Here is a 144,179-nt window from a genome sequence, read left to right on the forward strand (position 1 = left end):
GGCATCGAAACATTGACCAAAATTTCATTACCCACAAGTCCGAATAAGAAATATCTGATTCTATTCTTAGCGCAAAAGTGGGTTAATACACCCAAAATCCGACGGGTATGTTTCTATTACTTTTGGGTAAGATTCTATTGTGTTTTCGGTAACAGACCACGCAATTGCGCATTGCAGTATTAAACTCATATTCCCGCAAAGGTAGTAAACGGTGGAATGACGAATTTCGGTTGCTGTTCATGTATGCGCATCACACAATCAAACACTTTTTCAGTATGTGTCAACCTCGGCTCTGTTCGGATGTAGGATTTTACTGGCTAGGTTGGATAGTGGAATAAAAAGTTTAGGCGGTTTCCGGATCCGGCCTAGCTGCCAGATCCGGACCAGTCCCCAAAACCAGACCTCCCGGATACAGACACGTGCCCAGATCCGAACCAGCTCCCGGATCTAGCCCATCCCCTTTTCCCCTTACCAAGTCCGGACCTGAACCAGACCCAGACCTGGTGCTTAGATCCAGACAAGTGTCTGGATCCGGACCCTCGGTTCGGATACGTGGATCCAAACCACAGGTCTTGCTTCCCGAACATGTCAGGAAGGACTGTTCATGTTCTGTGCAGTCGCTACCTTGCTGTTAACGTCCGCGATAGAAACGAAATTTCAATTTAACACCAGCCGAAATACCCCACCACTACTCCGAGTCGTTTTTTCTGACTGTGCTTTGAAGCTAGCCGAGTGTGAGCCGATCTTCAAATACGGAATGTGTCGTGTAGAGAAAATCGAATCTCGTCTTTGTCAACATAGTGTTCACTTCACTTGATGCGCAATACAATGACAAGCGAAGTGCTACACACTTCCAGACAATCCGACGCGATAATATTTATTGAATAAGAATTGATGAAACATGAGTGCGACGAAGAGAAGGTTTGAATGTGTTGGTATTGCCGTTTGAGGAATTTTTTGTTGTGACCGTTTTAGCATGAAACGTCTTGCTATTAGAGCATTTTTTTCTTATTACCGTAAAGGTATTACGGCCGAGTTTTGGGTGTATTCTATACCAGTCTTGCCCTGAAAATTTTGTCGTACTACTTTTGCGCGAATTAATATTTGACCCACTTTTGCCTGAGGTTGTGATGAATATAGCATTTCTGATCTAACAGAATATTTTAACCCACTTTTGCTCTGAGCAAAATTTTAACCCACTCTTGTTCTCAGCCTCTCATATGAGCGACCGAAAATAAAAGTCGCAAGGACATGCTTCGTCCCGTTTCAAATATATTAGAATTAAAAATCGGAAATAAACTTCAAGCGTAAAGATCCTTCAGCATAAGAATCGCTTAAAAAAGTGAAAATCGGCAAGAATGAACCTTCGATTAAAAATGAATAAATCGTTCGCAGGAGCATTCGTATGAACGATCATGATGTTCAAAATTAAAAGTCGGCTAACAAAAATTACTTTGTAAGAATCGGATATATTTTAGTCCGGTGACCGGACTCGATCAAAAGACACTTTTCATATCAAAACGACTTGAAGTAGTAAATTTGGTAAGAAATTTTCAAAAGTGGTTCAAAATTCTTTAGAGGGACCTAGCGGAACCAGGCCCGTGCGCAGAAAATTCTCAAGGGGGGGTTTTGATTTTTTAACGTTTATTTTAAAAGAAAGGTACAGAAACCCTCAAACTTTGAGGATTTTTTCAGAGGCCTGGACCTAGTCTTGTGAACCAAACGAATCTGCTCAACAAATTGGGTAAATGTTTGTTATCGAGAAGGAGTCATCAAAACCCCAAAAACGTGAACTTAACTAGAGGCCAAACCATCGAATATATTCAAAAGGTATCTTTGGACGAATTGTTCGTAAGAATATTCCCCACAACCTAATAAAAATTACAATTAGGCATAGCTTACTACGATCAAATTAAAAAAAATAACATTTTATGCAGACGAGGTAGAAAGTTGGTGTTTTCGACAAAGTTTTAGAAATGCTCGTAATAAAGAATTTTGTTCACAGTCTCTACGCATCGCTCGATCGAGATAGAAGTGTTTTGTATTCGGTCTGTTGGAAAAAGTACAGTGCAGTAATCCGCGTTCAAGGTTATTTTACCATTCTTTGCCTCTTCGAGGTTTGGACTTTTATTTTCTTTTGTGCGTGTGTTAACCGTTAGGACACATTCCTCAACCTTTTGTTCGTAAAGCGAGGATTGAACAATAACCAGCTATTTAAGCTGGACTGGTGCGTCGTGGAAAACGAGTATACAGATAAGTGAAATCCACCTTTTTGATACATTTACGGCTTTTTCCCGTCTGCGCGGGTGCTGACCCCGTGCGTTGACGGTGCCGATGGCTTCCTCCCCGGATGGAGATCGAGTCGACTCCTAAGGCTCTCCCTCGACCCAAACAATATCCAGAGCTCTCGACCGGTCCATTTGTGGTCTTCTTTCGGCCCAAAACAAAATCGCCGAATCTATTACAGATTTCAAAAGACCTGACGGAACGGTTCTCGGCTGTGACCGAAATAAAAAAGGTCCGCTCAGACAGGCTGAGGGTCGTGCTGACTAACTCAAAGCAGGCAAACGATATTGCTTGCTGCGAGCACTTTACGAAGGACTATCACGTGTATATTCCAGCTGTAAAAGTACAGTCTGAAGGCGTTGTCACCGATGACAGTTTGACATGCGAGGATCTGCTGCAGTACGGGGTTGGCCGTTTTAGAGACCGCATACTTCAGCCAGTGAAAATACTCGAGTGAAAGCGTTTGCACTCAGTAGTAGTTGCGGGGGATGGTTCAAAAACGTACCCCCAATCAAACTCTTATCGGTTGACCTTCGCTGGTACCGCTTTGCCAAATTACGTCCTCTTGCACAAGGTTCGTCTGCCTGTGCGTCTGTTTGTGCCGCGGGTCATGAATTGCACAAGGTGTAAACAATTGGGTCACACAGCCACCCATTGTAGCAATAAGGCCCGCTGTGGAAAATGCGGGGAGAATCATCTAGATGATTCGTGCAGTAAGAATGCTGAGAAGTGTCCTTATTGTGCAGAGAATCTGCATGATATCTCGGCATGTCCCGCGTACAAACTACGCGGGGATAAACTAAAACGTTCCCTTGCGGGACGATCGGAACGTTCTTTTGCAGAAATGCTAAAGAAAGCTACACCACCAACCTCAACAAACATCTATGCTCAGTTGCCTCCTAACGAGGGCGAGGCTGATGACCCACAAGAGGGAACATCTACTAGGGCGCCTAGAAGTTATAGGAAGAGGAGGAACATTTCCTCTCCTAAAGTTCGTTGTAAAGGCCAGAAGGTATCCCTTGACGGGACTCCGAAAGTCACATCTATTGGAAGTGTTGCAACCAAACCGAAGCAATTAGCTCCTGGTTTCGGAGGATTAAACTCAGAGAAGGAGTTCCCAACACTTCCCGGAACATCAAAAATCCCAAGTGTTCCTCTGTTTCAGTTCGAGAATAATCGCGGCACTGGAATTATCAAACTCTCGGACATTGTGGACTGGATAATAAAAACTTTCAATATAACTGATCCTATTAAAAGTCTTATGTTAGCTTTTCTCCCTACAGTAAGAACATTTTTGAAGCAGTTGACTGCTAAATGGCCCCTCCTTTCAGCGATTGTATCCTTCGATGGCTAACTCATCGAACGAGGTCACGGATTTGATCACTGTTCTACAGTGGAATTGCAGAAGTATCATCCCGAAAATCGATTCCTTCAAAATTTTAATAAATAATTTGAGTTGCGATGCATTTGCATTATGTGAAACTTGGTTAACTTCCGACATAGATCTCAACTTCCACGACTTTAATATTATTCGCCTGGATCGAGACACCCCCTATGGAGGAGTGCTTTTGGGGATCAAAAAGCGCTATTCCTTCTACAGAATTAACCTTCCCTCGATAACAGGTATTGAAGTTGTCGCTTGTCAAGTAACAACCAAAGGCAAAGATCTTTGCATAGCTTCCATATATATTCCCCCCAACACCGCGATTGGGCATCGCCGGCTACATGACATCATAGAATCCCTGCCTGCACCGCGACTAGTTTTAGGCGACTTTAACTCTCACGGTACGGAATGGAATATTGAATAAGCCTTTATGATGATAACCGTTCCTCTTTAATTCACAATATTTGCGACAACTTCAACATGACAATTCTAAACACGGGTGAAATGACACGGATTCCTCCCCCACCAGCGCGCCCAAGCGCATTAGATTTATACCTTTGCTCGACCTCGCTAAAGTTAGAATGCGCGTGGAAGGTAATCCCTGATCCCCACGGTAGCGACCATCTGCCGATCGTAGTCTCAATCAATAACGGCTCAAGGCCATTGGAAACAATCAATATTTCGTATGACCTCACACGAAATATTGATTGGAAGAGCTATGCTGCCGCGATATCCGACAACATCGAATCTACTCAAGAACTTCCTCCGGAGGAAGAGTACAGCTTTTTGGTTGGCTTGATTCTCGACAGCGCGAATCAAGCTCAGACTAAGCCAGTACCCGGCGCGAACATACAAAAACGTTCTCCCAATCCCTGGTGGGATAAAGAGTGCTCAGACGTGTACGCAGAGAAGGCCGCCGCGTTTAAGACCTTCCGGAACGACGGGTTACCCGCTAGTTTTCGACAGTACGCGACGTTAGACAAGCGAATGAAGAGTTTGATGAAAGCCAAAAAACGCGGTTATTGGCGCCGGTTCGTCGACGGATTAACGAGAGAAACATCGATGAGCACTCTTTGGAGAACAGCCCGACGTATGCGAAATCGAAACAGTACTAATGAGAGCGTGGAATATTCAAACCGTTGGATATTCGATTTCGCCAAGAAGGTTTGTCCGGATTCCGCCCCGGCACAGAAGATCTACCGCGTCGCGTCCCGTGACGATAACGCGAACGAAACACCTTTTTCGATGGTGGAGTTCTCACTTGCTCTCTTGTCGTGTAACAATAAAGCTCCAGGGCCAGACAGAATCAAATTCAACTTGTTGAAGAATCTGCCAGACTCTGCCAAGAGACGCTTGTTGAACTTATTTAATAAGTTTCTTGAGGCTAACATTGTCCCACACGATTGGAGGCAAGTGAAGGTCATCGCCATCCAAAAACCAGGAAAACCAGCCTCCGACCACAATTCGTATCGACCGATCGCAATGCTATCTTGTATCCGGAAGTTGTTCGAGAAAATGATCCTATCCCGCCTCGACAATTGGGTCGAAGCAAATGGCTTACTGTCAGATACACAATTTGGCTTTCGCAAAGGCAAAGGGACGAACGATTGTCTTGCGTTGCTCTCAACTGAAATTCAAATGGCCTATGCTAACAAAGAGCAGATGACATCAGTGTTCCTAGATATTAAGGGGGCTTTTGATTCAGTTTCGATCAACATTCTTTCAGAGAAGCTGCACCAGCATGGTCTTTCACCAATTTTAAATAACTTTTTGCTAAACCTGTTGTCGGAAAAGCACATGCATTTTTCGCATGGTGACTTATCGACATCACGATTTAGCTACATGGGCCTTCCCCAGGGCTGATGTCTAAGCCCCCTGTTATACAATTTCTACGTCAACGACATTGATGAATGTCTTGACAATTCCTGCACGTTAAGACAACTTGCAGACGATGGCGTGGTGTCTGTTACGGGACCCAAAGCTGTCGATCTACAAGGACCATTACAGAATACCTTGGACAATTTGTCTGCATGGGCTATTAAGCTGGGTATCGAATTCTCCACGGAGAAAACTGAGCTAGTTGTATTTTCTAGGAAGCGTGAACCAGCACAACTACAGCTTCTATTTATGGGTCAAACTATAGCTCAGGTCTTCACAGTAAAATATCTAGGGGTCTGGTTCGACTCTAAAGGTACCTGGGGATGTCACATTAGGTATCTGAAACAGAAATGCCAACAAAGGATCAACTTTCTTCGTACAATAACCGGAACGTGGTGGGGTGCCCACCCAGGAGACCTAATTAGGTTGTATCAAACAACGATACTGTCGGTACTGGAATACGGATGCTTCTGCTTTCGATCCGCCGCGAACATACATTTCATCAAACTCGAAAGAATTCAGTATCGTTGTTTGCGTATCGCCTTAGGGTGCATGCAGTCGACCCATACGATGAGTCTCGAAGTCCTGTCGGGCGTTCTCCCGTTGAAAAATCGATTTTGGGAACTCTCATATCGATTGCTCATTCGATGCGATATCTTGAACCCGTTGGTGATTGAAAATTTCGAAAGGCTTGTTGAGCTCAATTCTCAGACCCGTTTTATGTCCCTGTACTTTGACTACATGGCGCAAAATATTAATCCTTCTTCTTACAATCCCAACCGTGTGCATTTCATAAATACTTCTGAATCTACTGTTTTCTTCGACACATCCATGAAAGATGAGATTAGTGGAATTCCGGACCACATACGCCCACAAGTGGTTCCAAATATTTTTTATAGTAAATTCCGAGAAGTCGACTGTTCTAAGATGTTTTATACTGACGGATCAAACCTCGAAGGGTCCACTGGCTTCGGTATTTTCAATCAAAAGTTCACCGCCTCCTACAAACTCAGTGACCCTGCTTCAGTTTACGCCGCAGAACTAGCTGCTATTCAGTATACCCTTGGAGTCATTGACACATTACCCGCAGACCATTACTTCATCGTCTCGGATAGTCTGAGTTCTATTGACGCTATTCGCTCGATGAAACATGGAAAGCATTCCTCGTATTTTTTGGGGAAAATACGGGAGCTACTGAGTGCTTTATCTGACAAATCTTTCCAGATTACCTTGGTGTGGGTCCCTTCTCATTGCTCCATTCCGGGCAATGAGAAGGCGGACTCCTTAGCTAAGGTGGGTGCCATTGAAGGTGACGTTTTTGAAAGACCAATTTGCTTCCACGAATTTTTCAGTATTACTCATCAGAGAACCCTCGAAAGTTGGCAAACCTCGTGGAGCAATGGGGAGCTAGGAAGGTGGCTACATTCGATAGTCCCTAAGGTATCGGGGAAACCTTGGTTCAAGGGGATGGATGTGGGTCGTGACTTCATTCGTGTGATGTCCCGACTCATGGCGAACCATTACACGCTGGATGCACATCTCCGACGTATTGGGCTCGTGGAGAGTGGTATCTGCGCTTGTGGCGACGGTTATCACGATATAGAGCACATAGTCTGGGCGTGCACCGAGTACAGTTCCGCCAGGTCTCGGCTTATGGACACCCTCCGGGCCCGAGGAAGACCACCCAACGTCCCGGTTCGAGATGTGTTGGCAAGCCGCGATGTCCTCTATATGTCCCTTATATACACCTTCATAAAAACCATCAATATCCAACTTCAACTGCCCCTTTTTCCTTATCATTCTCAGAAGCGCTCTCTTCCACCTGTACCATACACCCACGATGGTTTGATGCGACTCCAAGGCGATACAAAACATCCCTGTCGAATGAGCCAACAAACACGGGACCTAAAGCACGAACATCACACGTACAACTCGAAATGTAGCCGATCAACATCTGAGCCGTACTACGAAATCGTCTGGAGAAACCCTTGCCATCTTGAGAACGACCACCCGGTGTCCCAGTACATGATTCTTCCTGATGAAGGCCACCCTGATTATGTAATCCATCCGTTGATCTCCCGAAGTCTGAAACTGAAATAATGTTCTCCCCCTGCCATGTTTGTCCACCCTACTTCCCCTGACTCTTATACACAGAAGTAACACCCCTTCCCCCCCCCCCCCCAAATATCTTCATGAAGCATTTAGCTCTTCTTGCCTTTTCTAGTTTTAACTATTATATTATATGATCTCGTTGAAAATGCCCAACTCTACTACCACATAAAATAACTCTAATTAATGTCTCCGAATCTTTACAAAATTTAATCACGCCCTCTAATTATTTCTACTTTTAAGATAGTCGTAAAAATTTTCTCCCTTAGTTAAACATTATTTGCTCCAATAATCTCATTGCTAAAAATGTCAAACCATATTGCCATAAAAACTAAATGACCCCCTAATCTTACGAAAATTATATTACCCCCTTGTGTATATGTATAGCTATAAATGCGCCTTAGTTTAATTCCAAAAATCAATATGTAATCCCCTAGTTTTAAGTAATTTAAAATGTAAAACAAAACAAAATTGGCACCTTTAAGCTAACGCAAACCTGCCTTATCAAATAAACGAATTGAAAAAAAAAGAATTTTGTTGAACTAGTTGAACTTGTAGGATTTAATTTTATCGATTTGTTAAGCGTTTTCTATGGCAACACCCTCAAATTTAGTTTTTTTAATATAACTTTTTCCACTGTGACTTTTCGTACAAACCGTGCTCCAGACAAATGTGGAGGCATTTAAACCACATAATATTGTTGAAGACTGTAAGTAAAAATACCCAAGTAAAAAAATTACAAAATGAGCTTAAAACCTTCTTACCTTTATTATGCGTAGTCCGGACATTGAAAATAATGACTTCTGGTCCATTTTGGTTTGCACCTTTCTCTCTTATACGTAGTTGAACTTAGTGTACAAAAAATTAAAATTCTTCAATAACTCTAAAACGAATTAGTATTTTTATAAGAGGTGCGCGCCGCGCCGCCGATTTCAGGTAAAAATTTTATATGCAGTGTTCAACAATATTTTTACATGCAGTCTTCAACAATAATTATGGGGTTTTAATACCTCAACATTTGTCTGGAACATCGTTTGCAAGAAAAGTCGCAGCAAAAAAAGCTATATTAAGCTAAATTTGAGGGGTTTGCCTTAGAAAACGCTTTATAAATCGATAACATTAAGTCCTACAAGCTCAAGTTGTTCAACAAAATTCTTCATTATGAGCATTCCTAAAACTTTTTCGAAGGTACAACTAACTTTCTACCTCGTCAGTATAAAAAGTTAGTTTTTCTAGTTCAATCATAGTAAGCCATGTCTCAATTTAATTTTTATCAGATTGTGGGGAATATTCTTACGAACAATTCCTCCAAAGATACCCTATGAATATATTCAATGGTTTGGCCTCTAGTGACGTTTTTGGCATTTCCGACCACTGTGCGTTGCCTGCTGGCTCGTGGTGGATTCGGTTTGGTTTGTAGTAGTTGTTAAGCCAACCGACTAAACTTAAATCTCCTGTATCCCATAATCCTCATCCATCCGGGGCAAACGTTAAGTACTGCTTTAGTAAGGATTGTGTTCTTGCTTATTTTGTTTTGTATTAATCGTCATGTTTTTATCCATAGGGGACCATGCATAAATGACGTTGCATTTTGGGGGTATACCAAATTTGTGACGAAGTGTGACGAGGGGGAGGGTAGGGTCAGAAGTTGTGCGACGTAGGATTAAGTTTAAAACCCATTGTTTAGAGAAAACAATTTAATGATCCTCCATTCCCAAGAGAAATAAATTTAACGGTTAAAGTGTTTAATATAACATTCCACTAAGTCGCTCAAAACAGTGCTTTTGTTAAAGTGTTCAAACAAGTTACTTTTGATGCGGTTTTTCATGAGGTAAATTTTACGATTCGCGGAATTACAAATTCGCGAAAATAAGAAAAGATTTTGTATGCGGATTTAACTTGCTACATTAGTTAGCTAATGTTGCTAGTTAGTAGACTTAGTTTGGAAGCTGAATTGAATTTTCACTTCGGCTTCAACCAAACAAAATTTAGTAATACAGATGAACGTATGCTTCTTAAAATCTTTGGCAGCTGCAGGATTGTGAACTGAGAGAATTTCTCTTCATGCTACCCTTGACATATAAAATTCAAAACAAAACTATAAACACTATATTTGTCTTGTAATGAGCTTATTTTGCACGCAATTTGCCGTTATAATGAAAATGTTGATAAAAGTCGTCAAACATTTTGAAAGGACATGTATTTAAAATAATTGAAAAACATATGTAATTTTTTTTCATCCCATGGCCACTTTGCATGGGACGAAGGGGAGGGGGTAGGTAAATGCTACGTTATTTACGAGGGGGAGGTTAGAATTTTGTGACCAAATGCTACGAGGGGGGAGGAAGGGGTCAAAAATCGCTGAAAAAAGCTACGTCATTTGTGTACGGCCCCTAGCTACTTTTCCTTACTTTTACTTCGCGATACATATCTCACCTGCTCAGGTCTGCTGCAAATATCGCACCCTGTTGGTACATGAACCGATCCGGGGGTGTCGACCATAAGGATTTACATCTGTTTACAACCACCTTCGCCGGGTTTCTTATCCTTCTTGGTGCTAGTCGTTCCTATTTATCTGCTAGCTGGTGCTGAGAACTTCTTGGCGGCAGTATTTCACCCTATACCGATGTCCATTTTCGCGATCCATTTCGCTGCCACTCTAACGGAATAATCATCGGCGGTAAAATTTCTCTAGACAACGTTATCCTGATTTTCTCCAACTTCGTATTTTTCCTCCATAACTGTCGTTGCTAGCCCGCTGACCGACATCTGCTGTCTACTCACTACTTTTGCCAATATCGAAGCTTGTCGAAACGTTAACCGATCCTTCAGAGAAGCCGTCCAACTTGACATACATCTCTTTTCAGTCACCCTCGCAAAGTTTTCAAAACGATCATGGGGGGGGGGGTTGAATCCCCCCTCCCCCGTGCGTACGGGCCTGAGCTGAACTGTTATCATTAGCACAAGAAGTATGGCTCGAAAAGGCTCGTTGACAAGACGGAGTTGAACGACTTCCAAAAAAAAAAATCAGACAAAATCAAAAGGCGAAAGCTTGATATTGACGATCGAATCCTTGGTAAGGGTGATATTGTACAGCATAATATCTTCGTTTGCGAGAAGCATTGCAGATTGGTTCACATCTTACTGTTCGCACCTCATGAATGAATTCTCTATTCGATCAGGATGCTGACCAGGAATCTCAGTAGAGCAATTAAAATAAATGGATGCAAAAACTGATCTGATTGGGCTGTTATTTTAGATTCATCAAATACCATAATTTACATTAAAATTCAAACGAATTTCAGAAATGTTTATGTCAGGGGAAATGATTATCTGAAAATCATTTTGACGTTCACATTCTTTTCCCTGAATCCTTCGAGGATGCTTTAGAAATCTTCTGAACCCTCGAGGGTGATTTCTGAATCCTACCAGAACCCTTCCCACAGATTTCAAGGTAACTTCATAATTCATTAAACAAGAATTTTTGAATGGATACAAGAAGCCTCATGGAAGAATTCGGGAATTCGAAAGATGTAAAAAAATCAGCATAATATTTCGAAAGATTTACCAATAGATTCTGGATGCATCCTCGATGGAAAAAATTGAAGTAAATTGGAAGAATTCTTACTTGACAATGTTTAAAAGAATTCAAGAAGAATTTTCGACGGATTCAGAGAGTATCTTCGAAGGAAAATTGCTTGAATGAATCAAACATGCTAGATTTTGTAACAGAAGTATTCATTACAACTCTCTAATGAACTCAAGAACAAGACTATCTGAAACGTCTTTTAAGTCTTTAAAGTATTCAGAAAGATTCATAGAATAATTAAATATTCAGACTGAATGTAAGATTCTCATCCGATTTTTTTTTTAATTATTCAGGAAGAATTTGCAATGGATTCAGAGAATGTCATCAAATATAACCTCCTAGTATCTTAGCAGAAATCCTAGTTATCTTTGAGATTCTGGAAGAATCTTTCAATTATTTAGGAAGGAAAGAATTCTTGAAGTAGTTAGAAAGATCCATTGAAGGATTCAGGAATCATCCTCGCAGGGTTCAGGAAGAGAGGATGAAAGATTCAGCTTCTTAACGATATCTGCGTAAGCTTTCTTCAACACTGCTGCACCGGTATTTGTGATACATTTTTACCATGCTATACTGGTTTCCAGAAAGGAGACCCGACTCCCACTAACGTGGTTATTCATAAATATCAAAATTTGTCAGAATGTAAGTTGACAGACTCGCATGAGGCAACAAAAATTTAAATAAAAACGCACCATCCCAGGTTGGTATATATCATTTTCACGTGGTTTTTATTATTATAATACTTTATTATTATTTTTGGTTTTGATTTACAATACCTTAAATATACATATTCTTATTATTTCACAATATTTTTACTTGTTTGATGGTTAAAGTTCATTTTCCTTTGTATATGTCTAATTATTGTTATATTTGGTTTTACTTATACTTCAATTTAACTTTAACTGCTTTTTTTTCATTTCAATATTTATAAATTACAATCAAGTTTCTTCAGGTTTACGCATGTAAGCATAATTTTTTTTTTGCTGAAATTCGACCATTTTAAAATGTCCGTCTGTCAGTTTTGTCCCACGTCTGCTAGTTCAGTTGTCAACCTCTGCGGTATGTCCCTCGCAACTAAAACGTCCTCTTGAATACTTCAACGCTGCTCCAGCTTCAAATAATTAGTTTTCTTCTAAAGCATACTCTGTTTTCGTTCGTTCGTTTTTTTTTTGGTTACGAATTATTCTTTTTAAAACCTCTCTGCCTCAGTCCTCGTAATTTCTAACGATTGTTTGTATTTCGTGTATAAGTTCCCTTCCTTCACAGTTCCTGTTCATTGTGTGGAATGGAAGAGTAACTTAGCCTACGGTTTTAGTTCTATGGGGAGAGTGAAAGTCACGCTAAAGCATGCCATTTAAAAACAGCTCAAGTATCATCAATTATTTCTACGGAGAATTGTCGTATGTGTACACTTTAGTTTTGCCTAGTAGTCACTGTAGTCGCTATGGTAACACAATTCGCTCTAACGCTGTGCTATGAGGTGCATTTTGGATCGTTAAAGAAGAGGTGTCTGTTATATCCATCCTACTATTCTCCCGAGTGACGGTTCGTCTGCTCGTCTACTCCAAACGAAAAATAAACAAACAAAAATAAATACCTGGAAAGACCCAAACTTGTTTTTAAATATTTACACAAGGAATCACGTTTAGGTCAGCTTAAAATCCTACCGAAACTAACATTGGATAACGGAAGTAAGGTCTCGTCGGTCGGTAGCCTAATCAGAAAACTCCAACTATCCAAGAATTGTTGATTATGTATCTAATTGCTGGATTGTCGGGTCTTCCTACTAGACGGGATAGTTTTCTTTTTCTAGATGTGTAAGCGTGAAAAAGTACAAATTAAAAAGGCTTGCACATTGAAAAGGTGTTTTAGTCTTGAGTTGAAATCACCGAAAGTACATATCTAGTAGTTATGATATTAGGTGAATCTCTAGTAAATCGCAACTATTCTTTCGTTTTTTTTTTTTTGGAAAAGAACACGTTTAGGATGAAAAGGCAATCCGAGCGTTGACTTATACCAAGTAATACACTGGAAAAAATTCCTATGTAGAACCAAGTCAACGCTTGGTAGCTTTTGTATTTTTTAAGTTCTGAACTGGACTATAGATACAAAGATTTCTTGTTCTGTTGTTCAGATTTTACAGAGTTTATCGCTGCTAATGTCATTAGAATGTTTGAACTGATATAGCTGAGTGTACAAATACTGTATTTTTATGAGAATATTCGTATTCAAATTTGATCAACTTGATAATATGTATATATAATTCAATAGATAGATCATCTTATTTAACAGTAAATAGCTTTTTTATAACTTTTTATATTTTTTTTTTGTTTCAACAAGAAGTACAGCTTTCATAATATTTCCTCGAACTCATTAACTGTAATCTAAGGAATTGGTGAACCTATTTACTTCCGACGGAATAAATACCTTGATAATAGTGTCTTTTCTGTTGTGTATGTATGTATGCAGGTGTGTCTGTTCGTGTATTGGTTGTGGAATGCATCTATCGTGATGAGTAACCTAAAGCCTGATTGTAAACATTTATCCTAAGCCTTATTTTGTTCGTTCGGTGAGGTGTTTTAAAAGTTGCTGTGTTTTTTCATCGGTTTGCTGATTTCACATTTTGTCACCTAGAAAGCAGAATCCAACAGGTTGAATGGTCCAGTTTTGTTCGAATTGATTGAATCTGCGAAGGCTTCTCTTGAATCAGGATAATAACATTAAAAACCATTACGCGAATGTACAAAAAATGGAACGTCGAAAAACAATGAATTTCATTCCAAATGTACTGTCCGGAATAAGAAAATCTCACACAAATGTACTAAACAGTCAAGGCAATATGCAAACTGTCAAGCCTTTTGTGTTTTTTCTATTTCAGCATTAGTTTACAGTCACTCGTCAATCGCGCACGCCTACTAGGACTTCTTGCGAACGAAGCAACCGCGTGTCTTCTTTTTTTTCTTCTACTGATATATGGTTTGTATTTTTTACCGCTCGAAACCAAACACGAAAGCCATCCTTGTCTACTTAAAATGTTCTAACATACATTTATTATTTCGTTATTTTGCCCACTGTTTTTCATCTTTGGTTTACCTATTCACAAGTGTCGGTGCGACTGTCTTTTTCGTAGCATAATTTAGGCTATTATTGTGCTTCTTTTCTACAACATCAAAGTGGGACCATGTGTTATTGTTTGTTTGACGTATTTTGTTTCTGTTTATTTTTTTTTAATTTTCACTTCAACGGTTCTACAATTTTAAATCTTGTCGCGTTACAGAGCTATCTATTTATATCATCTTCAGATTTACCCCGTGAGTTAGTGAAATTCGCCGCTACTTCGTGAGGGACAGGAGCGCTTGAAATGATCCTAAAATCATCGCCTACTAGTCGCAACGAAGGAACGCCTCAGTCCCACACTAGTCACGTGCTGAAGCATCGGTTTTTAAGAGATATGCAATAACTAGAAAAGATGCACAATAGGCGCACTTTTTGTTTATCAGACTGAATGCTTTGCTTATGTTTTTTAATGTACTACGATCCGATGTCCTACCCAATATGCTATGCATAAGAAAACTGAGCTTCTGCCAAAAATCTAACGAGATGTGTCTGGAACTTATCAATGTCGCCTTCCAGCAAGATTTCGAAAACAATAACAATCGTTTACAAGCTTCGGCAATTCAGTCCAATAACTGTTTTTATTCTTTTTATGCTTTACTAATACAAACCTTCGATCGGCCATTGTTTTGTTTGTAATTTACCACCACATTCTAAAAATACTTTTTAGGAAAAACGAAACAAACATTAACTTTTTTTTAATTTTTACATAAACCTGATAGAGCTTCGTTACATCTGAATCGGATCGAACGGTTTTCAATCGCTTGTAGCTCTACTTTTCGCTCAACTTTTATCCTATTCACCATTCTTTCCGTTCAGAGTGTTTTTCCTATTTTTTTTGCTTAGTAATGCGTTCACTATGATTCCTTTTGGTTCACTTAATCTGTCTCTAGTCTCTCGTGTGTGTTTGTGTTTTTTTTACTTCTTCTCTCGCCAAACTTTCGATTAACGTTCAGCCCCGCCTGCTGGGATCGGTTCGCCTTAGTCCTTCTTATCGTCCTCGGGGTCCTTCAGCGTGTGCCATTGTGCGATTGGACGCCTCGGCGATGCCAGCATGTCGGACCAGTGACGCAGCTCGGTTCCGCTCGCGTTGTAACCCAGGACGACCTTACCGATTGGTTCCGACGTACCGATGCGATCGTAATCCACCACGGTGACTACCAGGTTCACTTTCTGCGAATCGTCGGGGGAAAGGGTTTTCACGGATGGCGATGGGAGAGGGACGGGGTTGATTTCGGGAGATTGTTAATAAATGAAATATACAAAAAAAAGTATTGTGATTAGTAGGATTATCAAACGCTCGCGAAACATTCAGCGGTGAATGGTTTACTGTTTTCTCATACATAATTGCCGACAACGAGAGCTTTACACCATCGATTAGGAAACATGAGGAACTACTACAGCTACGATAGAGCTTTTACGGTAGGAAGCATGCGGTGGAAGATTTTCCCGATAGACACGATCCTGATAAAAATAAAAAATCGATTGTAACCCCCTTTCTATCCTAAATGGATGAGAGTAGTGAACTGATCGTAGCAACCCATGGATGTTGCCCCCCCCCCCCCCGGATTACCTTCTAATGGAGCTCACCTACAAAGCTTTTCCATGCCTACTACGATGTAGTTATGGGACATGATCGCTAACCTGATTCGAAGAGCGCATACCAAGAAGACTGACACAAACGATTCCGGCTGGTTTATCTAAGCTGGAAAAGGAAAACAGCAACAGCTTATTTTACATTAAGCGTGCATCCATCGTTCGATAAAGGCGATGTCGCTCTCAATTTGTATGGGGGGAAGGAAATAAATAGCAGTCTTCTTAATACGTAGTCTTCACCTGATTCCTAGATCTAAACAAATTGATATGATTCTTTGGTGGAAAGGATGATGAAAATTTGATGTCACACTTGGTTTGGTATTGACTATATTTCAGATGATTCTATCCATGGTAAAGCATAGGTAATCTACCGTAAATCCAAGGGTTAAATACTTCTGGTTAGTATATTTTTCTACTTCGGAACTGTACCTACTTTGTATATAGCTTTTTTAACATGGGATTGATATAAGTTGAATAAACCATTTAAACTAAACGAATGTCAAGAAAGTTTGATTATTTTTTTTTATCGAAAGCATCTTTCACTTTTCTTTGTTCTCCAAATTCCTTAGTGTTTGGAATATCATTTCTTTTGGTCCACGTTCTACTTCTACCGTAGTCAGACCTACAATCGAGCCAAGTAAACGATAACTAGCACCATCTCGATCTAGTGTGCATTGCCTCGAGAACAAAGGAAACAACGGTCTTTGACTTTAAATTTTTGCTTAAGGTGAAGATATGTGGAAGCCAGGAACGCCCGCTTGTTGCTAGGCACCGACGCGCTTGTTTACGTTGAGAAAAAATGTAATTTGAAGCGAAAGTTCAAACGAACAAATGAGAGTTTTCGGACATTTTCCTTCGGTTATCTGCGCAGTAGCACAAAATTTGAAGCTTTGTTAGTAAACCATTAAAGTTTCGCGGGTGTTTTTTGCAGTGGTGTGTAATAAAAGTGCATTTGAAAAAGTTCAATAAAAATGTGAAGAAGAAAAATAAGAGTGTTTCGAAAAGAAACCCCAAGTGAAGAGGGGTGATATTTTCGCACAAAATAAGAACTACAGATGGCATTTCGTCAAAAATTCGGGTTGATTGCATAGGAAAATTCTCAAGCTTCTCCAAGTAGCAGTTTCGTTGCACACCGGCAAGGTTAGTGTGTTGAAAAACGCATTTTTATATTTGCTCATGTCAGAAACATGGTTAGGCAGAGGAGAGGGGTGTGTGTGGCGCAGGAGTTGTGTTGTGGCTCGCTTGTATAATGTCCTTAAAGCGACCGAGTTCTAGTGTCGAATACCTTCTGGAAGGTGAAAATGCAGCTTATGTATAAGGTAGTCGCCTACCTTCAGTATCATTATCTGCGCAGTGCATATCTTTCGATACGTTCACCGAGGAAAAAGTACTTAAGAATTTCATAAGTCACTACTTATGAACCAGCAAAATTTTGATTTCATTAAATGCTTATGCATTACATATGTAGTATATGAATTTCATAAGTTTGACTTATAGAATTCATACACATGTTTTAAGATTATTATAAAAATATTATTGTGAAAATGCCATAATTCAAGACAACATTGATGCAATTAGTTTCAATCTGGTGCTCAGTTTTAATAGGGTTAAAAATAAATGTAAGTATGTTTTTGGTTAATGAACATTGTGTAATTTTTTTGTATTTACTTTTCAGCATGTCTTTTATCTTCTGAAACAACTGAAGCTTTAACTATAGGTGATTGGCCAATTCCGAGTCTACGTGGAACCATCGGACACCAGGATATCTTTTTCTAACTACAGGCCCTTTGAATATAAGCGTATGTATTGATTTATTTTCAATGAATTTTAGGAAAATACATGTCGTGGAGGAATGATTAAAAAAATATTTTCTTATTTATTTCTCAAATCAGGTGCATATATCACATTCATTAACTTCACAAAAATTCTCTTTTAAAATTCATATTTCAACACGATGATTAATATAAGTACAGTCATAAGAAGCTTATAAGAACACAATAAGAAATTCATAAGTATACCTTATGGAATCCGTAAGTGACTTGACGGCCATTTTTCCCATTTTTCATAAGACAAACTAATGATTTTCATATGGGATACTTGTGGCGCGAAGTCATAAGTGATTCTTATGGATTTCAATAGTTATTTTAGCTCGGTGTTAGCTTAAGCCAGGGACGGATCCAGAAAAATGTTAAGGAGGGATTCGAAATTTCGATTTTAAAATGAACATTCTACAATGCGTAATACGTAAAACCTCATTTAATTAAAATCAGTATTGGCGGTCAAATTTGGTTTGAAAGGATTTTCAGCAATTTGAAAATTTTCGGGAAGTCTGAAACCCCCAGGACCCTCCCCCTGGATCCGCCACTTGCTCTAGCCGTACGATTCGTATTGCAGAACGACTTAAATCTTGTGGGTGAAAGTGATAACGTTGAAATTAAGATTCCCGTGTGTGTAGAAAATGATTATATAGATGTATGGCTACAGTGGAGGCGCAAAGAGGGAGCGAAGGGGGCAATCGCCCCGAGCGGCAAAATCAGGAGGCGGCATTTCCTACTAAACAAATTTCTATTTCATTTTTTAGTAATTCTTCAAGTTTCATTAATCACGATAAAAATCAAGTGCGGGTGGAACGCTTGAGTTTATAATATTTTGGCACCTGTTTACTATTTAAAAAGTAGGGGATCAGGACGGATGCGATCGACCAAAATTATATACATATTGCTCAGTCTCAAAAGATTCAACTGAGATGAGTTTTCGAACGCATTTGAAGTAGTGGGAGTATGCAGACTTTAATCCCAGTAAATACTGGGATTGAACCAGGGAACTCTATCGTATACAGAGTGGCTCATGGTTAAGAATCTCTCGAGTGGTGATAGAGAATCATATTTAGGGAAAAAAATCGTTCTACGCAAACTATCAAATCTCAACTGTTACAAAATTATTGAACTTTTTTTGTTTTTAAATATCTCGAAATCAAAAAGTATACTTTATATTTTCAGGTATCCGGCGATTACCAATGGGTAAACAAACCACTGTTCACTGATTGCTAGACGGAAGCGTATCCGAGAGCCGAGGCCGTTGGGAAGGGCGGAATTCCTAGTGAACTTCTAAAAGTCTAAAAAGAGACTGTGCTGTGAGAAGCAATCCACTCCGAGACCGGGATAATCTGCGTGGTTGAATGGCCTCATATGTCCTATCAAACTCGAACATAATATCTTACGCGGCATAACTCAATGCCGCCTACAAGATAGTCTCTCGTGTTCTGTTGAGGAGACTGCGTCTGTTGGCTGAACGCTTTGTCGGCGAATATCAAAGCTGGTTTCGAGAGGGACGATCAATGACGGACCAAATGTTTACCCAGCGACAATTTCTGGATACATTCCGGGAATACAACTTGCGGACTCGCCATCTGTTTGTGAATTTCAAGGCGGCATGTGACTCAGTAAAACGAAATGCACTGTGACAGATAATGAGTGAGCGAGTTTTCCCGACAAAACTGATTAAGCTGATTTGTATGACGCTGGGTGGGATAAAACCAAGCGATACGGAGATCTGATGTGCAAAAGGACGGAACCATCATCACAAGCTCTTCTTGGCTTCGCAATCGACATCGACATCATTGGCGTTGATCGCAGAGCAGTAGAGGAGGCATTGTTGCCTTTTAAAAGGAAATGTGAAAGAATCGAATGGGCTGTAAACTCTAACAAGACAAAATACATGGTAGTTGGTAGAGAACGTGGCAGTCGTGTTGGGTTCGAGGTGGAAATGGAAATATGATGTTGGACGCGAAGGAAAAATGCATGTTGTTGTTGCGAATGTGGCTTACGTAGTCAACTAAAGTCCCACAGCCGAAGGATGCGCGCAAAATTTGATCTATTAAAATCGCTGATACTCTCTGTTGCTCTGTACGGCCATGAGGCATGGATGTTGAAGGAAGCAGACTATCTAGTGCTCGGTTTGTTTGAGAGAAGAATTCTGCATTCAACACTCGGCAGCACAGTACCAAATGGAGAATGGCACAGTCGCATGAACCCCCGGTACCAAGTATACTACCATGCTGGCATAGGAAGTCTGATAAAGCATGACACACTACAGTGAGCTGTGCTTGTAACGCGGAATGACAAAAGAGAAACCAGCTAAAGTTATGATCAGTAGAGAACCTAGAAGAGGTCGTCCCCGAAATCTCAGGGCAATCCCCGAAATCGCTGGCGGTGTATTGAGGAAGATGTGCGTGCGGTTGGCGTCTGTGGAGGCTGGGAACCGGCGATCCAAGATCAAGTAACCTGGAACTCTAAAATACATTCAATTATGTTTTGGATTATCCGGATTGTTCGGTCACTAGGTCACTAGGATAATTATGACGATTTCTAATTTTTTACGTAAATTTGAAATTATGGCAGATACATCTTGGCCGCCCTTTCACCTGGGGTCGATTGGGAGCATATATATTAGGGCATCGCAATTTTTTTTTGAATTCTCAAAGGCCCCACCTCTCACATTGCGACAAATGTCAAAGTAAGCTCAGATGCCAAATTTCACATCATTTGGACAATTCTAGACTCCCGCCCACCTCGCTTGAAATTTTTGAAATTGGCGCTATGGGAAAATATGGAGGAAAAATATATTAAATGCTATAACTTTTGAAGTAGCAATCAGAAAATTACAATTTATACCTCTTTTTAAAGGAAATAACCTTAGTATTTGAATCTCTAAAAAAAAATAAGGGAAAGTGGGGTACTGGGCCATTTTGGACCCAAAATCCCCTATCTTGAATATTTTTTCTGCTCAGTAATGCTATATCTCTATTCTTCTTCACTCAATTTTAAAAACATTGTACCTTGTTGAACGTGGGAAATCATTAGGAACAAAATAAAAATAGATTCGTTTTTCAGTACAATTCAGAAACATCACATTATCTGACATATAGTCTCGACTTCACATTTTTATCAAAAAATCGCACATATTCACTCTATTTAACAACAAAATTTTTATTTCGTTTACTACTTTTAGTGTAAAATACACTTAGGGATCACATGAGAAAAGTTTCGTTCCTGGAAAAATAGGGGAAGTTCAGGTATTAGGACATTTAATGAAGAAAATGTGATTTGCAGAGTTAATGTCAAAAAATTTGATGTTTCTGAATTTTACCGCCAACGAATTTATTTTTGTTGTATTCCTAAGAATTTTCTACGTTCAATAAGTTACAATTTATGAAAATTGATTGAAGAATAATAGAGATATATGCACGAGTAGATGATAAAATTTAATATGAATGACAAAAGGCCCTTTAACCCCAACTTCTCGTATTCGGACAAAGGTCAAGAAGGTTCCGTTCGATTTCTAAGATTTTTCACATTAGAAAAACTGCAAAACATGTATGAATTGCATCACGAAGCAGAAAAATTATTCAAAATAGGGTATTAGGGCCAAAGTGACCCAGTACCCCACTTTCCCTTATTTTTCTAGATACAGAAATATCTCCATTCAAATACTAAATTTACTACTTATTTCATAAGAGATTATAACTACTAGAGGAAGCAAAGCGCTACTGTCTCCATGCATTCACGGACTGAAACATGGGGTCTCGCTCTAGCATATTGTATCCCATTGCTTTGTCAAGTGTATACCCGGGGCAATATGTGTCAAACTTAATTTTCAATGTTAACAGCGACATGCGACCTCTAGTAGTTATGACCTCTTTTGTTATTACCTTTAAAAAGAAGTATAAATTGTAATTTTCTGATTGCTACTTCAAAAGTTATAGCATTTATTATATTTTTCCTCCATATTTTCCCATAGTATCAATTTCAAAAATTTCAAGCGAAGTGGGCGGGAGTCTAGAATTGTCCAAATGATGCAAAATTTGGCATCTGAGTTTACTTTGACATTTGTCACAATATTAGAGGGGGTCTTTGAGAATTCAAAAAAAAAATTTGCAGTGCCCTAATATATATAGGACTCAAGTTGTGACAAATAATTACTTACAAAGCTGAGGTACGAGGTAGAAGCTGGCGATCACATGGAAGTATACTCCATTCGACGACCTTGGTATTAGTACGGGGTTACAAAATAAAATAAAGAATGTACTTTTCAAGTGATCTAGTAAAGATTGTAGGATAGGTCAAATACAATACAAAGCCACATTTGATCAAATTACTATACCCTCAAAATCTTGATTTATAGCAAAAAAGAACTATTTTTCGAGTCCAAAATATTAGTTTCGTAGTCCTTTTTCAACCGGCTTTAAATTTTTTGAGTATTCTGTAACGAGGAAGAAATAACCTTACCAATGGTATGCTACGTTATATTCATTTGTTAAAAGAGTTATGCGGTATTTTCAACCACAATTTGTTGAAAAATGACAACGTTTCTAAATTAGCAACTTGATTGCATGAACTTAAGCATAGTTCACTGCACACCTGGCCATGTCCTTACGATCGCCAAAGGGAAGAAAATTTTAGTTAAGCCTACTTAAGAAGATGCGGGAAACCCACGCAATCTCCATAGGCATTACGGATGTTAGAATTGGTTAGTAGGGAAGGAAAATGGGATAGGTTTGGATTGATTTATGTAATATTCAACTAAATAGATAATAAAAATTAATTATAAATTAGATTGATATCACCAAACTCACTTGGCTGGTCTGCAACAGGTGCAGGCTTCAAGAATATCGTTATACTACTTTTTCCGAGTATTCCGCTTAGATGGAATACCGCAACAATAAAAAATCTCAGGTGAAGTTGGCGAAGAAGGCATCGGTGATGATCCGGGTGACTGGTCTAACTGCAAACCACAGACCAATACCGATGCTGACATTTTCACTAATCTGCTTACTCGATATTCGAGTAATCATATTCGCCCCACAGATCACTTTATTTTGCACGCACAAAGAACTTGTAAAACGTGTAGAATCCGCCGTCCACGGGACAACCTGTCACGTCTTCCGAATGATCCGCGTTGAAATTAAATTTCTTTAGATAGGGTAAGGTGGGGCAAATCCGACCTAGTAAACGGTTTTGGCTGTAAAATGCACATTTTACATCGGATCAAGTCGTTTTATATACCAAATTAAAGGTTAGACTCCTGGGCAACTTTCTGTATATAGCATTTTATTTAGATCTTCGGAATATCTTGAGATACAAGCGCTTTACAAAAATGTTCATTTTTGCTGTTTTCAAAAATGGTGGGGTAAACCCGACCCCCTATGTTTTTGGTTGATTTAGTGCGGATATTACTCAAATTTTATGGTTTTTCAGTGATAGATAAATGAATGTTGGGTTATTGAATTGTAACATGAAGAATATGGAGTTCAATATTAATCTTGGAATGCTAAAATCACGAGCAGTAGCACGTAATGATATTCCCATTTGCATCGGAGTAATTGCTTGACGAATAATATAATCATCACGTTTTTGTGTCTTTCGTTTGTTATTATGAACCATTTTGCATAAAAATAATAAATAATAACAATAAAAATATATTTCAATTTGATAAATAAAAATTTTCTTAGAAAAGAAGCGGTCGGATTTACCCCAATATTTTGAGGTCGGATTTGCCCCACCGCGTCATTTTTGATTACGATGCAATTAAAAAATATATGAAAAAGGTTGAACTAAATTCATCTATGCACTTTGTAGGACTTAAATCAAAGATTTTAAATCCACTTACATTTATTATGTAATCACTTTAAGAATCAGAAATATCCTGTAGTCAATGATGCACAAAAGTCAAATCAAAAATTGTAAAAACACTCTTTTTGTCGTATGAGCATCTTAATGTAGACTAATAAAATGCTGTCATACCACCATTATGATTATTTTCGATGCTCTACACGACAACATTGATATTAGTTCGCGTAGTGCTTCTGATTTTCGGTAACAGAGGGGGGTCGGGTTTACCCAACGGTCGGATTTGCCCCACCTTACCCTATGGTTAATCGGGAAGACTAATTTTGCACAATCTTTTCTTGACACAATTGAAGCAAACACAAGAATAAAACGAAAATTGAAAAAAATACGTTTCAATTTTGTTGTTGAAAAAATTGACGGGAACGAAAAAATATCCGTGACTGGCGCGTAGGCCTACTGCGATCAGAATAATTTAAGCTGATAAGAATTAATGAACCGAAACTTGGTTTGGCTTAGCAGGCCAATGCTAAATTAAATTAAATCTCTCTAAATTTTTAATAAAATTGTTGAGTAATTTTCCTAATTTACATATAAAAATCGCAAAATATTGGTTGTTTACAAATTGTTGTTCCAAACCGCAGAGTATTTTAAACAAAGGGGCATGACATAGCATACCGTTGGAAAGGTCCTTTCTTTTTCTTTGCAGAACACAGAAATTGAATATCGGTTGAAAATGACCGCGTAGAAAATCTTTTAGCGGCGAAGGCTCCGAAAAATAAAATTTTTGGCTATAAACCAAGATTTTGAGGGTATACAGCATTTTTCATACATTATTTTATGTTGCATTTTATAAAATCTACAACCTAAGACGCTTGAAAAGTACAAAATCACTATAGCACTGTGTTATTTGTAATACTCCAAAGGCATGAAGAAAGTGAACGTTGTGAGAATGAAAAGTTAATAATTAAAAAAATATACATTAACCCATACATGTCCCTCTTTTCCCTGGTGCATATAGGGCTCCAAAACCATTTTTCATCAAAACTGTGGGGATCGAGGAGCATGAAAAACCTGTTTTAATTAAGATAGGTTCCTCTTTCGCAGTGCTACAAGCTGCTCAAAATTTACCATCCGATGCTCAATCCCCCTACAATGTTTGCAATTATCAAATTGTATGGAAAAGGTAGTCGAAGACAGTCGAAATTGATAGAGTTTATCAGTTTTCAATAATAATTAGAGTCGTCATAAATATATCAAAAATTTCTGTTATGCCCTTAACATAAACTGTCATTGGCACCACTGCTCCAGCGGGATCTAGCCAGACAAATTGCAATTACTTCAGCTCTACGAATAATACTTATATATGCTAGTGCGCAAATTAAATTTTATGGTCTCAAAAAATAGTTTTATAAACTAGTCTCGCCTCAGCTATAACTTGATAAACATAAACAAAATGGGTTTGATAAGGGTTAAAGGTAAATTGTTTATCTGAACGTTCAGCTAGAGAATTTAAAAAAAGGTTGATCGCCAATATCTCACACGAATATTTTGAAATGAATTGTCCAATTCTTTGATCAGTTTTTTTAAAAATATGTAATATTTTATTATACCAGTAGTTAAAAACCAAATGAAGAATGGTCTCTCTTTGCTCAAACAAACAAAAATTAGGTTCCAATTATAGCCATAATTAAAGGACATGAGCGCGGAGCGAACATGTGAAAGAAGTCGTAGCCACATGTTTTGCGAGGAAATGTATGCGTAACACTATACTGCCAGGACAAAACATTGACAATAAAATATGAAAAAGTTCATTTTGTGTAGACTCTTTCTAATATTTTTATCATATTTGTTTCATATGAAAAGGTAGGAAATTATTGAACTCTTTTGAAAATTCATTGTAAGAGGGGCGGCAAATTTATTTTTTGGCCCCGAGCGCCAAAACACCTCGCGCCGCCACTGTAAGGCTACATGACCTATCACCGTGTGCCCCTCCTGAGGTAATTGCAAAATGCAGTACGGAGAAGTAGAATCCGTTTCGCCTGATACTTGGAGAAACTTCTTCCCGGGTATTCTTAACGATGTTCTTGTGGTGACGATGTGGGTCAAAAGACCAATTCCCTCCTACTTGACTATTAAAACTCAATACTCAGGGAACTATTATCAAACAAACTATGCATACCCGTGAGGGACAAACTCCTGCGTACTAGTATTGTAATTAGACAGCACACGATGTACAACCTCACGCGGAAGATGCAGAAGAAACTGCATCTCAACCGATTGCCAGCTTATCTACGGCAAACCAACCCAAAATAGAGTTTTCAATACCAATATCTGAACCACAAAGGGTGGCCAAATTTGCGGCCATATTGACTGCCGGAAGGATTCAGCACCCCAAAATCAACTGTAAGCAACATCGGCAAGGCAGTTAATAACAATGACGACGGGTTTACATTGGTTAGTCACTCGTAAATGCAAGAAGTAGAGATGGACATCTGATTGCGGTCAACAAGACAGTTTTAACGATGACGACCTGTACGTGAAAGACAAGAGAGAATAGAATGATTCCCGTGACGCAGTTGACGAGCAGATAAATGTTTCCCCGCTACGAAAGAAGGACTCCGCACGCAATAGGAAACTGCGCGCACAAGATCCGACAGATAATCAATAATACTTGTTTTTTATTTTCATTTTACATGTTGTAAATATAGCAATGATCCACGGATCCGTTAAGCTATGAATCGTGTCAAATAAACGAATTTAAAAAAAATCAAATCGCATATTCCAATCTGATCGAGACTGCTTTTGGAGATGCAGCGAGCATTGTCTAGCGCAGCTCTACTTACTTAATTTTTATTAACGTGACTTTAAAATGGTTTTCATTCGTCACGCTACCAACGTAGTAGTATTCGATTTCAAATATTGTATAGTTCGACCGTCAGTTCTTCTCAGATCAGTCTCAGCTCTGATTTTGTGATTTACCGAAAGTTTGGCATGGTTCATTCAGATATGGAAATCATTTGAGGAATAAACGCTTTCACCTACTTCCATATAAGCCACCGCTATATTCAGAAATATTTGTAGACAGGACACTCCGAAGCAATATGCAAGTCTTATGGAAAATATTGTCACTAGAGCACACACTAGACACGATAACAAACTCATTTACGGCATTATTCAAGCGGTTTAAATACATACTGTTTGTAGCATGTTGTTTCAAGCTCACCAGTTATCTTTATCGCACCCTTGGCTCAGACTATGCTGTGTGCATATACAAATCAGATCGCCACATGTCGATTGTGCAAACAAACTGCACGCAGTACCCAGTAGTTTAAACCCAACAGTTTGCACCATGAAAGAAGAAGCACAATTCAGCCAAGATATGAAGAAGTAATCAGATATAATTGACCGTAAGTGAAGACGCTAATATGGACGAGGGAAACATGCCGAATGATCCCCAAATATCATTAGGCGAAAAGCAAAATGCACAACCAGTTATCATTTATTTTAGGCATGTGGTATTGTCGCAAGTGATTTTAGGGTAAAAATTTCATAATGTTCGAGGGGAACATTATGAAATTTTTACCGCCATTTCTTCTGAAAGTGAATTTGGACAGTTGGCTTGATCGTTTTAATTGTAAGTTATTCAAACTTTGCACACAATTTACAGATTGCAGTTTTTTAGCAATTTCATCAAGATATGAAGAAAATATACTTTAAATACTGTAATTTTGAAGTCACATTTTCATAAATAACATTTTAAAATCAGTGAACCGTGATTTTGAAAAATATGTTGGGTTCGACGATTTTTTTTCTAAAAAAGTTTCCTTGTTTTCGTAAAATATCTGCGCTATGCTAAAAATCAGATATTTCCTGTTGTTTTCCTTGTGTAAAGCAATCTCATAAATCAAACGGGATATCTATTACATACTAAGTAAAACATCAGGCACATCCTAAAGAATGTGTCAGAAATAAGCTTTCCACATATTTTTGCGTTGACGCACGTATTTGAAATGGTTCCAACGTGCTCATCACAGCATGCTGTGTGTTTAACCATCGCCTTTCATTTGTTTACTTTTTTGTAGGGTTTAAATTCTTCGTTTCAAAAATGTGACACTATGAAAAGGCACTGAACATGAAGGTTTTGGACATGTTGCTAAGTGAAAGGAGTAACTTTCTTCGGAATTCATCACGCGAGTGTAAAATTCTTCATGAACAAGGCTTACAGTAGTCGCCTTTATCCAGTTCAAACATGTCAGACGTTTAATGCTGTTAACCTTTTTACAAGTTGACACAGGCGAAACGATTCATTTCGTATCACAAAAAAACCGTGCCGCTGTGTGACAATACTAAATTCCTCATGTATGAAGGATGGGACAACCGAAGGCAAGTTACATGATCTGGCACCACTTATCTGTAGAGCGGTCATAAAAAAATCTCAACAGCTGAGATCTCAGTAAACAAAATTTTTGCTGAATCTCAGAAAAAGTGACATTTGATAGCTGAGATTTGGAAAATACTTCACTTGAAAATCAGAAACAAATTTCAAACAGAGATATCAGTTTCTAAATTTGCTGACCACACAAATCACCGAGCTCAATTGAGTGTGTAGCCTTCGAAAATTAACTAGTTTCAATTGAAAAACGGGAATAGCTTTGTGAATACAAGTGATAGTGAGTCGTTTGCATCATGTCTATTTCAGCCGCCCACAAAATTTTTTAGAACATCAGAAATCGTTTCCTTCGTACCGTAACTCTCAGGTAGTTTGGGTGTGTTTTTGTTTCTGTGCAATGTACGATTTGACGCTCTGTCTCGGTGTTACTTTGTGTTTTTTTTTTCTCAAGTCCACATTTCTCAGTCTTTTGTTTGCGCGTGAGTATTAAACAATAGCCAGCCGTATGAGCATGATCCAGAAACCAGTTTTAAAAAAAGCGGTCTTTCTCTTTCTTAACATATCTATTGCGTCTGAGCGGACGCTGATCCCGTGCGTTTTCTCCTTCCAGATGGTCAAGTGTAGGTTGAATCGGATTCAACTCCTGATGTTCCCCTCCGTTGGGTAGCGACCCAGAACTTCTTTCGGCCTACGACTAAATCGCTGAATCTTTCTCAGATTTCTAAAGACCTAACAAAACGTCTCTCGGCTGTGACCGAAATTTCAAGGGTCCACTCGGACGAGGTAAACTTTTTGCTAGCCAACTTATAGCAGGAAAACGATATTGCTTGCTGTTAGCACTTTGCGCGGGATTATAATGTATATGTCCCTACGGTTAGGGTAGAGATGGAAGGCGTCCGTCATCAACGATGAAAGTTTGACATGTGAGGATCTGCTGCAGTACGGGGTTGGTTATATTATAGAAAATACGTGAGTGTAGGCATTTGAACCCAGTGGTAGTTGCAGGAACGTACCGCCAATCAAACTCTTATCGGGTGACCTTCGACGGTACCGCTTTACCAAACTACATTCTCTTGCACAAGGTCCGTCTGCCTGTGCGTCTAGGTGTACTGCAGGTCATAGATTGCAGAAAGTGTAAACAATTGGGTCACACAGCCACCCATTGTAGCGATAAGGCCTGCTGTGTAAAATGCGGCAAGAAAACATTTGATGCAATTTGTTTTTAATTTATTATGATGCACACTTTTTAGATTCAATTCACTCAATAAATATTGAGTGTAATAAACTCAATTTGAATATTTTGCAATGAAAAATAAGGGAAACATTATTCAAATATTTAAAACTGGCATTCTCGGTATCGACAAAAATATTGATAATAAGCTTTTTTGTCAAAAAAAAAAAACTATTCACTTCCCGCTTAAAAAAATATAATATGTAATCTGAATTTGTGAAATTCTGAGGATCACAGAAAGGTACTACAAAGATTCGATTTTCGAAGTTTTAATTAGACAACTTCTGGTTTCTGTGAACATTAACTGGTCTGTTATGTTTGTTAAAAAATGTATCAAAAATATATTGTGTGTGTGTACGTACTATGCACCTCCCTCTGACCGGCTGCCTTTTATGGAAGACAATATTTATCTAAATGAAAGGTGATAGCTATATTATACATCCAAAGACATCCATTTCAGGAATGCCTAAGTACACGTACATTCCGAGCTCGCCTTAATGTATAATAAGTTCCGCACGAACACATTCACGTAACAATTGGATACGTGCAATATACTCAATCACACAATTCCAGAATGACAAAAAACATTTTTGATTCTGGCATGCGTTTAGTTCAAGCGAAATGCTTAAATAAATTATACGTAGACATCAAAAAAAATTCATAAAACGGTCTCACCAATTTCCTGCTCCTAATCAATTTATTGATAATATTACGGAGAAGCATCTCCTGTGTTATCGATCAACCAAAGTGATAAATTAGCCAGTCGCATTTAGATGCCGCTACCGACGCAAAACGGAAAGAACTTTTTAGTGGTTCGAATCAAGCACGTACTTGTCACAATTATTTTTCTGAACACATTCGTGGAACATTGTAAGTTTGTGAAAATTTGCTGAGAAAAGTTATTAACTAAAGAAGCAGCATGACTGCAAACCAAGTTGATTTTATTATTAATCATAGCAACCCAGTTTGAATAGCTGCATTTACCATACGAGAGCGGTGGTTGGCAAATCTAGTTTACACTTGTATAATGGTGGAGCTATTCAAACAGGGTTGCTATGATTAATAATAAAATTCACTTGTTTTGAAGTCATGCTGCTTATTTAGTTAATAACTTTTCTCAGCGAATTTTCACAAACTTACAATGTTCCACAAATGTGTTCAGAAAAACAATACCTTCAGAAATATATAGTGTTCTCATTAATTAATTGATGACATGATTTTTTAAGAATTTATTTACAATGTTAATCGATTTTCCATACAAATTTCCATATAAACTTTGAAATTTTGGGAGGGTTCGTAGACTCAACCGATCGGTACCAACATTTGCACAATTACCAAGGGCCATAAAAGGAATCAGTAGAGCCTGGTGGAGCTAATAGTCAAAAATTGAACCAGTCTACTGAACAACCTAGAGACCTTGAACGAACAACCCAAGTAACCAATAAGCATTATAACGTAGCCTAATATTTGCTTTAAATCCAAATATAAAGCAGTCTTATAGAGCCGTGAAGCCCTAAATACTGATATAATGCTGGTATTACGCCAGAAAAGGTGAAATATAGTGCTACTACTGTGCAGAGATTGACAGCTCGTTTTTGCAGCACTAATGCTATTATATAGCACCAGCGTACAAATGTCAAATTTGAAAGCCTAATATTGGCACTACTAATATTATTAGGAAGCTTCAGTTGGCTGTCATTGTCCGCCATGGTTTGAAAACCATTTCTTATGATTCCTTTCGGTATGGTGAGCAAAAAGGAAAGAAATTAAAATAAAATGTTCCGTTTAAAGCCGTAATTGACTCTTTTCTAATGCATTGTAATGAATATCCTTAGTGGGTTTTCTTTCTCACATGATATGAATGTTTTACGAAAATTAGCGTTAGAAAGTCTCGAACTGAGCTACCTTGCCTAATTCTTCACGGTACGTGCGCTGCGTTTGCTTCCTGGACTATATAGCATATGTTCGATTGAAATGAAATATGCCGAATATAATCTTCAAGAAGAGTTTCATAACGATACCAACAGCATTAGAATAGCATTAAATCAGCTTTTTATTTGCTCTATAATGGCATTAAATGTACATGTAAAGCTTACATGCTTTAAAGACCCTTGAAACATGTACGCGTTATATCAGCTTTATATGCGCATATAGAGCAAGCGATAATGCTATATTTTGGCCGTGCATTTATACATTATTGATGCTAATATAGAGCTTAATTGCATTGTTAATACTGTAATGGAGTTTCAATGCAACATTAGTGCAAATGTATAGCCAATATAGTGCAATCGCCTAATGCTTATGGTTACTTGGGAAATATGCGTCGGATCGATTAGGAAGTGCTGACACTTCCTGTAACAATAATATATTGTATGTACACAGATATCTTATAGGTTTACACACTGAATTGAGTTCAGCAAATTTTTTCTGAGCCTCAGTTAACAAATCTGGCTATTACTTAGATCTCAGCGGCTCATTTCATGATAAATATTCGGATATTTAGGATTCCGCTGGTGATCTCTACTGGAAAAATATTACAATAATACATGCAATCGGGAAACTAGGAAATTATCTGAATCCGGAACCTTAACGATGGGGGCGGGCACCTCTATAATAAAAACAAAAGAAATCGTAAAAGTTTTATATTGATACTCGAGTCTGATATTATTTTTTTTACATACTAAGCTAAAAGTGGGTTTCAATTTTCTTGGAGGCTGAGAAGCGGATCTCCTGGAAAAAATATGTAAATTTTTATTAAATATTGCAAGAAATTTAGCAACACGGGATTACGGAAGCGAAAAATCTACGCTAAACCTTATCAAATATAATTTTGCAGTGAAAAACTTTAATTTGAAGCCTCCTGAATTAAGAAAAGATCACGTTGATATGCTAGATTTCTGAACTACTCAAGTATTTCGTCAAATTTAATATGAAGCCCGAGTCTAGGACACCGTTATAGACTCGAATGTTTTATTACTTATTGAAGAATTTTAAATAAATGGGAAACGATCCTCAAATAGTCAAATCAATCCTGGATTGAAGCAATTTTTAGCAAACTATCTAATTTTCCCGGTTCAATTGAGAGAAATCTGGGAGTTTCCAAATAAATCGGGAACATTGACAACGCTGCACTGACACGAGCTGCATGTCATCCACAACTTGCCTACTGCGTTTTAGTTGCAATATAACTCGTCATTTTCTGATTTAATAATGTTAACACCCACACCACTTTTTGCAACATTCTTTCGACGTTGAACTCATTCTCACTGAAAAGAAAGACATTATTCAACAGATTTCGCTTCACTTATTTGCTATCAAACAAATATTGAAGACTTCTTGTTCCACTCGTAAGTAACTGACACCAACTTGCTGCAAGTTAGACGATATATCTAAACCAACACCAAAATTAACGCCAGTTAGACACTAAATCCAAACAGATCACACAACACGTATGAACGCCTAAAGATGGTTAGCTAAGCACAGAAGGTCTGGATCGCTGACGAGTATAGCGAAACGAACTGGCGCTAATTTTGGTGTTAATTAGGATATATCGTCTGCCAGCAAGTTGGTGTCAGTTACTGCGCAAATTATCCCTTATTTCTGTTGCAAGATAATTTTATTTCCTACAACTTTGCCGCACTGAAAATCAATCCAACCTCATTGGAAAAAGAATTTTTAACGATGTGATGTTTGAGTCGGATTCCCATGGAGCCAGGGCCGTCTTAAGACCACTCGGGGCCCCTGGGCACAACTGAGCCTTAGGGCCCCTATACTCGAATAGACATACACTGCTGTAGAGTAGGATTATCAAAAATGATCCTCAGCATCAGGGAGCCAACTATGCCACCTTGAGATTTATTTTTAAGATTCAAACCAAATCATTCAACCATGCGGAAGTATTAAAAATGCTGTAGGAATCGAAATATATGGGGAAAAAAATTTAGACATCCATCACTATAAGTGGCACTGTAAATGTCCAGGTACCGTCGAAAAACGGAAAATGATTTTGATAGATCTTAAAAAGATCTTGTGACCAATCTGACCGAAAATGGCAAAGGACCTAATACACTATATGTGCTTGTGGGGGTTCGAACTCAAGTGAGCTGCGTACAGTGTAATGAACCGTTCTCTCCCCACATGATATAATCTGACCTTTATAGTTGTAAGACGTTGTTTGAGGCTGAGGAGTGCCTCCGTCAATGATGAGGAATGATGGAGTAAGGCAGGCTAAACGTCAACACTACAATGTCTACGATTCATTCAACAATTGTCCTTACAATATGACAATCTAGGAAAAATATTTAGCAATATGCCAATAAAATTCAACTTGTTAATAGATGACGACTATGTTATTTAATGGAAGCGAAAACACGGGTCATGGGAGTGGGCTTTTCAGGTCTTCCATTTTTTGCGCAAATCGAGCAGGACTTCACCCATTCCTCTGCATATTTCGACATGCCGGGCCACCAAACACGCTCTCTTAAAATGCTTTTAAATTTAACTGACGATGGTTGGCCTTCATGTGCAACCGCCAATGTAATTACAATGATTCGTACAATGTTGTGCTCAATTTCTTCCTATTCCTGATATGATGCAGCTGGAAAAAGTCAATTGTCAGCTTAAAAAAGCCACATTTTTTTCAATCATAATTCAACTACACTTGCAGATGACAATATTGAATATTGTCGAATCTAATTGCGCGGTTCGAGATTAACTCATTTTAGGTATTCGCATTTTTCGCTGCAGGAATAGAACGATTCTTTGAAATGGAGTCTCTTCATGTAGAAGTTGTTAGTGAGGTAGATTTTTGGTATATATTCTGACAGAAGTTTTGCGCATAAGTGAACGGTTCGGGAGGCGAAGATAACAAACAAGTACAAAAGGGAGTTCACTCTAGCCAGTAATAGCTACAAAACATATAATTGCTTTCTGTACTCAAGACACGTAGCACAAACCCAAACCAACCTAAAACGAAACCCAAAAAAGTTTTGGTCTTTTGAAAATGGGAAATGTAAAGACAATGAGCTTCCTTTTAGTATGTTTCTCGCAAATGAAACGTCTAACCCTCCCAGCGGCATCTGTAACTTGTTCGCAAAACATTTTTTCGAGTGTGTTTAAAAATGAATCAGCTAATTCAACTCAGGTGGATTGTAGCCTTCAAGATGTTCCTCGCGATGTGTTCAATTTTGGAAACATTCAATTTACCGACGAAGACATTCTAGCCGCCATAAGCAAGTTAAAGTTCTCTACATCGTTGGGGCCAGATGGGATTCCTTCCATTATACTGAAAAGACGCAAGCGCATTGTGTACCAATCACTGTCGCAATCAGTGTTTCCCGTATGCTGGAAAAAATCAGTAATGTTTCCCGTTTTCAAAAAAGGTGATAAGCAAAATGTTGCGAACTATCGTGGCATAACCTCGCTCTGCTCTGGGTCAAAGTTGTTTGAGATCCTAGTAGGAAATATGCTCTTTCGTGAGACTAAAGCATACATATCGAAGAACCCACATGGCTATTTTGCAGGCAGATCAACAACTACCAATCTAGCCCAATTTACATCATACTGCATTAAAAACATCGAAGACACTGATCTTAAAGCTACTTTTGATCGTGTACATCACTCTCTTCTGGCAAAAATCGAGCGGATGGGCGCTCCATCAAATTTTATAAGCTGGCTTAAATCATATCTCGTAGATCGTTCTCTGGCAGTGAAATTAGGAAGTAACGTGTTATATCTTCATCAACTTGTCGGGTGTATCTCAAGGGAGCAATCTCGGACCGTTGCTTTTTTCTTTATTCTTCTATGACGTTTGCTATGTTATACCACCAGAATCGGTGGCGGATTCCGAAATGTTTTTACTTGTTGAGAAATTTCAAATTAGTTTCAATTTTAGATAAATTTCTATTTCAAAATCATTCCAAACCAAATTTGTCCAAAATAACTGATATTCATTAAATAAGGTTATTACGTATTCGTATTGTTCATTTTACAATCGAAATTTCAGACCCCTCCCGTTTTTTTTCTGGATCCGCCCCTGCTCAGGATGCAATCTTATATACGCTGACGATCTCAAACTCTTTCTCATTGTGCGGTCAATAGAGGAAGGATTTTTTTGCGCGTGAAAGGTATTATAGAGCACTATAATACCTTTCACGCGCAGAAAAAATCCAATTCTCTGGATCTTGCTAGAGAGAGTGTCAGTTATCAGGGACCTTGGAATGGATGCCCCAGATATTCTCTCACAAATCTACATCAAATGTACCGCAAGAAACCTTAGATCACGTAACTTAAGACTCGACTTTCAGCGTACCGAGTACTTATAAGATTATGTTACAATATTTCTGTAATGTTATTGTGCTTCTGAAGTGAACCTTGAAAGGCGCTTTTCTCATAAAAAACAACATTAAATTTCATGTAGACCAACACGGGTCAGATGAAAAATGATAAAAAATGAATAAATAAATAAATAGATGAACAAATAGATAAATAAATAAATAAACAAATAAACATAGCGAAAAATTGAAATTACTCGAACCTATTAATATGAGCAACACAATTCATTTCAATAATTAACTATCACTATTAGCAGTTTATTCACAATTAACCGCAAACAGAAACAGCCTAAAATATTTTTGATAAGGTGGAATTTCGTACAAAAATAATCTGATTGGTGCTGTAGCAGACTACGACGGCATAGTGGAAAATGCCACTATGCCGTCGCGAAAGCATCGTGAGCCCTCAAGAAGTGCTGGAATCATTTTTAGAGGTTTTCATGTAGAAGCTTCCATCCACAATCCTAGATGTGATGAAGAAATGAAAATTTACCACATGCGCGGATCGTTTGCCAAACAAGTATTGTGTACCGAATTTCGAAATCATCTTCTTCCATTTTCTCTACAGCTTCCTTGTGCAAATTCTGCCAACTGCTTGGTGCTTTTTGAACTTTTTATACGTGTTTAGACAACATTTCATCGTTTTTGCTCAAAATAAATTCAAACTTGAATAAAAATGTTGAATTGACGTTTGAATTGGTCTAATACCATGCATGCTCTTTAAACGTCACATGGGTAAAGGTGTAATATGCGAATCCGAGCAACTGATCCATTGTTACCCACACGCTAAAGAGTTATAGACAATTGAGTGCTACTATTTTTTGGAACACAGAATGATTTTATATTCATCCTAAGTTGGGGGCCCCTAAAAGCCCGGGGCCCCTGGCCCTGGCCCAGTGTGCCCATGCGTAAGGCCAGTACTGCATGGAGCCTAACAGCGCACGGTGGTGAGTCAGTGGTCGATTTCTTCGAACTTTATTTTTGCAAAATAAATGGTTTGGGTTTAATTGAACAAATAGTATGTTTGGAAGCATTTTAGTGCATAATATGCGTCATGTATAGAACAGAAAATTTTAGTTTCACTTTTCACCAAATAGAGGACGCAAACACTAGCTTGTCAACGATTCTATAACATAATTTATATGTTTTCCCTCCTTTTTTGTTATAGATTTTCGAATATACTTTAAAGTGAACAGTAAATAGAAATACAAGTTAACGCATTTACTTCACATTTGTTTTCATGATTAATTCCCTCTTTGAAAGAATATCTACTTATTGTTGAAAATTTTCCCGTATCCTACACACAACATCTAAACTATTTCAGGGGTCATTATCGCACTTATTATCCACACATTTTCAACTATATATATATCAGGACGCTAGTCTACTACAGGACTATCTACACTCATTCTTTCATTCACATTCTTTTTTTTTTTGGCTTTCGCCCAACTCATCCAAAGAAACGCACAGAGAAAACAATCATGCAAATCATGGTTTACAGCACTAGGAAGTTACGCTATTATTAGGACTACATACTGTACAGAAGGGTGTGTCTAATACAACATGCATTGAATCTATTGAATGTCACGAACCTGTCCAAAAATGAGTATAGGGACAACTAAGTAGACTGTGAGAAAATCTTCCACCGCGAGAAAAGGAAAGAGTACAAAAGGCGCTTCAAGTAGGCAGGACCCTGAATGGGTTCGGAGCCGTCGAAAATCGCCGCCTACTTGAAGCGCGCGGAAAATTGCAGATAGGGTTTTTTTTTTAAATTTGTATGTAGGTCGATTTTGGTGAGATTTTTTTTTTTGGGTTGGGATAGATTTTAACTTCAAATAGGGTGAAAAGTGTTTGCATCAACGGGTTGGTTTTGGTTAGAGTCAGAGCGGTCTGTGAAGTGGACTAGTTTGTGTTCATGCAGACACTTTTGCGGTGGCACCTCTAGGCGTAGGCTAATTTTATAGGGGGTCGGAGGGGGTAGTGGTTTCAATACAAATTTTGAAGTTTTTTTTATGTGTAAAGTAGTACTCGTTTCTCGTTGATGTGAGATGAATAGTTTCGGTTGTTTCTAGAAATACTTGTAAACGGAAATGTATTGATACTCGATCAAACTGTGTTATTTGGTAATTGTTGGTAACGAAAGTGATTGTACAAGTTGTTTGGCGGTTGGTGGGAGTTTGTAATATTTCCATTCCAAATGACAAAATATTCAAATATTTTGCGCCAAGGTCACTTTCAAGATAAGACACACAATCAAAACAGTTAAAAACATTATTTTTGAGAGTTTTCAAATTTAACAGGGGAAAAGATGACGGATGAAGCGAATGAACGAAAAAATAAACCGAAAATTTTAATAAAACGTTACACTGCTATAGAGAGAAGGAGAAAATATGAACATTAGACATGGTAGAAACATAATAGACTCTCGGTGCAAAAACACTCTCCTGTAACACTTGTATCTCAGAGATGAGGCTCATCAATTCACAAAAGAGAAGGATAGAAAAAAACGTAAATGAGATATTTTTCTTAGCAAAAGAAAATTGTACAATACGGATACTTAGTTACGCTTTATATTTTCATATTTGCCAAAGGATTGGAATGTGCTCACGCTTCTGTGTCCACACGAGATCTCCTGGATTTGGCAGTTTGGTTTGGTGGCAGTGTGATCCTTCGGTAGTTTTTTTTATTTATTTATTATAGAAAATGTGTAGAGTTTTGTTGTTGATGTTGAGGCTGTTATTTTCTCTCTACTGCTTGGTTTGAATTAGATAAAAGAAGTGTCTAAAAAATGTCACGCTTCTTCCTTTTTGTGGGGATTGTGGGAGGAGTGGGTTTGTAGTTTTAGATACAGTTTTTCGGTTGGCGTTAGTTTTTGGTGGTCTGCTTGAAGTGTTGGAGTTTATCGGGGTCCCATAACCCGGGGATACAGTTGATCGAATAAAGTGTGATTTGTTATTTTTTTTGAAGTATATTGGATGTTGCTTTGATGGTTGTTAGTTGGGTTTTTTTGGAGTTGGAGAATAATACCAAAAAAATGGGAGTTTTCCAGAAGTAGACTTTTCACCAATTGTCTCTAAATACACTTAAAACTTACGATGATGGTTGGATTGTTTGGGAAAATTTATATACAGATAGACATAAAACTACAAAACGCGAGAATGGCTGTGCTGGGTTTGATTTCACCGTCATTGTTTCCAACAATCATGTCATCATTCAATTCAACAACAAAGCATTTCCAGTAAATCCACAAACGATAACACTTACAAACTAGAGCAACACCAAAACTACAATAGCAGGCAAACCTGGACACTCGAAGCGTTGCAGCAACACAGTCGGCCGTGTCGAAGCAACACAGACATGTGGTTCTGATGTCACCCTAATAAAGAAACAAACAAACAAACAAACAAGACATATTTTTGCAACTACAACAAAAAAACAATCGTCACAGGCAAACAGATGCAACTTTTTTTTCTCTCTTGTGGTGATTTCTGTTACGTATGCCACTCAGTGTAGTCGTCGGTGGGTTGGTTGCCTTTGTTTGCGCCGCGTCGGCCATCAACGGGTGCCTTCGGTTTTTTTTTCGGAAGTAGGAATTCAAATTGCTCTCCGCAAATGCTTCGTTGTCCAAAACCAAAGCCAGCACAACGGACGTTTATGGAGGAGGTATTGAAGGTGGGTGTGTCTGTATTGCGGTCGTTTGACAGTAGGAAGCATGCTTTGTCATGGAGAAAAAAAACTTCAGTCGGTACACCCAAAGGGAAAGAGCTCAGAACAGTCTTGAACCCGAGCCCGCTCTGGGGACTGTTGAAATGTGGCGTGTTTCGAATTTGACATTGTATATCGGTGCGTTATATCAATGTTAGTTTGTTCATGGATAAAACATTTACATAAAGTAACTCTATGCAGGAGAAAACGCTCAATATATATATACAATACGGCATGTATAGGAAAATGCAACACAACACAGAATTTTTATATGATAGTATAATACATTCTCGCATACTTGTATTTGTTCGAAAGGAACTTCGAATGAGAACGACTCATTGTAGTAGGGGTTTAGTGTGCATTTTTTGATACTAGTCTTTTTCTTTTTCAAACGCTTTCCATTCTGCATCAGCGCAATTTTTACGTATGGATCTATAATTGGAAGAGAACACAGAAATCGATTAGTAACCGACGCCTTACAAGCTAATTTTCGTTGCCTGGGAAACGAAATGGTTAGGAGCACAACGCTAGTAACGTTGCTTCCTGCTACGACCTATACACTCTGTAATCGTGAAAAAAAAAACAAAATGGCGCTCACCTGACAATCCTCCGACGTCCATTTTCTTCAGGTTCTTCGCCTCCAAGATTACGACGGTTAATTTACCTGCAGTGGGTACATAGCGCAACGAGAAGCAGATATCTCCCAGCTTGTTGTCCTGTGTTGGTGGTTGAGTCAGTTTTACGCGGAAATGGTTGGATGATGATCACGGGAAAAAGGGAAAAAAGTGGAGGAAAACAGAGAAACGTTATTGTAGAAATTTTTTTACCCGAACGACACCTTCAGCAGCTTTTGGGCAAGAAGCTAGTAAGGTTTGGTATGGTTTAGTATTAAATATATCGGTCTAGCAGCACAGTTAAGTATATATAATAAACTATAATAAAAACCAAAAAAGACATCTTCAGGATTTCATGCTTTTTTGATTCTCTAAAACCAGCAGCGTAAATACAATATATGTATGTATATAGGTTTTATATAGTTGATTTTTGTCTGTTTTATCACTACGTGCTTCTATAAGATAGCATTTACAGTTTGTTTGTTCTACTTTATATATTTAACGAACAGTTAGCGAACAGCAAGTTGGAGTTGATTCTGCTATTCTTGTTTGCAAAAGTGGAGGAAATGTTGAAAACTGGTCAAAAGAGTAATTTTCTTGCACAGACCAATTGAAATGATTCAGAAAAAAACAGTGCAATCTAGCCTGCTTTGATAGTCCAAGAACGGATATTAGAAGAAACCGCAGCTAGCGAAAACGGTGACAATCAACCACCGACGAAAAAAATGGATTGCTACGATCTTGGCGCTACGTAACTGTTTTACGTTTCTACCAGATATTAAAATATAGCGTATACGAGTTGTATGTATGCCAAAAAATATGTATCAGCTTGTTTGTACAGCGCTTCAATCGAATACAGATATTTGTTTCCAATATTTACTTGTTTGCATTCAACTATCAGTAACAACGAAACTTCTCTCACTATGCTAAACAATGGGACAATACTAACTGGCTTTAAGGGGCGGGAGGTTATATATGTGTGACACAGAAAAAAACGCAATGGAAGGGTTAATTATATAGTATAGGAACAGCAAACTTATTCCGTGTGCCTAAGGACAACAAATTACAATACTTATGGGAAGGCAGCATGGATATATCAATTAGTATCAACTAGTGGTGGTGCAAGCATCTGTTATTTAGGTATCGGTTAGAGGCTATCAGTTTGTTTAATTATTTTGTTTCTTTTTTTTTTGTTTTCGTTGGGGCACACCATTGTGGTGATCTCGATCGATCGAGAAAATGATTCACCCCGGAAAGTAAAACCGATTTCCGAGATATTTGATATTTTGATAACAAAAATTTGGTTGGTCGTTGTGATTGGAAGTGACATGCACAAAAGTCACCAATGGATATTTGTTATTTGCTTAGAACAATCCCATTTGGGTTTTATTTTGGATTTTTGGCATTTCTTCCAGTCATTCGTTCGCCCATGATGCATCTGTCCGAGTTGTAATACTTTGGTTTTGTCAGCTTTCACATGATATGAAACATTCAGTTGTTTGTTTCTCGCTTTGTTTTGCTTCTTTTTCAACGATGGTTTTTTAGTTAAGTGTAGTCATTAAATTCGCAAAAGCTATCCAACTTGGAAAATTTTGTTTCAGGAAAACACCCAGCTCAAATGAAATCTTTTATAAAATAAACGATGGTCTGAAATTAAACAACGTCTTCAAACAAAGGATGAGCAACGTATGAATATTATGAGTATTGGGAAAATAGTATCTGAAATGTTTCGTGGTTCTGTTACCGTAGAAGTTATACCTAAGATCAAGATGGCGAAATATTTGTTCGTTAACCCTTTCTCTCCTCCCTCTTGAGGGTGGTATGTATACTTAAGTTTCAATCGTGGATAGACTGTTTTCAACCGATTGGCTTGCAGTGTAGTTAAATGAAAATTTTTAGCATTCCCATACAAAGTTCAACGATATAGATAACGAAAAAAAATTGCCTTATTAAAATTTAGTCATTTTCAAAACTGGGACTGAGACACGAAACTCGATGCAGTTGATGAATTTTTATCTATCCAAATCAGCTATAAACAATATCAGTCTAAACTGTGGAAACAAATATTTCAACCAGTAACTGAATTCCACCGGTCAAACCAACCGAAACATAAACGAAGCAACCGATGATTTCCGTACCATCTACTACAACAAAAACTCTTGTATTTCAAAAGTATGTCATGAGTAAATCACCATAACATTCTCGCTTAGCTTCAAATTGATTTCAAATCAGCACAATCTACTTCACATCGACCTGCAAAGCTGAATAAGTGAGTAGCTTACACCTCGAAATAACTACATCGGCACATAGCATCACTCTTTAAAATAAGAGCTTCACTAATGAAACTATCAAAAAATACTTCGAAATTTAGTACATTTAGGAGTTTTCGCAATATTTTCGTAAAAGTAGTGTAAAAATAAAAGCATATTTAGCTGGCATTGATTCAATACGTAGTTCATATATTGGAAGGATTATTGTTCTATTAACCCTATTTAGTAGTAAAGATTGTGATGGTGATTGAGAAAAGATTATCAGAAATCGCTTCCCCATCAATTATTTCAGTAATGAATTAGCGAAGTAGTGTGTTCAAGTTTAACTTTGAAAACAAATTTTCTTGAAAAAAATCGTAATATATTAATTCAAAAACGATAAAGCAATCGTCTTTTCTCACTCAAAACAAAACTTTGGTTAGGTTTCTGTCCATTTATCTATGAATATTTCCTACAACATTACACTGATAGCAATGATTTTTTTGATTTTTCAACGGTTGCTAAGTGTCAACAGAGCTATTGTTGCTTCTCCCACTCGCACGGGCCAGTGTGGCCACTTTTGAACGAGGTCAGATCCGTAGATTTTGAGTTTACCCGCAAGAATCCAATTTTTAACGTAAATTTGGATTATTTTTCAATCCCAATTGATGTAGCGTTTTGTTATCTTGGAATTAGTTTTTAACTTTCTCTTGTTAATAAAAAGCTGAATTGGAGCCCTGGGGCGTTTTTTCAAAATAGAAAAAAATATCGCTAGAGTTTCGGAAGGTGTTGCACAAAATACAACGACGCGAGTGCCGGAGGGTTAATACTTTTCAGTTTTAGATCAGGAAATAGTTGATATTTTGTTTTTGGAATATACTCAGATACAGGCCGCATAAATGAAAACCGCGTAAATTTAAGAATCCGCGTAATGGGAACCTCGGTAATGCATGCCGCGTAAATTCAAAAATCCGCGTAAATGAAAACCGCGTAAATTTCAAAATACGCGTAAAAAAACCTCGCAAAAAACCGCGTAAAAACCTGAGTGTATTAATCAGTTTTTCTGTTTACATTTGAATTATCAAGTTATGAAACAACATAAGTAAGGTAAAAATATTCTCATACAATATTCTCATACATTTCTATGTATTATCACGAATAATTAAAAAAGTCACTTCCTGATTTGATTTGCATATTATACTTTACATATAAAAGAACTAACACCGACTCTGTTTTATAGGTTAAAGTGCCTAGTTTCACCCTATTAGGGAGGGTGCTTCACTAATTCATGAATGCGAAACGTACAGCTGTGCTGCAGAATCTCAATAGCTGGTATATGCCAGAAACCGAAAATATGGAGGTTCAGTTTCTGAGAATTAATTGACTTTAGGAAGAACTCACATCAGCATATTTGCGATCTTTAGAAAACAATAGATCAGCGATATGAATGGCAGATCCCGGCTGACCAAGATAGCACTGAGTGATCTAGCTCGGACATTTAAGGAATCTTATGACCAAACAACATGCTCGATGTCTTGGTAACTCTTGCCATACACGCATATTTCACTATCAGTGATTCTAATATGAAAGAAATGTGCACAGTGTGTATAACCAGCGAACGTAGATGATGCGGACTCCTGCGAAAATGCTCTTTCATGCAGAACGTGTAATCTGAATGTGAGAGAAACACACGTAAAGGAATTAATACTTTGCGCACGTGGCTGAAGGGATATCCCAGAATTCGATTTCGGGCAATACATCAAACAACGCTATTGTATTCGTTCCACGTTGATAATACAAGTGTTTGTGGCTGAACCGAAACATAGCTCCCATACTCAGTTACAGAGAATATAGTTACTTGATACAATCTTTTAAAATTTCATAGGTAAATACCCTGCCAAGATCAAATTAATGCGCGAATAAAATTAATTCCTTGCTGACATTTAGTCTAACGATATCGGATCCGGATGTATCTTTTTCAAATGCATTATGAATCGAACTACCCTTCAGGTACTTAAAAGCGAAACTTCAGCGATCATTCTATCCTTTATTAGAAGTTGAAGTTGAGCTGGACCATGCTTCATTGAAAACTAGCTCAATTTCCTTCTTGGGGAACTCGATACGCGAATTTCCAGCCAGAGTTCAAAAATGTTCAAAGATATCTTGCATTGTTTTTCGCAAATCTGTAGCTCTGTGATGGTTTCTGGTGCTTATGGAAACAACAATTTATGCAAATAGTTATTTAAAATTGTACGAACTTATACGAATAGTTACTTAGAACTAACGGTGAAGTTTATTCCAGATAACAATTGCTACAGAATCGTATGGTCCTTTATTGGCCACGAATACACAAACCAGTATTTCTTTATTGCGTATGCTAGTTGAATTTTCGCCGAAAGCAGCGTAGGAAAATCATTCGTACCCTTACCGTTGCGAAAGTCAAATTGAATTTCGATAACAAGCCGTTTGCCTTCATCCAATTGTCTGGGTGTAGTGTAATGCAATCGACCGATACGAATTGTGGTCGAATGCTGGTTATATATGAATAACAATGTTACATGTCTCCTGTCGCGTAGACCAATGCCTTTCTGCAGAAATCAGTTGTATGAATTCAACTATCGACTCTTTGTCGAATCAGCAGATACTTCAGAAATTGAGTTTGATTCTGTCAAGACCATTATTTTCGCATGACACTAGTGCATCTGGGAATTCATCGTTAACTGTGAGTAAATTATGTAATTCCTCGGAGACATGTCACGCACAATTTTCTGCATACCAACGGAGTACTGGCATACCTTTCTAAAGTTTATCTCGTCGAACTACTTCGTGTGCTCGAAAAAAACTTGTTTGAAGAAATCCAATCATCGTCTCGTTGGCATGACATTTTTGCCTAAGGCTGCGTTCGAAATTTTGAGCGAAAAAAGGCTCACCTATTTCTCGAGTGCGGGATCTGCACCAACGACATCCAGGTTCACAACTGAACAGAACTTTAGTTGTTTTCTTTTCCTGCAAACTAGCTACGTACCCGGTTATTTGTAGTCTGCTGTACCTTATAAGCCTTTCATGTTTGCATACCAGTTGATAATAAATTTCCGTCAACGACCGCACCTCATATCTGAATAGAGCAACAGGGAGTATCAGCGATATGTATGAAAAGAGTTTTGTGTGTGTCCATAGGCTGCGCGTCAATTTCTATCTCGGAACTAACCCCGTGCTGGCGATCTGGTTCTCTATCAACTACAATTTATTTTATTTTGCCAGAGTTTATGCTCAGACCGATACTGGCAGCCTCTCTTTTAAAAGGCAAAAAAAACCTCTTCCACTGCTCTACGGTCGACTACAATGGTGTCTAAGTCACCCAGAAACCAAGAAGCATGCGGGATCTTTTAATGATAGTTGTCTTCCTTTCGCACAGCTGTTCTTGGCATCGCACTTTCAATCACTCTTCAAGAACAAATCAGGAAGTGCATTGCTCAGCTTCAGTACAGCAAGCGTCACAGACGAGTCGGATGTTTAATAGCTAAAGATGTAGCTTGTTTTTAACCTAAACTATTCAATTTGTCGGGAAGTCAAGTTCAAGAATTATCTGGGACCACAACTAATTTTATTGCACTGAATCATGGACTACCTTGAATTCCACAAACAGATGATAAGTTCACAAGTTGTATTCCCAAAATATAGGGTTAGTCTTCTAAAGAGCAATTATTAAAATCGAGAGCCCTTACCTAGTTGTATTGGTGTAAAAAATTCAACATTGAATTTCCGGATATAAATATAGATAGATAACTCAATACAGATATCCTAACAACTTCTTCGGACATGTTCAAAGTTTTTAGAGTTTTGTTTCAGTAACTGCACAAATTTGAACAAGATTTTCTGATTCCACAAAATATCCCAATGTTTGTTTCAGCTTCAGTCTTCTGACCTATAGTACTAATCCGATTTTCTCGATGCGAATAATCTGTTGAGTTTATTGGTGATCTGTCACACTATCGCAAGAAACAAAATTAAGTTCAGTTACTAGGTCCGATAACATTTTATGAATATGTTTATTATCGAAGAAATTATTCACGTTTTCAACCCAGAGTTAATATTGGCTCAAAGGTACCAATATTATTCCCCATTTGCCTTCGTGAGAGAAAGCCCTCATCGTCCATTATAGGAATTCGCGTTGCTTTTCAAATTCAAATGAACGAACTATACGACTTTAATTTAAATGTTCTAGATTGAATACCAGTCAAATTTTGCAGAAATATAATTCGGGATTCTTGTGTACTACTACTCAAATTCATCAACCAATTACGATTCGATTGGCTTCGGAATTCAAAACATGCATGATTGTCTATTTGATGTCATGAAATCGAATACGTATTATTTTTACTAAACTTCCGTAGAACTCTGAAGAAATTTTGAAAATTCCGTAGATTTCACGAGTTAATCCGTAGATCCGTAGAAAGGACAGAAATCCGTAGATCTACGGGAAAATCCGTTGGGTTGGCCACCCTGCACGGCATTCGTACACGCTGATTCAAAACTACTCAAAATTTGAGTTCCTACTATTCAAATTCAAAAACTGGGGCAAACTGTCAAAAAATGAGTATCGATTTGAGTAGAGTTAACTGAAGTCTTGAGTATACTTTAAACTATCAAGTATTTGAGTGAAAAAATAACTTTGTCACGAAGTTCAACGCTACCTAAAAATTGAAAAACATTGAAAAGAATCGACGAAGAGAACTTGAAGAAGACTAAAAGGTGAGTTTCTACATTTGTTTTTTTTTAATAATACACCTATATTATTTTTTAGCTTTTTTAGCTCCATTAGTATGGGATCGGAGTGGAGTTACAAGCAATGAAAGTAAAGAAGGGATCCCGGAGTAGATTTCTAGGCACCGCATTATGGCCTACAGATGCAGGTGAGTGAAATTTTAAATAGAGATGAATAGCTTTATTGCTATTATAAAAAATACAGAAGGTTATTTTTCATATTCGATCTTTGCGTAAAAATTACTCAAATTAGACATTTTCGTCCCGAACTCCAAACTGAGTAAGCGATCATAACTCATTTTTTTACTATGTGCACTTTTTATGAAATTGAGTGGTTGGTCACTCACTTTTGAGTTATTTTCAACGAGCGTGTAGTTGCTCGGCATTGACCCAAGAGAAATTCGCTTCCTTGGTATTTATGGAACTACACATAGGGTGATGAGTCATTTTCGCCGTGTTTCTATCGAGGGTCTGCCCCAAAGGGAAGAAGAGCGTGTCAGGATAAGAATAAGAAGAGTGACAGATTTGACAAACGCAAAACAGATTCAAGATAATCTGCATAAGGTGTATGCTTGTGTGTACAATAATATTTTTGGTGACAAACGCCTTCAGAACCTCAAAAAGACTGTAAGCACTAGTTTCTATATTCAAAACATTATTTTAATTCATTTCGTTTTTACTAACCTTTTTTTTACGCAATGTAGATGCTGCCAATTGTAAAACCAAAACTCTCGCTTTACGTATGCCTATACCTTATCTGGTATCATCTTGGGTTTTCGCGTCATTTGCAGTTTGACAAGACCAAAATTTGACAAGACCATAATTTGATGTTGGAACGGTCTATCCCTGAGAATGATCATAGGAAGGGCAATCCCTCGGTTTCTATCATCACTCTACCCACCTGAAGCCGTTGGATAGAACAGTGTCTGCCGCATTGAGCCAAATGGTAGCGCAACAATAGGGGCACTCGATTCGAGTTTTCGTTGCGCTCAAAGACGAGACTTTCCCTGTTTTCAGCGCATTTGTGTTATTATATTGGTTCTTAAAAACGAAGCAAAGCTGTTGATGTAAATTTTTACGCATTCCATTGATGGTAGGCCGAGAAATTTATGAATTAGTGATGCACCCTACTTAGTATGGTGAAAATAGGCACTTTACCCTATAATTCATGATCATACTCTGTTTCAGATTATTGACGGAATGAAACATGCTTAACAGGATCAGAGTGGACATTCGTTTACTTCAATCGTCGGTTTGCGAAAACCATGAAAATTGAGTAAAATACCTTCGGAGAGTCTCTCAATTTCCTGAAGTTGTTTCATCGAGTCGTAAAATTGATGGAAAGTTTTCAAAAAAAAGGTTAAAAATTCTGATTTGGAGAAGCTAGAGAAAGAAGTATTGTACATGCAAGCAAAGCAAGTCGATACAGTGTGGACCAAAAATATCGACATCTTTGAAGGGGCATTGAGCGTAATATATTTCCTATCTATTTTGTATCGTACGGTTGAGGTTGGTATCGGACAACCGTTGCCGCATACATTTTACTTAAATATTTCGAAAACAAGATGGCGGAGCGACCCGGACCAAACCAGAAAGGGTATGTATCCGACGAATTGATTCGGCGAGCTGACGTTTGACGTACCAGTTCCTCAAAAATTCATTTTGAATGGGTAAATCGGTGAAGGTTGTTGGATTGATGGATTTATCCAAGGTGGCAACACAGGACATCCTTCTTCCGCCTCACCCTTTTCTTTCATTCCCAGAAGACACCAACGGATTACATGCTATAAACTATAGCATTTGAACACTATTTTCCATGCATTGATGTCAAAGTTAGTCGCTGAAAATACCCCCTGCAAAAACAATCCAGCGATTGGTTCTGCATCAGCAATCGATTTATCCATTGATTCCAAAAGTGTGGCCGGTAAATTGATCTTACAAATACTCCCAGAAGACACAACAGTGACCATTTTTGAATCTTTCGATCTGCACTTGTGAGGTTTCGATAAAGTAGCGAAGCTCACCTCCCTGCTAATAGATAGGGACCGCTGCCATAGCAGCCAACAGAAACCAGGGGAACGCGGTCGGTTAGAAGAAAAGGTACACCTTCTCGCCAATAATAGCAGTAGCAGCTCGGCGAGCAGATAGCAGATAGTTTTGGTATAAGCACCTGGGCCGCCCTGTCATCTAGGGTCTGCCGGGCAAATAAACATTAGAACCCTTAACTGGTTAACTTTTACTTACAGACTAGGTGTTCTGGCATCACTGGCAGTTGCACCATTGGACCCGTGTCGAATTGACAGATGCAACAAATTTGTTGTCATGCTGACAGACGACGAAGTGCATCACGAATGTAGAGCGAGGGAAATGTCAGAGACAACATAAGTAAACAAACAACATAAGAAGGAAATCAGGATAGAAAAAGACCATTTTGAAAGTGATAGTAGTACAATAGTAAAATACGTTGGAGTAAGAAATTAGAAGTTGTGAGCAAGGAAATTATTCGGATAGCGGATAGATTGCAGATTAAGCTGTACTTAAGAAACTTAGATCCAGAATACATACGCGGAGGCAAACACTGCACAGTAAAAAAAGGCGGATTTTCAAAAATCTTGTTTTCGCCTGCCGTCCGAACACTAGGGTTGTAAAAGTTTCGTTTGAAACGTGAGATTTTTTCGCATTAGTAAAACTGAAAAAATGTATTAATTGGGGCATTGAATAGAAATATTATTTAAACTAGGATCTGTACATCCATGTCCAGCCGGTGCTGATGTCTAATTCGCTTGGTAGATATTGTACCGTATTCCAAGCAGAAATCTTCCCCCCAACGTGAATATTGAAAATTGGTTTTTGAGCCGTAATTACATGTTTGTTGAGATATGATTCGATAGATAACCCTGCCTTTTTATCTTTTACCTCCCATGAGGAAAATCACGAAACGGCACAAATCTCCGAAAAACGTGGGGAATGTGCCAATTGATTCAATATATGCAAATTCCTGATTCCCGATAAGAATCCTTGGCGATCTTCCGTTACCCGATTTTTTCTTATTGAAAACTGTTAATAAGTAAGAATAGATGGTAGTAATATCCATACAGGTTATTAAAATACAGTAGCATTTGAACTTTATCTTGCAAAAATCGTTAGTTTAACCCTAGAACGTTGCACTGGGGTACAAATGTATCCCACACCTTCTTTGGAGCCGTGGGAAGACGAGAATTCAATTTAGAGTTCCTAGTAAGAGTAGGAAAAGGTGGTATAGCCAGTTTGCTTATAGCCTTCGTGGAAGCAGGTGTAAAAGTTTGCGTGGGGTACATTTGTACCCCAGTGTACGGTTGCCGTCAGTGTTTCGTTAGGTTTCGTGCTGTCAGTTGAAATGTAATTCGTGACAATACCAGATTAAATACTGGTTGTTTTACTGTGTACTGCGAAAGTATGTATAATCGTTTTTATTCATTTATTCAATTAATTTAAATTAATTTTAAATCGGAACAAAAAATCGTTATGATTTTTGTTGATTTTTATTGTTTATTTTTTTTTTGGTTTTTCAAAGCAATGGCTCGCAAGTATAATTTGCGCACAATAACTGCTGTAACAGTAACGTTACCAATGTAGGGTAAGGTGGGGCAAATCCGACCTAGTAAATGGTTTTGGCTGTAAAATCCTCATTTTACATCGGATCAAGTCGTTTTATATACCAAATTAAAGGTTAGACTTCTGGTCAACTTTCTATGTATAGCATTTTATTCGTGCCTTGGAAAAATTTCGAGGTGCAAGCGTTTTACGAAAACGTTTATTTTTGCTGTTTTCAAAAATGGTGGGGTAAACCAGACCGCCTATGTTTTTGGTTGATTTAGTATAGATATTACCAAAATTTTATGGCTTTTAAATGACAAATCAATGAATGTTATGTTATTGAATTGTAACATGAAGAAAATGGAATTCCATGTCAATCTTGGAATGTCAATATCACGAGCAGTAACACGTGAAGATATTCCCATTTACATCGGAGCAATTGCTCGACGAATACTTTTTGTTTTTGTTTTTGTGAATAAAGTCAAAACCGCGATTTTTTCTCATTTTATTTTATTCAAACCAACTTATGTATCATTGATTCATTAAATTCCGTACTTTCACTTACACAGATGTTTTCGCAATGAAAAAACGAAGAAAATTATGTATTGTACATTTCCCTTGTTTGCAATTTTACCTGCGAAAATTGAGATCAAATTCGTGGGGTACATTTGTACCCTAGTGCAACGTTCTAGGGTGGAAAACGCAAGTGCAACGTTCTAGGGTTAATTAACCGTCCTGAAACAACTACAACTATTGGATTAACTTCAAATTTGAACAACGTGCTCTTGAATATATTAACTCTAGAATGAAGAAGGATTTTTTTGTTTGGCCGAAAACTGATGATAAGGCATTAAAAAATATCAGCATTTTTGACAAAAAATTGTTTCTGTTAGCCACTATCAGTCTTCCCATGAACATCGACAAGTTTGCACCCGTGTACAAAATTTCGTGCACGCGTTTAACCCCAAACACGCTTTGCCTTTGTGTACAGGTTCGCATCGAACACCGAACCGAAGCGAACGATGTGCAAACTTAGGTTTAAACACCGTGTGCGTACATAAGAAAGGCACACACAAAACAGAATGAGTCAATGCTAGTGATGATGGATGAGAGAAAGAGAAAACTAGTATCAAGAACGTGTGTGTACGAACACCGCGTACGTACATGAGGTTCGGTTGTGCAAACGAACATGTGCTCGTGTTTTGGTACGCATTAGCGCGTTCGAGTTTGCACACGAAATGATGGTGTAGGATGAGCATAGAACTAGAGCGAACATGGTGTTCGATGTTCATTTGGGAAGACTGCTTGCTAGCAAAACTCTTCTTTAGGATCCAGTCGTCGTTTATTGGAACTCAACTTCTGACAGTTGTATGCAAAATTCCCAAACGTCAAAATGTTGAACAAGCCCGAATTTTTGTGGATAATGACACAAGATCTAACATTTAGTATGTTTTTTAGTGTTTGAGATTCTCCTCGTCAGTAGCTAATACCAACTGAATGCTAGTTAGATAGGTCCAGGCATAGTACCAGGTGTTTGGTTCTTATACCAAAAGAGGGTTTCTGTACACATTCGTCGTCCGCAAATAGAACCTCTGCGCTTACTTATCTAGACATCACATTTTAGTGCCTACCTAGCGCCCATTTGATGCTGGTTTGTACTTATCTAACTAGCATTAAGTTGATGTTAGTTACTGACGAGGAGGATCCGAAACACTAAACAAACCATACTATTCTGGCAGTTAATATTAAAGCTAGTTTTCACCATCCTGGTGACAGTCAAGGCTTTTGGTTGATAAGTGCAACAGGCCAGAATTTTTATTCGTGAGCCAGGCCCAAAATTAACTTGTTTTGCGGTGTAATTGGACTATTGTAATTATTCTAGGGGAATTGTATTGAGTATTAGAAGGTAATAATTGACCAGCTTCTAGCACTGCCATGGAAGCACCTATCTTTATGAAAATAGGCTTTTCGTGTTTCTTGACTCCACCGTTTTCAAGGAAAAATAGTTTTGAAACCCTACATGCACTAGAAAAAAGTTGGGCATGAAAGGGTTAACCTAAATGCAATTAAAAGTAGAGAAAAAACTACAATTCTCACGGTATCATAAAGTTATTTAAATAACCTAAAGATATAAAACTGCTTTCCAATGACCACCTCTTTTAAATGACATTCACATTGATGACGTCACTCGCCATTTTGTGGAAAACGGAAGTCTCCATCTTGGATTTTAAATGACATCCATATTGATAATGACTCACTATTTTGTGGCAACCAGAACGCTACCTTGAATTTTGAAATGGCGATTAGCATAAATTTTCCATGTCTACTGACCACCCCATTTCAAATGACACCCATATTGATGATACTCACTATTTTGGGATAATCGGAAGTCGCCATCTTGGATTTCAAAATAGCGCTAATCGTCAATTTTCGGTGTCTGCTGACCAAGCTCTTTCAAATGACACCCACTGGTTCTTACTATTTTATTGTAACCGGAAGTCGCCATCTTGGATTTCAAAATGGCGGTAATCGTCAATTTTCGGTGTCTGCTGACCACCCTCTTTCAAATGACACCCACTGGTTCTTACTATTTTATGGTAACCGGAAGTCGCCATCTTGATTTGCAAAATGGCGGTAATCGTCAATTTTCGGTGTCTGCTGACCACCCTCTTTCAAATGACACCCATATTGATGGTGGTTCTTACTATTTTGTGGTTACCGGAAGTCGCCATCTTGGATTTCAAATTGGTGGTAATCGTCAATTTCCGAACTTTCAAATAACCTCCACATTGATGATTGTTTCATTGATTTGTGATAAATAATTTCTGAAACCATTCTTAGGATAAAAATGGAATATTTTTCCGTTCAGGGCAAAAGTGGTATATCTGATTAACCCATTTTTGCACTAAGGGTTTTTTATCCCATTTCTGCTCTGACTGGTACTTAAACCGGTTTTGCTCTTAATAAAATAAAACGTATACCACTTTTGCTCGCAGTGAATTTTTAACCCACTCTTGCTCTCAACCTCCCATATCGCTTAATGACCCAATTGAGTATTGTCTAGAACTGTGCTTTGACGGTACACTCCAAACATTCATCTATTCAGACAACGGAACACATCTATTATAACCAGATTTTCGATTAACTAAAGCATATTCTATTTTCTACATCAAGGTTAGTCATTCCTTAACCAAATCTCATTAAATTTGCTTCCATGATATTAATTTAAACACAATACTACTAAACTTCTGATAGTAATAAATACCATCTCGTTTTAATCATATTTTATTCAGCTGGGAGTGTTTTCAGAAGAATTAATAATCGACCATCGAAAAAACCGCATTGACAGGAATGTAAATGCATAAAAATGTAAGTTTTTTTTTATAAATACATTCGCAAGTTTGCGTCATTGGCGATTTTCATAAAACTAGCAGTGCTTTTTGACTACACTTTCCTTAATGTGATGTAACTTTTCCCACTTTTTCAACCAGTAAATGATGAGACTTTAACCCCTCATTCAACTGCCATCCTGCGAACCCCTAACTCCAACACCGAAAACTGCTTTCTTCATAATTATAGCTTGCTGTTGTTTCAGGTAAAAACACAAACACATAGCACTTTACAAAATTTTGCTAATCAAAAACAATATGCTAGTATTGTACACGTGGATAAACTCTACATTTATCTAATGTTTGCAAATCATAAAAAGTAACTCTAAAACTTAGGCTTGTATTTTATATTGATCTTTTTTTTTTGGAATATCAGCACTACTATGTTTGGTGGGATATGGGTAACGCGCGATTATATATATAAATATTGATCAACGAACATACAATTCACAGTAATTAGCGTTCTGTTGTCTGTTGTCTTTTTTTTGGCATGTTTTCGTATTTCAACTACTCAATTGCAGGTTCCATTTTTTTTTGTTCGAAATATGCCGAACTTAAGCTTAGCATGTACATTTACGTCCAAAGTTTGTTGCTTTTCGCACCGCTAGTTTTCTATAGCTGGCACAGCCTACTTCACTTTCTGCTCAAACTAGCGCAGCATGCGGCTATGATAAGGCAGTATAACTTTGATGGGCATTTGTCGTAGAATTCATGTCGTCCCAAAACGAACACAGAACTAACTGGGTATAGCTACGGATTATATGTGTATGTGTAATAAAGTACATAAAATATGCGATAATGGTTTGGTATTGTACTTTTCCAACACGCGGAAGCAGAACTCAAATCACAAAACAAGACAACGTAAACGTATACAGAGCTACCTCCAGGAGGGAAAGGGTTATATCAAGTCGCTACGGTAATATTTCGAGTCCAATTTTTTTTTATAATCTAATTTGAATTTGGGTCGTACTTTCAGACAGATAATTGGTTCGTACAACACAAATGTTCGCTAAAACTTTGGTCTTAGGTATAATTTCTCTCGGGGGTCATTGTTTTCGTTAGATGGATGCTACTGTCTATTAATACTGCACAAAACAAACATAAAGTATGTACAAATGTTGCTAGTGATTTTTATAAATCGATTTCTGGTTCATTTACTTCTACGGTCTACGAATTTGTCGACAGACAAATGAACTACCAAACTCTGTTCAAACTCTAGGCTAGGAGGATAAAGCGTTTTGTGGAGAAAAAAGCAGTTTACATTACTATCTACACTATTTTCAACTATTATATCAAATGAACAAACTGTGCAAAACCTTTTGTACACGGAAAAAACAACTCGTTTTAATTGTGTTAATTTTGACGAAACTAGAATAATGCCACTGAAAAACTGTTTGTCCGAATTATGTACGGAAAACTCATAAACTTAATACAACAAACACAAGTTTGCGATTTTTTGTACACAATGAAAAATACATTGGCTGATTCGGGTGACAGAAGCCAAATCATAGAGATAATAAAAAGTACTCAAACAAAAGCGTTATATTCAAACACAATAATTTCTAGTGTTTTCTACATCTAAAAGCACAATAGTTCAAACTTATATGTTTATGCTTGCTGCTAAAAATCACACTACAGGAAAAAAAAGAAGTTCGACCAACTGAACGTGACTGTAGAAAAAAACTGTAGTCAAGAGTTTTTTTACTGTGAAAAATTGTTTGTACCCTTTTCGGTGAGAGTGTAAAAATAATTTTTCGATCTAAGCAGTCCACGGGGAAAGCGAACCGATTTTGTTTAGAAGAGTAAGAAGAAGTAAAGTAAGCTTGAACGGAAAACGGTGCATTCTTTTTAATTTTGGGTTACAATGAGATGAATTAGTATACTGCACTTCAATCGAGAGATTTATTTTCCCCTGGAAACGAACTAAATCAGTATGCAAATGTTATCAACTCAACTACATTAACAAGCTAAAATTGATACTCTAGAGTCTAGAGAAATTGACGAAAAAAGTTTTAGATTAGGGGGAGAACTGCCAATACTTTCTGGTTTCTATTCATACGGATACCGAATAACCAAGAACAGAACGGAACGAATCTTGGATAAACTTTTAAAGTAACTTTTGGATGCCTAAAAGAATTCGAAAAAGGTAATTAAAAAAAACTTTTGTAACGCATAAAATGGCTGATATCTTCCAATTGTAAGTTGTATGCATAAGAAAAGTACAAACTTTTGAGATAAAATAGGAAAAATATATTGTAGTAGTAACAAGCTAACCTTGATTTTAGGAATCTTTATCACTTCGCAACCTGTTAGCAACTAGTGTGGTGGAGGCAAGTCCGCTCAAAACAATAGGGTGAAACAATCGTTTCGCCATTGAAATGGATAAAAAATATTCAGTGTGTGCGGTACATGTTTGATATTTCACTAATTTTTTGCTGTTGAGTTTATTGTTGTTAGTTTTTGTTGTTGTTATTGTTTGTTAATTTTTGGTAACGAAAAAGAAATAACTGAAAAAATAAACAAAAGTAAACTGTTCAATTAATAGACAATCCACAGCAATTCGCTATAGTCATTTGCAGTAAATACGGTTGTACAAAGTTACATAAAAGCTATACAAAAAAGCCAATACAGTCAAACAATATACAGCGGCACTTTAACTTGGGTAATGTAGACTTTAAAATATGTTTCCTTATGAAAACGATACTTACGTGTAATGGTTTAATCGATTTTTATAGTTTGTTTTGAAGCAGTTACATGCATATAAAATATTTTTAGATATATTTTTTTGATGAAGACACAACCATTCACAGGCGTAAGCACAGCAGAGAAAAATTTGAGGAAAAAGAAAAAAATAACTTACGTCAATTAAATTAGTTTTGGAAAACAAAGTAATGTCGGACCACGATGAAGGAACTAAACGGTAGACGTTATTTGTTATGAACGGAATGTGATTTTCTCATATGTGTGTGTTTTTGTTTTTTTTTTACTTTTGCGGTAATAAATTCTAGTCTTCAATTCATTGCTCACGGTCGGTTGAGGGTTGGTGTGTACCGAACTGCTTCAATGTTTTGAGGTAACATTATCCAATGATTGTTGGTTTAAAATCTATTTACATATTATATTCGAGTGATGGCATAAAAATCTTTCATGTTAGGAACTAGTACTAGGAATGAGTAATATTAGCAATACACTATCGAGGTTTTCTGAATCACAAAGTGGGTTACGGCAGTGCGATGGGTTTACTATTTACTATTCAATATGTAGCATTTCAGATGGTGCGTATAGAAAAACAAGGATTGACACGAGAGTTTCAATTTTCCGATCAGCTTTGTCGATGACATTAATATGGTGGCACGAAATTTTGCGACAATTGAAGAGACATACATCCGACGGTAGCTTGACAATCTTGCGAAACGAAAATGTTCGAAGAGAAATCACACAAAGTTTGATATTATAACCTGGATATCCAAGCCTTCAATTATTCCGATCCTCTCAAAATCATTTCCATAGTGATACACCCAGCAGCATTGACGTGCGCAAGGGTGGGGGGGGGGGGTATAGCCCCCCTAATGCGGAGGAATTAAAAAAAATTATTTAGTATTATTATAATGTTGAAGACATGGCAAACTTATTGCATATCTCATTTTGTTTAAGCAAGCCATGTTATCTTAGTTCGCGCAAGTTCGTTGAAATCAGGAATTTCTATCGATAACACGATAAGGTTCTTGAGAGGAAGCGGTAACTGCAGCAAAAATTTGGTTGCCGGCTTAAAAATACAAGAGTGTTGGTGATCATTTTCATTTTTTGTTTTGACCAAAAATTATAAACTTTTTATTGCAAATGATTAATGCAGTCGGTAAAGGCATATATGGTGATTCCAGGAGGTATTACTTGGAAAGCGAGAACAAGAGAAACTTTCAACGGTCTTCTAAAACTTAACAGTAATTTAATCTTAGAAGAACTATATAGATGTTATTTATTTGGATAACAACTTATTCTGCTTCTAATTTCTTTTCATTTTAGCGACATTAAATTAGCTAGAATTTACTAAGTAGGAAAAGTTTAAAAAAAATTAGTTATGAAAGGATTTGGAATATACAGATAGGAAAGCTGTCGGTTCTCATAGTAAAGAGGGACGACTCTGCTGTTACCGTGAAACATGGTAGATTTAAGCAACTCGTAGTAACTCTGCCTAAGAACGACTCCTACCAGCAGAAGATAAAAAATTAGAAGCTTCTAAGCCTGTTCCTACCCAAGTAACAATTGAAGTTTTATAGCACGTTACAATCTTAGTTTAATAGTGAATACCAAAAAATATAAGTTTAAATATCTTATTTCATGGAAAGCATGAGATATACAATTCCGCCTTTAAAACAAAAGGTTTTGGGGAACGATCAACAAGAGATTGCCTGATCACAACGTAGCAGCAAGTTCACAAAGTGATCAGTTCAGCAGTCACATGACTATCGGATAACACACGAGGAAACAGTTTTGGGCATGTAGAGCGCAGGAGACTCGTTGAAGTGATCAGTAGACAACCTATAAGACGTCGTCGACTTTTGGGGAAAGCGTTGCTGTCACTGGAGATATGCAATCGAGGAAAATATGTGTGTGTAGCGTGACTGGAAAGTGGCTCCCTGGAAATGTCTAATGCATTCAACCATGGTTCGCCTCAAATACCCAGTTGCTATAAATAGCATAGGTTTGCGAAAAAAATAATTTCTTTCCTAAATATGTTTTCTAAATGCATTTTGGACCACTCAAAAAACCTCGAAAAGTGTTATTAAATGTTTTCCTACAGAAAGAAAATTTTCTATTTTCTACTTGATTCTCGGAGTTGCTCTGAAGTTGTTCAGAAGTTTTTGTTTGTCATCATTTTTCTTATAAATCCCTTAGAGATTCACCCAATACCTTAAATAGAGATTTTTATTAAATTGAAAAAGTAATTCTAGGTGAAAATGTAGGTCAGAATCCACATACTGAAAAGATTGATATCAGAAAATGAAGTTAACAAAGTTTTAAAGTAAAATAATTTTTTTTTGAACTTAAAAACCAATAGTCAAAAAAAATCAGTGAGCCGTAATCCATTACCAAATCCTGATGAGATAGAAAGAGAAACAATATATTTCGTAAATATTTTGATCTGATTACTCAAATTCAATTTTTGTCTTTATTATATTTTTGTTTTTTTTTATATCTCATAATGCATTTTTTATGGATTTTTCCACCTTTCGAGATCAGTTCATAGTACTTTTTTATTGATTTTATTTATGTTTTGTTTTTTGTTCAGTTGTAAAACTTTTCATTAAAAAATTCTTGAGCTTGGATGTTCATGAAAAATTTAATTGGTATTAAAACAAGGTAGCTTTATGGCAGGCGGCCTATTAAAATTGAAATATGTTGATATCCACTCTGATTTTTTAACAAAATTTTCCCAACATAATTCTAAAAATTTAGAAAAAAAATCCAAATTAGAAACATTTGAATCTCTACGAATGTAGAATCGTTATGAGTCTTCTTTTCCGGTATAGTGCTCTTTGTGACCGGTTCTGTAAATTTTTGATTGCAATTTGCTTGCAATGAAATGCAAAAATTTTGAAAAAAGCTAATGTTTTCATAAATTGTCACGGGATGGAAAAATAGAGAATTGATTCTGCACAAATGAAATGAAAACCCGAGTATGATGATCACATATATGTGTGCAGTACAAACAGATTTCATGTAATGTTTGTCTGCTGTCCTGAAGGTGCCATTGTGTTGTCGAAGCGGGGTCATCGTTTTTGTATAGGGCTATCAAGAAATCGAGCTGGACCGTAAAGCAAAAAATTTTGGCCAAAATCCCGAGTCTGAAAGATGTATGGTCAGGATCTGAACAAATTCAATAAATGCATCTGAAAGGGTAATGAAAATTTGATTTTGAACAGCTTCCGGGACAAAGGCTTTATGTTGCCAAAGATCACAAATTTCCAAGAAGTATAATAAAATTGTTGTTGCAGACAAATTTGCCGGAAAAAGTGTATGATCTGGCAGTAAATTTGCAGTTATGGCCGTAAGACTCCGATTTTCATCATAACCTACAATATGAACCGAGTTATACATCTACGATAGTCTTAAAAACACCTAATGATTAATTGGGTCCCTCCCAAGTTTTTGCCAGATTTGGCAAGTAGCTACTAGAGTAAGAATGCGCAATAGCAGTACCGGGATAATGACGTCAACGTGCTTGAGAATAGGATGAACTCACCAAACTGCCCGGAATTCCACCCAATCCAAATCTATATACTATATAAATATAAAAAAATTAAACATGGCTAAGGATGCTAATTCTATGACCAGATACTGAAAAAAGCAGCCAGAGGTGTTGATCAGCAGCTTGTGCAGAAATTAAATGCACGTATCAAGCCCAAAGCTCAAATTTTCATTCGAGACGAATTAAAACCGCAAAAACCCACAATGCGCAGTGGTTCCATTCCTTAAGAGAGGGGGTCATAATATGTGCAATGCAAACATCGCTACTAAACTATATTTCTTTAGTAAACTTTGGGTCGCTGAATCCGAATTTCACATAAAAAAATTGATTGTATCCCCCTAACAGTGTGATATGGCCTTTTTTATTACACTGATTCATTCATATTTAATTAACATTATTTTTTGCTCTAACCTTTTTTAGAATATCAAATAGTACATTTTTTGATGTGCTTGCAAAAAAAAACATGATTTTTCTATTGACAATTCTTGAAACTGCAGCTTTTGTGCTTGAACGCCAATATTTTGATATCGTTTCCAGTGAACATGATATCTCGTGAACCAAATCACAGACCAATCTTCAATTTTGGAATGTTGTTCGTAATAATAATAGTAAGCTCACGACAAAATTTCAAATTAATTGTGAATGTTTTCATAAAAAATTTTAAGAATGCAACATGTTTTAGCCACCGTAAAAATAAAGCTTTTCGTATAAATAAAAATATTCTCATTACGGTACCAATAATTTTAAAATAGAGCAACAGTTCATAACTTCAAATTTTTTTGTGAATTGGAACTACGGATATGGTATGAATCGCAACGGACTTTCTCAAAAAATCCGCATTCGAGAACATCGTTGTGGTACGAAGTAGAGTGAGCCGTACATCGAATATTCCATTCTGACATGTGCGTTGCGTTGCGTAAACACGGTATATTTCGTAGATTGCAGACTGATGACTCTCATTTCCAGCCAGACTATTTGAGGGGCATTGTTTGGGAATAACAATTGATCCAGTCCAAGCGAGAATGTTGCCTGAGAACCACCATTGTGGGTCAGGACCATCTTTACCGCGAGTAAGAGAAATGTTGATGTGGCACTTACTTAACGAAAGGCCCCGACTCAGTGACACTCTCATAAGTACCACAGATTGAGTAGTGAGTGGGTTTTCAGGATTCGCCTCAAGCATGCGATGCGACTGAGAATATATTTGAGTTTATTGACTGTAGAATACGTAAATGTTCGAGATGTTAAGGCGGTTAAACTCTGGGTAACCGTTTATCGAGTTTGTTTCATTGAAACCAACTTGAACTCCGGACAGCCGGCTGTCGGGAGTGTTGTCGACAATATAAAATGGACCATAAACAATGAGTTTTAAGGGATGCGTTAGTCTTTAGTCTTCGCTGAAATTTGAATTGGAAAATTGGTATTGTGGACCGCAAAGATTGCCTAATACTAGCTAACTCTCTCTCTCTCTCTCTCATATTACCACGTTCTTTATCTCCTTGATCTAATACGAACCGAATGATTTCAGTTTTCCCTTTTTTTGTAGGAGCACATTACTGTCACTATATACAAAAGTGTCCATGTTCTATGGAATTTCTTATATATACATGGCACAATCGTCCGTAAAACGACCGAATGCGTCAAAGCACATGACGTGCTCCCCATCCCATTTATGTCACAATTTGTCATAGCTCTTTCTCCCAATAGCGCGAAAGAATTTAGAAATGGTCCTTTATAGGTATTATCAAACGCTTATTGAGATCCCGCAACTTCAAATTTTAAGTGTAGAGGGCTACAGCCCCTCCGAAATTTTTCAAAAATGCACTCAAAAAACGTGTTTTTCGGCGACTTTTAACAAAATTTGTAGCTCATTTGGTTTGAACAATTATTGAGAAAAAGTTGAAGAAGGCTATTTCCAACCAACAAAGACAATGGTTTCGAAATTCAGGGCTATATGCTTTTGTTCAAGCCAGTGCGAAGCGAATGACAAAAATAGTTACTTTTATATTGTATATTTTGTCCGAAGAACAAAAAAAACTATTTCTATAACTCTTGCTGTAGTAACCTGTCGAGATGAGTGAGTAGCAGAAGCAAGAAGTGGTGCTCCGGTCAAATACGGTGATTATAAAAGTATTGATGACTCGCATAGAACCGAGTATTCATAATGTGGAACATTTCCTGAAGGTGTAAATGAAGATTAGACTTTCGGAAGCCGACTGTATCGAGTTCTACCATGTTAGCTTTTCGGCACTCATAGCGCTAAACAAATTACCCCAGACGAAACCAACCAACTTAAAACACATGGCTGTGTGTGACAATGCTATAATTAGGATCCTCCTACATACGAACGATGAGAAAATCAATGTTCCGCTACAAGATCGGACGCCGCTTACTAGCAGATTCATGTCACATTTGGTAGAAATTTCCCGGCATTTCAAACAGTGTTTATGTGATGAGAATTTGGGCTGATCCATTTCCTCCTACCTGACCACGCAGTACAAACCATAATGCGATAATATCGTTGCACAGATAATTCTTTGCACATATCAAGGTCAAATTAATACGTGCCAGTTCTGTGCAAAAAAAAACAACACATTATGGTATACCCTGCTTAGAAACCGCTGAATATAAACGATTGCAAAATTTATGGCAGCTGTTCAGGTAATATTGACAACGGCAGAAACTGCGTAAAGTACCTCAAAATCCATAACCAGTACCATCATTGAGGAAGTTCACACTCGTAAGGGTAAGGGGCAAGGAAGAAATCAGATATTCGCGAATACAAAGGCAGCCAGGATTACACAGAAATGTACAATAGCGAGATAAAAATGAACAACAACGTGTGAAAGAAAAAATCGGTTAAAAGTGAACAGGTCACAAAAAAGGTGGTAAAACATACAACATAATACACTTGTATATTATTAACTTTGAATGGTCATGATTTCGGTTTTCTCTTTCAGAATAAATCACATATTAGTCATTTAATCAAAGAATTGATAGATAATGCTTACTTTCAATCATTGCTCTTAGGCTATGTGCACACGATACACCTAATGTTGCAACCAGCAGCAGTATTTTAGTAGTTTTCTATGGGTTCCAATGTGTAACGTGAAAATACAGCGGACAGATATCAATAGGCAATCAGGAAAAGCGACTAAAATGTTGTGACTGGTTGAACCTATAGGCCAATAAGTTGGGATAAATGTTTCGATTTCATGTCTTTAGTATGTGACAGTTTGTCTTTCTGTTGCTGTTCGTCATTGAATAAAATGACAGAGATAAATCGAAAAGAAGAGACAGGATAAAAGAATCAACCAATCGCAATCGACTCAAGAGCATCTCTTCTATCTTTTCTATACACTCAACACGCGTGCTTTCGGAAATGCGCTCTAATCTTATCATTTCGGTTTGATTACCGTTGTACATTTTCGTTTTCGTTATCCGTACTACTTTGATGCGTTATGTGCAACAATTCTAATTGAAACTATATCCCAAATAGTGGTAAAACAAAACCTATAATAAGTAGGGTGGTACAAATTTTAGAATTCAGTGGAACCGAACTAAAACTACTCGCTATATGGCCTCATTCAACCATTCAAAATGTTGATTTGATTGGTTGCACCAGGGGCGGCAAAACACTTTACGCCAGAGTGGGTAGAAAGCGTAGGGTGAAGGGTCCATTAGTAAGAATTTTTCCCTTTTCGCAATGCACACGCTTACATTATATTAACATTAAATCACGTTCGTTTATGCAAATGGAATTGTGGTAAATCGATGTTTTCAAATGTGTGTAGTACGAGATACCTGCGTTACGCATCCAATTTTTTTTTGAAATGGTTCAAAATTTCGAGTGGGTAATTACCCACTCGGTTATTTTCGAATGGGTAGTACTACCCATACTAGCCACCGGCCCTCCGGCCCTGGGTTGCACTATATTTTAGCACAAATGATTTAAAGTTTGTATGTGATTTAACATGGATAAACGATCCACATTATTTAATATTTCGTAGACACGTTCCTATGTATTCTAAAAATATATGCTATGCAATTTCGATGGATACGAGTACCGTGTCCAACTTCCCCGAAGAGTGTAATAGGATACGACATGTGGTAAAAATTGAATTTATCTGGATACTTTGGCTGATACTTCAATCAAGTTAACCATGATTTGCTAGCCATAAACCGAATTAGGCAGCTATCAACATAGGCGGTTTCATAGTTCAGATGCGAGCGTCATAAATAGACAATCTGAAGGACATAAGCTCGGTTCTTAATTTTAACATTTAATTTTGTTTTGCTGCCTGTAAAGTGGGAACGTTATCATGTAGAATTGTTAGTTTCAAATAAAGTAATAAGGGAGATCATAACCGTTATTTCTGACGTGGTATTTTATTTTAGCAAAGTTATGTTCTAACGTTATAATCACGATGCTACTCCAATCTTAATCCCTGGATGATTCGTTCAAACGTTTTGGTTACAATCAAATCGTGCTTCATGGCCGGAAACACTCTGGCTGGCGTATTGTAACAGACAGTCTTCCCATGAACATCGACAAGTTTGCACCCGTGTACAAAATCACGCGTTTAACCTTAAACATGCTTTGCCTTTGTATACAGGTTCGCATTGAACACCGAACTCAAGCGAACGATGTGCAAACTTAGATTTAAACACCGTGTACGTACACCGTGTGCGTACATAAGAAAGGCACACACACAAAACAGAATGAGTCAATGCTTGTGATGATGGATGAGAGAAAGAGAAAACTAGTATCAAGAACCTGTTTGTGCGAACACCGCGTACGTACATGAGGTTCGGTTGTGCAGACGAACATGTGCTCGTGTTTTGGTACGCATTAGCGCGTTCGAGTTTGCACACAAAATGATGGTGTAGGGTGAGCACAGAACTAGAGTGAATATGGTGTCCATTTGGGAAGACTGGTAACAGATATTGCCGGGCTTACTCAATTAACCTACCTTCAGTTCACGGGGTACTCTATAGCAGTTCCAGTTCCAGCTTAACAGGGATATGGTGAACATCAGTTGAGTTTCAAAATAATGGGAATCTTTTTCGCTTCAGTCTCGTTTCCATTTTATATTACTGTACTCAAAAAAATACATGTAAATTCTAAAATTTCTTACAATTCTATCCGCAGTCCTTTAGATCTCATGTTTCGGATGATACCATCTGGACTATATTTTCGCTTTACAGCAACGGTATAACTGGTGACCACAACAAATACGTCAAGGTTCACTTGATTGGAGATTCAACTCGCCGGGTAGCCAGAGACAGCAAATTTTCATAATGTTGAGGGCAACGAAAGTTTAATTTTGCAATAACTCATGAACCAGTTGTCATAGCTATGAATTGTCTTTAGAAGAAGTTGTTCTACTTGACTGAATCTATAGAATGTAGCATACAATATATTTTTCAGGGGCACTAGGCGGCATATTTATGAATTTAATTAAAATCTTTTAAAATCTTATGTGACAGGCGAACTTCTCACGTGAATTTTAAGCCTAAGATCACGAAAATCCGACAAAAACTGGTGATGTTATTATGCACCGAGTGAAAATTGCTCTGTTTTTCACATATCTCTTTTGGTCTTAAATAAGATTACACTAGTTTACAAGAAAAATGAAGTTACGGGAAAAAGTGTTTTTTATATTAATTTTGGGTCACTGAATACGAAAATAATAGGAGAACCCGGGGCTATTCGGACCTACTTAAGCAAATCGCCCTTTTAGGTGGATAGATGTGAAAAAATTATTAAATTAGTTTGAAACCTCGGCTACATATGGCGCCAATAAAGGATCATTTGTACTACTCTATGGCAGCGCTAGGCGACGATTTGCAAAACTCTCTGTTTTTCCATCCTTTTACAATGTAGGGGTAATTCGAACCTCCCTACGGGGCAATTCAGACCGTCATTTTTCTTTAATTTTTTTTACAAAGGAATTATCTTTACCTATGAAATATTTACTAGAGGAACTCCTTAAGAAGCAAAAAATAAGAAAAATTGCGTTACAAAAACTTAATCTGGTTAGTCACAGCTGTCGATTGGCGCATTATGCATTTACTTAGTTGTGGTGTGTGTACTGGTGTGCGCAACCGCAAGCTGCTGAACGGGACGGAATAGGGGGTCCGAAAAGCCCAATACGCCCATTTCGCACAAAAGTGCTGAGAGTCCTGAAAGAATCTGTGTTTTTACCCAAACAAAAATCATTCCATTAAATAGGAGCCTCATGCTTTCCAAAACACTTATGTTTTATTTTTTTCACTTTTACTTGTTGCTTTAATCACGGTTTTTCCATTACAATGATTTTTGTTTTGAGAATTATGAAACAACGAAACACGTTGTATCTCCTTTCTACAAAGAACAAAGAATCAACTTCAGCTCTCAAAGTTAATGTTTCAGAACAGCGGTTCCACGAATATGTACGATAGTCAGAAAGTCTTGCTATTTTCTGAGAAATCGAGGGGGTCCGAATTACCCCCACTGTCTTAATAGCCCCGGGTTCCCCTACTCTATTTCTCTTTCAAAGGAGTTCAAGTTTTAAAAAAAACGTTTTTCTTTTGCTTCCGCTTTTTTGTTTTTGCTCTATTTTTTATTACAGAAAAATATTTTTTCATATTTTCAGAATCTAATGTGACAGATTTTAACAATTTTAAGATAATCGCGATAAGCTAAGAAGAAAGGTGTTTCCTCAGTTAATTTTGGATCGCTGAATACGAAAACCAAGTCCATTTTTTTCAAAGAAGCATTTTCAAGATTTCTTTGAAAAAAGTGTTTTTCGGCACTATTTTAGTTATTTGTCAAATAGGATCCGATCGAAACAGTTCGAAAGGTATTGATGTGCCCTTTCCGAAAATGTGTAATATGCGTAGATCAAATCTCGACAAACATATGATTACGGCTTAAAAGCCAACTGTCAAAATTCTCTTTGAATGGAAATTTCAGACAAACTGTTACCCGCCAATCACAGATGTTTATAGTAAACAAAAGAAAAAAGTTTTCTCTTGCATTAACTGCTATGAACTGCGCTTAGCCAGTAACGGTTTGCCCGGAATTTGCTTTCAAAGAGAATTTTGACAGTTGGCTTTTAAGCCGCAATCGTATGTTTGTCGAGAAATGTACATTTATTATGATTACAATCGACCAAAGTAGAAAAAAAGTCTAATGCTCGACCTTTTTTTTAAAAAATGCATATTTCTAGTAATTTTATTATAATAAATCAAGGACAGAAGAAAATTCTTTTAGAATCTAATGAGATAAATAATCTTTTTGCATAAATTTTAATCTAATGGTCACAAAAGTCGGATGAAAAATGTAGATATGTAGGTATGAAGCACTGAGTGAAAATTGTAACTTTTTATTTTTCGCACAATCATACCTTCGGCTGAAATAATCTCTTATACTTGATAGTTATTGTTTGTGTTGGGTACTGTCTTCTCGAGCTTGCCATCCATCTTGCGGCATTTGAATGGTTTTGGATATTTCATTGTACATCTAAGTGTTCTTTTTAAAATGTGGAAATATCGTTGAAAACGTTTTGTTTTGTCTGTGGTGAGTACAAATTTTACGAATTAAATGAATTTTAGGCTTCTGCTTCAAGAGGCTTCACAGCAGATTCTCAGTTCACAGAATATTACGTGGCTAGAGCTACGATCCCACTGAGACTCCTTCCCGATAGGGACTCGAATATTTGACGACTGACTTATGAGACTAGTGCTACACCCTCTAAACCGCCGCACCAGGGCAGGGTCCGCTAAAATCATAATTTTCAATCCGATGTTAGTGATATTAGGCTTGAAATTAACGTAAATATGTTATTTGTCATCTTAGATTCTAAAAGGTCCGAAAAAAATTTGTTTGTCGGTAAAAAAAATCATTTAAAAATGAGTAATTTTTAAAAATGGTCAAAAATGCACTTTTTTTAAACATTGGTCGCTTGCAGCACTAAAATTTTTACATATGATCGACACATATTATATGTTTTTGGAAAGGGCATCTCGGCACCTTTCAACCTGCATATTAGGTAAATTAATTGAACGATTTTGATACGAAATATTGACTAAAAACTACAAAAAGTGCTCAAAAACGAGTTTTTCGAGAAAATCACAAGATCGCTTCTTTTAACAAAAAATGAATATTGTTTTCGTGTGCAGCGACCCAAAATTAGTCTAAAAAATACTTTTTCTTGAAGCTTCATTTTTCTTGTAAACTAGTGTAATCTGCCAAACATTGCAGCATTCTTCAAGAAGCCTTACATTTCTTCCAATCTTGATGATGATTGTAAGAAAATCAAAAGCTAATTATTTTTATTCAAAAACAGAGCAGATTAGTGCCAACATATTTGTTTAACAAATTGGCAAAAGTTTTGCAAATGTTTCACAGGAAACCTCTTCGGCAAAAGAGAAGTAAGTGCGATGTGTTCTCTTCCATGTGTCGGAAGATCACCCAAATTTATAGTTTCTAGTTATTTTGGTGGTGTCATCAATGTTACATTTAACAAATTTTGCATAAATTAGTGATTTTATTTCGATTACTGAACAACTTCTGTACAGTTTTGCTCAGTAGATTAAATTCTTGGTATTTTCTATTAGTAGATTAAATCATTGAAATATATACTTTGCATTGTCCAAAAACCCGTGAATTCTGAAATAAACCCTTTAAATATTCACATATAATATTAGCTTAATCTAGCAAGTCAAGGAAAGATTGCTGATAGTCAAAAGTGCAAAGCTAAGGTGCTTTCTAGTGAAAGCAGTAGTTTTTGCACACATTTTACATTTTGACTTTTACCATAGTTTCAGGGATCTAGGAATTCTTCCGAACTAGAAAAATCAGTCTGCGATATTTTTAATTCGTAGCTCCAATGATATAAAAAGTATCAATTTCATGAAAAAAAATTGGATCTGTGGAAGAATTTACTGAAATAGATCAATAAATAGTTATTCTCAGTTTTCTGACAATATTCTCGATAATAGTCCTTAATCCACGAAAGTCAAATGAAAAAAAGACATGATTTCTCTCAGGATTTTTATGATTACGACATGATCAGCATCATTTAAGTTGAAAATTTAATGAAGTGGGTTTGAAAATATGAGTTAACCTATTTTCCGCATCTTCAAATCGCCTGCCTGATCAGAAGATTTAAAATTAATTTCGACATTTCTTCTGTTCATACATTCATTGCAACGGTAAACTTTGATTTCACATTGATATATCCATGGAGATAACCTTTACGTTGGTTTCGTCTACCATCTCGGCGGAACACGATTTGATTAGCAAATGTGTGTGATGTTTCGTGAGAAGAGTTTTTTAAATATTTTTCTACTCATTCATTAGCGTCTTTCACAACTTGTAAATGTGTAGTCTAGAATACTTTGAACTCTTGATAAACAAATTCAATTCGTCGATGCGCTATAGCCTTTGTTGTAACATATAACATATTTTAAGTATTTTTAGTGTCTTTTGTCTTATTTTTTGAAACTGATTGTACTAAGAACTTTTCCTAATTATGTTTAGTTTTTAGTGATTATCTGGATGACGATAACGTCCCACAACATTTGGTTCCATTTGTTTCAATCAAGCTTGCTCCACCCAAAGAACTCTCTGAATCAAGGTACGAGGGGAAAACCGACGATCATACTGCAGGACGCAATATTTGAAACATGGTCAACTGCGTGATCGAAAAAATTGAAGAACCACATATTCAAAAACCGATTGTGGAAAAAATGAAGGGCCTGATCGCAGTGTCACATCTATTCAAGTGATGCCGAGTTATGTAGCCTTGTTTCTGGCACTAAATCTCAACTACCCGTGTATTCCACTCAATATTTCCAGCGGAAAGATAATGAATCTTGGAAAATACGACAAGAAAGCTCTTTTGTTACTCGCCAAAAAGTAATAGCGGGAAGCCTAAGAAAACCATCTGGAAATATACTACCGTCCCTTGGCGATCATGGTGCTCGTTTTCGATAGCTTTCTTACAAAGAAGAGCAAGTGACACTGGGTTGCACTGCCACCGATAATGAAATTGAGGAACCGAAATGGCACGTCTCCGAAACATTGGGTAGAATTGATTTCGGTTATAGGATCGTCAGATCAAAAATACTGCATGAGGATCACTTTAGATGCTTCTTCGAGAGACACGTCGTTCACTCATATTAGAATTAGATTCCTATGCGTTTGGTTCGTAAAAATAAAAAGGCTATATTTTATTTGTCTAATAAGATTGTTAAATAAGTTAACATAGATTGTTAGAAGTTTACATTTTACTGGGTCCAGTTTGGGAAAGCCCAATTCTTTTAAAAGTGCTCCCAATCAGCTACGTGATACCGATGCTTCTTCCGTGCCACAATATCTTTGTATTACTGTAAGGTAACAATTTTGAAGCAAAAAGAAGTGATAAACAGGATACAAACACTTACATTTCTTTCAATCAGAGTACAAGAAAAATAATTCGTCGCCAACCATGCTTTCCCTTTTGATCAATTCTATCCGGGAAAATAATGAAATTTTCAAAGTAAGACGTATAGCTTCTGGTTTATCTAGAATCTTTCAACAACAACAAAGTCTTTCTCAACTACCTATATTTTCTACTTATTCAGTCTTTTTCAAGACTCGAAAGAAATATTTAATTCTTCCAATATATCTGGGTCCTCCCAGAAAGGCCCTGTGCCAAATATTAGAAAGGGTAACTTCTCCACCAGACAATCCAATTGATTGCAGCAACAACTTCGATGTTTTAGCCGAATGCGAAGCAGAAGAAATTTGTAAATTTTCTCGCATTGTGCGTAATGCCAATCAGAAGAAACACCAATCTCCTCCGCCGATAACAGTGATGATCTCCGATTTCAGAGTCTTGCAAACTGAGCTTTCGACGTTTCTTCCGGACGTGAAAGCCTCTGTTCAGATTGGTGGAAGAGGAGAATGTTGATTGGCCACAAACGACTTCTCCTGTATCTCACGAAGAAGTTAAATAAATTTTATTCATATGATTTCAAGGCAGATACACCATTCAAGGCTGACTTGAAAGGGTTCCCGTAAGATCAAAATTTGGAGGAAGATGCAACGAATTAAAAAAAATGCTTGGCATGTCTTATTCGAAAAAAAATATAAATTTTCCTATAAAACAATAAAAGCAACAAATACAAAAAATCCTACTTCTTCAGATACATTTCAACAAAACATGTTTAAACATTTTATATCGCTCCTAAATAGAAATACAACTTCCCTACCTATACAAGAATTTTCTATCTCCTTCATATCATCCCACAATGGTGCGGCATCTTATGCTTCAGTGACAGGTAAAGCGGAGTAAAGAGCTACCACATCTCCAATTCCTTCTCCACACAACTCTTTATTTGTTCTAATCGATCTAGGTGAAGAAAAACTATATTTTTTGCCGCAATAAATGTTTCAATTGATGACTGCAATGCTAAATTTCTGTACCAGCTCTGAGAGGGATTGTTAAGCAAAAGTACACCAGATATAGATTGCGCAGTTCACTTATGCTTGAAAATGTAGAAGATGCTAACTTCTGCCATACTATACCTATATCTGTCCTTCAATCCAACTCTGTATTACTTATGGAAGCGTCGCTGAGTTGGTGGCCTTCCTTAAGTAGGTATTACATTAACATTTCCTACCTTATCCTAAGTATCGGTGAAGATGGTCGTGGCCGGCAATGACGATTCTCATGCTATTGGTTTACTGAATTCGAAAGGGATGATGTTCATTCCCGATCATTTATCTCACAAGCAAAATGAGTTAAGCTACCTATGGGCAAACATGGTAATCGTTAGTATGCAATCTACGAATAGCACTGTGCTTCGCAACGCAATTAAGCTAGCGGCGGGTTGACGCTCCTAAAAACAAAAACATGACAATTTTGGGCAACAATTGCCAAAAATTGACTCCCTCTCCCTCCACGTAACAAATTGTCACAAATGTCTCCATCCCCCTTCTCTATTACGTAACAAATTCCTCCCCCAAAAGCGTCACGTGATTTAGGATGGTCCCTTGTGTTTCTAAGCAAACTCCTAGTCCTACGTGGTGTCCCATAACATTTTCCCATAAACACAAATCTCCGCAGGAGTCTTCTCAGGAACACAATTCGTGTTTTAGTTTCTCGGAGCTAGCGTCAATACGGTGCTAGCCAAGTCCTGTCACTAAGTTAGTGTCGGATTCTGATGAGACGAAGTGAATCGCAAATTCCATAACTAATTTATAGCTCGTTATATTTGAATGACCCCTAGAACCATTCCTGGGAGTTTTATTTATTCGATGAAGTTATTCCAATCGTCAAAATACACAACATACATAGTCGCTTATTTTTTCTTATCTAAAGTATTTTCAAAGATATTGGACATTTTTGGAAAATAATAGTTTTATTATTGTCTTTTGGAGACAACGAGAGTCAAATGAAACTCTTTGAGTTTTAAAGAACTAATAAAACGTTTCTAATTGCTACTATAACTGACGATTGGAACTTTCGTTAATTTTATCAAAGATTACCCCATAACTTCTAAGTCGCAAGAGGCAAACCGATGATCTCTTCTTGTAAAATTTGTATCTTGACAAGACGAACACGCACCATCTACGATACAATGTTTTTTTTTACAAAATTCAACACTTAGTACAATGTCACAATTAATCCTCTTAAGAGGAGCCTTCTGTCTTAAAACGATTAACTATCTACGATGTTTAAGACGTTATGCTGACAAAGTTTTTAAAGAATTATTCACAATCAAAAGTCTACAACTTCGAGTGTACTATCAATAGGTAATTTTGGTCTTCAGTAAAGATGTTCCCATCACAAAGGACCAAAGGAGTGACAATAACTTTCTTAGCAAAGTCACTCCCAACGATTTATCCGTTCAAACGGAAACGATAGGTACGGTTGTCCTTGTTTCTTCCTCCTTCAAGATTCGAAATGATTCGTTAATCAAATTATTCATTATTTGAATAATGTAATTGCCGTTTAATTTTGAATCATCTTTAAACCCAACTCTGCACAGTAGGCCTGGCCGTTTTAATATTTGCGACATATGAAAATATGCTTCAAATATTAATATTGACAAGAAAAACACTATAGAATAACTGTAGTGTTTTTCAGGATGCTTTTCTATACTGTCTGTGTAAGGGTTAGAATAGAATAGAATAGAATAGTAAATATATTTCTGAAGACTTCCACTTGTGTTTGATACCTCTAAAAAATTTGTAGCTCACATTCAAGGGAGAATAATCACTACACATATATCATTACAATGTTGGTCTTGGATCATCATAAAACATCAATTTTGTGCGCTTTATCGTTATGCTCAAATGAAACGCGAGCATCTAAGCTTTCGATTAATAAGTACTTCAACGATACCGATTTTTTTTTTCGTGAAAATATTGTTCTACTAGAGACACCGTGTGTACCACGCTTTATGTAACATATATGCTTCCTGCTCAGCTTTAATTTGGGCGTAATATAAAAGAAGTAGTTCCCGGTGGTAACATTGCGTTATACGAAGCTCTTAAAAAGAAGACGAAAGAAGAAAGGAAAGGGTAAAACTTTATGATGGCAAATAGTCGTGCCAAGCATTCTGAAATTGAAGTTGGAAACCACGTAGCTGTCATGGTCTGAAATAATAGGCTTATGACGAACTTCGATTCTCTACCGCATATCGTTCTTAACCCCTTCATGAAAATGTTGATACGCATCAACGTTTTAAACAGCTCTAATTTTTCGTTTAAGCAAGATTTGCTTGCGAAAATAAGTAAGGGTAATAACTGGGATTATTATTTTTCATTTGATTAATGACAATTACAAGTATTATATGTATAACGGAAATTATGTCAATTCGTCTTATTGGATTCTGCTGTAGAAATACTGCCAGGGACAGTTTCAGGTCCCTGCTGCGATAGAAGCACCTTGATCGAAACAGCATTTTCGTGTTTATGGACTCCCTACAGTTTATGGTCAAAATAGCGTTGAAGCCCTATATACGCTAAAACAACATGAAAGGGTTGAAAAGAATGGTATAGGTTGAAATTGAAAAGAACTCTTCCGCTTTTCGAATCAAGTTAAACGAATTAAATCTAGTAGCCCATTCAAGAACAACGAGGTATCTACTGTTGAAAATGCATTAAGGTGAAGAAATGTGGAAGCCAGGAACGCACGCTTGTTGCTAGGCACCGACGCGCTTGTTTACATAGAGGAAAAAATGGGATTTGAAGTGAAAATTCAAACGCACAAATGAGAGTTTTCGGACATTTTCCTTCGGTCATCTGCATAGTAGCAGAAAATTTGAAATTTTGTTAGTAAACGAATAAAACGCGAGTGTTTTTGCAGTGGTGTGTGATTAAAGTGCATTTGAAAAAGGGCAATGAAAATGAGACGAAGGAAAATAAGAGTGTTTCGAAAAGAAACCCCCAGAGAAGAGGGGTGGTATTTTCGCACAAAATAAGAACTACAGATGGCATTCCGTCAAAAATTCGGGTAGATTGTATAGAAAACTGTTCTAGCTTCCTCAAGTCGCAGTTTCGTGGAACACCGGCAAGGTTAGTATGTTGAAAAACGCATTTTTGTATTGGCTCATGTCAGATACATGGTTAGGCAGGGGAGAGGGGTGTGTGTGTGGCGTAGGAGCTGTGTAGTGGCTCGCTTGTATAATGCCCTTAATGTGGTAAAAACCGTGTTCAGCTATAACTAAAAGCATTGCATTCGACAGAGTTCATGGTGAAAGTGAAACAAAGAAAAGAGAGAAATTTAGAAACCGTCTTATCTTGAATATTACCATAAAGGAACTGTCAGTGACACCTGAAGCGCGAAATGTATCTACAATGAAGTAGATAAAAGTCTAGGTATTGACAAATGCGCACGCTATTCTAATTTTTGGTACACCTTACTTCCAACGCATCTGAAGAATTGTATTGATTCAGTGTAATTCTTACACTGGGGCCTCTAGTTATTATTTCCTTTATGACATTAGTTTATAAATGTATTATTCATTATTTTAGGTAGGAATATACAAACAAAATACGAAATATGCAAAAGAGATTTATTGTTTTCAGCTGATACTATGAACCTTAGAATTCCAATCCAAACGAACTACAAAACGTGGCAAAAACCAAAAAAGAAATAAAAATTACGTTTTCGATGTCCAAAATAACCGATGTTCCGAAATAAATTCGTAGGTTGAGAACAATTTTAACATGAAGGCTGACTCTTTATCTTACTGAGTTAGAGAAAAATTGAAGTTACATGCTCCCCTTTCCAGGAATGCGACAAACACTGATTTATTCACCTCGATGACTCCTAGTTATGGGCGCTTCGTTGCGTATGTCATATGTCACCTTCATTAAAGCATCGGGGAAAGCTGATCATGTGATGATTATCGTAGGTGTGTAGTCAAGGAGAAAAATCGACGCCTGCTACGAACGGGTCACATGTACCGGGTCGTGTTACGATAGAAGCAGTTCGGTACCGTTTTACTCACCAATTTCACCACGCAATGAATTGAAGATGACAAATTAGCTATAGTTTATGGGTGTCTAAGTTACTAATTTCCTGAGTTATTTATCAGTCTTCACACAACCGGTTGTAAATTAGCTTACTTCCAATTAACAAAATGTATATGAAAACAAACCAAATCGAAAGCCGTTGTTGTAGATCCAAATCAAAGAATTGTGTAATTAATGGATGAATATTAGAGATTGATTTGTTTGTTGATACTTCTTAGTCTAAACTTTCACGTCAAATAGTAAAAAGGAAAATATACTAACATGTAAGCAAATATATGAAGAATGAAATGTAGTAAGATATTGAAAAAAAGGTAACAAATCTCCTCGAGTCTAGTAATCATTGTAGCCTACAATATAATACCAAGGAAAATCATTGCTGTTTTGAGTCAAATAGTACAGAAATTAACTGGATTTGAACTGGGTGTAAGTTACTGGAATCGATTGTTTGTACTTTTTCTTTTCATTTGACGATGAACTGAAACAACGCACGCATGTTTGTTTCGTGATTTGTGCGTATTTGCTCGAATCTGTGTAAAACTACTTGTACTGGATGAAAGCTTAGTATTTGACAATCACAACACGTTGAGTTCGATTGTTTGTTATGGTTTGTTTTGCTCGTCAAAGATGGCTAACAACACAGTTCTGTTGTTATGGTAGCAGTAGCAGTGTGTAATAAGTTGTCAATTGTCCACTTTTGCTACATAATTGTTGTTGTTTTTGTTGTTGTTGTTGTTATTGGATTATTAAACCGTTGTCTCAAACGAAACAAAATCAAGAACCTAACCGGGGGGTGGGAACCGTGTACGTACCTGACCACCTTCGCCTTCGACGCTCTGTAGTTCCCGCCACTCCTCGATAGTTTGGGCCAAATCGATCTGACAGAGGGGCACCTTCACCTCACCGATCTGGTCGTGCTTGGAGAATCGATCGAAATCGAATATGGCGAACACTAGCGTCTTGTTCATGGCCTCGGCATACGGAAGGCTCTGTGTGGTGTACACAAAGCAGATCACAGGATGGGAAAGAGAAAAAAAACGAGATATTGCAGTAGTTAGACAGTTCCCGGAGGAATGGGCACAGGTTTCGCGCTTATACGTAATAGTTAGTTTACCACACACACAGAGACAGATGAAGTGTTTCTAGCCTAGAGACTTGGAGCTGTCGCGAGAGTTATATTGAAAGATTAGCTGTAGTTTTATGTTAGAATATCTGAGCCTCTGAAATTGTGTACCTAGCAGAAATAGTAGTTTTAAGAGCCACTTGGAGAATTATGTTTGAAATGGGTGCGAGAGTATCAAATATAAACAAAAACACATTCATAAATTATGCCACACTTGACGTAATAATTAGTGCAAATTGTGAGAGTGAAGATGGTGGAAAAATAATCTACGGAAAATTCGAAAACTAAGCGCTTTAGAGTATGGCGAGCTTATGCCATAAAACATTTAACTTATTGTGTAAACAGTTCTATTTCAAACTGACGCCATCGCTTGGAATTACCTTGAATGTGAACGATTCGTTAAATACCGGACTAAGAGTTTTCCTGTGAACCTTGGTTTCAAACTTTTTCTTCTTATCTGGCAGCAGATAGACTTTCACGTAAGGATCAGAGGTACCACCCATGTCTAGGGCTGGTAGCTCTTCCGCCTGAATTACAGTCACAGTCAAGGCATTAGCGTTGAAATCGTATTCAAGCTGAAATTAATTTAAACATGCCATTAGACAGCGATCAAATTGAGAAATCTAGGATACAAACCTTGTACTGTAGCTTTCCTAGCTTCTGCTCACTCTGTTTGCTTTCCCCTTCGTCGTTCTCTTCCGCATTTTCCGTCAGTTCTTCCATGTCGGGTTGAACCTAAAAACGCGTGTTTTTTGTTGGTTTTTCCCGCGCGCCACAGGGTAAAAAGGAAAGAAATAGATGTAGTTAAAGTGCCCTGACCCGATCCCCGCTCAGCAATGGAACAGGTGGGACATCTACAAACATCGAAACAACAGTAGTATACTCTAGTAGTATATCGTAATAATAGCATCTAGATTGGTTCAGCTTTAAAAGAGGGCTTACAACAAATGCAACAGAATTTTTTGTATTGTTTTTTTTTTTGGTTGGTCTTGATTATATAGTGAACGCACATTTACAATGCACCTGTACACTGACACATTTAATGAATGAGATTCTACTGAATACCTTTTCTTTGTATGCTGAACCTAATAATTGTACCGATTTCATATCGACTCCTTTCATGCCCTTCTTGCCGTCTTTGGAGCGCCTCTTGCGGAAGAAGCGCCGAATGCAGAAGCCACAGATGCCTAGGATGATCAGCAGGACGAAGATGATGATGGACACCAGGCCCCACGTCGGGATGCCCATCTCCTGTGCCAGCTGTTCGGTCATTTCGGCCGCCTTGTCTCCGATTTTCTCCGCCTCGCCCTTCGTCGGCAAGGCGGTACTGGAGTAGTCGTCATTTTCCTCTGGAAATAGAAGAAAGGTTTCTTTTTAGTGGCATGTTATACTAATGATCGCAGTAGGCATATGTTTCGAGTGGTCCGGGAGGGACCTGTACAACGGTTCATTTAAGGTGAAGATATGTGGAAGACAGGAACGCACGCTTGTTGCTAGGCACCGACTCGTTTGTTTACATTGAGTTTTCTCAATGCAATTCGAAGTGACAATTCAAACGCACAAATGAGAGTTTTCGGATTGAAGTTCGGTTAATAAACGAGTTTAAGTTTCGCGGGTGTTTTTGCAGTGGTGTGTGATTAAAGTGCATTTAAAAAAGAGCAATGAAAATGAGTAGAAGAAGCAGAAGAAAAATAAGAGTTTCGAAAAGAAACCCCAAGTGAAGAGGGGTGATATTTTCGCACAAATAAGAACTGTAGGTGGCATGGTCGAAAACTCGGATTGATTGCATAGGAAAATGTTCTAGCTTCCTCAAGTAGCAGTTGCGTGGCGCACCGGCAAAGTTAGTGTGTTGAAAAACGTATTTTTGTATTTGCTCATGTCAGGGGAGAGGGGTGTGTGTGTGGCGTAGGAGCTATGTTTTGGCTTGCTTGTATAATGTCCTTAACGACATAATTCAATGATGGAGATTCTTGTACTTTTCAAACCGCCACATATAGAAACTCTCAGGTGTACCAATTAATTTAGGAAACCCTTTCAACATGAACTATCGTAGCAAACGCACGAATGGGAGTAGGTTCGCCAAATTTTAATGTAAGACACAGTGAATAATGATTTTAGTTTATACCCGTTTTTATCAACCTCATGGTGTACTTCAAGCTGACGAAATGGAAACATTGACTAAATCGGGGAAAAAACTTTTTCAAAACTTCCAAGTAATTTCCCAACATAAAACAGCGCATCTTCTGATATAATAATTTGACTAATTTATTCTTCTATAAGTAATCATGGAGCGCTAGTTCTTCAAAAACAAATAGTAAAAGACTTCGTGTCTAGCTAATTAAAAGATACTATCATTTAGAGCAACTTTGTTGAAGGTAGGAATAGGGGAAACCGAGGAGTGTTGAAACAGAGGAGAGTTCGAACAAAGCCCATTCTAGCAAAACCATACCGTTAGGAATTTTATGAAAATGCTTTTGTTAAATTTATAGGCAAGATGTACAACAAAAATACTTTCGCCAGATTTCTAACGGCATGGTTTGGCTAGCAACGGGTTTTGTTTGAATTCTCCTCTGTTTTAACTCTCCTCGGTTTCCCCTACTACATGTAAGGAGCATATTGAGCTATAAAATGATATTTACGAAATGTTCTAAACTGTAGATTTTTTTTCTCAAAATAACTTCACAAATTCATACCTTTCATAAATTTTTTTGTTGATGAACAGTAGAAGAGATTGATCATAAACAGTAATATCATATTAAATTATTTTAATTTTTTTTTTAAATTTTAACGACATTCAATTAACTAGAGATTATTTAGAAGGGAAAGTTAGGAAATTTAGAGCCAAATTACTCAAGTGAAAGCAAGGAAGCGAAATGTGAAAATTTTAAAGGTTCACTGTCACAAATAGCCCACAAATATTTCGATACCATGAACGCAAGAAGTATTCATGTCTTCTACAAAGTGGTTTGCAAAAACGAAAACTTTGCTGAAGATATTAAGTTTCGAACTAAATTTGTTCGAAGAGTAAACCTTTATACCTAATGTGCTGTTTTACGTTGTAAAATTCATCGAAAATACTAAACCTCCGAAATAAGTGGATTCGAAACGATGCGATCTTGACCTTGAAGTACTGTTTTCGAATATTTATTGTACCTAGTCATATAATTGGTAATTTAACAAAAATCAAACGCTAACAAACATCGATCAGGACTTGCTAGAGTCGAGCGGAAAACGCCATGTTTAATTTATTTTTTTCTACTTTCTCGTTATCAATCATATTAAGTTAACGTCCTACTTATACGCATTTTCAAAACAAAAATATGGACAGCAAATGTTAAAATGTATACAATGTTTCAGTGAGCAGTTCTATGTTTCACCTATTCTAACTTCACATCCCATTGGAAAAATTGACCCTATGTCGCTACATCCTTTCAAAAGTGAGCTAAATATATTTGGAAATTTCAGGACTATATTTACTTTCGGATTTCCAGAATGAGTTTCTATTAAAGTGTTTTTCATGTAGATATTGATATGATTTAACAAATAGATCAGTTACAGATCAGGCTCCCATCCCAACAATTTTCCAAAAGTCCTCACGACTGCTTAAAACAATAGGTTCTCGATGTACTGATCTGAAAATTATTGTTGCGTTAAATTAAATCGCTCAGCATCAATGATGTCTTCAATCCAAATAATTTTGGTTTTGGAGGGGGAGGTTCAACCCCCAAACCCGCTTAGCTATGTATGCCACTGCAGGGAGTTTCGTATTTCGCTTCTTATTTTTGTTTCAAATCAATCCTACGGTTCGAAGTTGGAATATTAGCTGTCAGAAGATATGTGCAAATACATTTTTTGCACCGATAAGTGATGTTCTGATACCATCCTTTTCCATTTATCGACATAAAATTAGTCTTACTTAAATGAATCATTACTATATACAGGGTGTTCGGTTCATGGTTAATAATCTCTCAAGAGGTGATAGATGATGATATTCGGGGAAAAAAATCATTCTACAGATACTTTTCTGTGAGTAACTGGTTCGTCTTTAAAGGGGGGGGGGGGGGGTGGTTAAGGGTTTCAGCGTGAAAAAAATTACTCTTTTGCGACTTTTTTTAGAACTTTAGTTAAACCGAATTGGCTAAAACTTTTGTACATTATAACGAATCATTTCAATAACATTCAGTAATTTTTTCATGCAAAAATTTCGACAGGCGACTCGGTGACGAAACTTTTTGTAGAACGACTCGGTGTTAACTGTCATTCAAAAACAACTTAAATGTTTTATTTCAAACTTCACATACGCATTCTATGTTTAAAATTCCTAACCTCTACGTTGAGTTTTCGAGATAATTTATCGATTAAGGGGGATTGTGTTTATAAAACGGCGGAATTTTTAGTGGAAAATAGAAAATTTTATTTCAAATGAGTGAAAAAACCCTTGTTGAAAAATTATCTGAAAAACTCAGCGTTTCTACGTTGAGGCATTTTTTACATAATATGTGAATGCAAAATTTGAAATAAATCGGCTAAGTAATTTTTGAATGGCAGGTAACACCGCAAATCGTGTTTTCCAGAGACGTATGAAAAAGCTTCGTCATAAAATACAAGCAAAATACAGAATGTTATTCAAATGATTCTTTATAATGTACAAAAGTTTTAGCCAATTCAGTTCACCAAAAGTTCTAAAAAAATCCCAAAAAGGTGATTTTTTCACACTGAAACCCTTACCCCCCAACTTAAATACCTCTAATTCCAAAAGTGTACATTAAATCTTTTAGTTCTATTAGAAAGGTGACAAAATTTCATTATTGAATGGTATCCTCACTTGTTTTAGATGTAATGCACCTCAGAGCAAATAAAGAGAAGAATAGAAAATGCTCTTTGCACTTTTCATGCGAACCACCGCTCTTCTCATTCACAATAAACCTCGTCATTCCGATGTGTGTGGCTCCCATACGTGCATTCTACTCGATGGCTGCACACCTCAAAGAGTAGAAATAAAGAGGCTCTTTAGTAGAAGGCAAGAAGGCAAACAAAAAACAATTTAAAACGTTCTTCCGATCAAACTTTATCCGAATTGTAGTTCGATTCGCCTTCCTATCAGCTTGCCAGTGAGAGGAGGTACAAAAAAGTGGATCTTCAAGGTGATTCTTTGAATGAAATTGTGCAGCTCTTGGTGCACAGATCTTTCTCTTCTTCGTTTTCAAGTTTCTCTTTGTGCGGTCGTTCTGTACATCGCAGTGTTTTTGTGCTGCTCTATTTTTCATCGGCGTATTTCGCTCTTTGTGGCACATTGTGTGAGCAATAACAAGCCTGATTTTAGTTAACACATTCATACCCATGTTGTTTGTGGACAACAATATTTTTAAACAGCTATAACTTTTGCTTTGCTTTGCTCACAAAAACAAGCAAGGCTAATAAATATGACTATTGCCTTTCATTTGAGAATTAACAGTTACAAGGATCAGCTTTAGAACTGAAGTTATTGCAATTAGTTTGATTGGATTCCGATGGAGCAGTGCTGCCAGGGACAGTTTACATTGACAACGGAAAATAATTTTTTTCATATATCTTCGTTATGTTGCAATATTATTGAAAACTGATAAAACTAATCAATTTAAACTGTCTTTGGCTACATTTTCCATACGATTGGACTACTGTAAATATTCTAGGAGAATTGTATTGAGCATTGGAAGGTAAAAATTGAGCAGGTTCTAGCACTGCGAGGGAAGCACCTATCTTCATGAAAAAGGCTTTTCGTATTTCTTGACTCCACCGTTTTCAAGGAAAAATAGTTTTAAAATCCTACATGCACTACAAAATAGTTGGGCATGAAAGGGTTAATGAGATTAAAAAAACCGTTTAAAACAAATTTATTTTAAATTTAACCTTTTTATCTTAAAAAACTATTTGAATTTGAGAAAAAAAGTTTGATGCTGACTAATTTATTAAATATTCAAATAATAATTTTGGAAGTTGATTGTCTGTTCATCACATTGAGAACCTAATGTTTTAAGCATTATGGGGACTTTTTGTAAATTGTGAGAATGGGATCTCGTAACTAATATTTTAGTGAGGATCCTATAGTTGATAAATCATGTAAATATCAAGCAAAATAGCTCAATGAAAACGCCTACATAGAAACTGATGAAAAATGGTTTTTACTCTTGTCTCTAACAGGTCAGAATCGGGTTATATGTGCATTTGATTTTTTTGGGTTATCACTTGTATAAAGTGCCATCAGCTAATATTGGTAATAAAATAACAATAAATTTTTTTAAAATAATGAAAATTTTCACGTTTTTTGCTATTTATGATGTACATTTGGGTATCGAATTGAATGGCGCCATGATACCATAATTTGGAAACCATCAGCTTTTGGAGTTTTAGTATTTAGCAGCATAATTTTGTTGATTAATTTTTCCAGTTGGATGCATTACTAATTCCAATCAAATTTAGTTAGAGACTTAGTGTCTTCTGCAAAGTTTTCAAGAATGTTATTGCAAATAGCTTGGTTGAAGAAATGCAACCCGTATTTCTGCTTGATAGGCCATATTGCACTACGAATTCCCTTACTAACGGTTATAGGCAGCAACAAAGAATTTGGGAGAACACCTTGTAGATGACGCTTACTATCCTAGTATGCAAAAGCGACTTCAACGCCACTTTGGTCAAATTTAACTTTTTCGTATTTTTAAATTCACTACGAAAATTCGCATCTTTCAGTGCAAACGACTTCAAATACAAATAAAAAATAACCTAATATACTTATCAATCGTGAGAATTTCTGTACATTATTTATAAGGTGTATCCTATGCGATAACCGGTTTACACAATGCACCTGGCCTATCAGGATGTTTATGTCACCGATGACGAGCTTAACATTCCGCCATAGGCAGCTATCATAGACATGCTCCAGCTACGCATAAAATGCATCTTTCTCGGCTTCGTGAGGTCAGTGCACATTGATAATGCTTTAGTCGAAAAAATGGCCACACTGCACATATCCTTTCGCTGATCGCCTGCCACTTGATCATGCGTTGGCGCATTTCGCCCAGGTCTTGTGCCGTTGCTCGATCCCCGCATTTCCACACTTTCTGCCTCGTCTAGCAAAGCTCCTCCAATGCTACGGTTTCGAAGTTGCGAGTTTTCAGCTCATCCTTTTCTACTTGATTGTTAGTAAAGTGGTGTTTTTGGGCCACTCGTTGAACTTGACCTAACCCAGTGGCGTAGCCAGAAATTTGGTTTGGAGGGGGTTTTGATGAGAATCGCAATTTTTTTGAAAATGCTAAAATTTAATATGAGTTTGATAAATTATTGAAAACTCAAAAACACAAGTAGTCTAACGGATGTCATTCCAGTCTACAAACAAGAAGGATCAACATGGAACAGTTTTCAAACCTCTATAGATTATTTTCTTGAATAAAATGTCAATGAAGTCAAAAATTGCGATCTTTTAAAGTGGGATAAATGATCTAAAAAAATTTCAACGTTCAAGATCACCTAATATAATAATCCTAGACTTTGAAGGTTTGGCAACTTCGGGAAGTTATCAACAAAAAACAGCGCCTGCTTTGATATAGAAATTTTAGTGATTGATTCTCATAGAGGTAATTATGGTGAATTAATTTTTCAAAAATATTAAGAGACATGGTGCCTTCAGCAAAGTTTTTGATAATGTCATTTCAAACAATTTTGTTGAAAATATGAAGGCTACATGAATTCAACATATAGGGATTTAAATGGACCTACTATATAAATGGGCCTACTGTATTTCTCCTTAGTGAAGAAAAATTTAGGTGAAAACTATTTTTTCTGCGCTACAGATAAAATTGTTTGAAACAATCATTGCGAGTTGAGAACACAAAACCTATAACTAAATTATGGATGGAAACTTGGGTTTCGACTTCATCTCATCAGAATCCGACACTAACTTGGTGGGCGGACTACGCCAGCGCCGAATTGATGCTAGCTCCTGAAAATGGAATCACTCTTTGTGTTTTTGAGTCCTTTTAATCCCTGGGAATTATTTGTTTTAAATCCAGTTCCCTTATTTTTTTGTAAGCTTCAAAGGCACCTTGAACGCAATGTGAATTTATTATTTAATTACCGCAGAAGTGATTTATCAAATACAGTAATTTCAGAATAGCTTGTTGTAAAGGTTTTCTACTACTATATCTCGATACTCTGAATATGTGGGATATTTATGTCTTTGACAAAGTTGTTTGAAATAGCACTTTCGAAAACTTTGCTGGAGACATTAAGTCTCGACTCAAATTAGCTTGAAGAGTAATTCTTCTCTATAATAACTTCTAGGAGGATTAACCGTCAAAATTATTCTATCAGCAGATGAACAGTTTTACGTTTTGAAATTCTTCAATGTTACTTAACATCGAAATTTGGCAGTTTCGAATGAATGTGATCGTGACCGTTAAAAATTTATCGAGCATTAATTTTACTTTTCTTCATTAGTCAACCTCACAACTTGCAGTACTAGTACGTAGCACACAAAATTTTAGTACGCCATTCATTGCATCCTGCTAAGAGGCTATTCATATAGTTGATAATACAACAAAAATCCAATGCTCATAAAACCGATCCTGACCTGCTAGAGACAAAATTACATCAGATTTCTACTAGTTTCTGAAATGTTATTCTTGTTGTTAACTATATTGAATTGTTGTCTAAACTCTACACAATCTAAAAAAATACATTTTCAGCAAATGTTGAAATGTATGCAAGTTTTCGGTAAACAAGCTTATGTTTTATATGCAATCAACCTATTCAAATTTAGATTCCCATTCGAAAAATTGTCTCTAATCCATATTTTGAAGCATCTTTCCAAAAATGAGCTCATAATAATTCAGACAGTTATTTTATTTTACATTGAAGTAATTTGACAACTATGGGATTTTGGCTAAGAGATAAGTTACAAGATCCCCTTCCCACAATTTTCCAAAAGTTCTGATGACGCTTTAAACACAGTTCTCAATGTAGTGATCAGAGAATATTTTTCCAAAAATATTTTGTGGAATATTAAATTAAATTCGTCAGTATCAATTATTTTTTTTCAATCCAATTAATTTTGGTTTGGGGGGGGGGTTTAACCCCCAACCCCCCCCCCCCCCCCTGGCTACGCCACTGACCTAACCTGTCCCGTAGTCCGCCACCCAACATAACTGACACCTGAGACAGGTATTTAGTTCTGCCTACGGTAGGGTTATAGCGCCATTGCCCGCTCACACCGTCCCTTTTCGTTATTACTGCAGAATACGGTAGTACCCAGTCGATCGCGGCCTACAGATTAAATGTCATCAATAGACCCGCCAATATTTTTGAAAAATCTAAGATTTTTGTCAGAACCCCCTCCAAACCAAATTTCTGGCTACGCCACTGTCAAACATACTTGGTAACTAAACATCAGTATCAAACACAAATTGATAGCGTTCTGTCTGGGTATTAGGCCTTTCATTTGAAATTGGTTTGGATAAGATCGGTTCAGCCATTACTGAGAAACAAGAATGACAGTATGTCCGTCACACACACACACACACATTGTCCCAAATCGTCGCGCTGAGTCGATTGGTCCCTCTAGGTCTTGGAAATTTTTTTGAAAGTTTGAGCGAATTCTATTCTCTTTTATAAGAAATGTAAAACATGAAATTGACTATGAACGCCAAAACGGTTAAGTTGAGGTCTATATCATCTTTGGAGAATTTATTGGATTTAATATGCTCTTTCTTTTGACATTATGTTTTCGCAGATTAATCCTTCTATAAGTAAGTAAGCATTAATCATTTGGCTGGATCTTATCGTTGGAAGGAGATTCTCTGCACCTTCGAATTGCGCATAAATGGCTCTGTTTGAGGATCCGCTGCATGTGTGTGTGTGAACTTTACTGTGATTAAAAAATGTTCCTAATACAATTTTCAAATTTTGCAGCTTTAGAGAACACTACATTTACACAAAGGATTTCCAGTCATTATATTGATAAGTTACTTATTTATTTATTTTTCTATAGATTCACATTTATTTTCTTTGTAGATATTTTCTTATTATATATTTACCACTTTATTTAACTTTTCAATTGGGAATTGGAAGGGATCATGAGGGCACCCGGAAGTGGCATGGACTAGGAAAGTGGAAATGCCAACTCCTGGTTGATAACATGTCGCGGACAGAGGGAAGGCTCTTCTCCCCATCTATTGGGACTGTGCACCACTAAGACGGCTTTCATTATGATTAGCTCTCATGATATAGTCTCTGGAAGGAGACTCTTAACCTCCCTGAGGCACGTGTCGGCGACCTTTTTGACCGGCAATTTTACTCATTTTTTGGCCCTTCATACAGTCGTTGGTTGAGAAACCAGTGGATAATGATTGGTCAATTCAATTGCATGAACGGTAGTTCTGCTGTAATAGATGGCAGTATCATATCATCATCATCATTAATCCCCCTATCAGTAAGATATTTTCATTAATTTTCTTCTAAGTGATTATATTGAGATGATGTCTTCTGCAAATTTATAGCTCTTTCTCTTGCGAACAGAAGTGCTGAAGACACCAATCTTGTTTGCTTTATAAGTTATCGCATGTAATTTATTGTTCAATATAGTAATGATCCGTTTTAATATACCAGCCGAATTTTATTTCGATAAAACGGAAAAGGATATCAGGACAAAGTTAGTACTTCAATATCTACCTACCACCGTTTGGATTAAGCACCAAGAATATTTCAAGTTGTCTGATTGTGTCTTGATCATTTATCAACGTGCAATCTTTCATTTGCCAGTACCTTCTGATAGCTAATTTTCTAACGTATGACCCTTTGATCGATCTAAAATATATCTCGGAAAACGAGAAGCGAAATAACTGACTTCAAGTAAGTGGAAACAAAGTCATTATAAACTCGTCCACAAGAAACTTCTTCGAATACTGTAAGTAGACAGGAGTATTATTGAGGATATTTTTTCTATTGCATCGAAGCACACCAACTACACAATTTTGGTAGTTTGTTAAAAGAATAAAAAAAAGAACCTTCTCTTATTCGTTGATTTGTTTGGGTAGTTGTTGAAAAAGTGTCCTAAATTAATAGGAGACAAAACAGGCTTGTTTTCGTGATTTTTTGAAAGGAAAAAAACGTGATTTTTTGAAAGGAATTTTTTTTTTGAAAGTTTATGTATACTCGTACACACATTTGGAAAGTTAAAATAAAAATTTTCCTTGAAAAACTTTACAAAATGGCGGAGTCGAGGAATATCTCGTTACTGGAAAAGTGCAGCTAGTAGTTCTGGGTAAAATCAATGAAACAACAAAGATTTCCTATTTACATAAGTATACTTTCTGTTTGATTTTCTGTACCCGTTTTTCCGTGATTGCGATTTTTTGGGATGAATTTTTGATACTGAATCTTTAAAATTTAAAATTTAAACATATAATCGGTGTGATTTATTCTTCGATTTATCTATTGCTGTAAGCAAAAAACTCGATTTTTTCGATCTTAAATAGCACGAACACGAAAACGTAGGCATATTTCGGTGATTTTGCTTGATGCAATGTAAAGATGAATCGAGATCCCGTAAAATGGAATTTGTAATACCAGTTTTGCTGTATAAAAACGAAAAATGTCAAGTATTTTCAACACAAAATTGCACATTTTCCCACAGACTAGTTCTTTTGAAAAAGGTCCATGGCTGGAAATCTACTTTCCGTTATTTTTGAACTTGAGCCCAAAACTATAGTTTTTTCGATTTCTTAGAACGATAGAAAGTGACGATATTTTGATCTTTTTAATAGAAAAACACTTAAAATTTCATCAATATTAGCTTCCTAAACTTGTAAGGCATATTGTGACTCCAGTTCCCGAACAAAGCAATGTACTACCAAGCGTCAAGAAATTGTTGTAACTGCTTCAACACCATCGACAATTAAGTCACGTTGGCAACAATCAACGAAATTCCGTAACTAATTTAATGATTATATCCTGCAATTCGAGGTCCGCCCTTCCTTGATCATGATGTACAAGATGTGCTCATTTTGTGTGATATACATCATGTTCATGTCAGAAATAGGAAATAATACCCTTTTCTTATGAAGAAATTCTTTTTCTTATTGATTTCATTTTTTATATTTGTTTTATGATATTACGTAAGAAAGGACAAACCCTCCCTCCTCCTTAGATAAAAATTTGTAAGATATTTTGAAACTCCCGTACCCCCATATTCCCTTACGTAATTAGTGTATGGCCCCTTTCGATTTTTTTCGCAAAGATGTTTCCCATGCTCGTATCGTTCACCTAATGAGCTTAAGTTAACTTTTAGAAGCAAAGTATTTGAATGATTGCATTTTTATCGTGCTTTCGTTCCTGCCTCGAAAAGCAAATTAGAAAGAGTGTTCGACTTCAGCTAATAGTTCACATGTAAGTAGGACACATGCATGTAATAACTACTTCAATTCAAGAATATTGATCGCCCACTTACCAACATGCAATTTTTTTCTTTTATTTTCGAGGGCTAGCAAAGGCACAAAACCTAAGTTAATCAGCCAGGACGCAAGACGACCGATCTATCTCAAGAAGTTTAAATTAAAGGAGTGACACAAACCATTGCTGAAACTGTCGGTACGGTCTTCTTTATTTCTTTTCACTTAAACTGAATTGTTGGTTAGATAATCCATTCAATGAATCATTATTAAATTGGTGTATAATTTTGAATCATCTTCTACACAGTGGACGTGGTTATTTTAACCGGCTACCTAGGAATTAGAATAGAATAGAACTGAAATATTTCAGTCCCCATTTTTGTCGTAAAGCTTTCAAATATCTTCATTCACTTACGCCATTCGTTATTTTCACCATTAACCAAGCGTCGCCTTCAAACCAGTTCATTCAATGGAAACGCATGGTTGAAACAATCCAATTCTATGACTTCCCCGACCTCCCTCAAATCAAAACCATCCCAGTAATCGTTGAGTTTTCATTCATTTCATTATTTTCCCCACTCACTGTTGCACCGTTTTCTCTTGATTGCGGCAATGTTTCAGCGATCGCGCGGGTTATCTTTATTATTGCTAAGTACCCCTGGCCAGTCCAGCAGGATTTCACTGTTCAATTCACACAGGTACCGGACGTCTGTCCAGGAAATCGATTACGATTCCCGCTGGTCCTTTCAAATATTAATGCAATTACATTCGAGGCAGCCGTTCACAATAAAATTGTCATGGCGACTGACAGCTTTACTGATGTCGACTGGGAACAGAAGTCAGCGGCAAATTAGGGAATGGCTTTAATTTACGGTACATTAAACACCAGTTCCGAAATGTGTGGGCGAAATTAATTAGAAGCATGGTGATATTCGGGGGAGATTTTATCAATTCGTTCAACCGCTTGGAGGGAAGGTTCGGATGACGATTGTTTAAGGGTATCTCGACGCAATAGAGTTTTGGCGAGACACGTGGGACGCTCGTGGGAAAGTGGAGAGATTTCGATACCGTTCGGTAGGTACATGAGGATGGACGAATAATGAACAAAAAAGTTTTGGGATTCAGTTGAGGGCATTGTTAGGCAATGACCGGGAATGAGGTGCATGAACAAATAGAATGGTAAAAGCGCGTAATATAACACGTGTACACTATAGAGTGAAAACACTTTTAAATAATTAGCAACACGAACATTTCAAAAGCCGCGTTGCATTGCTGCATAGTGTAAATGTAGAATTACTGTTATAACATTCTGATGTATATTCCGGATTGTATTCTGTGCGTCAATTGAGTGCCTGGTTAATATTCACCAGTTCAGCAATTCCATTCCACATAGGCATATTTAAGAAGAAGAATAATGGCAGGAGTAACTATGAATCCGATGACAAAATGGGGTTTACGCAACGATCGCGGTGATTACAATTGTGCAACGAACCATAGAATTTCAAATCTTGAGTAGAATATTGACGAGGGGTGGCGTATTTTCAGCCGATGCCGATACGTTGAGACCTTCCGAATCAGCACTATCCCGAAGCTGGTTAACGTGGGGCCAAACTTCGATTGTCGAGCTGCACGTTCCAATATAAATTCCTGAAGCTCAGTGCATTGGTTATCAATGAGGACTATTGCGAACACCGTACCACTAACAAAGAGTTCTCATTATTGCAAAACTCGACCCTCACTTTGGCATTGTAATTCTCTCTCATGCGAGAAGAAGCTTATCCGATGTCCAACTTTTCCAAGATAAGATTAGTCGCAAAATGCTCCGTCTCCACAAATAGCGTGAGAATAATTTTCCGGGTAAAATTTATTTGATTTTTTCCTTCTCACCGGAGAAAATGATAATATTTCAATTTCGTAGAAATCAAGAAAAGCGTCAAAATATATACTTAATTTCAAAGAAAAGCGGCAAAGAAGTACGATAGACTTGTTCATTGGTTTTTTGGAATAGCGACAGCAAGGCAGCGAGCGCAAAAAGGATACCGTGATAAGCTCATTCGCTCATTCTCCGGCAGTTTTATTTATCCGGAGAAATAACACTTTGAATTTATCCGGAGAAGTTGTGTGAGTGCCAATAACTTTTCGTGTGAAAATGTGAGTTTTTATTGTCGCAGTAGCAAATTATCCGGACGTATTTACTCATATGAGCGATAAATGCAATGCCTGCACTCACTCATTTGTTCAAACTGCACATGACCTGGTAGAGAACGAAGTAGATCCAAACAAGTCCGGTTCGGACGACCGAGAATAACTGCGGGTAGGTGTAGAGTATACTAGAGCTGGTTAGGTTCGGCTTTTATAAGCCGAAACCCAAACTCGATTAGTACCCGACTGGTTTCTTATAACACGAACGGCGTCTAATTTGGATATAATATAGTATTCACAAGTTTTCTAGATCATGCCTGAACGTGAGTCTAAATTTATTGAAAATATTTGAGCCTTTGTCGTAAAATATCAATCCAAGTTCATATGTATCTTCCGACGATTGAATCTCCAAGTGACTGATGAGGTCGTGGATAAAACAAATTCATTCATAGTAGCAGCATACGCAGAGTTTGAGTCTGCTTCAAGTTAGGCGTGCTTCTTAGGGAACTTCTTGGTGTAATGTCAAGCTTATTCGACTCAAAAGATTATGTAGAAGAGTTTGGAATCGCAGACACAGGGACTGCTCGGAGGTGTTTAAGTTGGCTAGCACAGCATACAGAAATGCCCTTCGATCCTCTGAGCGAAGTGGTTGGAAAAGCCTTTGCACAAACGTCTTAAGTCTGAACGATTAAATAAGTTACTTTCGAAATCGAAAGACTTTCATGTCAGTTCGATTAGAACTGCTACTGGTGGAAACTCGTCTGACGAAGATGTAGTACTCAACTGTCTTTTTGACACGCACACTATCCAGGTTGTACGAAGCCATCGCCGACAACTGCCCCTGAGTTCGTTTCAGGTAGTACTGATTCTTTGTCATTTGCTCGTAGAATTGTGACCACCGAATCGACCAAATGGGCGATCAAGAGGTTTGCTCCGTACAAGTTTGGGGGAAAAGATGGAATCATTCCAGTTCTACTACAAAAATATTTTGAAAAAGGTTCTCCCAAAGGTGGCCGCGTCACTTATGAGGAGGCAAAGAGCTTCCGATCCTTCTGACCTCCTTCTTTCTCAAATAAATGGAACATTTAATCGACCACTACATTCGAGAAGTTAGTTTGGGTGATCATCCGCTGCATGCAATGCAACATGCATATCAGCGGGGGAAGTCCAATACCGTCCTGTTACACGATGTTGTCTACAACATTGAAAACGCTTTTTCACAAAAGCAATTAAGCTTAGAAGTTTTTCTCGATGTTGAAGGTGTATTTGACAACGTGTCTTTCGAATCCACAAAAGAAAAAGAGAAAAATGATATTTATATTTATATTTTCATCGAACCTTATGAAATGGATAACCGTCTTTGGTACTGCTCTAGATATTTTCTAAATACACCTGATAGTTAAATTTGGGCATTATAAAACAAATATAATTCATTTATGTATTTATGTATTTATGTATTTATGTATTTATGTATTTATGTATTTATGTATTTATGTATTTATGTATTTATGTATTTATGTATTTATGTATTTATGTATTTATGTATTTATGTTTTTATGTATTTATGTATTTATGTATTTCTGCATTTAACAATTTATATATTTAACAATTTAAGTCCAACTGACACTGAGTATTAATGAACTAATCTACAAATAATTAACCAAAGGTGGTAACGAACGGTTTCGAAACTGTGCAGAACTAATGACGAAGTCGAAGATCTCGGTAAAATCGTTAAAGTGACGGACCATTGCTAGTATCAGGCTGTTGGCAGCGTAGTTATTGTTACTCATTTCAGTCTGCAGCAGTGTTCGAAGACGAAGGACACGGGTTGGTGCGTAGAGCCTCTACTGTAGAGGTTAATTTGTGATAGGAGATCGGGAACATCATATTCAGCCAGAAGAAGCTTAGATACGAAGGTAGCTTGCGACGCGTGTCTACGATCTTCTAAAGTGTGCAGTCCTAGTAATCGACAAGGGTCTTCGTATGGTGGCAAGTTCAGCGGATCATTTAAAGGCAATTGACGTAACGCATTTGTCATGAATCTGCGCTGAACGGCTTCAATTCTTTGGCTCCCAGTTGCATGGTATGGACACTAGACGACGTTTGCGAATTCTAATTGTGAGCAAACCAGTGAACAATATAACGCTTTGAAGCACAAAGGATTCCGGAATTCGTTGGATATTTGGAACATAAAACCTAGTAGACGATTTGCTTTGTCAATGATCGCTGAGAAGTGATGGGTGTACGTTAGCCTTTTATCTAGGATTATGCACAAACATGTTTCTCGTTCGATGAAAGCTGATCACAAAGCAGTCAGCAATACTAAGAACCATCATATTTCATTTACCCCAACTGTAAAAGGTATCAACGAGATACTGTAGCTCACGGCAATCGACTTCTTTCTTTATAAGTAGAAATATTTTCAATTCGTCGACGAAGAACAGTTTCCCTCCACGCATCAAGACAAAAACCGCATCATTCACGAACAGTAAAAACAGTAGTGGATCAAGCGTACTACCTTGAGGAGCTCCAGAATGGTTGGAAAAGGACTCAGATACATTGTCATCAATTTGAACAATGACTTCAAGGTGAACAAGGTATGATCGAAGCCAACAGCAGAATTAACAGTATCTCATGGTTAACAGTGTAGAATGCAGCCTTAAGATCAATGTAGATCGTGTCCACCTGCAGTTGTTTGCACATTTGTTCTGTACAGAAGGATGTCTATCTCCACCGATCGACCGGGAAAGGAAATCGTCGATTTGTGTACGCACGAAGAGCTTTGGCACGAGTACGTTTCAGAATCCGAAGCCTGGCGTTAGACCAAGGAGGCTTCCTAGAAGGTTGACAATTAGGCACGGATGTTTGAACACAGTCAAACAGTAGTCGGTTGTAAAGGTCAACGGCAGCATCTACATCCACATGCTCATATAGTACACTCCAGTCGATCAGCAGCAGGGAGCGGCGCAATGTAGCTAGATCAGTTTTGCGAAAGTTACGACGATCAACAACTAAAGCTTCCTCGTATTGTAGGGTGCTACTGGTAGAAATTGTTGGTTCTAAAGCGGGATAATAATTATCCAATGGAACGATCACACTAGAAGCTTTACTCACAGAACACAAAGGCAGAGCAATCCAATTCACGAAGACGAAGTCAAGAAAACGAGATTGGTGGTTGAAGATCGTGCTTACTTGATTTAGTCCGTGGAAAGCCATTCCGTCCAGTAGTAAACGGCTGGCAGGACTATAGTTGTCGCCTAGAAGCTATCCACATAAGCCCCGGTTGGTTGAATTCACCAAGGACTATCATCACATCGTTTGAATTTGCCTGAGAAGAAATGCGTTCTATTGAGTCTAGATGGAGCTGCATAATATTGCAGTCAAGGCGTTTTTCTGGAGAAATGTAAACTGCTCTTCATCGACGTGGTAATCTTCATCCAAACAGCTTCAATGCGCGATGAACTAACCACACCAAATTCACAGGAGACAGGTGCGAAAGAAACAGCGATCAAAACTCCTCCGCCACGACCGTGAATGCTGTTGCGCATCGATCTGCACGATAAACCGTGTCCTCAAAGGGCTGCATCGATGTAATACGATCATCAAGCCAAGTCTCTGTTAGAACGCAAATATCGTAGTCGCCGTCAGCAACAGTCAAGTATACGTGCTCGATTTTCGTCCTAAGTCCTCTGACGTTTTGGTAGTACAACCGCAAACCATCAACGCCAGTCAGGAGTACCGGAATATTGTCCGAACGTAATGTACTCGATGGCAAGCTAGAAACCAAAAGGTTTTCAGGAAGCGGATTATAATTTACAGCAAAATACTCGCCTGAGAAGGGAGTTCGGAAGATAGCATAAACCAACTTGTTCTGGCATCACTGGCCGAAACACTGAGGAACGAACTTGAATTCTAATGTGTGTGTTATGAACGCCGGAAAGGCAACGAACACGCGAGGGAGACGTGATACAATTACTCTCATTCTCCGGAGAAGCGCAAACATTACAAACTGATATCCATCATCTAAATAGGCGCGTATATTTCGCTGTTGTTACATTCACATTCACAGAAACAGTGTTACCTTTTTATATGCTAACATAGAAATATGGGATGTTTGTATGAATACCTTATAATTTAGAATATCATGATTTGGAATCTGGAATTTCAATATATGAACATCCTGAAATTATGAGCCTAGGACCGTGATCAAGGATGCAAAATGCCTACCTTTTCTGCGGTTGTAATTTTTCTGCCTATATTCTCATTTCTCATACGACGCTGCTGTCGTTCGCTAGTGCAGGACGCCCAGCGCTGTACGGCAGTTTGTAAGCAAAGCAGTAACATGACAAAACAATACTGCCTCAGTACAGCCACCAGGCGCGAGCGGTACAGCTTCTCTTCCCATATTTTACTCTTTTTTATTATTTTTAATCTATTCAATATTTTTAATCACAAACGACGACAATGAATGCGGTTCGTTTACGCCACGACCGGCATCAACGCTTTCGTGTGCGGGCCTCTCCATAGAAAAGTGTACAAAGCGAGAGAACAAACTTTACTACGCCACACTCTCACCGAGCAGTCGGAGTACAGCAGCAAAACAAAAATGTATTCTACTGCTGTACGGAAAAATGTACTCGGTTTGGCTACCGTTCTGGCAAGAGCTGTAGTGATGCGGCGCTGTAGCGGGCTGTACGGCTTGTGCAATTGTAAATATACCGAAAAAATGTAGTTTACCGGTACCGTTGGCAACCCTGACCGTGACATAGGCGGCTCCAACCTGCTAACAAAGATGGGACACGCCATTCTGACGAAATATATCATGTTTATGTTTATGACTTAGAAAACTAAATTTTGTATTTCGTGTAGCAAGGTTTGCGTGTAGAGAGCAATTATTCATATCTTCTAATCTTTAGGGTGCCGTTTTCGTCATTGATTCTTTCTGCCACTAATTCTGCGTGGTGAACAGTTTTATTTCCTTCGACTTAATCGATTTGGTAATTTCAATATATCAAATTAACATTGCAAAAGCATATAACAGAAACCAGTCAACAAAGATAGAAGGTGCAGATTCAAACCATCAGTGTGTTTTCATATTCCGATCTTCAAAATCGGTTTATTTTATCCCCTGACAGACGAATTGTGGTTGTACTTCGGAGCAACATCTCTAATTGTTTTCGTGTCTACTAATCTGTTCGTAAGATTAAACATTTGCTGAAAGCAAAAATACAACTTAGGCTTTTGGTCATTTTTATTTGAAGTAATCATGCAAGAAATTTAGTGCTCAAATCTTCTAAAAGTATGATCAAAAAGGTTTGACTGGTCACTTAGCTGAGTATGAACAAGATCTTCGGGAACGTTTAAGCTAACAAAATCAGAATAGGACTATTTGGCACCAGTACTAAAGTGGGATCTATCAAACATTGAGTGCCACGATAAAGTGTTGTTAACGGGATTCTTCTGATGAGATAACGACAGTGCGGCTTGTTTGAACCTGACTTAAAGAACTCTATCATAACTCAGACTACGTTTTGTATGTATCAAGGCCAGATCACAACATGCCTATACTATAAGCAGACATGACCCCTAGAAAGACCTTGCTCAGCTGCTTCTAAGATTAGTTCATTAACAACAATCGAAACAAACGCACTGTTTCAATCGTCTATTAAACAACCAACGTAGGAATTTTTTCATATAAATCCAATAATTGCATCTGGCACACCTTGTGCACAAAAGTGCTCGTCGGCGTTTTGGAAACTAGTGGACAATATAACTCGAAACAGTTATTCATACAGAAAATTATCTAGGGAATTCAATAAACAATGTCTAACTTTGCTGCTCTTAATCTTTATCGTAGCCCGTTCAAAATTTTTAAATTTTCCGGATTTTAACAAAATGGTTCCAAATTGGAATATTTCAGAAAATGTTTAAGGACTGAATTGAATATCGTAGAGTTAAAAAATTTAAAAAGGGGTATCAGTGTAAAGCCGGTAAGGAGTTATTTCTTACAAACTAGCAGATTTTATAGCAAAAATACCTTAAAGTCCCAACCTCTGTGCTACTCAAGATTGTACCTAGTTCCACCAAACCAATCCCGATCAGAATGAAATAACAAGATTATAACAGAACACATTTTTTGTAACATATTGTGTTATAAATTAGGTCTCGTTAGTAGTTAAAATAGCAGAAATTTATAACAAGTAACAATGCGAGTTATAGTTTTGAAATATTTTTGTTATGTGTTTCTGATCAGGATAGCCGACACCTCCAGCAGAAAAGTGTACAACTAGGGAAACGAATACACAATCACAAGTCGCCGTGCTAGAAGCAAACAAGAACTAGGCCCGACTAGAGGGGGGGGGGGTGTCGGGGGGGGGCTACTATCCTGTGGCCCTGGTCTTTTTTGGGGGCCCGCATTTTTAACTGAATTTAATTTAATTGTTGAAGTTTATTGTTTCTGTTGGCACTGCAAATATATCACAATCAACTACGTTCCAGTCGTTCCAATGGTTTGCTGAAGTACGTGAATTATTAGATTCATTTAACAATTGAACCATTCTTGTTTCATTTATCGCAAGTGTTTTTAAAAGTGTTCGTAAAAAAGTTTGAATACGCACAGTACAGTATGAAGTTGTATACAATTGAACATATTCTTAGCTAACTGTTACTAATAAAAGTTGGATATTTTCGAAATGGGGTTGATAAGTAGATGACGAAAATCAATGTATGAAGCCATTTTGAAAACCAAGATGGCGAATTCCAGTTAAGATACCTGTATAACCTAAAATATTGACATTTTCGAAATATAATCATAGAATAGATATAGATATAGTTATTTGTGATGCGGATGATATGATTATAGAAAACTTTTCTCAACCAGAAGACACTATCCTGGCCTCTAAAAGGGCATCGCTCCTTTACTCGTCAAACCCGCTTAAAATACCCTCATAGTTTATACAGAAATTGCTCGAAATAGCTCCAAGCTACCATTTCTGTCATCTACTAGTCAAGCCCGTTTCAAAAATTCCCAAATTGTTAGGGTTATCGAGATTATTGTTCAATCGGAAGTCTCCATCCTGGATTTCAAAAAGGTACCAAATATCCATTTTCATCGCGTACTTGTCCAGCCCGTTTCGGAAATACCAATATTGTTAGGGTTATCGATAATGTTGCTCAACCAATGAATTTTAGTAAGAATGTAAAGCGAACTTTTTTACGATCTAAATCCCAAAAAACGAACACTTTCTTACGAACTAATTCAATTTACCAACCCTTGGTTTGGTTCGTAAATGGAGATTCCAGTGTGCACAATTGATGAAGAAAAATGTGGGAATTTAACTGGATACTTATTCTACCCATTAGTTTTCACCAAAAGTTGAAACTCTTTCTCTCACAACTCTCTGTCGAAGTCTTCTTAAGAGCAGACTTCGCTGTTGGATCCCAGTCATCGCATTCGGAATGTTTTCACTCTGAATGTCAGCGCAAATGTAACTATTGATTATAAAACCAATTTTACCATGTTCAGAAACCGATAAAGAAAATTCGTTCAGGTCATAGTGACAACTGCAATAGCTGCATCTATTATCTCAAAATCAACAGCATGTACGAACAACAAGAATCAAGGCAGCATCAGTGGCGCAAAATTTCACATTCAGTTTGCCTATTTCTGATTAATTTGCTGAAACCAATATTCAGTTTCAACGCTTCCCTCATTCATTCACTTTCAAATTGACTGAAATTTTATGCAGAATCGAATGGTTGAGTTCAGAGGAAATATAAATTCACTCACCAACCAAAGCATTCATTTGTTATTATGTGGACAGTTTGAAGGCAGAAGTTCTTTTACATTTTCTGGTATAACTGAACTGCGTAATCTATATCTGGTGCACTTTTGCTTGATAATCCCTCTCAGAGCTAGTATAGAAACAAGGTTAAGTTTGCTCCTGAAACCGAACATATGCGAACATGGATGCGTTGTAGGACGAGGGAAACAAACCAAACATTCGATTCATCGCGGCGGGCATGAATTGAATTTTGTTTCTCTTTCAAGCTCACGCAGGGATGTCAATTTTTCTAAGCTCTGGTTCTGGGCAGCATTAACGATGGTAGCATTAACGTGCGTCAAGGTAGCATGAACGATGGCGATATGGACTGTATGGCAACGCCGCAAGAAAGGATTTCAATTGCAATGGCAATTTGGACGTAAGTCATTCTGATGGCCAGCCACAAATATTCCTTTATTAATTTTTATTTTTGCCATCTATTGCATGTTTAAAATACGACTCTGTTAAGCTAACGCATTGAATCGTGTCCAATAAACAATTTTCATAAAAATAGTTTAATTGAAACGGTTGCATCCGTATAATTTCACTAATCGATATTGAAATAAGGAGTCATATCTGGAAGGGCCCGTCAGTAGTTCAAACCCCGGGGCCCGGCGCGGCTCTCGACGGCCCTAACAAGAACATATGGCTAAGCTACAACGATGATGATATGGACGTATACGATTAAAAAGGAAATGGCGACCCTAAGTTTTAACTACCAATGCAGCAAATGAGTCCAAGTTGATCAAATGGATCATAATGTAAGGTGGAAAATCTAATCTTCAGTTCATTTCTCATTTTTACAAATAGACAAGTAGACACCCAGAGCTCAGTTCAGCAAACGCATACAGCCGTTTTAGTTATGCGAAACCTATAAATAAGTAAATATATCAATAATGAAAAGAGTATTTTTTTTCGATTTAGCCATACATTTGTTTAGTGATGATCATGGCACTGATGAAAAACTTCCTAATTCCAATAGAAATTTGAAATCTAAAGGAGTTTTTAACGAAATTTATTGTTAGCATATCCTGTTTCGGCGGTTCATAAGGTGTGACACTGGTCTCATAAGTTAGTCATACATATTCGAGTCGTTACCAGAAAGTATTCTTACTGTCAATTGCATCAATCGGCGGCGAAATCTGAACCAATAAACATCAAAATGAAGTTTTTTATCTGCTTTAAAACTGCATTTAGTATGATGCTCTGCTGATATAATGCAAAAAAAACGAAATATGGTACATATTACTGTGCAAACATTGACAGCTTGTTTTCTGCACTACAAACGGTATTATTGGTCACCAATACAGAACTGCCATAACTGAAAGCGTCTTAACGGCACTTCTCATGCAACTATGGTGTAACCTGGCGGGGTCGTTACTCCCAGCACTTATGAGACCCCCCTCTACACTTCTCAGGGAAGGCTTGCGATCGCGAACTATTGCCAAGAAAACGCTTGTTTGACCTTCTAGTAAAAACCCACTGTATTTCCAGATATCGATGTCACTTTTTGGCAAAAGTCTACGTTTGTCTACGAGGGGGGATCGCCCAAAATTCCTCTCGACGGAAGATTTTGACTGTGAAATCATCTGAGACACCACTAGTTAGCAGACATGCATGAACCATTAAATGCATGAACCGTAAAAACATGAAAAATGGTGAAAGTTAAGCATTAAAACCACCATTGTAACAACAAAACACCCGATTTTTAATAATAAGTGGATTATTTTTTTAATTTTTTATTTATTGATTTCGGTGGTTAAAGCAGTAGTGTAGTTAAACTTCTATAACGAAGTGTTTACTCGAATTAATCAGTTTCTCTTGCAATCATTTACACTGATTTCAAAATCTTTAAACACCCGTTTCATTTTACGTCTTGACCCTATGCAACTCCGTGCAAACCGGCTCTACTATATTTATCTTCGAAAATATTTGGAGTTAAACTTTGATACTTTGCGATAATACTCTAAGGTTATCACCTTAAAATGAAGATTTTGACTGTTACGGTGTATATAAGATTTCTTTTAACGGCTTTGTCAGTCTTTTGATAAATAATGGAACGAATTTTAATATTTGTCCCAATACAAATATTAAAATTCGTTCCATTATTTATCAGAAGACTGACAAAGCCGTTAAAAGAATTGTTATCAGCTTAATTACATAAGAAATATAACTATTTTTGGGATTTCAATAGCTTCGTTCCCTTAATCAAATAAGCAATTTAGATTATCTTATTATCTTAGAAATATTGAAATTTGTTCACGAATAGTGAAATTTGTGTGCATGTTTGGTTTATTATTTTAGTCTAGATGATAGTACACATCGACAGTATTAATTTGTTATTGTTTCTTATAATTTAACAATTTTGAATGCACCAGTAAGGCTCAAAAAGTGTTTAGCAATTCTGCATTGTTAGTGTAGGTCGCACTTCGGCCAATACTTAAGCTAGTTATAGCAATATATCTTTTTACATATATTTGAGTGATTAACCTTGAAAAGAAGTATTCCGCTACACAAACGTTTGAAAGCACCTTGAATCGGTATTAATTCATTTGATCAATCATAGACAAAAAACCAATGTGAAAAATCTTTCTTTAATATTCAAAAAGCTTGAAATAAATCTGAACGCTAATTTTTAATTGAACATTATAATGTGCTTCTTGCTAAATTCACATTTCCTGCGAATAAAAAAAAATAAAAGTATGCGCAGACGGTCTACGTGGGGGGGGGGGGGGTTGGTAAAAGTCTAGTAAGGTCTACTAGGGGGAGGAGGGGGGGGGGGTTAAAAATTCCGGTCTACGTAGTTTATGAACGGTCCCTAACGGAAATCGATGAGAGACGTCATTTTGAAGGTCAAGAACAGCTTCTGGTTGAGCAAAATTTGCTATAACCATCACCATCAACACTAATCACTATATCTATTTCTACTCTATATTTTTCTGTTTCCGAAATGTCCAAGTTTTTTAGGTTTAAACTGTGATTCGCCATCTTGCATTTTACTATAGCTTCAGATATCGATTTTCTTATGTACTATTTAGTCAACCCCGTGCCGAAAATATGCATATTGTTGAGGTTGTATCCGAAAGTCGCCATCTTGGATGTCAAAATGGCTCAAGGTATCGATTTCCGTCACACGTGTCAACCTCATTCCGAATATACCATATTGTTGAGGTTATAGATAATTTATCTAAACTGGAAGTCCTCATCTTGGAGTTCAAAATGATTTCAACCCCATTCCGAAAATACCCTTTTTCGTAATTTATGTCATTTTTCGTTCACTACGCTTACTATACCAAAATACATCACATCATCAAGTATTCTCTTGCATACAATTTTAGTCTATTTCGAATGAACTTTCTACAAATATTCCGTCTTACCAAGACCCAAATGCGCATGGAAATGACATGGCTAGATACAAATGTGTTAACAGGAAAGAGATATCTTAAAATTCACGCGTACGCGTCCTCAATCGGAATGCGACAAACAAAATTCAATACACTCGAATCTCCCAATTGTACCTTCTGACGGTATTTTGAATCTCTCACGGGTGCCTCGTTATTTTTCCTTTCAATTTCCTTTTCATACATGGAAATTGAAAAGAGAAAGAGGCGTTCGTATGTACGTAGCATCTGTAGTCCGTTGACAAGGAAATTTTACATGCGAACAAATCGAACCGATTCCAGTTGTGGTCCAAACTGTGCCCGCTATTAATATCGATGAAACGATGATTACCAGAGCTTCTTCTCGACTTATAGCATCTTTCAGTCCGGGACCCAGAAAATTCCTCTGAGAAGCCACATCAACGTTTTGGTGATTCTGCATCTTTTTGAGTTCTTTGCTAGTGGCATTTTTTCGTCTTCCTGGATATCCATTACTTAAAAAGGAAAATAGCGAAACATCAACAACTATCGTGGAATAACTTCATTAGGCGCTCTCTCGAGCTGGAGACTATGAAATCACTTGAAGGTCAATACCAGTACCTAATCACCTGATCGTTTCTACCTAGTCTGCTATCTAGATGTACCGTGCCACCTAAATGCTACATGAAAATCATCCAGAAGATCCAGAACATCCGTATAACTGCTCAACTCATGAATCTAGTCCTCGAGCTCTGAAGTTTATTTGCGTATCTTCCGGAAAGTTTCTGTTCCGAGCACAAATACGATTTCGATATTTCTGAAAAAAAAACTTTCAAGAAAACTACAGACTTCCGGTTCCAGGTCCGGATCTTCCGGAAGGTCACTGTTGGACGAGGCTCGGGAAGGCGGGGTTTCCTACTGGCACATAAACGGCGGACGGTAACTTCCGGAATAGTCATAAACTTATTATCATAAACTTGATTCACATAACGTGACCACTGAAGGATGGAGGATAATCTTCTGCGACACAGATTCAAATACTTTCACGGAATTAAATTAAGCTTCATTGCACGTTAGGACATAGTTATATTTCACGATCGAAACTGTACGGTGGTTGGACAAGGACTGCCAGGAAATATATCACACGATCATGTGGATACCTAGTGTACTACATCTTGCATACAATTAACTGCTAGAATCGAATAGCCTTTTGGCGGTATAGGTTTGTCATCAATTGAGAGTTGCGCCAAATGCGAGGTGCGTTTCCAAAACCGTTCTACGCCACCGGCATTTGGCACAACTACTATGTGAGCCCGAACAGTCACTGCGTTACCAATAGAGTCTCCACTCCAGTCACAAGTACGAATTTATGTAATTGAAATTCCCAAAACTATTTTCGAAAAAATCCCAGAGTTCTACGACAGGGTTCATTAGTTGGCGTGTTCCACGTCTATTCCAGATCTTCCGGAAAGTCATTATGTAGCCAAAAAAAAACATGTGTAGATTATAAATACGAACTCATTCAAATGAGAATTCAAGAAACACTAAAAACACCTGGTTCTAAGACCAACTCTAAGAATTGATTAGTTCAGCGAATGTTCCAGATTTTCCGGATGGTCATTATAGGACCAATAAGATCAATTTTTCACTCTGAACTACAAATTTATGCCAATTCAACGTGAACTTAAAAAAACTTTAGAATTCTAGAACTACACTCATGAATTAGCCAGTTTTACGGATGTTCACGGGTGATTTTCACGTAGAACCAAGGGTCAGTATTTGAATCAGAGTATCAAGAATATTAAAAAACTTAGGGATCAGTTTCCTTGATTGACCACAGTGTCGCTTGTTCAGTATTTATTGTACCGCCGGAATCGATATTGGATTCGTAATGCAGAAACTCCCAAGACCGGTAGTATCCTGTTCGAAACTGCCATCTGCATTTTTGTTTTTGTTTCGTTTGTGTTCATTATTACTATTCTGTCAATAAAGCAGTAATTTAGAAAGACGATTCTGCGTACATCCTTGTATGCCAAACAAGACCCCATTCGGCACCGATTCCCACTAGCCAACCAGGCCAGAATTGTTAATATTTACCAGAAACTAAAAATGTAAACTCTAACAAACAATTTGGGTACAAGTTCATATAGATTCGACTGAAATTGTGTTTTAAAACTGAGTTCGTTAACATCTTATTCGTAACTTTTTTTGTACAGCCCTTCAGGAATGTCCGAAAATCCTCAACTCTATTGAAAATCGTTGCTCTCCATCAAAGAGGAAAAGTTAAGAAATTTAAAACTTCTAGGTGCACAATTTAAAAAGTTATCACAGTTTGAAAGTTCATTTTGGGTCATATTGACCCCAACACCTAAAGAAGGTTAAATAAATGTAAACAGTTTCTAAAATAACATTGCTTTTCGTACTTCATGTTACGCCTCGTAATCGAGAATATCATAAAGCTGTTGTTCTTGCGTACAGGAACGGCAAATAAAGTTTTTTAAACAAATGTTTATGCAGTTCGGAATCAAGACTATACGTGAGCGTCCTCCTTCTAAATCAACTTAGAGCGAAGAGCACTAAGATCACAACGTTCTGAAATTCATGCGAAATCGTCATAGAGTTTCAGACGGATGCCTAAAATCCCGCAACTGCTAGAGAAGGTTAACGGAATGCTGATCGATTTATATTAAAGTGAGTTAAATTAAAAAAATGTTGCACCTCGCAACTTTCTAGGTTCAATCTGAGTCCTGGAATACCTGTGCAAATTTTAGGCTCTACCGGTGAAAATATCTTTTTGTGCCCACGATTTAAAGTTTACATGGAATTTTGCGTGGGGAAAGCGACCAAGAGTTGCCCAGCTAATAATATGATTTTGAAAGGAAATTTCTCATGGAAGGTTTTGTTGTACATAAAAAGTAAATTTATTTTTAATAGGACTAAGGGAGGCAAAAGACATTTTTGAAGACTTAAAACACAGATTGGCTTTTAATTACAAGCAGGCTTATTAGATTTGTAATTTAAAACTAGGAGAAACACATTGCAGCGTTTTGTAAAAGACTTTTTCCTTAATTCGCACATTCACAAGATTTTAACACCACAGTAGCAGAGACTGTATCAGGGACAAAGAAGAGAAGGCGATCAACGATGGCAAAGGGCAAATGAACATGGTAAACGGAGCACAGGCTTGTGGGCTGTAACTTATATGTGCAAGAAGCAAGGAAACATATCAACAACATTAACGTTTACGGCATGAACGTATAAGATATCGTATAAGAAGTGAAGTGAATGACTACCAAGATACAGTTGACGAGAAAGCAAATGTTTCCTCACCATGAAACAAGGTCTCACCGCGCAAGAGCTAGTTATGCGCACGATATCCGTCAGATATCCACTACTATTCGTTTTGATTAATATTTACTTTTTCACATTAAAAAACAGCGGCTAACGCAGTCGATAATTATTGTGACACTTTCAATCTTGTGTATCTTTTTTTCATACTGAACCCAAATTAACCAAATTTCTCTTTAGAGTGTATTGTTTATATCTGCTATGCTTTGCAGTTGTTAGTGAGTTTCTGTACGAGATAGATGAATATCAGCAAACCGTTCGCGAAAGGGTTTCGTTCATCCGCATGCAAATTCCTGCGTTGTCGCATCGCACCTTGGGAAAACTGATGGATATACATTATTCGACGGTCTCAAAGGTCCTCAAAAGGTTCCAAAAACGGATGACAGTGAATCACAAGTCAGGAGCCGGACGAAAACCGAGAACAACGCTTAAAAAACCGACGGAGCGCTGATTGCTCATTTCAAGCGGAATCCCAACAATCAGATGGATGTATTCAAGCTAGACTTGAATATATGTTATACATTTTCTTCAAGGCCACGGTACGCTGAAAAAAGACATGTTCAAAACTGGTTCACATGTCATTAAGTTTCCTGTTCATTGAAAAGATACCACAAAAAAGTACGATGTAGTCACGATCTTTCTTCAATTTTTTACAAAAATCAAAACATGTGTGTGTAATCTGAGCGGTATTCCATTTCAGTGATACATTCATCGGCTCACTGACATGAAATTTCTAGACAAAACAACAAATTTATTGTGCAGTATTTCTTAGAGTGAGAAATAGATGTGCTGATCTTTGCATGAAATATCCATATCAATAAATGTATAGAGTGCGCCCAAAAGTGTATAACCAAAAATTTTCATTTTTTGTTTGCACGGGAGAAACAGAACGCCTGCTAGTACTGGATCTATCTGAATGTTCAACCTTGATTATTAAGAGCAAAAAAAATATTTTCAAATTTCTCAAATGATACTACACATGTCTAAATAGGGCTAGCTTGGGTGCTAGTTTAGATATATCGTCTAGCTGGGCCCCAAGTTGGTGCTAGTTACTGACGAGCTGAATTCGAAACACAAAAATCCAACTTAATTTATGTTAGGTCCTGTTGTCTTAATGCACAAATAGGTTTAATCCAATTTTCCTTTTTGAGAATAAATATTGTATCGGTAAGCACATAACCTTCAATTAATCATTGAAAATGTATTTATAAAGATTGTATAATAAATTGATTGGTTTTGCAGTTTCCGGGTTTCCGGAATTTCAAAATCACAAGATGCCACAGATTGGTCCGTATTTGCTGGATCTCGCGCTGCTTGCTAGTTTGAAGGAACTATATACAGTATTTGATGAGTGGGTACTAGTTGGAGCCTGAACAGTAGTTGCAGTAGTTGTACCGTCTAATCATAGAGCATGCATTTCGGAAGTTGATACATAGTGTGGGAACTGAATTGTATAAATAATAAACCTCCGGTAGTCTCGTCAGTGTAGACATATTTAGGCGCCAGTTCTGCTCCATCACTTACGCAGCCATAGACCTCAGTTGAAAAGTTTTAACGGTAATCGTGACAACATCGCCTCGTTCGATGAAGAAAGCAAACCAAGATTGGACAGATTTTTCAGAGCTAGCTTTGATGCACCGTCAGTGACGCAGCATTCTGATTAACTTTTAAAACGGTATCACAACCTTGATTATTAAAAAAAACCTCTAAAGGTAAAATTGGCTGCCTTATTAATAATATAATAAAAATCACATCTTTTGATATGCAACTTACAAACAGCTGCCAACATTGAGTACATCGCAAAATTTGATTTCCTCGCGAAGCTCTCCCTTGTAGCTGCTATGTTTTTGCCTATCGCTTATTGCAGAAAGTGTCCAAAATTACGTCCATGCTATCGTATTTCGTTACGCTCTCGCCAAACGAGCAGAGCAGGAAATCGATAACTACCATTTACCAGAGTGCTATACGATTTCCGCCGTAAGCACCAAAGCACTAAAAAAAAGTATAGCCGTCATCCATCCTCTCGCACAGATTGATTAAAGCAAATACAAATGCTATTTCTTTTTCCTTGTATCTCCAAGTTGGCAACGTAGGCCATTGCAGATTTCATTGTCGCTTAGCCAGTTAGTCTCTTTCCAATGCTCACTAAGATCAATTTTATAGATACATTTTTTGTTGCTGTGACACTCCAGTGGATGGACCGTTGAACGAATAACTGCCGCAGCATCGACGTGTCTGATGTCACAGGTGATCTCAACTGGAGACCGGTGCCTCCTTGAAGACACTTTTTTTCGCATCCTTAGACGCAATTATATTGAATAACGCCCATGTTTATTTAAATACTTTGCATTCCCTGCCTGTCCGTATAGGCAAAGGGAGAAAAAAGCGAACCGATAGCGGTACGGCTTTCAATGGAATTGCGTTCAGTGTGGGTGGTAGCTAACTGCGATAATTTTTCCCATTCGATGCCCTGAAGGAGAAAAACAACCCACACATTGCCCCTACTGGGAAAATCCGTGGGTTCGTGTTTCATTTATCATTTTTTCGTCTTTCGATTCAAGTTACTCTCGAGTTCCAAACCACGTGAGAACACAAAAGATGTTCGCATCCTTGCAGCAACGATAAGGGAAGCGAAGAAAAAGAAATAAATTCCACTCAGTGTGTTATTTTTCTTCGACTTTGGTTGCTTTGATCCTTTCCTTGGGCACGGGTAAGTGGGACATGAAAGCAACAAAATTACATAACGTTAGTTGAAGCAGCGAGTATATCGGTAATAAACAGGTGAATGGCTCGGGAAAAATCATTCTGACTCACCCGCAGGTTTTATTTAGATTGACATTCCTTTGAAAATCAATTTGCATAACCGTCTTATCTAATTAAGGTAGTATGAAGGAGCATTTAAAGCAAACAAACACGAGACTTTCTCAATTGATGAAAGGTTGGAGACTCTCAAAAAATTGTCAAGGTGCTGTAAACTTTCCTCCTCCACTTGAGATATTCTTATTTTTCCGCATCCTGCACTTCTCCCAGTTCAACTTACCTGTTTCTAGCTCCGATGCCGTCGTCGTACGATGGGGATGCTTGTGTCCGAAGATTTTCGTCGCCAAAGTAGTTGCAGCTTCTGCTATCTCCGCTGCATCGGTATCGGGTTCAGCCTCCCTTTTCCATATTCCCGGAGCCATTTTGGATTTTTTTTCGCTGTAGAAAGCACACACAGTCACATGAATTATTTAATTTCCGCTTTATCCGTTTTTCCAGGACGTAACCAAAATCAAAAGATAATTTCCGCATGCATCTTCATCTCCCACTTGCCACTCGTGTAATGAGCTTTTTTTTCAACCACAAATGCCTTCAATTGCTGTCCATTAATTAGTTGACCTACATGAGCCACGGGCAAGATCCGAACACACGGTAATCAATTTTCTTGCTACAATTTTCGCAATCATAACTTATCAAAATCCAACAAAAAAAGATTATTTTTTCACACCCAGCCAAACGAATAAAACGAATTCCCTACCAACTGTATTGCTGCGAAGATTTTCGCTGGTTTCAGGACAAAACTGCTATTTTTCTTCTGCTCGGTAACACTACTTGAAGCACAGGACAAATCCTCCTCAACAACAACTACCCGCACGATTCATCTTTTGCTCGGTATAAAATCAGCACAATACCGTCCCGAGATGCACGTTAGGACACTTTTTCATTCGAACAGACCACAAATTGCTGCACAATTTTTCAAACTATGTCGAGGAACAGGAAAATTTTCACTCCATTCCCAAGATGGTAGCTTTTTCAAGTGAGTGGGAAAATCGATTGAGGAGCGAGCGAAACAACGGCCCAAAGCAGCTAGTGAACCTACCCACTGACTGGTTCCAGCAAAGGGCAGGCGAGAGGAGCAAAGCATGCGCAGCAGTGTACAACATAAGCAGGCTCTCAGGCGGAGGAAGCTTCCTAACGAGCGTGGAGCATGGTGCGTACGCAAGCTCAAAGCTTCCAATTTGACAACCGACCATCTTTCCTGGCAAATCCTGTACAAGGTGTAAGGGAGGTCGCACTATGTCGTCAATTGGTGAGCAGATGAATGTTGTCAAAATTAGAAGGTCGAGCTTTCGGGAGCTTGGAAAGAACTACCGATGGTAGTAGGCTGAGAAAAAGTATGAATGAAAGCTTGGTTGGTTTTCTGTGTCTGACAGTTCATTGACGGCTGCTCGGAGGGTTTTGCAGAGAGAAATAATGACGTCTACCATAAGGCTGCATCATGGTGCTGAAGTCCAGCGCAATGTGGATCTGATAGGGTTCAACGAGCTTTTTTCGGTGGAGACGCTCGTTACTTGACGAGGAAATGGATTTAAAAAAATTTAACGTAACATTCGTTTATATTGATGATTGTGCTTTCTCTTACAATTTCCTTATTTTACAATTTAATTCTTTAAAAATTACATACAATTTAAACTTATTTGCAATTGTATGTAATTGTGTTTTTTTAACAATTTCAGGCTATTTTAATATTCGGAATAAAGATCTTATACAAAAGATATTAATTGAATTTGGTTAAGACTAAGGGAGATAATTGGAGACAAATTTGAAGACTATACAAAAGTTATTAATTGAATTTCTTCATACTTAGGCCGGCAATCAGGGACATTTTGAAAAACTAGAGGTACGATTTGACCTTTTTTACGAACAAGATTATTTTATTTAGCAATTTAAACTAGGGGAAACACATTTTGGCTTTTTGCGAGGAAGGCCAAATATTAATTGAAAACACATTCACAGAGGAATTTTATAGTAGACATTGTATCAGGAGCAGGGAAGAGAGGGCGAACAAAGATAACAGTGAAAAGAAGAACACAAACTTGCAGTTTTTTTTTTTTTGGAAACGGAATATCAATGCCAAGATATCATAAACCGGAACGCCGGCTGGTCCGCCTAGGACTGGTAGGGTATCGGTATAAGGGCTACCAGGTCTCCAACGACACGACCTGAAACTTCATGTAAAATTGAGGCAAAAATACGTCCGAAAAATTTACCATCAGTTACCAATCCATTGAAGGGCCCCTCGATAATGCCGAGAAATACATTTCTCGCGCAACACTGATTTGCTTTTGCGTGTCCTGGCAATCGATAATTTGTTACAGAAAATAAACAAAGCTTTAATAACGTTACAGCGCAATAATATTGCTTCAAATGCATTCGTTTATTTTTAGGGCCAACTTCAGAATAATCTAAGATTTAAAACCGTCTAAGAGTTGGCGAAAAACCTTTCAGTGATTTGTATGAGGCTTTAGCTTTAACAGATGCTTGTCTCTTCATCTGCGGTTCGAAGCGCCAGGAAATAATGGGCGGTGGGTAGGTACATCGCGCTTCTTCAGTTCCTGTGATGTAACTTTTATATACAGAACTGTTATCCATTCACCTGCACCGATGCAATTCGTACCATTTTGGCCATGTGTTCCTATCTCAAAATAAACTTTACGATTGCTTCACTACATAAGCCGAATTAATAGTCGGTAAAAAATGGTAGGGTTTGATTTGTTCCAAACCCGAGCCAAAGTGTAGGTATTCAAATTTGTAACGTGAAAGCTACCAAAAACTGCGACCGAACATAGGATATATGTCCATATGTTGTTATACAGAAAACTGCTAGGAAGGTATTAAGGAACGAAAAATTTGCGGGGTTGAATTCTGGAAAATCGCATTGGGAAGAAAATGAGTCAAGAATGGAGCGAAATGGCATGTAAATCGGTTAATGCAAAAATTGAGGGTAGTCATGACTAGCTGAATGATTTTATTTCGATCACCAGGAAAACATTTCCAAGTAAAATAGACTCTAAAAACGTTCACCATGAAACAACCATTATTGTCGCTAATGCAGCAGACGGCTTTGCGGCACTTCGTGCTTATAAAAAATGCGGCAGCATGGTCCGTCACGGACGGAGTGAGCCTGGTTTGAAAAAGCTGCCAACCATGTACTAGTGTCTGTACTGAGCAAAGCGATATTGTCACAACCACCAATTTACTGAGCCGGCATCCTCCCATTTTAATAGTTCAATTAAAATGGGATGACTGTTCCAGTAAATTGGCAGTTCCAATACTCTTCGTTTCTATAATCAATTCAGCAGCGGCAATGTCTTCGGTTCCATATTTTCGTAATAACTACTTTATTTTTTTGTCGTTCGCGCTTCTTCCAGAAAACATGTGCAGAGAATTCTGTGCCACGCGGTTCACTCGTGCGATCGTTCGTCCATACGACGGCATGTGTACTGTTAATGCCTTCTTCAGTCCATAATCACGGTGCCCTTTAACGGTATCTCAGCCATATGAAAGCGAATGTGCACAAGGTTCACTTGAATGGTAGTTCAATTATATAAATTCTTGTGCTTTTTCAAGCCTGACCCTACAGAAAAATGTTTGTCCGAACGATGCGCATGGACGGTTGATCACCCGTTTGAAGGTTGACGTGTACTTTTAAATTTGGCTTCACATCAAATTTTTACCCCCGCAAGATGTGCTTGTACAGCGGTTCGCCCCTGTAAAAGTTCATGTTTAAGATTAGGGAAGATTTTTGAACAAATGTATTGTGGCATACAGGGCACTTACACGGTCTCTCACCGGTATGTGTGAACCGATGATTCGCTAGAATGTTGCTATTGAACGGTGCTGTGCCACAGATGACGCAACAAAAGGATCATGTACCGCGATGTATCCAGACGTGTTCATTAAGTTGCCCCGTCCGGAAAATTGTTTTCCATAAAGCACAAGTCGTCTCTGTAAGGAAGTAATGTCCTTTAAAAAAATTTCATTCGGAAAACTGGTAATCGAACTCGAGTGTCGCATGTTTTCGTCGAACATTTTGTTGATCCACTGGCACGAGACAAAAAGCAGCACAACGCACACGCTATGATAATACGCCTAGTTAAATCACAAGCTCAACTGTATTATCGTACCTGTCCGAAATTTCCAGAAAAACCAGAATTCCGAAATAAGGAAAAGGTACATGAATTAACTTACTGTTTATACAACAAGCAGGTAACCATGGGTTTCAACGGTAACTATAGAGAAATAACAAATTTTAAAGAAAATAACAGAAGAATAATCAGTGCTGCAAGTTTCGTGCCATTTATTACCAACTATCAAATTTGACAGTACCATTTACCCGAATCACTGGGGGGTAGTCATATTTTCGATACACTTTTGAAGCAGTAGTGTCACGTCGTGTCGTTGAGGTCTCTGTTAGCAATAGGTTTCCTGGCATGATTCCGAGAATATAAGAAAAAGAGAAAATATAACTAAACTGGAATATTTACGTTTTTAAAAATAGGCAGAAGAGGGGAAGATCACGGATCATCAACAAATCCCAAACCAGAACGTTTGATATAATTACTCGGGGCCAAAGGAAACCCTTAAGCTGAAATTTGGCACCACAATAGTTGGCGCATGACCAGACAACATGTTCGATGTTGTGATATTTTTTCCCTTTTTTATTAACGACTTATAGTGAGTTAATCTTTTTTTTTTATATTGTGACGAAGTATAATTAGCAAGGGACTGGAAGGTGAAGTGTTTTTCAAATATTAAGAACCATAGTACTCAAGGAAGAGCAAGGATTTGAAGTAAGAAAGTTTAGAAAAGCGTGGAGTAGGGTCAATGAACAAGCTTAGAGTTTCCCGGCTACTTAACTCTTTGTCTTCTGCAACGCAGGAGTCAGGATCTTTTGGCATTAAATGCGAATCACCTGAGTCTGCGGCATGTCCGGACAAGCGTAAAGTCAATTTAATGACTTATGGTCTCGGAACCGACAAAAAGTAAAGTCACGGAAAACTTCCAGCCTAAGCATTTTGCGACGATGAAACTCATTGAATGAGTTAGTTTCTGCCCTCACTAATTGCGTGCCGGGGTGTTTTATTACATCGACTATTGTGTCTGCCTCAACAAGTTGGGTGAAAGCTGCCGACGCCGTGTTCAATCAACACACAGTGACTATATGCAACTCTAACAACTAACTGCCTCTGGAAAGTTTCCGATGTTTTCACAAAACTCGCGCATTGATAGTTTTTTGGCCTTTCTCAACTCGGTGTTGTATTTGGTAAGAGCGGTCCTGTAGTTTGACCAGTTACCAGTAATCTTCGCTTTATTGAAAAGGTGCCTAGCTTCCTTCCTAAGTGTTGCTAGATTTCGTTCCACCAAGGAACATCACGACATACAGACCTCGTTACAAGAGGACAACTGTCATTATAGGCGACCTCTTTTGTAGGTCGTTTGCCGCATTATCCAGATCTGTCGGAAATTGTATCTTACTCTCCGTTCTTTTTTATTGTTCCAGGTGTGAGCGGAATACGCACCAATTTGATTTCCTTATTTCCCTGTGTTTTTCCATTGTGATTTTATTGGATTCTATGGCGAACATTGTGTATCTGTGATCCGACAGACTAGGTTCGTCAGAAACGTGTCAACTCTTTATCTTTTCCGTTATTTGAGCGCTGCATACCGTAAGGTCCAGTACTTCGCTCCAAACTGCGTTCATAAATGTAGGTACAGCTCCCTTTTTACATATATTGACATCATTTGACGAAAGGTATTTTAGTAGGTACTCACCTCTGGAATTTATATCAGTGCTACCCCATATTGTGTGATGTGCATTGGCATCACATCCAATGATAAAGGGCTTGTTTATGCGTCTGCAGTACTTTATGAGGGCATCGATTTCAGAAGGTGGTGCTGTATCCGCATCGCCAGGGAAGTAGGCAGACGCGATCACAATCACCTGCTTTCCTCTAGCCGTCGGTGCTTCCACTGTTATTGCAACGATGTCTCGTTGAATGAATTCTGTAATTGGAGAGAATTTTATTGCTCTGTTTATCAAAACAGAGTAATAAAATTCTTGGAGCTCTTGGAGTTGGCTGGTCGATACAATATACTAACCTGTGAGCTGAGAAATTTAAGCCAAAGATTTTGTGCTTATTTGCCCACGGCTCCAGCAGAAGAGCGATGTCTAGGCGCTCTTTGGTGAAACTCCGGGCAAGGACGCTTGTGGCACCTTTTGCATGGTGGAGGCACACTTGAATGCAGCGAATGCTGCTCATTTTTTGGGTGTTACTTTACCGTCGTTTTTTGGGACCAATTCTTCGCCTCCTTCATTGTACCGACGGCTAGTCACAGGCTGTGTGCTGTTCAACGTTCTAGTAGCCTTTTTTGGCCCAGTATTTGCTTCGGCTCTTGCCGTAGCGCACCTTCGTCTGCAGGGGGTTTTCGATCCTCTCCTTGTGTATCAGTTCGCGAGCCGCATACAGTAGGGTGCTTTTGTGTTTTGCTCGTAAGATGGGCTGCCACCGATGCACTCGTTACCGTTGCTGCAGGCTTGCTATGATCAGAAGTCCGTTGTGAGGTGCTCCGTGTTGGGTCACCCACAGGAGCTTTTACAGACCATGCTTGCCCAGAACTTCCACGTTCGGTGAAGGCCGGGCCCCCCTTCAGCTGGCGCATTCTAGCCTTTCCGAATACGTAGTCCAGCTGGTTGTGTTGGGAGGTTATCAGTTTCACTGAAGCCTCATCTACCGCCAACAGGAGCTCTATCATTTTGAGGACCGTAGTTCTCTTCACGACCTTCCAGCGTTCTGTGCAGAAATTGTCGTTCTGATTCTGCACCAGGCGGAGTATGTTCCCATCGGACCAGTCGATGCTGTCGGGGGAATATCCGATGTAAAGCGCTTGTTTTGGAATCTGCGACGCTTCAACAGCTTCCAATGAAGCGCCTTCCCAGGCCTTGATTACAGCTGTGGAATCCTTCAGCCACTTAGCTGTATCTTTGTCTACCGAGATGATTTCGATATACCCTTGTGTGTAAGTGCACTTCCTAAACTTGGGTCCCGTATTGCTTGAGCTCTGCTCCATGACGCTATCGATCAGCGCGCATCGAGTAGCATTCAGTTGTTCATGGCTGAGGGTATTTGCAGGGTACCCAACCGGAATGGTGGCCATCGAGTACGACTTGGCCATTTCGTTGAAAGTTGGGCGCTGCTCAGTTTCCAATGTCTGTCTAGGATCCTGATTCTTGGTCTTTTTCGTTTGCGGTTCCTTCCTGCACCGACTGTTGTTCGGCGATTCCGTGTCCGTCGAACGCTGTCGCTTAGATGGTGCCTTCCCTATTGGGATTTTTGCCAATTTGCCGTTTCTCAGCAGCCACCATAGCGTTTCTTCGCCGCTCCGCTTTAGTGATGAGTTCTTCCTATTCTTCTTGTTTTGTTCTCGGAGACCTTCAACCCACCGGTTGCTCCGCCGGACTGGTCTGTGTACTCCTTGGCCACTGTCCGATCATCGTCTCTATCTGGAGAGTTGAGAATAGACGAATTGCAGGACACAACATCCTCCAACGAACCACTGTTCAGAAGCTCTCCAGGTTTGTTTTCCGCACGATCCTTCTCCTCTTTCACCTCCATCGCCGCAATCTCCTCCAAATTCATGTTTACAGTGTCTTAGTGTTTTCCGTTTTGTTCCCACGAATAGCTAGGGCAAAAAAGTCAGGCTGTGTGACAATTTACAAGCAGCAAATCTACAGAGCCATCTGTCTAACCCAACACTGCTGGAAGAGTTAGTGGATAAGCTGCCGGCTGCAATTAAGCTAAACTGGGTAAGTTTTAAGCGAGCCTATCCTGAACCATCACTGAAGGAGTTTGGCCAATTTATGGAGAGACTGGTCGCAGATGCTAGTGAAGTTACGACTCTAGTACAGCCGAAAGCGGAAACTTCAAAATACGAGAAGGTAAAGTAACGGGAAAAGGGACATTTTTACTCCCATGTCGAAACCAACACTTTGAAGAAAGATAGCGGCGAGAGACAACCCTGTCCAATTTGCGGAAGAGTGGACCATCGAGTGCGAAATTGTGTGAAGTTCCAGCAGATGAGTCTCGAAGAAAGACTGAAAGTTGCTGCACGGTGGAAACTATGTGAAATTTGCCTTTTCGACCATGGTCAATGGAGGTGTAAGTCGAAGTTTCGATGCAACGTTGGTAGCTGTCGCCTTCCGCACCATCCACTGCTTCATAGAGCATTTCGCGCCGAATGCCACACACATGATCGAACGCAGAGGGCCGTGCTGTGAGCACTGAGGGTAACCAGTTACCTACAGAAACTGGAGAGCACCCACCGCGTGATGTGACTCAGAGTGATATCGGCCTACCGCATGGTATCACACGATGCATCCTGCGTGATAGCGAGCATGATGCCAGTCGGGCTGGTCATTCGGGAAGATGAGGAGTGCTTTGAGCTACGTGGAAATAGGGGAGCCCGCGAGCGCACCAGGGCGACCTCGGTCGCCAGATGGCAGCGTGAGTGGGACAACTCCTCGAAAGGTAGGTGGACTCACCGGCTGATACCTAGCATATCGAGCTGGGTGGGAAGACCCCATGGGGAAGTTCACTTCCACCTGACACAATTCCTGTCAGGCCATGGCTGTTTCCGTCAGTACCTCCACAGGTTCGGGTACGCGGAGGTCCCAGTCTGCCCGGACTGCCCAGGTGTAGATGAAACTGCCGAACACATACTGTTCGTATGTCATCGGTTCGACGTCGAAAGAAGAGCAATGCTTGACGTCTGTGGCTGGGACACAACCCCTGATACCCTTATTCAGCGGATGTGTCAATCGGTGGAGAAGTGGAACGCAGTCTCGGCTGCTACCATCCAGATTGCCTGTAGGCTACAGGTAATTTGGCGAACCGAGCAACAGACGACAGGCACGGCTAACTAGCGATTGGTTAGCTGGAGCGAAAAAGGCCAAGCGCAAAAAAAGGGGAGTGAATGGTCTGTTCATGCCGAGGCAGGTTTGGCGCAGCGACTGGCAACAACCGCGTAAGGGATAAACCCAGCCACCCTGAAGCAAGACAGAAGAGTGAGTGTATAGGCGTATAAGTGGACTGCCTCATGCCAAGACGGGAGGGTCGTAGCGTAGTATGTTGGAACTTAGCTATCGATGCCTCATGGCGTGGCAGAGGAGTGAAAGGGTGAGCATCCAAGTCAGTCTCACACGGCATGTTAAGGGTGAGCACAAAAGTCAGCCTCACATGGTATGGTAGAGGCTAGCACAAAAGTAAGCCTAGTAAGGAATGAAAAAGGTAAGCACACAAGTCAGCCTCGCACGGTATGTCAGAAGTGGGGCCTAAGAAAAATGTCCCACATGGGATGCCAGGGGGAGTGACAGAGGTACAATAGAGTGGCACGATCGAGAGTGAATCAGGTGATAGGGTGAGCACAAAAGTCAGCCTCATGTGGGAGTGTTTGAGAGTGAATCAAAGTGCGATTGAGAGAGCACCCAAGTAAGCCTCATACAGGATGTATGAACGCGTGAGTGAGAGTGAATGAGTACATTTAGTACAGCCATCCCCCCAGAAGTAATACCGAGAGGTAGTTCCTGGGAGGAATGATGGCGGAGCCCAATGGAGTTTAGTCGGTATTAATGGCTGGTCACCATTCGAGTCCGACACGCCCCCAGTGCACCCCGTGTGGTAGATTGGACCCTACCAATAGCACGTGTACTGGGCTAGGACATAAAGGTCTTCTCCATTGTAAAAAAAAGAGGGCCGTGCTGTTCAGAGTAGTACCGGTGACACTGTTTCACGGAATACGTCGTTTAGATACCTTCGCTTTTCTTGACGAAGGCTCTTCGCTTACGTTGATCGAAGAAAGTACTGTCATCCAGAGCCATTGGAGCTACAGTGGACTTCGCACATAGTGCGGAGCGAAAGAAACTCGAGGCGGGTCAACGTAGAGATCGCAACGAGAGGTCAACAGCAGCGTTACGCTCTGGAGGCGGCGCATACCATCAACGATCTAAACCTTCTGAAACAAAGTCTTTCGTGCAAAGAATTACGTGGTCGCTACGCTCACCTACGGAATATTTCGGTTTCGTCGTACTCTGAAGCAGAACCGAAGGTGTTAATCGGATTGCAAAATTTGGAACTATTTGCTCCCCTGTAAAGTCGGGTGGGTCAACCTGGCGACCCAATCGCAGTACGCAGTGTTTTAGGTTGGGCTGTGTACGGACCGAAAGGTATAGAAACGAAAGCCCAGCATTTCATAAATCATCACCAGAGTGAATGCAAAGTCGATAGGGAACTGAATGAGATGGTCCGTCAAAGATTTATCTTGGAGGATGTCGGAGTTTCTCCAGCATCGCTACCGGAGCCCGGAGAGGTGAAGAGAGCACGAGACATTCTAAGAGTGACAACAAGGCGTGCAAACGACAGATTCGAAACAGGTCTCCTCTGGGAGTTCGACGATGTTTGCTTTCCCGACAGCCTGCCGATGGCCCTCCGAAGAATGAAGAGTCTAGAAACGAAACTCGAGAGAGACCCTGAACTTAAAGGCAATGTTCATAAGCAAATCAGGGAGTATGTGCAGAAACAATACGCACACAAAGCAACGGCAGAGAAACTTGCCGAAGCTGATCCTGCAAGAGTTTGGTACCTTCCGCTGAATGTTGTGTCCCATCCACGAAAGCCAAACAAGAAGTGACTCGTTTGGGACGCTGCTGCAGAAGTCAACGGAGTTTCACTAAACTCTCAACTACTAAAGGGCCCAGACCTTCTCACGTCGCTTCCCTCCGTAATTTGCAAGTTTCGCGAACGCCGTGTTGGGTTTGGGGGAGATATCAGGGAGATGTTCCACCAAATACACATCAGATCGGTGGACAAACACTCCCAGCGATTTCTTTTCCGCTTTAACCCAAATCAACCCCCCGATGTCTACGTAATGGATGTCGCAACCTTTGGGGCAACATGCTCGCCGTGTTCCGCCCAACACATCATGAAGAGAAATGCTGAAGATTTTGTCGCACAGTCCCCAGAAGCAGTAACGGCCATTGTAGAAAAAACATACATGGACGATTATTACGACAGCACTGATACACTGGAAGAGGCGATCATTGGAGCATCGCAGGTAAGAGCCATTCACAGGCACGCCGGTTTGTAATGAGGAACTGGGTGAGCAGTAGTCCTGAGGTCCTGCGGGGACTTGGAGAAAGTATCGATCAAAATCCCCTTTCATTCGTCGGTAACAAAGACGAACACTGGGAACGAGTTCTGGGAATGATGTGGGATCCGATCGAGGACATGTTTGTTTTCTCTGCGAATCTGAATGGAGAATTGGCCCCGTATGTTACCGGTGAGGGAAGGCCAACGAAACGGATGGCTCTGCGCTGCGTGATGAGTTTGTATGACCCATTGGGACTGCTCGCGCCGTACCTTATACATGGACGAATGCTAATCCAAGATATTTGGCGTTCTGGAGTGGCGTGGGACGAAGAAATACTTGAAGATAACTTCGAAAAGTGGAAACGTTGAGTAACCCTATTGCAAGGGATCGACAAACTAAAAATTCCTCGATTTTATTTCGGCTATGATATACACCCTGAAGCCTACGACACGTTGCAGCTCCATGCGTTTACCGACGCCAGCGAAGCAGGGTATGGATGTGCACCATATTTCCGGATCATCGACCGTGGAGAAGTATGGTGTACCCTAGTTACGGCGAAAAGCATAGTAGCGCCGCTTAAGTACCAATCGATCCCCCGTATGGAACTCCAGGCTGCTGTGCTTAGGGCACGGCTAATACAAAATGTCTGCGATAGTCACACGGTGAAAATTGCCAATCGGTTCCTGTGGACGGACTCAACAACAGTCCTTTCGTGGATTCGTTCGGATCAGAAGAGATACACGCAGTATATAGCTCATCGAGTGGGAGAAATCCAGTCGCTAACAGATCCTGATATGTGGCGTTGGGTACCATCAAAGGAGAACGTAGCGGATGAACTAACAAAGTGGGGAAGAGACACAGAACCAAATTCAAACGGAAGGTGGCTCAAGGGGCCGTCAATCATCCAACGACTGTAAAAGGATTGGGCCGTGCACGAGACGGTCCCCGCCAACACTAAAGAAGAACTTCGAGCTCGGTTTCTTTTGAACCACATATCGACACCGGAACAGCTGGTTGACGTAAGTCGATTCTCCAAATGGAATGTTTTGGTTCGCACAATCGCCCTAGTGTTACGGTTCATTTCTAACTGTCGCTTACGTATAAAGGGATTACCAGCAGAAACAATCACTGCTGTACTTTCTCAAAAGTGGGGCGTGACAACATCGGTGCCGACTGTGAAAATTCCGTTGCGGCAAAACGAATATCTCAAGGCGGAACAGTGGCTGTGGGGCATCGCTCAGAGTGAATGTTATCCTGATGAAGTTAAGATTTTGATGTATAACCGAGACCTACCATTGGAACAATGGAAGCGAATTGAAACATCCAGTCCCATCTACAAAGACTCTCCGTTCGTTGATGAATACGGAGTGCTGCGAGTTGAGGGAAGGACTGCTGAAGCTGACTACGTGCCATTCGATGCGCGATTTCCAGTCATACTACCAAAAGACCATCTGATTACTCTGCGAATTGTCGAGCATTATCACCGTATATGTGGGCACAAGAATAGAGAGACGGTTGTGAATTTCCCATCTTCGCTCTGTAATTGATAAAATTATCAAACAATGTCAATGGTGTAAAGTAAAAGGATGTAAACCACGGTTCCCTCGAATGGCACCCCTTCCCAAGCTGCGACTGATATCACACGTACGGCCATTCAGCTATGTAGGCGTGGATTATATGGGCCCTTTGGAAGTTACGGTTGGTAGACGCAAGGAGAAAAGATACGTCGTCGTGTTTACCTGCCTGGTCGTAGGAGCAATTCACCTGGAGGTTTCGTTCAGCTTGTCGACCGATTCATGTATTATGGCAATCAGACGTTTCGTGCGGAGGAGACGTTCACTAATTTTGTAGGTGCCAGTCGCGAACTGAGAGAGCAGATTAGACAGATAAACGAGAAGTGTGCGGAAACATTCACGGATGCCCGAACGAGTTGGTCTTTCAACCCACCTTCTGCACCACACATGGGTGGCGCGTGGGAGCGCATGGTTCGTAGCGTGAAAGAAGGCATGGTGGTTATTAATAACGGCCGTAAATTGAACGACGAAATTTTGCTGACTGTATTAGGAGAAGTCGAAGGATTCATCAACGCGCGACCACTCACCTACATGCCTCAAGAATCCGCAGATTATGAGGCGCTCACCCCTAACCACTTCTTGCTGGGCAACTCGTCCGGTGCTCATGAAGCGTCGAAATTGCCAACTAATCTCGGTGAAGCCCTCAGAAGCAGCTACAATCGGTCACAGTACATAGCAGATGCAGTATGGGATCGATGGCTCAAGGAGTACTTTCCTACAATCAACAAGCGTTCTAAATGGTTGGACGAATCGAAACCGGTGCAGGTTGGCGACTTAGTCTACATCGCTGAAGGCAGCAGAAGGACATGGGTACGAGGAAGGATCGAGGAGGTGATGTTTTCGAAAGACGGCAGAGTGCGACAGGCGATAGTACGAACGTCATCTGGGAAGCTGAAACGACCAGTTGTGAAGCTAGCGGTGATGGAAGTAGGTACTGGCGGTGAACCTGGAAGAGAAGTAGTGGAGGACCTGCAGGATTCACGGGGCGGGGATGTTCTGGCAGCACTGTGTCACTTGCCAAATTGACATTCGATCGCCAGGACCCTGAATACCAATCGACGTGAAGTTTGCCGATGTGACAGATGTCAATGCAGCGGAAACCCAAGTCGAGAGGTGCTAAAACGTCAAAGCGACAGGAAACCAATCGTGGATTTGTTCGGATATGGAGAGGACTGTTCGTGCTAAAAGGAAACTAAAATTTTGAGTTGTTGCTAAAATCGGCACTGCTGCAAGAACCTTTTTTAGTCCGAACACCCGAACAATATGAGTATTTCTCGTATCTTAACGATTAGTTGAATAAATAATAATTTTTTCCTGCATTCTGTAAAATACTGTTTTGAGCTCTAAAAATTGTATTAAAAAGTTCTCATCTACAAAACAAAAAATTATGAATAAAAAAGGAATCGTTAAGGTACGAGAAAAACTAACTACGCTCAATTGAAAATCGGTTGAGTGGTTTTTCGGCAATCGTGATCACGGAAAAACCATTTTAGGAAGAACGACATTTCGAGATAAGCGAGTTGAAAATTTCAAGTTTCCACTGCTCTTGGTAGAAGAAGCGCGCTTGGAAGCGCTGTAACTTTAGATCTATTTCTCGGACCTCTATAAAAATTTGGGAAAATATTCCAAATATGTTCAGATAAAGTAATAAAAAAATCGATTTTTCGAAAAATAAAATGGTATGTAACCCCTTAATGCAAGGCACCGTCTTTGATAATCTTGGATCAAATGATTCAGCTGCTTCAGGGTAGTACATATGTGGTTATTTCCGATCAAGTGAGAAAACAGGATATATCGAATCCGGCACAGTATCACTACGAAATAAGATTGAATCAAAATTAAACAGATAGTGGACGGACTTGCAGCGATGGATGAAGTCTGTCATCGATTTACCATTACGGGCCAGTATCCGGATCAGAGCTGCAAATTTTCAAAAGTTGGTTTTGAACTTGAAGGGAGAAAAAATCTCAAATCATGCCCTACTATGTTCAATTCGCACTTGTTCGTTTCCATTATTCATTCAAACAGCCGACCTGCTCAATCATTTTCCATTCATTTTCAATTTCATTGGCCCTGTGAATATCTCTTTACTGGGGTATTGACTAGGTATTTCAAGCAAAACTACTCTGAACATAGTTCTTACTGTCCATGTAAGCTTGAAAACGCAAAACATGTCGACATTTAACCTAAACTGGCCTCTACAGAGCAGATGACAGTTTTGGTTGGTGAATGAAAAAGCATCAATTTGAAATGAAGACGTACGGTTCAGTTATGAAAATCCCGCCAACTTGAAAGTGAATGATTAAGGGAGGCTTTGAATTTGAATCATGGTTGGGTTTGATTGAACTGAAAGTTGGTATTTGAAAATGAAAATTTGCACCACTGATCCGGATTGCTTGATCTTAAAGCCATTCAAAAATACTGCATCCTTGAAAGCGACATTTAAAGAGTTTGGATGTCCAGGATATTGGACAAAATGGCGTTCTGTAAAATTGTTGTTAGATGTCCGGTACAATAGGACGAAATATGCTTTCGATGAATCGACCAAATATTTCTGCAGACGTTCTAGAATCTTTTGTTATTTTAAATAGCGTTTACTTTATCCCCGATATCCCTTCAAAACAACCATTTTTTTTTGAAAACAAGGTCTAATCGATTTTTTAAGAAATCAACGTCATTTCCCTAACTATTTTTTTGTAAATCCTTTCATTTAAGATCAAATTATTAAAATAAGAAATACCTGTTAAAATATCAGATTATTTGATGCATCGGTTGTGGAGATATCATGCGCACGCAACGCTACCGTAAAGAGATGTTTCGGGGAAATAGTCGGCAAATGTGTCTATTTTTGCATGAAAACATAAACATTATTTATCAGTGACTTCAATTAGGTTTGGAAAAATAATGAGAAAATATCTGCGTTTTACCGAGTTCAAAAATATATTGTCCGTTGATCTGCGAACCAGTTGAAAAAGAATAATTTGCAATTACTACCCACTCCAAGTGTTTACCGGTCCAGATACTACCTGCAGAATTTCTTTTGGTGGACGTAATTCTTTTGGAATCAAATAAGAAATCCCGGGGAAAAATCCCGGAATAGAAGCTCTAGTGACGATATATCAAATAAAAAAAATAAATTTGAGGGTTTTGTCTAACTCTTCACTACGTTCGTTGAAATTTCTACGAATAAACTAGCGAAACATAGTCATTTTCTCTGACGTACCATAATGAATCAATTACAAAAAATGCAGAATGCGATAAGAACAATTACAATCATATCGTGGTTATTTGACTGCAACCGGTGTTTCTAGCAGATTCAGTGACAAACCCTCGTTTCTCGTCTTAGAATGTGCCTTATAGATATGCACTATACTATAAAGAGAATATTGTGTGGATAAGAAAAATATATCTTGCTGTATGAATACTCTATAGTTTTCAAACAATAAGTATGCAGTATTGTACACCATATAAGCATATTAGGGAAGGTTTCGGAATGCAGAATTCGACCACAACAAACGTCTTATTAAGCGGAAAGCATTTTAATAATGTTTCAGAGTTTCAACTTTGTTTTACAATAAATCCTTTTCGATTGTAACGTAGAAATAACTTTTCAACAAAATCGTACCTCAATACTAAACAAACTTCATAAATAATAATACACAAAGAAAGCATCCTATCGAATAAATGCGACAACAAAGTCGACCTGTGTCTATTTGTCTGCGTGTGTTTGTTTCTGTGCTTGAGTGCATTTTGTCCGATTGCTACTATTTTTAATAAGGCATACTTTTGCTCTATCCTATTTAATAAGTGTAGGGATGCGTGGTATTGTTTTCGGTTACCCTTTTTTTTGTTTGAATGCATGCACTATTTTTTTACTGAACTAGTACTCTATCGGGCTAGGATCCCGTGGTTTGCGCGAATATTTGAGTCCGAGCGTTCCACTGATCTCATCGATTACGGACAGTGCGTAATCCAGCTGCTCTTTGGTGTGCGAAGCGGACAGGCAAAACCGAATGCGACCCTCCATTATGGGCGTGGCAGGGAATCCGACCCCGACGACGGCAATGTTTCGTGCAGTCAGTGTTCGAACCACTGCCCTGTTGGATAGAGATTTAGATTTGAGTACATTCACAGCTGAATAAATTTGACTCAATTAACTTACCCAATTTTAGAAAACAGGTACACCAACATCGGCACAACCGGGGAGTCCTCATGACCGTAGGTGATGACACCGATCTGAGCGAGACGCTTTCTGAAATATCTGGTATTCCTCGCAAGCTGATTAATACGATTTCTACCCTCGTTGCTGCCGTCCAAACCCATGATTATTTTCATGGAGGTGAGAATCTGCTGCGCCACCGGCGGAGACATCGAACTGGCGTAGCAGTGGGCGTGGCTGTTTACCCGTAGAAAGTTGATCAGTTTCTGAATTTTTGAGAAGAATTAACTTTTTAAAAAGGGTTATTATATAAACCATTGTTACCTTATTCCCCGCGATGTAACCTCCCGCAGATCCGAAACTTTTGGTGAAAGTTCCCATCAAAATATCGACATCGTTCGGATCGACACCGTATAAATCAAGAACACCACGTCCCGTTGGCCCCGTGGCCCCAATACTGTGTGCCTCATCCAGATAGATGTAGGCTTTGTACTTTTTCTTCAGTGCCACGATTTCCGGCAATTTGACGATCGATCCCTCCATACTGAAAACTCCCTCGACGATGATCAGAATCTTCTTCCAGGGTTCGCCCGTTTTCGGTTGTCCCTGGGCAATCGAATTCGCCAGGACCCGCTCCAAATCCGGCATACTGTTATGGTTGAACACTTTTATGACGGCCCCGGACAACCGCAGACCTAGAATAATTGAGGCATGGTTTTTCTCATCGCTGACCACCAGGCAGCCGGGCGAGATCAGAGTCGGAATGTTGAGCGAGTTGGTGGCGAATCCCATGCCGAACACGATGGCATCTTCGACGCCGAGAAACTTGGCCGTCAGCTGTTCCAGTTCTATGTGCAGCGGGTTGGTACCTGGAAGGAAGTTTTATTGTTTGAATATATTTACGTTCTGTGTTATGAAGTTTAGGGAAGAAAATTTGCAAAATTCTGGATAGTTCTTAGACCGGCACAACAATTGACTTTGCTGAGGAACACCGCTCAATCGAATTAGCAGTGTTCCAAAAAATGTCAACATTTTATCCAGTCTAATAGTCCTACTATATTGCGAAATTTATTTCACAATTCTCCTTATGATGTATACATACTAAATTCTGGTGTGAAGCTTAATTTATTATAATTTCCAAACGACTTTCGTTTTACATGAAATCCGATGATGGAATTGATGAATCTAAGCAGTATTGATAATATGTATGACTTCGGTAGAATCCACTGTAGAAATTTCTTGTATACATATGTATTGAAACTTCATACTGAAATTAAATAGAACAATTCACCGCATTTAATAATGCTTGCATTAAAAGAGCAAACATTTTCGGGTGTAAAAACAATAAGAGATATAAAGATAAAACAAATTTTTCATTGATGCCTGTGTTAATTTATGACTTTACAAACGTGACTCAACTCCCTGTCAGACGGCTTAACGGCAGTTGACCGGAACTTTGGTCATAGCGGCCGAAACGAAAGTGTGGGGGAGGTGATATCACCAAATTTCGACAGCAATCCGAAACAGTTTGATGGTGGAATGCTTCAACTGTGAACAATTAGTTTTATTTATTAATTTTATCATTTTGTGTGATTTATTCATTTGTCACCTACAATTTATTGGTGTATCTGCGTAGACCGTATTTTTGGGTCTAATCACACCGTTAAGTTCACGCAATTTTCTAGCTATAAGAATAACCGCATGTAAGTTAACCTCACCTTTTTGTTATAAGCTAAGATTACTTACTTTTAATGTAAATTCGTATAATTGTTAGATGTAAGCAATAGTTTTAAGCGCAAAATTCACTTCAGTTTAGGTTTAGATAAAGAAAACGTGTGTATACAGGGTGTTTGGTTCATGGTTAAGAACTTCTCGAGGGATGATTGACTGTCATATTTGGAGAAAAAAATCGTTCTACACATACCATGAAATCTCAACCGTTACTAAGTTATTGAACTTTTTGTGTTAAAAACTTAGTTGTCTTAAAATACCTCTAACTAAAAAAATATACTTTGTATTTTAAATCTTTTAGATCCATTGGATAGGTGAGAAAATTTTCCACTGAATAATGTCCTCAAATGTTTCAGCTAATGAGGTTAAGTAATCTTTTTACAATAATTTATTCAAAATTTAACAATTTTGATCGATTTTTCGTTCACTTCGCGAAAATTTTAATAGTTAACATCACTATTTTAATAATTCAAATTATTAGTCTTGAAAAGTTGTAAAATTTGTTCTTTGACATGATACACTTATCTTGTCTTGTTTTCATGTGTTTGGGTTATTGAACTTGGATATTTTTATTTCATATTCACTAATACTAGCTCTTATTGAAAAAGTATGGCACTTATTGTACCTTTCCTTTTATTTTTTTTCGAAAGCCAGGAAAATTTTGCAGAGAAAAATGTATCAATACCTTTCAGTTAAGTGAATTTAGTATTCTTTTAAAAATTAATTATTTTAAAGTTAGTGTTATTATTAGCATTTTCGTTATTTCTTAAAATAGTAAATAATAAACTTTATTTTTATCATGGAATTAATGCATCTCAGCAAGTTCTACAATTCTTCCTTTGACTCCGTTCAATTATCTCTTTTAGTTTCGAAGCAAAATCATTTTTATCTTCTCGTTTCATATGCGAAAACAACGATTTCGAACCCACTGCATTTGTGATAAGGCCATGCTGTGTTAACTATTAAATTGCAGCGAAATGAAAAGCGATAGGGATAAAGTGTCAAATGACAAGTTATAGATAATATTAAGGGGCACCAAATGAACAATAATGACGATAAATTTAGTTAAATAATAATTAGAATCATTACAAAAATCACCAAGAACGCAAATTTTGAGTTATTTTACTAGTACAGAGTCATGTAGTACACTTAACTAAAAGATATCTGTACATACATCAAAAGGAAATTTTCTCAGCTTTCCAATGAAGCTCTGATAATAGTGATATAAAGCATATTTTTTAGTTTAGAGTCTTTTAAGAACGCGCAAGTCAATTCCAAGAAAAGTTTAGAAGTCAAATTACAAGGAAACGAGAAGAGATAGGAATATTATGTTCAAGAACAAATTATGAATCATCCTCAAACCCAACTTTTGGATAATATATATTGCTATAATCATAATTCATTATTTTGAGAAAATTAACAAAAACCTCATCAAAAACACTAACTTTAAACTGCTTTACAACTAAAAGGTAATTTAAATTATTATCTGAAAGATATGAGGACATTATTCAATAGAAAATTTTCTCACCTTCCTAATGGCACTAAAAGATTTAAAATACGAGGTATACTTTTTGAGTTGGAGGTGTTTTAAGATAAACAAGTTTTTTACACAAAAAGTTCAATAACTCTGTAACGGTTGAAATTTGATGGTATGTGTAGAACGATTTTTTGCTCTAAATATGACAGTCTATCACCCCTCGAGAGATTTTTACTCATGAACCAAACACCCTGTATAATTATAATTAACCTTCCACAGAAATTTTTTTTGCCGGCACTCCATTCACGTTGCTTTAATTTTTATATCTATCTGTCGCGATCGTCACCTATCCTTCCCTGTCATCTATCTTGACTGACTGTTTATGACTTATCAATTTGTCGCGTTGCTTCGCGTTCGTAGCGGCACTGCAACAAGGGGAATCGTCATCACAGAAAGATATTGGAATATTCTTCAACTATCTGGTTGCATTTTTGATCAGTTCTTTTACGGTATTCGCCAAGAAATTGATCGAATAAATTCTCCGTTTCAAGTTCACCCAGACATTTTCAATTGGGCGCAGTTGGAAGAGTCGGAATTTTTTGGAGCGATTGGTATCTTCAAACACCCCATCTGCTCCAGTGCCCGCTTCGCCTAATGTGGCGAGGCCAGATCCGATCAGAAAACTACATCGTTCTTCGGGAGGTGTTTCTTAATGATGGCCGCAAATTCTTGTGTATATCTTCCCGTTGACCACAAGTTGCGAAGAAATGACGGCCTGGCTTGACATGCAAGCCACAAGAAGACCTTCTTTAGAAACTTCGTGTGGGAGATATATTTTACGTCGCTTCTCCTCTATTTCATGGGGGATGTGAAATAGCTGATCCCTGCCCATCATTGCTGTCGAGCGTCAGGTACGTCTCGTCGTCCTGATCCACAACCTCACTGTGCTTCGTATGGAAGACTTCCTAGACGAGCATCTCCAGTCGCTACTTTTGGGTAGCACCTTGCGCTTCTGACACGGCCAGCCTCGACTTCCACTTCCTCACGGAAATGTTCATGTTAGCCAAATACTTTTGACCATTTGGCCGGTTGCATCGACTGTCTGGGCGGTCCCTGGTCCAAGACGTGGAAAGTTAAACTTATAAACACACTTTATAAAAAAATGAAGACATTGAAAACTACTTTCGGTTGGTGAAAATGCCAGTTATTGTTCTTATTCATATATATATTTTTCCGTGGTCTCTATCTGCATTGAGTAGAGATGACTTTACCATCGGAACTAGAGATGGGCGGGTACGGGTATTTTTACCCGATACCCGACCCGAACCCGTACCCGTAGGAATCGAGGCGGGTTCGGGTTTTGCTATCACCGGGTACGGGTCGGGTCGGGTACATTAAAAAATATTTATTACGGGTACGAGTCGGGTCGGGTTTTTTTTCGAAAAATTGCGCACTTACCCGTTTTTGAATGACCTTTTCCGCCAAAATCAAAACTGATTACTTCCCGATCAGAAGAAAATAACACAATTATAACTCATGTTGATATTTTGTTACGAAAAAATTCCTATCAAATTTTGTTATAAAGTAGAAACCGTTAGGTGTTAAAATAACCAAAATTCTAACAAAAAATTCTCTACGAATATCACATTTATAACAAACGTTGATAGCAACATAACACGATCGTAACAACTTGAGATAGCAGAATTAAACCCAACATAGGGTATTGCTTATTGTATAATATCAACGATTTTAGCGTGCACGTCTAAAAATAGAATACAAGAAAAAAAAGAATACATTAGGGCGCTTTTGGCTTGGGAGCAAAAAGCTTCATGCAGTAAAAGCTTTTATAGCATTGCCAAATATGATTGCATACTTGCTGGCTGATTTTTATAGTGAATATATGACACGCAGATTATTATTTGTCGATATCGCCGCTTTGAACCTGGGTATTCCGAGTTTGATGGAAAAGTTTCCTGTATGAACCAACGACGTTGTTTTCGACTGATGTTTAATGTTAGCATAATATTCCACGCATCCGTCAAGGGCAAAACGATTATAGATGTATAAGACGTTTCCAGAACGCACACATTGAACTTTGCCCAAGCCTAAGTGCTGCTTGTTTTCCTGGTGTCATACGATTTGTTTTTATTCAGTTTTACTCACTAATACTGCTGCCTATATGATGATCAGTGATGTACCGATGGGAAAAATTCCATCTTTCCAAGTTTTTATTTTTGGGTTTTAACCGGGTTTTTTCCCAAATCAATTTAACCCGGACGAAATATGGGTTTTTTCGTTTTATCGAATTATGATGTTCATTTAATGTTTTTTAACCTTTCGGCAGTCGTGCTAGTGCACTGAGTACACGCTGCTCTGAAAATATAGCGAAATCGTCTTAGGACACCAGCGGCTGCTCGTTCAGTGGGCCATTTGCGCGTCTTCCGGAGGGTTAAAGAAACTTGAATTTACATTTGAGAGACCGAAAATAAAAGTCGCAAGGATAAAAAATACTTTGTAGAACCCACTCCAGATATCTTAGCATGTAAAAATTTAATATAAACATCAAGCGTAAAAATCGGATAGAGATCCTTGAGCATGAGAATCGCTTGGAATATTCTCACCCGAAAAAGGCGGCAAGGATGAACACCCAACAAACATTTCGTGGTTTTTTAAACGTTTTAACAGTTGCTTTATTCAGCTCTAGCTGAACATTGGAGGTATACGTGTAATCATATATCGTTTATTCCACCCTTAAACATACGGGATTTGGAGAATTCATTCAGCTAGTCTGATTAAGACACATTAAAGAACAATTCTTCAGCATGTATACAGCTTGAAGAAAGCCACAGTTCAGCTTCATCAATAAACCTTTTCCTTACCGCTATTCAGCTGAGAAAATTATCATAGAAAAATTATTAAAAAAATACATTTATTTCAAGTTACACATGCCATCAATCTCTTTGGAAGCCATGCATCCAGTATAATTCGCTCACGGGAAATTCCGTACAACGTTACATTCAAGATTAAAAGTTGTATAAAGAAAAGTCCTTTGTAAGAACCGGATGTATATTTTACGGTTTTTATTCTGTAGGACATAATCGAAAGGCTCCTGTCCGATTTTTAAACTTGAAGTTTAAATCCAATTTTCACATTCTAATATATTTATAACGGGTTTCACGAAGCATTTTCTGTTCCTGCGACTTTAATTTCGGTCCATTCCATATTTCAACTTGTTTCATATAATACTGGGAACAATAGTCATTGTTACTCTAACTAGTCAAAATTAGATTAATCATGTGATGCCCAAACTACTTTTATTCTACTTGTTACTCATTTTAGGGGTTGCTATACTTTTAGCGAAATGAGGTAGGTATTCACACAAAATTTAGAAAATTCCTATTTAGTTCGGTGAAAAGTAAAAATGAGTAATATGCAGAAAGCGAGAGGCCTTGACATTCGTCGTTAGTATGAACCGTAATCAGAACTCTCTCAAATCGAATCCGAATTCTTTCGGCATCAACTACATCAGCAACAGTAGAAAAAATGTTTAGTACGTTTAGGTGGATTCACAGTAAGAAACGCAATCGACTTATCCCAAAACGTGTTGAAAAGTTTTATCACTTATTTGATCACAATATTTGTTAAGAAATGTTGGAGCACCGCTATATCAATGATTTAATCGAGGAAAACCATTCAGAATCCATATACATGCAAAACTTTATTACAATAATGCTCATAAATAAAATAAAAATGTTTGGATAACAATACATTAATGTTCAATTACTAAAATATCACAAAATTGCAAAAAACCCAATCTTCCCGCGGAAAAACCTTGGGTTTTCCCCCAAAATTATGAAAACCCGATTTGGTACATCACTGATGATGATAGACTGAATAGCTTTATAATATGTTTTCAGATTAGGAAAGAGGGGCTATTTTTAGATTCTAAATAGTGCGCTTTGGCGCTTCTCTTGTACGTTAACGTGTTTTACATGGTTATTAGAAATAATGTCCATGCGACATGGTAACATTGAGCGGATATTTTACGTACATTACTTTACGGAGAATACGATAAATCTTATTTAGGATTCCGCATAGATTCAAAGCAACAAATGAGTTTTGAGGTTTCAAAATAAGTCTCTTTTGGGGATAAATATCAAACTCATCTTACGGGGAATGAAAAGATATAATACTCAAGTAAACTTAAACACTTTTTATGCGGAGGATTAAATAAAAAAGTCACGATAGTTTAGAAATTTAAAAAACGCGCAATCTAGAAACCCGCAAACTGGATAAGTTTGGAGTGTTCAAAAAAACCCGTCATCTTTCAATTCAACTGCAACCAAGTAAGTCAATCAAACACATCACTGACACGTTCTCCGACCACTTGCATCTAAAACTATCTATATTCAATTCGCGGAATTTTGAAAATCCATGTGGAAAACGCAAATCAAAAATCAAAACCTTCGAAAATTCGCTTTAAAAAGTTGAATTACGACGCATAAAAAGAGACTTCAGTGTATAAGCAAATAGACTGTCATTTGTGTAACCGTTAGTGTTCAAAGATAATTGTGAAAGAATATATAACTTACTGTAACATCATCGTTGTATGCGTACATAAATATCATATTATTAATTCAATGATAGCACCAGAAGATATAATCTTGATATAAGTTTTCTTGCATTCCTGATCGGTATATCATAAAGATAACACAGAGAGTAATAAATATCAACATGAGATATAAATTTGATAGCTTTCTGTTATGATGTTCTGATCGGGTTATCCTCGTAGAAAATATTAAAACAAGTACAATTTTCCATTTTGGCATACATCCGTCATATAGGGAAGCGTGTATGGGGCCGTACACTAATTACGTAAGGTTTTTTTTAGAGCTTTTCAACCTTCTTTGACAATCGCATGTTAGAACATTTTCCAGATACCTTGCGGGTTTGAATCGACCGTTTGAAACGAACAAAGTCGGTCTAACAACACGAAGGGTATCAACACTTCTTAACTTGTAAGGCATATTGTGACTCCAGTTCCCGACAGAACAATGTACAACCAAGAGCCAAAAAATTACTCATATTGTTTGATATACAAGGATTATATGGTACAAATGAAAATAGTTCCCTTTTCTTATTAAAAAGAATATTTTCCTTATGGATTTAATTTTTTAAACTTGTTTTATGATATTACGTAAGAAAGGACAAACCCTCCCACAGTGGCACGACTTAGAACAAAAGGTGGACTAAAGTCCAAACTTTTCCGTATCGGTTCATATAGGACGTTTTTGTGTAATTTTGGTACGCTGAATTCGTTTTCGATATTAAAACATTTCAAAAATGAACATTTACTATTCATTAGGGTGTCTCAAAAATATTTTTTTTCTAAATCGTTCTTAAAATTTGTGTATATTAATTTTCGTGTGCTAAATCGTTTTTGATATTAACATTTGCAAAAAAAATCATTATACATTAGGGTGGCTCAAAAATAATTATTTTGTTGTGAAGGTTCAAAATTTTTTTAAAAACATTTTTGTGCGCTGAATTCCTATGTTGGTTATAGACAATAGAAATTAACATTACTAATTATTAGAGTGGCTCAAAAGTAAATGATTTGTCTTTTATAAAGATTTCTTTCAATTGTAATTTTGGAATTTATTTTCTGTATTGAAACGAATCGATTGATATCTCATTATGGGGCTTTAGAAATGACTATATTATTTTTATGGATCAAATAAGATGTGATCGACTAATTTTGGAACGTTTAATTCATTAGTGGGTTACTTGGTATGAAAACTACACTTTTTTCATTTTCAAAACAAACATTTTGAGCGTCTTAGTGGAATATTGATTTACATTCACTAATCAACAAGATGGTTAACGATTTTGTTTTCGCAGGTGTGTTTTAAGTTGCTTAGATTGCTTATTTCATACCTTAAATTAAAATAAATCCAAAATATTTTTTTCGCGTATGTGGCTCCTTTAAAAATGGTCTTATTTTATTTGGATAATATCGCATACCCTTAAGCTATATCAGTGCTATGCAAACTCGGAAAAAATAGTCTCACCAAATGACTAGAATTCAACTGTGTTCACTCAATTTGACAGTTATTGCGTAAGTTAGTAAAAATAGTTCATGAAACATTTTATGACACATTTCAGTTGGTTGAAAATATTTACTGAATTTCAAACATTCTTAATTCCTTTCCCACTTAAAAACCATACTTCCCACTCGGCTTCTTACTCTTGATCACTAGTAAAACCCTTGTAGATCATGCTCTAAATTCTATTTGAAAGTTGTGCATAAATTAGTGTCATTATTCTAGTCATAAAGTGAATATTCAAATTAAATATCAGTAATAACCATGCGTCTCCATTCACAGTTTTTTCAAATTTTGAGTACTTATCGCAAGTTTTCGCAAAACTAGCATAGGCTCATTTTAAAGAGAAAATGAAAAGCTTTCGAATGAGCATAGTGTGATCGCGGCCATTCACGGGCGTCGTTGTTGTTATCGCTTTAGAAGTTCGAATTCAATAAAAATTCATGACAAACGGTTATCTAAACACTAACTAAACCAACTAGTGACTTATTTTTGGCGATTTTACGATGTAATTTTATCACACGGATAATTTTGGTGAAGTAATGCAATTCATAAAATCAACCGTTTCTTTGAAAAACGAGAATAACCGTATGTAGTTCCTATGGTCAAATAATGCAAAAAACACTTGAGTTATGCCCTTCAAAAAGCTGTCAAAAATTCATTTTGCATTCAAATCACCTAAAATCTCGCGAAAATGTCTCTGATGGCTCAGCTGATACGAAAAAAATACTAGTGAGAATATCGCATAACCTTCATATATGGACTTAAGTCCGGGCTCGTCCCACTGTGCCTCCCTCCCCCTCAGATAAGAATTTGTAAGATATTTTGAAACTACCCCCCCCCCCTATGCCCTTACGTAATTAGTGTGTGGCCCCTATCGAGTGAAATGATGAACTTCCTTCGAAAATCCATAGATATTGAGCTGGAATTTTATCATTTGGAAAATTTCGCTTGAAAAATTTTGCTGTGCTATATAAACAGGGCAACATTTATCGCTTTTTTGAAGTTTCTCCAGAATTTTTTTTAAAAATATTGATGTTGTAAATTTCGACCATTCAAAAAGAAAAACAAGTGCATGGGAAAGATATGTAGTGAATGTCTTCTGTTCAAGGAAAATAGTCTAAATTAACCACCAAACACCAAAAATTGTAGATTTTTTATGGCTTTATTGACAAAAATGTTTGGCGTTACTACATAATTTATTGATAAGTTTAATTGAGAAGCAATGTTCACATGTATATGCGTACGCATTCCAATTAATCCAAAATATGCTGAAAAATTGTACCTTTCTTAATTGTATGATCACTCACTAAATTACAAAATAATCGTGAGGGACAGGAGTTGAACGTGTTTAGAATAAAATTGATGTTTGTTTAGATGATTTGTGGAAGGATTGATCTCATCGAAAATTAACTAAAACAAGTTTCATATAAGCTCAAATAAACCCCGATTTTACGGTAAAATAGTTTCGTAAAAAATGTTCTCACATCACGGATGTTATAAGACACTAAGTAAACATATGATCTTTGTGATTTTCACCCAATCACACTTTCGGTCGAAAATAAGTTTTTCCTTTTGAGTGTTTTCGTATGTGTTGAATTGAATATTCTCAGAAAGCCATGCACAACGTCACGAAAAGCCGTCAAAAAGCTTTTGCTTCAGCATCGTTAAAAACGATGTTGAAAAAACATTTTTCAATTCGTCTATTGGCTCGACGCACAAGCTCAACCTTCTGGTATTCACGTGAATGGCTCCCAAAAAAAGCAGCCGCTGATGCTCAAACGTGATTTTGCTGGAGCTTTTAAGGGTGTTGTACTAGATATAATGACGCGAGTTTTAGAAGGTTAACAAAGTCGAGGATGTTATCAATATATTTGTAAAAAAGATACTGAAATAGAAATCAATCTCAACTCGTGTTCATCGAATCCTGCGCACGCAATTTACCAGTTGTGACAAAATTATAAAAGCTTATGTTTATGTGGCTAAAAATTGGGTTTTTAACTAATTTTGGGTCGCTGAATCCATTTCTGCTATCAGTTTTGAAATTCCAAGATTCTTTTCTTCGACTACTTTTACGTAAACCCATTTGAAGAGGCGTTGGTTGTTAAAGGGTTAATATACACGTTAATAATAGTAGCCAATTACATCGGATAGCAGAAATGGTTGACAAAACTAGTAAAAATCACTAATTTTTCAGTATTATAATGTTGTTTAGGCAACCAATTTGTAAGAAGATTTATGAACTACTGGGCGTCTCCACAAGGGTATTTTCAAAAACATAGGTATAACAACTTCGGCGCAAAATGAGGCATATATATCTTGCAACTACACTAAATTTTGAGTCAGATTGATGATAAGTGACTCATGGGAGACCATCTCAAAAACTGGAAGACGAATAAATATAAATTACTGATAACAAACAAACATAAATCATTTCATTTATAGTTAAGCATATTTATTCTTCTTTCCAAAGAACTCAAAACTACTCCAATCGGCCCTATAGTTCTTGGGATATCGCTATTAGAAGTTTGAAGGTACGGACAATTCTAATGAATTGAATTGAACAGAAATCCTCGACATCACCTGCTTCAACGACATATCAAAAATTCAGTTCCCATCCGATTTTGGTAAAATTTTGAGATACTTTTATTCAAACTGAGAGAAAAATAAAATAAATATTTGCAAAAGAATTACAAGACATTGATTTTTGGGGTTTTGTCACCCGCCGTGTCACTGTGTGGCGGGACGTTTTCAGCATTCCTGATAATACCTGAGGTTCGTTTGATCTGACTCTTCGAATACCTTTGTCGACCAAAACATGTCATCATTCCATCATTGAATGTGAAATGATCTCGAGAATTATTGGCTGAAATATTTTATATAAAGGCTAATCTTATACTATGTTCACACTACAGAGTTTAAACACGTTATAATAACACTAGTTTACAAAATAAAAATAAAAATCTGAACTTTAATATTCGAACACCATTTCTGATGTAAAATTTTGTGCTGAATCCGAAAATGAGGCCCAAAAAATTTGCAGTAGAACAGTTTTCGAGTTACAGTAAAAAATGAATTTCACCTTTAAAATTAAAAGTGCGTTCAGTAAAATCCAAATACCTTCAGTTGTAGTGCATCGATATGAAATATTATAATGTTGAATTAAAGGTAATTGAATGCAATTTTGATCGTAAGAACATTTTGTTTTAGTTCGACTTCTGGTTCTGGCGTTTTTTACGAATCTATTGAACCTTTTCTTGATTTTTCGTCATTTGGCGTTTGGTCAATATTTTGGGCAAGATAATGCAATCCTAAAAATATATTTTTATGGGAAATTAAAGCCTATGAATAACCAATGAAAATAAGCGCTTACTAGTTTAAATCAGATGGAAATTGTGAAAATTATTCAATTTTTGTAGAATGAAGATTTTTGAGTTTCTCTGGGTCAACTTATTGAACCGTCTCTATTTCAATTTTTTCTAGGCTTTGTTTCATAATATATGAGGGACACTCTACCAGAATTCTGGTAAACAAGTAAGTGGAAGAATATTGAATGATTTTAATGTGGGGTAATATTCGAACTCGTTTATCCAAATGATTCAAGACTTCTGATAACAATAATTTTAGGCTCAATGAAATTGTAAGTCATCGAATGATTGGTATGCAATACTGCGTGTAATATTTCCATTTATTTTTCTTATGATACAAAACTCGTTATAAACTAAATCCTCACGCGTAATAAAATTCGTTTTTTGGAACGCTAGCTACTCAACTGGGTTTTGTACAATTTTAATACAAACTATACGAATCCGTAGAAATATGTGATACTACATACGTCAAGTATTGATTTGTAGAACTTTTAATTTGTTATCCTTTACAGAAAATCTAGCAGTTCAAGCTTTGAAGTTATGTAGGACATCGAATAAGACTTATTTTAGTTTTAAAATCTCAAAATCTGAACTTCAGAATGATTTGAAGAACGTAGAATATTTTGTAATTGCACTTAGATGTTTCACGCAATATATTGTAGTATATTGAAATTTTGTGAACCAGTACAGTAAAATCAGTACATCGTAGAAGCCAATGTCAATCCCATATAATTTCAAATTATAAACTTCAAGACGTTTTAATAACGTAAAATAAATTGTTAGTAGAACAAAACGTGGCGAAATAGGTGGATAAGTCATCATTCGTGAAGCTAGTGTCCGAATTTAACATTTTGCGCCGTCATAAGCTTCTGATGTATGTATTCAGGCATTGTGGAGCGTGCAGTTTACAACGTTTCTTGAACATATGCGATTCTGTATGACACATTTGCACATTATGCGTATCTTTAATGCCAAATTTTTGATGACATTACTCCACTGAGCCTGAACTTATTGTTTAAAGAAGTCTTGAATCATTTGGATAAACGAGTTCGAATATTACCCGACATTAAATTTTCTCAAAATTCTTCCACTTATTTGCTTAACAGAATTCTGACAGAGAGTCCCTCATATATTATGAAACAAAGCCTAGAAAAAAAAATTGGAACCGAGACGGTTCAATAAGTTGACCCAGAGGAACTCAAAAATCTCCATTCTACAAAAATTGAATAACTGTCACAATTTCCATCCGATTTAAACAAATAAGTGCTTATTTTCATTGGTTATTAGTAGGCTTTAGTTTCCCATAAAATATATTTTTTTAGGATTGCATTATCTTGCCCAAAATATTGATCAAGCGCTCATTTTTCTTTAAAAAATGACGAAAAATCAAGAAAAAGTTCAATAGATTCGTAAATAACGCCAGAACCAGTAGTCGCACTAAAACAAAATGTTCTAACGATCGAAAGTGCATTCAATTACCTTTAATTCCACATAATAATGATTCATGTCGATTCTACAACCGGAGATATTTGGATTTTACTGAAGGTATTTTTAATTTTAAAGGTGAAATTCGTTTTTTTACTGTAACTCGAAAACTGTTCTACTGTGAATTTTTTGGACTTCATTTTCGGATTCAGCACACGATTTTACATTGAAAATTACCACCAGCTTATTTAGTTCAGAAATGCTGTAAACTAGTGTAATAATTCTAACGGTTGAAGCAAAAACCAATCGATTTTTTTAAGCTGACTCATGAGGAGATCCTCTGATAAACTGGAAAATCAAAAAAATTTCTTTCGAAAATGGCGCGGAAAAGTTAAAATCCGCAGGTTATCTAGAACAAAGCTGGCAATATGAAGCATTATCTGAACTCCAACGTTTTGTTCATTAGTAATATAGTTAAATGTTTGACGCTACTACAATTTTTAACAATCTATTTAAATGCTTCAGGAGTTATATAAGCTAGATTGATTGCTGATGGAATGTTGAATTCCATGACTTTATTTCGTTTCGTGACTATAACAGTTCTCATTCTTTACGATTTAGCACAAAATCAGACAGAAGCTTGCTGCTGCTTTTTTGGGAAATACGCTACAATACGTAGTAGTTTAGGATCTTTACTAAAAAGTCCGCATATCTTAAGTAATTCAGATGGGCTTGAACAAGTGTCTCATGAATTTAAGAATTAAGAATCAGGTTTTCACTGAAGTTACTAATATAACGCCAAAACCATCCTTATAGGTTTCATTCACCAAAATTAGTTTTCTTGGCTTATTCCATCACGTTTACAATTTTTTCTCCATGTACTGTTATTAAAACAAATATACCAGAAATATATAGCTTTTTGATAGTGTAAGTACCACTATATAAGTGTTTAGAAGATAAATCAACATTACATTCATCGAAGTGAGTTGACGATGAACGATGAAATTAACGCCAAAATCAACATCGTTAAATTTAACGGAAAAATTATCGGTTCAACGATATCACGTTGAAACGATAACTTTGAATTCATCGCATTAACAATCCTGAATTTCACTGATGGTAGTATGGTTCTACGAATAAAATGTTACTTTTTTGATCTCGGTAAAATTAAAACCATTTCAACTGTTGTTTAAAGGAGTCTCATCAGTGGCTCATAAAAAAGAGGTCAGTCCAGCGCTAGCTTAGTATTAGTGTCGGATTCTGATGAGAAGAAGTCGAAATGAAAATTTCATAACTAATTTAATTGGATCAGCAGTTTGCAGTATAGCAGAATAGTAAGACAGATACTATATTAGCTTTTTATGCACTGTGTAAAACATTTTTTGTGGTGGGCTTAAAAATTTTACATGAATTAGTTTACATGAAACAGTTTAAAACACTCAAAATAATCATATGCGCGTGTCCAATCTGTTTCTTTTTGAGATTCAAATTGTTTGTTTCTGTTTTATCCCACCATACTGAAATTATACATAACAAGAAGACAAAAAAATCAATTATTTCTGCTTATCAAAAAGTACTTGTTGATATCGATTGATTTTACTTCATTTTTAGCAAAAGAGCTATGTTATTTGGTTATTATGTTATGTGTTATTTCTGGTATTTTCCATTGCAGCTACCGTTGAACATACGTAGCTAATCTTTTATTAACCCTTATATGAGTAGCATAACGAATAAAAATTATTTAAAGAAATTTAGATAACAGACCTTCTATTCAACCACCTCGACACCTATGTTTTGCAGAATTAATTGCTAAAGACACAAAGTTGTGTCTGCAACCGTTGTCAATTTAGACCAATTGTGTTAAACAAAGTCTGTTTATATTTTCTTAATGTGTATTGTTACATTAACCTAGTGCACTGAGTGCACGCTGCTCTGAAAATCTAGCGAAATCGTCTTAGGACACCAGCGGCTGCTCCTTCAGTAGGCCATAGGCGCGGCTTCCGGAGGGTGAAGAAAGTTAAGGACTATCGATGAATGTTATAAAAATAGAATTTTATTCTTCGTTCAATGATCCAGTTCAATAACAATGCAAAATAAACCGCATTTGGCATTCCAATAAAATGAGCAAGTAGATGAACCGATTATGTAAACAAAAGCCCCGGTTGTAAATGTAGTTGATAAGGTATACGTCATATAAAAGTTATCAATTAAGCATTACTCGGACGAAATTGCTTATCGCTGAGTACGGGTAATTAGTCACCCTAATCTCAAGGTTAAATCTTCTGCCAATTTACCACAAAGCTCTCGAACTTAAAATGCTTAGAAAAATTTCGTTTTTTTTTTAATTTCTTTCACACGATTAAAATTTAATTAACTAATAATATTACTCCACTAACGTCACTGTCACTGCAGACCGAAACAAATATTCCTACCATAGTCATATTCATAAAAATTCATGTGAAAATTAAAAGAAATAATTTATCCCTCCGTGAACTAAAATTGGTTAAATTGCGTCATGTTTAGCTGTATGTCAACGACAAAAGCCATTTTTTACACCAGAAAATTACATGCTCCAAACAACTTTTTTGTTATTATTGAGCACGCTTGCGTGTAGATTATCAAAACACATTCTCAACAGAAAAAAAAACATCGATATACTTTACCGATTTCCCGCCGCGAACTGCACGCTGCCAATCCGTAAGTTTTTATGGATGCTTCTGCCTCATCCGCGCACGGTCCTTCATTCTGGGCAAACCCCAAATAGTTGTACGAACCCAAATTCAGACATCTGGTTTCAGTGCCTGTGAACCTAAAATGGTTTGAGATTGTAATGAACGAAAACGCCAAACTTTTTGCTCAGTAGATGATACCCACTCGAAAGACCACCCATAATCTTTGGTCACTCTATCCTTCAGAGTCACCTCCGCGCCCGGTACACTGCATATGGGCCTGTTCCAGCAATCCTTCACCCGCCTGTACACGTACCTCAGGTAGAACTTCTCAAAAGCATCGTACAGTGGTACGTAGCCCTGTAAACAAACAACACCAGCATAAATATGGGAAAGAGTCAGCTCCATTTGAACCATTTGGCAAGTCGGTACTCACATCTCGATGCTTTTCGGTGGCCACCTTCGGGGTGAAGAAGAACTGATTTATGTAACCAAGTATCATGAGCAGATAAAAACCCAGGTAGGTGAAACAGGCAGTGTGAAGTGGCACCTGCTCGTACGATGATTTGCTTTTGGACTCTCTACCCCAGTCGTCATTTCTGGCAGTCCCTTCAAAATGCTGATGTTTGCTAAAACCATTCTGAACACGCGCGACGAAGCATTGAAGAAGACACGAAAAGAGAAGCCATTTAGTTAACTAATATGGAAGAAGATATTAATTATGCGAAGGGTGTGTATGTGTAGATACTGATGGAATCACATTTTCTGGCTTCTCCGTCTGCAAAGCATATCAGTGGTATGAGGTGATACAGCTATCAGCTCATGACTCACTTGCCGAATTATTGCAAATATTCGCTACCTACCGGGATCGTCCCGTTCGTTTGCTGATGTTCCGCAAACCGGGACCGTACGGCGGTGTGCCCGTTGGCTGTCCCATTGTGAAAGGCGTGGCCGTTTTCCTTCGATTTTGACATTACACTTGAGTAGAAACAGTGCTCGCTGCCGTGTTTCGGTTTTGCCCGCAGGAAAGCAAACTTTCCAAATTCACTGCACCACTTTTCACTGCCACACCACTCGCGCACCACTGATCTACAAAATCGATATATGTTAATGAAAAGTCAAAAAAGAGCGACACCCGCCAACCGTGCGCCGGCAGCGACGCGTATCGGTCGTTACGTGTACTAACCGAGTCTGACAGTTGTGTGACATGTGCCGTTTGCGGCGCGCTATAGGTATATACACAAACTGTATATAACACATAGATTCGAGGGTTTGTGTGAATACAGCAATGGGGAAAAATGTGAGCCACTTATACTACGATGATGGTCAGAATTAGTGCTGTTTGACAAAGGTAGGATTTTTAATTCACAAACATTCACTTAAAAATTGTATCACTATAGATTTCAAATATACCATAGACGCGGTCTAAAAATTATGATAAATGATAGGACGTTAAATTTTTGAACTTTTGGCACCTGCATTTCGATTAGGTTATCTGTCCACATTATTGGCGTATTTCTTGTTGATTCTGGTGCACCTGTGTTATTAGTAATTGATCTTTTAAACAAATTGCAATAATAAAATCAATTTTTTTCATTGATAGTTTTTGTAAAATCTAGAAGAATCGATGCATCGGGTAAAAGCAAAGCACAAAATCTGCAAACTAATTATTCGTATAATCCAACATGTTCACCTAAAACCTTCGTTTTTGTAAGATGCGGAATTAAAGAAATATTTCTTGGCTAATTTTTGGGTTTTATTTTTTCATGGCGGAAAATGGAAATAGTCATCGAAGAAATAGTCAATTTCACGCCAAATTGGATTGCCATACAAGTGTGTACAATGTTTAAAAGTGTGATAAAAGTGCACATAAAGTCGCCTGGAATGTCCAGGTG

The 144,179-nt window shown here is 37.8% G+C and overlaps 2 protein-coding genes across 5 annotated transcripts; both read right to left on the minus strand.

Annotated features, from left to right (window-relative positions):
* Positions 1–12,423: 12,423 nt before the first annotated feature.
* Positions 12,424–109,630, minus strand: LOC131686172 (synaptotagmin 1). Of its 4 annotated transcripts, none has more exons than XM_058970383.1 (9): positions 109,330–109,630; positions 108,853–109,010; positions 77,787–78,070; positions 77,358–77,456; positions 77,102–77,296; positions 76,411–76,587; positions 39,838–39,946; positions 39,538–39,671; positions 12,424–15,530 (listed from the first exon to the last, which is right to left on the minus strand). In XM_058970383.1, exons 2-9 carry the CDS (start codon positions 108,992–108,994, stop codon positions 15,339–15,341), a joined length of 1,332 nt encoding a protein of 443 aa, XP_058826366.1. In that variant the 5' UTR covers positions 108,995–109,010; positions 109,330–109,630; the 3' UTR covers positions 12,424–15,338. The 4 variants fall into 4 exon arrangements, with proteins under 4 accessions (XP_058826366.1, XP_058826364.1, XP_058826365.1 ...); XM_058970381.1 differs by having other exon boundaries at positions 39,838–39,955; XM_058970382.1 differs by having other exon boundaries at positions 39,838–39,955; positions 108,853–109,190.
* A 15,239-nt stretch (positions 109,631–124,869) lies between these two features.
* On the minus strand, positions 124,870–143,445 carry LOC131686173 (serine palmitoyltransferase 2). Its single transcript, XM_058970385.1, has 7 exons — positions 143,148–143,445; positions 142,721–142,924; positions 142,490–142,644; positions 142,279–142,424; positions 125,835–126,379; positions 125,514–125,776; positions 124,870–125,448 (listed from the first exon to the last, which is right to left on the minus strand). Exons 1-7 carry the CDS (start codon positions 143,256–143,258, stop codon positions 125,232–125,234), a joined length of 1,641 nt encoding a protein of 546 aa, XP_058826368.1. The 5' UTR covers positions 143,259–143,445; the 3' UTR covers positions 124,870–125,231.
* Positions 143,446–144,179: the final 734 nt, after the last annotated feature.

This window comes from Topomyia yanbarensis, chromosome 2 (assembly GCF_030247195.1).
Source record: "Topomyia yanbarensis strain Yona2022 chromosome 2, ASM3024719v1, whole genome shotgun sequence".
Taxonomy (NCBI): domain Eukaryota; kingdom Metazoa; phylum Arthropoda; class Insecta; order Diptera; family Culicidae; genus Topomyia; species Topomyia yanbarensis.

Coding starts and splice junctions, on each gene's coding strand:
- LOC131686172 (XM_058970381.1), bottom strand. CDS start 108,994: ATGGCTCCGGGAATATGGAAAAGGGAGGCTGAACCCGATACCGATGCA. Junction 76,588..77,101: donor ACGAATCGTTCACATTCAAG/GTAATTCCAAGC, acceptor TACACCACACAG/AGCCTTCCGTATGCCGAGGC. Junction 39,956..76,410: donor TCGAAGGCGAAGGTGGTCAG/GTACGTACACGG, acceptor CCACCAACACAG/GACAACAAGCTGGGAGATAT.
- LOC131686173 (XM_058970385.1), bottom strand. CDS start 143,258: ATGTCAAAATCGAAGGAAAACGGCCACGCCTTTCACAATGGGACAGCC. Junction 125,777..125,834: donor GTTACATCGCGGGGAATAAG/GTAACAATGGTT, acceptor TCAAAAATTCAG/AAACTGATCAACTTTCTACG. Junction 125,449..125,513: donor TACCTGTTTTCTAAAATTGG/GTAAGTTAATTG, acceptor TCTATCCAACAG/GGCAGTGGTTCGAACACTGA.